General features: G+C 39.7%; 2 protein-coding genes across 5 annotated transcripts; both read right to left on the minus strand.

Moving 5' to 3' along the window:
• Positions 1-11,308: 11,308 nt before the first annotated feature.
• Positions 11,309-46,736, minus strand: LOC134511160 (macrophage mannose receptor 1-like). The gene is made up of 30 exons (XM_063324719.1): positions 46,564-46,736; positions 44,464-44,862; positions 43,073-43,246; positions 41,948-42,112; positions 41,548-41,664; positions 40,470-40,613; positions 38,926-39,108; positions 38,589-38,743; positions 37,677-37,790; positions 36,857-36,972; positions 35,900-36,048; positions 35,274-35,473; positions 34,777-34,898; positions 33,937-34,024; positions 30,394-30,538; positions 29,899-29,934; positions 29,641-29,810; positions 28,730-28,797; positions 26,972-27,072; positions 25,580-25,722; positions 23,379-23,493; positions 22,024-22,172; positions 20,464-20,566; positions 19,457-19,689; positions 17,689-17,854; positions 16,737-16,889; positions 16,365-16,481; positions 15,134-15,301; positions 13,279-13,320; positions 11,309-12,864 (listed from the first exon to the last, which is right to left on the minus strand). Exons 1-30 carry the CDS (start codon positions 46,622-46,624, stop codon positions 12,620-12,622), a joined length of 4,341 nt encoding a protein of 1,446 aa, XP_063180789.1. The 5' UTR covers positions 46,625-46,736; the 3' UTR covers positions 11,309-12,619.
• A 5,034-nt stretch (positions 46,737-51,770) lies between these two features.
• On the minus strand, positions 51,771-112,421 carry LOC134511159 (macrophage mannose receptor 1-like). Of its 4 annotated transcripts, none has more exons than XM_063324714.1 (30): positions 112,153-112,421; positions 107,994-108,395; positions 106,324-106,497; positions 101,372-101,536; positions 98,167-98,280; positions 95,610-95,756; positions 90,801-90,983; positions 86,602-86,759; positions 84,071-84,184; positions 82,634-82,749; positions 81,136-81,284; positions 79,349-79,548; positions 78,722-78,846; positions 77,462-77,549; positions 76,388-76,532; positions 74,774-74,815; positions 74,489-74,652; positions 72,957-73,024; positions 70,783-70,883; positions 70,099-70,241; positions 69,211-69,325; positions 67,370-67,539; positions 65,475-65,577; positions 64,366-64,595; positions 63,111-63,276; positions 62,010-62,162; positions 57,623-57,739; positions 55,546-55,713; positions 53,525-53,578; positions 51,771-53,142 (listed from the first exon to the last, which is right to left on the minus strand). In XM_063324714.1, exons 1-30 carry the CDS (start codon positions 112,211-112,213, stop codon positions 52,892-52,894), a joined length of 4,386 nt encoding a protein of 1,461 aa, XP_063180784.1. In that variant the 5' UTR covers positions 112,214-112,421; the 3' UTR covers positions 51,771-52,891. The 4 variants fall into 4 exon arrangements, with proteins under 4 accessions (XP_063180784.1, XP_063180787.1, XP_063180786.1 ...); XM_063324717.1 differs by having other exon boundaries at positions 108,281-108,395; positions 112,153-112,419; XM_063324716.1 differs by lacking the exon at positions 112,153-112,421 and having other exon boundaries at positions 107,994-108,177; positions 108,281-108,371.
• Positions 112,422-130,600: the final 18,179 nt, after the last annotated feature.

The following is a 130,600-nucleotide window of genomic DNA, read 5'->3' on the forward strand; positions in this document are numbered from 1 at the left end:
CTTCAGTGCAGAATACATTTTCCTTGTTATTTCACATGAAGCAGTGTCACTGCATTCATGAGCGCAATTCTTCATACCAGAACATGTGCGTGCACTGTTGAAAGTACACTCTTCATTTCAGTCACATTTTGCCAGCTGCTTCGTTAGGAGTCACATAAACAATGGGAGATGAGCAAATATTTGCAAGATCGTTTCCTATACCATCAACATCGATTAGTTCTGCACAAGTTCTGCCCGACTTTGCATAAAACTACAGTACGGATTAAAGATCAAAAACAGACGTGATGCTTGGGCTGCAGGATAACCTCTTCTATTATTTTTATCTACTATATAAAGCTTTTTTTTTGAAAGAAGATGAATTTGATTAGTCTTAACACGTACAGATTGGCTGGAGTACTCGGAGTAATTTACAATTCTCAGTGAACACTGACAAAACCTAGACAGGTTTTGAGCATATCAGAAAAGAACAAACAATATGAGAAAAAAGAGGAACCAAGGAATTATAAGGCAGGCAGACTAACTTGAATTCCTGGAAAGGTAGTGGAAAAAATGGTATTATTTGTTAATCATGAGAGGATAACTAGATAGTAAAGAATCATAGTCAAGCCCTAAGAAAAGAGCAGTAATTACCAGTTTATGTTGAACTGGAAGGTGTACTGACAAGGGTTTTATGGAAAGATTTGTTGCTATTCTGTATGTTAATAGCTCACACAATGGCAAAAGCTGTACTTAATACAAAACTTGGCAAATGAACTTAAATTAGACAGTGCTCAGGAAGAGGCATTACTGGCAGAATTGACTATCCTGTAAATGGATGTTGGCGTGTGTCCTTCACCCATGCCAGCAAGGACTCCCCCAAAGGGATTTCTAGGTACAGTTTGGCAAGTGCAGTGTTCAAGGCACCATTCTCTCGAAGCAGTTTGAGCACAGCCACCACCAGCCTGTTAAGGAGCACCCAGGAGCTGATTACTAGCATAGATGTGGGCCGCTCTAGCCCTGTTGTCCTGAGGAGTTGGTGACATTGCAAATCACACGGATATTATAAGTATAGAAGCTTTGAGTAGGTTGCCCAGGGGAGGGGTGGAACTTCATAAGAGGTTGTATCTGTCAGCAGCTGCTTAGTTTTAGCTGACACTGCCTTTGGGCAGGGCCTTTGCAGTTCCCTATTTCTACTATGCATATGATAAAAGGTTCATATTTGCAGGATATATAAAATTCTAAGATCTTTAACCTTTAACTTATGTTATGCCTTCTATTGTTTACTTTAGCATTACAAGAAAGAAACTGCATTCACACTTTTCTTTCAGTGCATCCAGAATAAAGGAGAATATGTTTATTCAAGAATGATTGAAATCCCTCCTAAATTCTAAAATTAGATATTGTTGAAGCTTATGAATCTGAATTGACACATTGTTTCACAAAACAGCTAGCGTGACATGGAAGTGACACATTCCAATATGAGAACACAGTGTGTCTGTGTACTGAAGTTTTATATACTGATTGTTTTTGTAAGACTCTGAAATAAAATGCAATGCTATCGACTAAGAACTTGACCTTTCCAGCATCACAGCAGATTTGCACAGATGCTGTATGTAAGGAATTATAATTGTTATTTTTGCAATTACCCTGCTGAACTTCACATTTGGAGTATCTCTGAGTGATACTGCTCCTGTGTTCAGACTAGAACGGCTGGATAACAGCTTCACGTCATGCGCGGCATCATCAGCTACTTTTCTGTCCTCTGTTGCCTCTGTCTCTTCACGCAGGCAGGGATGATGTGAAGGAAGAAACTAGATTCATGTGTGCTCCTCCATGGCAATTTGCTTTTGCAGCAACTAATGGGTGCTCACTGAGGGTCCCTGCACACCCGTCTCATCATGAAGAGATTGAGGAAAAAAGGGAATTGGAAAGAAATGTGCAGAGGTTAAGACAGCAACAAGAAGCAGAGGACTGAAAGGTAGATAGCAGTCTTGGGAGTGAATCTAATACTGGGAGACTGAAGATAAGTGGCCGCAGGATGACAAACAACGTGTACCCACAGCCACTCAGAAATGTGAATAGGAGGAAAACATTGCTCTCCACTCCTGCCTCCATACTTCCTTTTCTCAATTTATTTCTTTGGTTTGTTTTGTTGTTTTTGTTTTTGTTTCATGTTGGCATTATAATTAATGGCCTGAGGACATGGGAGCCCAACTGCTTGGAGCCTCACATCTGGTTTGGACCCTGATTTGGAATACCAGCTGCAACTTTTACAACCTACCAGAAGCACTCATCTAATTGACTGTAGGATTTGAATACATGGGAGCATCAACCCAGCTTTCCAAGTTGGTTAGTGTAGTAATCATGGCCGTGGGAAGAGATCCAAGGTGAGTACCTAAAGCAGGACTTTGTCCAAAGAAAATGCCAGTGAACAATAATGAGTGAAGATACATGTATTTGGAAATTAATATTCTTTTATAAGCAGGCCTTTAAGCTGCTAAATAAAAAAAAAAATGCCTGTATTAAACCACTGGTAGAAACTGTAGATTTCACAATGATGCCCAAAAAGGTAACCCTGTATTTGTGGTACCCTGCTGATGAGCCCTGCACTCACCCATGCCCTGGATCTGGATCATCTGGCTGTGATGCCAGACACAGTTCCAGTGCCAAATTTCTCTGAAGAAAATGTCATGCAGCAGACTGGGGAATCAAGCCTTGCATATCTCCAATCTTGATAAGGACTCCACTCAGTGGTAAAAAAAAGATGCTGCAGCTCTTAAGGGTGGCAGGACGTGAGGGAAGCCGCTTGTGGCCCACATGCCAGAGCCGGAGATCCAAGCCTGGCATCACCTCGTTCCTGTCGGCAAGCCAAAGCCTGTGCCCAGACTGATCTACTTTAAACAGTGAGAAAGGTGCCAGAGAGCCATGTGAGCCTTGCCTGGCACCTGCTCTGCATCTGAAGGGACATGAGGGTCCATGCCTGGTCTCGTCGGCCACCTCAGTGCTACAGCAAAGTCACTCACTCATTAATCAAGAGCAGACCATGACTTAAATGGACAGACAGCTTTCCCTGAAACACAGTAAAAGCTATAAGAATATTTTAAAGCACAAGGTAATTAATTACTTACTTTCATTACTATCTCTGGCCCTTTTTCAGCCTTCCCAGGATGTTTCCTAAGGCATTACCAGTGGTATGAGATCTTTAGCTCATGTTATCTACAGACAAACTTGCAAAATAGGCTGGCTCTTCTAGATATGATCCCAGATTTCTGCCATTCTTATTCTTTACCAGTAACTGTATTTATTACTCACATTGGCATGAATGTGGCTGTATCATTTCAGGTATTTTTACATATAAAAATGTGTGAGGACTGTTTTCACCGACGTTTAGAAGAGGTCCAGTCCTGTACTTTCTGTGGACTTACATCTCCTGATGAAGCCCAAACACGGAGGCACAGAGGGATGGCAAGAAACATCCATAAACTAAAATGCAGAATGAACTTCATAAAGAATATGCAGTAACTGGCTTGTGAAATGAAATATGAAATTGAAGATTCTTGTGTAAGGAAAGACTGACCAGAGGAAGTTTCCTTTAATGAAAGCAATGGTAAAGGATAATACACACGCAGAGCTACCACTGTTCTTCGTGGAAAGTTGTGAATCAACGTTTTAGTTCTCTGAACTAAACCAGAAATAGTCTACCATCGGGCTACTTACAAAAAGAGAAGTATATTTTTTCTTCAAAGTTGCTTTCTTTTAGAAGTCATCAATTGAAAAACTATGAGTCAAACTGTATTGGCGTGAGAACAGGAATTAAGCAGGATTATAGAATGGCTTTAACTCTGAGGAAAAAAAAACAATATGTCTCTTCAAGGACACCAGATCTCTGCCCCCTGATATACAGACCACTAGAAAATCTTTTCATATTTTGACATTCTGCAAGTTATGCTACACTGCCCTAAGCTGTTCACCCTGTGGAGCGTTTAATAGGATGAACTTGTCAAAAAATTAAAATTTTGAAGTGGTAAGAAAAACATAGTGAAGAGGACTGCTGTCAGAAATTGCTTAGATACATGTGAAGTATCAGAACATCCAAAGGGATTCAATAGGAAGAAAAAAAGAAGTAAGCATGCTGATGAAATACTAAATATTTTTTTCCAAGAAGTATTTCCAAGAAGACCAGAGAAGTTGTGGGCCCACTGTTGAATGAGACTGGAGCCATGGTGATGGAGGATGCGGAGAAGGCGGAGTTACTGAATGCCTTCTTTGTTTTGGTCTTTACAGCCAGGTGTAAAGACCAAAGACTCCCCCTCTACTCTGCCCTGGTGAGGCTGCATCTGGAGTACTGTGTCCAGTTCTGGGCTCCCCGGTTCAAGAGGGACAGGGAACTGCTGGACAGGGTGCAGCAAAGGGCTACCAAGATGATTAGGGGACTGGAACACCTCTCTTATGAAGAAAGGCTGAGAGATTTGGGTCTCTTCAGTCTGGAAAAAAGAAGACTGAGGGGGGACCTTATCAACACTTATAAATACTTAAAGGGTGGTTGTCAGGAGGATGGGGACAGGCTCTTTTCAATGGTGCCCAGTGACAGGACAAAAGGTAACGGGCACAAACTTGAGCATAGGAAGTTCCACCTAAACATGTGGAGGAACTTCTTTACTTTGAGGGTGGCAGAGCACTGGAACAGGCTGCCCAGAGAGGTGGTGGAGTCTCCGTCTCTGGAGACATTCAAAACCCGCCTGGACGTGTTCCTGTGCAACTTGCTGTAGGTGACCTTGCTCTGGCAGGGGGGTTGGACTAGATGATCTCCAGAGGTCCCTTCCAACCCTATGGTTCTATGATTCTATGATTGCAATACTATGCTTTTTCTCTGCTGGCTTTCTGGGAGGTTATTTATATAGGAAAATTTTGCAACAGTGTACACTGAGTGTACTAGCTAGCCTATCAATAAGTCTCTATGTGGATTTTTTATGAATGCAAAACCACCACTTCTGGCTTAGGAAATCACTCAGCCGCAACTGTTGAGGCCAAGAGAGGCAAATAAGGAGCTACCACTTGATGTTTGTCAACTCTTGAGCTCTTCATTAAGCACCTGCTTTTGGACACCATCAGGGACAGGAAGCAATGCTAAACAAACCTTTACTATGACCTGGTAGAGCTATTCTTAATTTGTGATAAAAGCCAAATTTACTGGCTTAATTCAAGTAGGCATCCCTGGCAATTCTGTTGCTTAGGCCTGATAGGGCTCTACAGGGATCCATGTTGCCATGGCTGGAGAAAATGTCTGGCTGAACACGGGTCACGTACACACTTTCAATCAGCTCTTTCTGCTGTTCTTTGTCACTTCAGGACACTCTACAGATGCCAGTCTGTTGACTATTTCAAGCAGACTTGGATACAGTTTAGAAATCTATTCAAGATAATGGAGTTTTTCCAAGTGTGTTTGAAAAAGAAATGGATAGACTGCTGGGTTTTGACAACAAATAGGACTCTATACTTGAGTTTCAACAGTATAAAAATACGCTGCATTAAAACTAGTTTCAGTGTATATTGTTTTCTAAACAGCAATTATCCCCAACTTCTCCAATTACTGACTTAGTACAGGCTTTAGAGGATATTGGCAGGTGCCAAGAAATACTTATTATTCATGCAGGACTTAGAAATAAGAAATTTTTGGTCATAACTGACCACTTTGCTTTGGGCATTCTAATTAGCCCCTAAGGTAAACTTTAAGGCTTTTAATTAACCAAAACCACCTCATGAGCTAAGCTAGGCTCACAAACCCAAGGCAGAAGCCATCATCCTCAAAGGGCAGGGCACAAGACTGAACTTGTTACTGGGACTTGCCATTCCCAACAATGTCTCAAGTAGCCAGGGACACAATATCAACACTTCTCTAACATTATTTGCAGTGGGCTACTGACCTCTCTCTCAGGAAGCTGGTTTGCTGGCCTCTCTAATCCAGTAGGAGCTCCTCTGGCCCACATGTTGTGCCATCATCAAATGCCAACCAAGAAGGAGGACCGAACAGCCTCGCTGGTTTTTTTGGATCCAAGAGCATATTTTGTGGTCACCGACAGCTAGAAGGGAGAGACCATTCCTTTGTTTTTTTCTAATTTGGCATGACATGGGAGGCTGCTACAGGTGCATGATGGGTGTGACTGAGTGGTCTTGGAGCATGTCTTCTTCTTGGTCCCTTTGGTACAGTCCCTGCCACGGTGCTATGCAAGGCTGACAGGGACAGAGAGTGACATCAGTCCACCTCTCAACAGGGATGAGAGCAGCAGAGACGATAAACCACAGTTCTCGAGCCGGTAGAACATGATCAGACACCACAGAAATTATGTTGATGGAGGGTCCTTGTGGCATCTGTGCTTTGATCTCAAGTTCATGGAAAGCATAAGCCTGACATGGGTGCTAGCACCGCCCATACAGCCCACGCAGCCAGGAGAGCTGTGCTGCTTCCTACTGTTGGCCATGCCTCATCCCTGCCTCTGCCACATTTTCTGATCACTTCCTTTACTTTTTCCAACTATACAGGCTTTAGCTTATCAAAAGTGCATAATCCTGTATACCAATACTGACCACAGGATTTACACTTAAAGAGCCCTCTGGAGGTCATTTGGGTGAACATCTTGCCCAAAGCAGGGATTCAAAGCTATGTAATGCTTCAAAGGTTGCTAAGGACGTTTTCCAGCCGAGTTTTGAGTATTTCCATGGCCAAGAATGATATTTCCATAGCAAAATGTATCTATGTCGACACACTAAGTGTGGGAACACAAAGAAACTGTTTACAAAATTCACTCGGAATGACACTTTAGTTGTTTGAGCTATCAAACACCATATGAATAATTGAGAAAAAAAAAACATCTTATGAATATTTGGAGTGATTTACGATAAAATATTAAAATTCTGGAACTGAAATTATTCTATTACTCAGTGCAATTTCAGTCAAATTATAGAAGTGCACAAGAGGCAATGGAGAATTGCTAAAGGAAGATAATTCATAGAATGTGCTTTTCTCTTGTGATCCTGTAGCTGAATGCAAATAGTTTTCATGCACAGTTTAAGGATTTCCTTCCTTTTTATCTTGTTTCTAGCTTCCTCATTTATTTAAAATCCCTTCCCTATTTTGTGTCACTATGCTGAGTTTTGATATCATTAAATTTCATGTCTTCAGTAATTATAATGCAGACAGTTTGTAGTGGCATAATCAATTCCCTTTCATTTTTAATCCAACTAAGAACGAACAGCTTCACTGTTATGTGCTCTAAATGTCGCTGCTTTAACAAATAACCAGTCAAGAAGTGAAATGGTGTCTTCTTTCCCAGACATTTGTTATCTTTGCAATGTGTGGAGATTGCACATTTCTACTTGCCCATTTCCTGTTAAAACAATTGTTGTAAACAGATTTTACTCTCAATAGATCCTAAATTTTTCTTGTTTTTAAATTCACTATTGAGTCAGAGTACGCAGCAAACAGTGCCTTTAACAGAAGCTTACTTTCAGACAGCAGCCTAACAACCATCCCATGTGGTAGCTCTGAAATTAAAAGTACCATCACCAGGAGAAAAGGCTGCTGTTCCCACTGCCCAGTAATAAAAAACAATTTTCTTGCAACATAGGATGCAGGAGAAATCTTTGAGTGGATGGGACATGTGTAATCAAGCCTCATTACTATTCCATCTGCCTCCTGACAGCAGGTCAAGACCTCTTGATTCATCCCATTCACTCCCCCCGCTGATCACGGGCCTTGTACACTCAGCATACTTTTTCTTTGTCTTGTTTTTCTTGTCCCACTCTCCCCCACTCTCCCTCTCGCCAGCAAATAGTCCCCACGCTGGCCAGATCCAGCAGGTGGAATTATCGGCACCTTTCACTTTTCCTCAAATTGAGCATGCCCCAGGACACCAAAGGGTTTTTCTTTCTCTAACAGGGTTAGAAAAAATTCTCTCCCGTTTCCATAGTATCTTTGCAGAGAAAGTGCTTGTCTCTAAGCTTTCTCTCAGTGGCTTCTTGGGTGGCGAAACCGCCCATACAGTTCCTCTGTAGCTGTCTAGGAGAAACCCCTTCCTTTCCATCATCCCATATTTCCCCACAAGTCCACTTTCTGTTCCTCTCAGGAACACCCTGATTTCCTTCCTGACCTCTGCAGTCCAGCATGATGCTCCAAAGCATATCCCCCCAACCCTGTGCACAATCACCACTCTCAAGGAGAAACCATCACCTCGTCTTTCTAGGTGCCTCTGCCCTGTGCAAGACCTCAGGGCCAGGGCAAGGTGGAGAAGCAGCCTGCCTTCTTCCTTGATCCCCAGCCATGGCCTTTCTAAAGAACACAGAGTACACAGGCAAATCAGGAACAAACATACAGATATCCCACACCCTCTACCCACTCCCCATCCACACACGTGCCCTCTTCCCCGGTCGGAACGGCACAGCTGGGCTCCTGGGGCAACAGTTGCCTTTGGCTGTTTTCTTCTCTTGGCCCAGTTCTATGCAAAGCATGCTCACTCAGCACTTCTGGTCCAATTCAAACTCCTTCATTTCTACTTCCACCTTTCCCTTCAGTCTCCTTTTGTTGGACACACACTCTTGCTGCTATTTTTCATTTTTGTACCATCCTCTTGCCTCACTGCATGAGCCCCTATTCCTCCCGTTACTGAATATTATTTCCTCCCACCTCTGTAATCTCTGTCCTGTTATTAGCCTCTTCTGGAGGACCACAGAACAACTGCAGGTGATACATGTATACGCCTAACTATTGACTGTAAAGGAGAACTATGTCAACCAGTTCTAAAAGCAGGTGAGATGAGTCTCATCTAGCTGTCTAAATAAAGAGTCTGGATAAAAAGGCAGTATAAAGGTTGCACGGTATGCATTCTCCTGAAATGAGGAACCAGAACCGCTAACCATATCCTAAAAATGCTTTACATATCATTATTTAATAGATAGTGAATTAGAAGTTGTGCCCTGCAGAATGTTGTAGAAGGGAGAAAGCTGCATATGTCAGATAAGGGCACAGCTGAGAAGAGACAAAATGAACCCTAACTGTTCCTGTCTCTGGATAAGGTGACATCAGGACAACTTTATGCTTATGGAGCAGTTCAAACCTTTCCTATTGACCCCGGAAAATCTGTCTCTTGCCATTGGAATCTGGCCTGAAGGCACTAGTTCATTTCACAACTATCTTTCTATTCTGTTTGTATTTGTAGAGCTTTCTTACATTTTGTTCCAAATTACTCTTCACTTCCTTTTTTGATCTCCTAGTTTCAGAAGCGTAAATGACAAAATTAAATACTTTGAGTTCATAAACTTCTTTTTAGAGTCCTGCTTTAGACAAGGAGCTGCAGCTAATATTTTGTTTTCTGTTCCAAGTTACTAGTACTTATATTGCCCAAGAGCTTCTCTCTTTGTAAACTGTGTTTCTCTGTAAAGTGTGTTCTGTTCTTCTTTGTACATCTATCTGCCACAGCTGTGTCACCATCTGACATGACAGGAAGTTACAATAGTGAATTCTTCCACAGCTTTTCCTTCCCTAAAGACAGTTGTTATTTCCTACATTGTAATAAGTTCACTTTTCAGCCATGTTATAGTTTCAATTTAGGGACCTAACACAGTGAAACAGTGAGAAAAGGCAGAACATTCTCTCTTAAATACTACCCTAATACACAGAAAGAAAGGGCAAGAAACTGAAAAAGTAGGTCTCCACATCACGTCTATGTGGAAAGGCGTGCTATAAATGCTATTTTGTTGCACCTAACCCCAATTAAAGAATCTATGTGGAAGCTGGACAAATTGACAAATTGTGATTACCCAGACCTCTGTTTACAGCAATTTAACCCCAAAGGTTCCTAGGTCCAGTAAAAAGCTTGCTTTGGCACTAAATTTCCCCCCTACCTCTTTCTGGGTGTGTGTTCAAACACCTCAATGTGGCAAATAAGGGCGGCCCAGCACCTATTTCATACCTCCATATAAGTAGTGTCTTTAAACTAAGTACTAGATCTGTCTCATCTGAGGGGCATTCTTGGAGCAGGTCTATTAGCTAGGATTTGGTATGAAATACAGTGGCAGCCACAGCTTTCCTTCAGATACCTAGCTGCAGGGGAAGAATTTGGAATCAACAACCTGAGAAGAAACAAAAACTTTGAGAAGAAAAGCATCATTTGGTACAAACCAAAGTTTCTTGTAAATTCCCTTTACACTGCTAGGGGATCAAGTTGGGGGGAAATGCAGATCATAACCAGTATTTCTTAGAACAAATTTTTTCACTAAGCTGTTATTACTAACAGAATCAAGCTATTATAATGAATAGCAAATAACTATTCATGCAACACATTCCCTTCTTCACTCACCGAGTTCACTCACAGACAGTCACAGCTACCTGCTTGGAGCAATATTTAGAAACCAATCCCAGCTGTATACCCAGTCGCAGACAGCCATACTGGCACCCCAGGGCCTCCTCAGGAGATGTCTGGGAAGTCCCTCAGAGGGTCTGGTCTTCATTGCCAGATAGCAGCCCCTGCTGTCTTGGATGTGATCCAAGTTGTACAATCCTCTGCTGACGCTTCTGTGCACTGCTGGCCTCATACAGTCCCACCAAACTCTTGGTTCAGCTCTCACAGATGCAACAGGACTACTCGTCTATAAAGCTCATCAGTCCTTGGAAACTTTCACAAACTAATTTCTCATTAGCCACCTTTCCTGTCTTTGGCCTATTGTTTTCTGGTGACCGTTTATCTATCCAAACCTATAGATCCTATAGAACCAATTCAGACAGAAAGGCCCTTTCTAGCAAATGTTACAATGGTGGATTAGTCTTTTTGACCTTCTCCGTGTTGTTAGGATCTCACCTGAAATACCTTATCCACTAGTGCATTGTTCTGTCAGAAGGACCGACATACTATAAAGTGAGGTCTAGAAAGGAACAGCAAAAAGGATTAGAGATCCAGAAGATGTAGCTAGTGAAGTCAAAAGGGAAGAACTAGAGTTACTATCAGAAAAATATGGAGAGAAGACATGACAAGAGCTATCAAAGATATAAGAATCTGTCTCACAAACTGCTAGAGCAGTACAGCACATTAGTCTTAAATTACAACACTTTCATTAGACATTTATTAGGGTAAACTTTGAAATGTTGGGCATAAAGAAGCAATGAGGCACACTGTTTCACTGGATGGTAAAGACTAATCACTACTGGTGTTTAAGAACATGCTAGATTAGGGAAAGAATCCCATCCCTCCTTCCTTTTATTTTCACTTTTATCGTAAATTGTTCTGCTTAAGAAGACACACAAACTTTTACTTAGAACCAGTCCTTTAATGACCATTTAATGAACCAAAATAGAATAAAAACTTATTTACATGTATTTCATACACACGCAAAATATTTTAATTTAAACACAATTAAAATCTGTCAAAAGATTAAAACATCAAAAAATATCAAATTAAATAAGGACCTTCTCTAGACTAGAGCTTTGAATTATTCTGTTGTTTACATTTGGCATAAAATGCATTGGAAAAGTAAAAAAAAACCCAAAACATTTCTATGTGAACCTACTGTATATTATTAGAGTTTCTGAACCCAGAGAATATACCAGGAGTCCAATATGAGATGCAATGCTATCACCTCAGTCATGATCCAAGTCTGGAATGATACTCAAAGGATTAAAACAGACTTGGACAGGGAGAATTTGGTTGGAAATTAGAAAAGACTTTCTAATGCTTGTTTCATTAGGCTTTGAAAAAATGGCCTAAAAAAGTATTCAGTCTTCACTGGTATTGGAGATTTAAAGAATAAATTTTATGTATGTTTCTTATTTTATGTATTTCAGGTATGAATTAAGTATACTTCATCCTGCCTATTCCCCCCCTTTTGCAGAATCCTTTGAGATCCCTATTCTATTATTTAAATGGTAAAATATTTCTATTCACAATACATTCAAACCTCATATTATAGTTGATTTTCCAATGCTTACGTTACAGAATTAGAGCAGAAGAAAAACAATTTACACTTTCCTTTCTATCAATTATATACAGAGGAGGAAAATGTGTTAATTCAGGTGTTACAGGCAACACAAAGGGTTTCTGTGGGTACCTCGGTCGCAAAAGGAAGATGTGGAGTCAGGACTGGAGCAGGCTGCCTGGCTGGGGCAGGGAGCTGGTCCTGCTTCGAGCAGGGACCTACGCCGGTGGAGCTTGGAGGTCCCGTCCAATCTGCGCAATTCCGCCAGCCTGCTCTGGAGATCGGGGGTGGCATCTTCAGGATTCCTACAGATCTGGATGTACTTTTTGGACTGTGCTAAGGAGCTTATTCTCACAGTTGCCTGTGGTGAGCATGGCTCTTCTTGTGCCTAAAGGTGATGCTGGACTCATGCAGAGACTGGAACAGCCTGAGTGTTCACTTACACAGTGTAGCTCCAGGTCTGTGTGTATGCTCAGCAGTGCTCCCAGGTAATATTGTTTGTGAGTAAATCTCTGGATCTGCCTTGCAAGATTGCTTGTTCCTGCTAGTACAGAGAGCAAGAAGTGTCCTGGGCAAAATGAACTAGAATTTCCACAGGAGAAAATCGTTTTGCCTTAAGAATTCTTGTATTCCAGAGCTTTAATTCCCTTTGAAATCAGGCCCAAAGTTACCCTGATTATTAAACTGTTGCCTGCTCATTTTCTTCAATATTGGTCACAAGACAATTTGATTCATGAGTACCAGGGTCACTATTGCCACGGTATATGGCATTGCCAAAACTGGCTGTAAGTGTTTGCCGACCACGTCTTTTTTTATACAAGAAATAGAATGTAAAGCCAGTTGCTGCTAGAAGAAGGAGGATCAGTATAACAATCATCCCACCTAAACCGTTTGAGGACGAAACAGCAGCTTCACTTTTTGGTGCTGTGAAAGACAAAACAGAACAATTACAACAAATGGCCAACAACCATCTCCCTAAGTAAACTAACAACTGGCTGAAGTGTAAAAGCACTGAACCATAACAGTTAAAATCGATGCATGTTCCAGATGGACAATGAAAAACTGGGCTCGTTCTCTTCTGCGTTCCTATTAAAAGGAACACTATATTGTACCACAGTATACCATTCATAAAGCAAAAAAAACCCACCCAAGCAAACAATAAGACATCCAACTTGAGAAAAGAATTCTCCTTTTAAACAGATTTAAAGTAAAATCATCTGTGACAGTTCAATGGGTATTTAAATTAAACTTCTTTGGAGGCGATTTTAATTGTAAATAATAAATGCCTATAAACTTATCAAAAATTCTCTTTAATGTGCTTATAAGAAGCAAACTTACCTTTATTGACAGGTGAATCATGGGTTGGCTCAACTTCAGGAACTTTGAAATTAAAAAATATACATATTTTACACAGTTTGCAAGCAACCATTCAAAGATTAAATAAATCCTGCATACATAATTTTTATTTTGTGTTCCTGTCAAATTTTTAATAATCACAGAATGGCTTGGGTTGGAAGGAACCTTCAGGATCATCCAGTTCCAACCCCCCTGCCATGGGCAAGGACACCTCTCACTAGACCAGGCTGCTCAAAGCCCCATCCAGCCTGGCCTTGGACACTTCCAGGGGTGGGGCATTGACAACTTCCCTGGGCAACCTGTTCCAGCGCCTCACCACCCTCACAGTAAAGAATTTCTTCCTAATATCTAATCTAAATTTCCCCTCTTTCAGTTTAAAACTGTTACGCCTTGTCCTATAGCTCCACTCCCTGATAAAGAGTCCCTCCCCACCTTTCCTGTAGGCCCCTTTTAGGTACTGGAAGGCCACAATAAGGTCCCCCTGGAGCCTTCTCTTCTCCAGGCTGAACAACCCCAGCTCTCTCAGCCTGTCCTCATAGGAGAGGTGCTCCTGTCCTCTGATCATCTTCGTGCCCCTCCTCTGGACCTGCTTGAGCAAGTCCATGTCTTTCTTGTGCTGGGAGACCCAGAGCTGGACACAGTACATGGAGATGAAAAATATATGAAAACCTTTTCCCTGACAATTCAGGCTGGATCTACCAAATATTCTTATTAAAAACATTTGGAAAGAAAAAACAAACAAACAAACGAACAAACAAACAGTTATCTCACTATTAATTGCTTTGAACACTTTTTTTGGTAGTGGAGACAGGTGTTCAAAGTTTTTACACTTCCACAGTGTAAAGATTCACATTTCACACTGAAGAACTCAATTTTTTACACTTGCAAAAATAAAAAGCACCTTTGTACTTAAAAGTATTTAAGCTGTATTTTTAGTCAACTTTCTTCCCTCAATTGCTTGGGGAGTATGATTTGGTTAATTGCTTGCAGGACTCTCTGGCTGGGCCCTACAAAGCTCATGGATGACTCCGTTGCCAACCTGCCAATGTGTGGAGATCCACAGGGAGGAGACTCAATTGGTTCCACATTGCATGTATTAGATGTGTGCAGTGGATCCTGTTTGCCAATGGCAAATCTGGCCTATTTCAAACTCTCTCCCAGCTGATGTGCGCAAACACAGCTGAATCTATATGTGACTCACACTCGCTGCCAAAAAAACACAGGGACTCAGGTAACCATTAAAAATGAAATGCACTGTTCTGTTTGGTTGCCTTGGCATATCTGCCCATGCCTGTGTCAGCAGAGAAATGAATTGGGCCCCACTGCCCGCCCTCACTTGACGCTTTCTGCTTGGCCATCCAGCAGATCCCAGCACACTTCACTGGTACCGACCCCACCAGCAGCACCTGCCTGCCTTCTGCAGGAGCTCAGCGACTTTGCCCTGCTGCCCCTAGCTTAAGCTACCAGGAGAGTGCCTGCCTTTCTTCTCAGCGCTAGTCTAGTCACCTGTTCATTATCTACTGGCCCTTGCACTCTAGTCATAATGACTATGAATTTTCTCCACACTTTCACCAGGTGATATGTTTTCCCCTACCCCAGAGTACAGCAAATGCCAAGAAATCAATGTTTTTAAACTAAGAAGAGGAAACAGGCACAGGTTCTTCTCCAACATTGCTTCTCATTGTCCTTAACAGAAGTTACCCTTGGCTTTCATGCAGATGCACATGCCTCAACATCAATACACAAAGCATACCCAGTGCATAAGCAGCTTGGCTTCATGTATATTAACATCATAAATAGTAGTTAGCAACCCAGTGCACAGAAATTCAGAACTTACTTTTGGGGGTTTTGCAAATAAAATTCTGGTCAACAGAGCAGAAATAGTTCCTCCAGGTTCCACTTGAGACATCCATATCAACACAGTGTTCATCAAAAATTACTGTAGGCTCTCCTTTCTCCCAGTTGACAAATTCTAACGCACTTCTGTCTACCCATATCCATTCCCCTAAAATTATAAGTATTAACTAGTGAGTGAATGAAGTGGGGAATTTTTTGTAGTCTACCAGGCACAACAACATCAGTTATGGAATTTATTAGTTGATTAAATTAGTATTAATTTACTTGGATTACCTTGGGCTCATTTCTCACTCTTTTAACAGTCAGAGGCATTCAGATGGGAGCGTACCAAATGTAAACGCTCACAGCCAAAGTTAACTCCATTAGCTTTCAGGGCCATGGCTGTCAGTGATGTAAGGAAGCCAAGCTGGCAGGAAGCCTGATGCCCAGGCTGCCTGAGGACTTTTATCTGAAAGCTGTGCCCAGAACTCATCTGTTCTAGCTGCAAACTAACACCTGGCCCACCATGCAACAAGTTGTCTGCCGTTGCTGGTGGCGAGAAACAGGGACTTGGGCAGCCACGGCCAAGGGCGCTCACTGCAGCCTAGTTGAGACTCTCCTTGGAGATGTACCCTCAAAGTCTGCCATGAAAAACAGGCTTCACAATTACAATGATGTAGAAAACAGGATCAAATTTGCATTTTAAAAAGAAAGAAAAAAAAAGTTGAAATATTTTTGGATGAAAATTAAACTTTCCACCAAAAAAACTTATGAAAAAGCCCTAAAATTTAGATTAAAAAATGTTGCTAGGCAGCTTATATGAGCTGCTATCCCCTGTGTTGTTTAGAAATAAATTTCAGTTTAAGGCTGCTTCAGCTTTTAATTACAAGATAGTACTTTTCTTAAAAGACTAGCACTGGTTAAATGTCAAGCACTTTGAGTAAAGGGAAGGAAACATTTTAATCAACTACTGCAGTGCTAAGCCAGAACCTTTTACAGGATGAAATATACTCTAAGGATAGTAAAGATACAAAAAGTGGAGACTTCTTGGTGGTTTAAGCTTTAAGTATTTTAACAGAAATCTATTAAACATTTAACAGTTGATTTATCTCTGATAATTTATTTAATATTTAGTATATTAGTATTAGTATTTAGTATGTTAATGTTATTTAGTATTCTCTCTGTTTATTCAGTATTTATTTTCATCTCATTATGCATTGTGAAATAATTACCATCAATATTTTTGAACAATCCTATCCAAAACTTTCTGAATTGACTTGCTATGGAAGACAAATGAAGCAAGATAAAGTTCATCTCATCTGAATCTTCTATGGAAACCAGAGAAGCACCTAAAAATAAGAATTAAATATTACATATAATTTCAGCAAGATTTTCCGTTAGAAATTAATTATCAAAGTAAATAATCATTCCATGTTTTGTGATCAACTTTTATAGTAGAAAAGCTTGAAAATAAATTTAAATTAGCCTTAGCTTATAATTGATATACAGACACACACCTACTTATTATCTCTTGGTTCTGGATTAAAAAAAACAAATACACAAACAACCTGTAAAATATCCTAACATAAAAAAAAGGCACTCACCCATTCGAATACATGTCATGGAAGCATCAGGCCAGCTTTCCTCAGAAATGGTGTGAACATAGTAGCAATGACCACGGAAGGGAACCCAAGATCTACCACGCTGCGGTTCAGGGCACTTTCCAGGAAGCTGTGGTGGTTCACTAGGGATTAACTCTATTAAGGAGACACACAGGTTTCAGTGGGGTCCTAAAAGCCAACGGGAACTTGTACTCCTGCACCACGCATCAGCCCTACCAATTTGACAGTGATTACAGTTAAACAAATATCCCAGAGACTTCACTAATGATAAAAGGTTGAACTAATCATGTAAACTAGTAATAAACTATACTAGTTGGAGCTGGTTCTCCAATTTGCTAAAGGCAGTTTTCACCAGTCTTACTGCAATTGTCTTCTGCAAGGCAATTTTTACTTAAAACTTGTGAAACAGAATGAGGAATGAGTCAGTATGCACAAAGGATCTCAACACCACCACAAGCCAGTGGTATGTGTCCAGACAGTTTGTAGTAAGGTCGTCCAGAGAAGCTGTCTGTTCCTACCCTTGTCCATACATGCAAGTATGACACAAGTTTCTTATCTCCCAATATCTCCCAATATTACAAAAGATACTTTAAATTGTAAAAATATATCATTGATATATTTATAGTTAGGTGAAAATTGATCAGTTCTGCAGGTCCTGACAAACAAAGATGCAGAAAAGATCTATTGCTTGTGGCACGAAATGTCGCAGTTGTCTTCATGATGTGCATGCGTTGACTGGCCTATGAAATGAAATATCTGGAAATCACTCAAGACAGACTAGATCTGGGAGTCCTTCCTTAACAAAAGCAATATTTTATCACAAGGAATACACCATTTATCACAATCTTTGCATATATGGAAAAGCTAAATTCAAATAGAGCCATGAATTTAAATTCCAGACTCCCAAATCACATTTCTCCCACTCACAACTTACCGTCGGATTGTTTACAGATAGATAAAAATGTTTCGTTGCAAAATGCTGTCTTCCAAAAGCCATCCAGATCTATATAGACACAGGCTGTGTTCTTATTTGGCTCTCCACTGCCCCAGTTGTGATACCTGCTCCTCCTTCTATCTGACCATACATAATGGCCATGAGTCTAAAAGGAAATGACAATAAAGATTGTGTCCCATGCAACGATTAGATTGGAAGAAGATTAAGATTGCGCTTGGAGGTATGTAAAAGTTAGGAAACATCAGAATCATGGTTTCTCATACAAAATTAATTTATCCTCTGTCATGAATATGTAACAGTCTGTCCCAGACTTCCACTCTCCGCAGCAGTTAGGGCAGTGGTCCTACAGATGTTCATTTAGTACCCAACCTACGTTATTCAATTCACACCATCCATCTCGTACCGTAGATGAGCAAAGGGCCTTGCAGTAACAAATGTGAATATACAATTGAAGATTTTATCAAAGGAGTCCACATCTACACACAGATCAAACAAAGATTGCAGAGAAACTATTGCTAGCATTCCTCTAATGCAGGCTTCTCTCTGTATTAGAATGCAAATAGGAAAAGCAGAAGTTCCACTGGAGAGAGGAATGCAATGATGTTTTTCATGAGGCACACACCACTCTTGTGTGAGGCACACACCACTGCTGCCCATGCTAACAAGGCTTGTGGTAGCTTTCCAGCTCTTGCAAAGACCAGCTACTACAGACAAGTTGAGCATGCATTTTTTTTCAGTGGATTTCACCACTATTTGCAGAGGATGACCAACATAAGTTACAGCCGTGGCTCCTGTCACCCCATCCTGCGCAGCCTAACCCCTTCTTCCTGTGAGCTTTGCAGGCAGGCTCCCATCCAGTTCTTTCTGCCACTTCCTTTCCTGACCTTTTTCCTTTGAAGTCCTTGGCCACATTTCATCCCAGATTCCTGTCTAATCTTGTTTCCCAGTGCCTGCCTCTCACTGAAGCTCAGCTCCAGTTCCTCTCACCTCAGCACCTGTGCCCTCTCTTGGTCCTGTGTCCCACCAAGCTCCAGCTCTGCCTGTCTTCTTGGGATTTCCTCACAACTCTGGTTCTGAAAATATCCAGCTGTATCATCTTTTTTTATGTTCTTTTTACATGCCTCTGATAGATGCTTCCCCTTTCAGGCCTTTGCACTCTTCGCTGACAGAGTCTGTGACAGTCTATCACAAGGCAGTGCCTTTAGCTGCAAAAACCAGCCTAAGGTGTCCCCACCGCCAGAGGCCTGCTCCCTTCTCCGTGCTGCACTTTGCCATTTCCCCTATTGCTCAGCACAAGCTCTTGTAATGCCAGACTGTAAGTTAAAACCAGGCTTAAAATAACCTCACAAAGAAAGAACTATTTTTAACACAAGTTGTTTCTGTGGTGTGGTCCACAATGTGTCTTCAGAAACCAGCGTATGGTAGACCATGGCATAGGAAGTGGAAACTTCATGACCACTTTCACCGCTGTAGCAGCTACATCCTTGGTGGCATTTGAAATGGAGGCCGTGGCTGTTCTCACTTACATTATGGCTAAACGTTTGGGTGTGTAAAACCCCTGAAGTGGAGGGAAGTCAGGTATCTCACCAAGACTTTGATGGCCGCCACACATTCACGGATCTGCACTCACACAGGAGCAAACAGCGCCCACAGCAGTGGATCCTGTCAACCTCGGAGCGAGAAATATAGCTGATCTATGCTGGTCCAGGGTAGTAGTATGATTGTGACAAGCATTTGGTGGACTCACCGTGTTGCTGTTAAGACCAATCCATACAGGCTCCCCATGCTTTAGTATTTGTAACCACAGGTAAGATTCGGCATAAGGATCCAGAATGCTGGCGAGCTCCGCAGACTGGTCTCTGCAGTTCTTCTGTGCTTCTTCCCAGCTCATTTTGTAGTTGATAACTGCATAACGGTCGTCACCATAATTGTTAAAGCCAAACATCGGAACTAGGGGTTGGGAATTTGGCAGTTTGGGGTCTGTAATGAGCAAACAAACAACAAGAAAAGTCAAACGCTTTATGTTGGCTAGACATACAACAGTGAGAGAAGCTCTAGTGTACTAGAGTAGTTAAGTAATTGAGAGAGGCTGGAATAACAAATTAAGATGCGTCCCAACTATCACTGCAGTGATGAAAGCCATATTTTCATGTTCTGTGACAAAATTTTCTAATTCTTATCAGAATAACCTTTTAACGTAAATATCTGTATCACCTCCAGGAACGTGCCCTGCAAGCTCTAGACCTTCCAAAAGCATATTGTAACTGCGTAGGGCATTGAAGGGAACAATTCTCACAATTTTTCCATGATATATTAAGACTTCTTGTGTTTGTGAAATTGCTTAGTAGGACTGTAAAGGAAATCAAGCAGGGCAGCTTTTCAAAACAAAGAAGTTGCAGTGCTTTTAAGTATAACAGTAGAATTTCAGTTTTGAAGAATTTGCCCATATAAAGACAAAATACTGTTCTCTGTCTCTCCCTCCTGATCACCAAAAATAGTGAAATACATGATGATCCATAGATATCACTTTTTTTTTAATTTACTGATCTAGTTCTTAAAATAGGAGATGTTAAGAGTTTTTTCTCCAAAAACCAAAATGTGCGTTCATTTTGTTAAAATGGTCCATAGTACCTGTGGTACTGTCAGATTAATTTCAGTTAAAATAGGGTTGAATATGGGAAAGTCACTTTTAACACCAGTTTGACATAACCACAATAAATCAGCTGTACTAGAAACTGGTGAAAGAAAACTCACCAGAATTTTTCTGGCATATGTAGCTTTTGCTTGTTTTACATTCTTCATCTTTCCATTTCCCTGCTTGTTCAATAGGGTTCTTCATCATAAAGACACAGTCTTCCTAGAGAGGAAATGAGATTAACAAGAAAAACACGTGGATATGCAGGAAACATTCCTATTCCTGATGGGTACACAGACTCACTTGCCACATGCAGTCATACAGAGGTTAATAATATGAAGATCCAATATATGAACTCATACAAGCAATGGTCAGGAGCAGTAATCTGACAATAAGCATTTACAACTCAGGCCTAGGAAAGTTTGCATTTGGATGTTGGAGGGCGTTGCAAAGCACAGCACAGAAGCAGGAAGAAGCATCTGTGACTATCCGTATGTGTGTAATCTGTGCATGCACGTGTGTGTGTGCAGGTAGACATGCGTGTGTCGGGTCTGGCCCACAGGATGGCTCAGCTCTGTTGCTGTTGTCCTGGAGGCTATGAGGAAACCCTCCTCAGCACTGAAACTTGCCTGGAGAGCTGAAATCCTCTTCCTGCCCTGATCCAGCACTAGGATCCAAAGTTGTCACCACAGTGCAGTAGTTCAGAGGTAGTGATCAGAAACAACCTCCCAAACCCTTTTCCCTGCAATCTGGGCTCTTTACCTTCCTCCTCTGCTTCCCCCAGCATGAGAAGCTGCTGCTTGGCTCTCTGCAGCAAGAGGCAGCAGCTCTCCCCACCTCCTATCAGCCGGATCTCATATGCTACCTCCAAACCCCCTCAGGGGCATTAGCCAAGATCTTTGCTGCGAGCGAAGGAAGGTGTGCAGCAACTTGTGTAGGAATATGAGTATAGCCTTCTGCAGAAAGCGTATGCATGTGTGAGATGGGGAAGTCCTGGAAATGATGTGGTGTTAGGGGATATGGTGTAGGGGAGAACTTTATAGAGAGGGGTTGATGGTTGGATGCGATGATCCCAAGGGCCTTTTCCAACCTAAATTATTCTATGATTCTATGATGCAAATCCCAAAGCCCATCTTTAGTCTGGATGGCAGCAGAGGTTGGACCTCACAGAACTTCTTCCTGTGTTAGCTGGACTCAAAGCAATTCTGTTATGAAAAAGAGAGAAACTTCGTAAAGCTAGCCCAGGAGTACAGAAGTAGTACTATCAAGCACAGTATTCTACATTAGCCACTTTACAATTATTGAACAACGCTCAGTTTTGTCTTGCAATTAAACACAAAATGATATAACGGTGCTGAAAGTTTCAAAGTATGCAGAAGAGATCTTTCAGAAGGAAGATTTGATAGAAGGTGTAGAGGGAAAAGGCAAAACTGAGAAAGGAAGATCCAGAGTCTCCTTTTGGATTTTGTTCAACACATTTATCTTGAAAAAATACGTATGAAGTTGAAAAATATATATGAAGGTAGACCTCCCACATGATTACTCTGCTTTTAAAAGCAACAAGATTACTAAAAATCTTCATAAAGGAAACTTTGCAGAAAATACAGTTGCAGCTACATACAATTTATTAATCTACTAAAGTTATAATGCTTAAGTGATAAATAGAAATTAATGTTTACCTTACTATAATAACTTCGGGAACCTTTTGCCCAATTGGTATAGTCAACTGGGCTTCCATCCGTCCATAAGTATGTGTGCTCCTGATTTATGTCATTCAGTCCAATCCAAGCATCAGTTTCAGCACTTTTTAAGAGGGATATGAGGGAAGCTGAAGGAAAAAAGAACAACTGTACAAGGAAGGAAACTAAATGTACCTTTCCCCAACAGTGCAGACTTTAGAGTGCCTGCCTGGAACCAGGATGATGAGTTTTGTTTTTCTCTTTTTTGATAAGATAATAATCTTATGATAAAAATAAAAAGACTAGGTGGTCATTTGATGTTAAAGTCAGGAAAAGTATTTACAAACTCAAAGACGGGCAAATTTTGACACATATAATAATTTTTAATTTTTTTTAGGGAATTTATTGTTTACTCTTCTATGCTGTTCATCATCTGAGAAAGCAGGGAAAAAGTTTTAATGGTATTACAGAAATTAACATGAGTACGCTAAACCTTGGCACATAGAAAATGAATCTACAGACTGTGCACTCCCTTTTCTTCTTTGGTAACTTCTTTGTTATCCAGACTTATTAACGTCATTTCTAAACAGACGTAACACAAATGAAACTACTTAATAACCAAGTATGTATGTACTGAGATCTCAGCTTTTTGGAAGGCCAGATGCTGTTTCCCTTAGCTCCTGCCTGGACTGACTTTCCATTAAAATAATGTCCTTCCTCTGCTACAGAAAAAAGTATAAACGACAAGCATTGGTGGAGTGAGCATGGAGACGGTACGTGTGCGGCCCTCAGGACCTGAGGCATCGCATTTCCTGAGCAAACATGAGGCCTCACTAAAAAACCTCTAAGTTACTGAGCAGCAGCAAGACCAGCAGGCTGAGGTCCAGCAGAGCAAGAGGAACAGGGGGAAGTTGGGACTCTGGCACTGGAGCCGCCTTCTGCCTGAGGATGTGTCCTCCACTGACACCCACAGCATTTAGCTCAGCAGGTAGAAGCATGGTGATTTGTTTTGGCTATTACTCCCTTACATGTATTTTTACATGTACACTTAGAAAAAATTAAAATATGGACATGTTATTATATGACAAGACCCTAACACAAAATCTTAATATTTAAACGTAAGAATTTCTTTGTACACCCTATATTAACCCCAAAGCTATGATTTTAAAAGTCAATCAAGACACTAAAACCTATGCAAGCATTTTTCCAAGGGTGCAATTTCTTATTCAACATAACCTTATATTAATATGGCATAAATAGTAGCATATATTGCAGAAGCTATAACATCTGTTTTAATCTGTTTATCAGGAATTACTTGATGTCTCATTCAGTATCAAAACATTGGTACTTTGTACCTTGCATCTCCTTTTTTGATATAGTAGCCAGGTTTCCTCCAAAACTAATACAATTGTTCCGCGCAGCATGCCACGTCAATGTATCATTTTCGTTAAGGCCAAATACTTTGAAACACTGCAAAAGAGAAGTGTGCCAAATCTGTAACTGGATGGCCTTTTAATTTCTGGTGAAAGCATCTTTGTAACAAGCAAGATAAGCTGAATATTTTAAGCAAAAAGGGAGATTAGGTGATTTAATAGTCCTTTCTAGCTTGTCTTTAAGTCTTTATGAAAGGGAAGATCTTTACTAGAAAACTAGCATAAACCGCAATATTTTAGCATACATTTAGAAGTCAGTCCACTCTCGTGAGACCCCACCTGGAGTACCGCATCCAATTCTGGAGCCCCTACTACAAGAGAGATATGGACATGCTGGAACATGTCCAGAGAAGGGCCACGAGGATGATCAGAGGGCTGGAGCACATCTCCTATGAGGACAGACTGAGAGAGTTGGGGTTGTTCAGTCTGGGGAAAAGAAGGCTCCGGGGAGACCTTATAGTGGCCTACCAGTATCTTAAGGGGGCCTACAAGAAAGCTGGTGAGGGACTTTTTAGGATGTCAGGTAATGGTAGGACTAGAGGGAATGGATTAAAGCTAGAGATGGGTTGATTCAGACTGGACATTAGGAAGAAGTTCTTCACCATAAGGGTGGTGAGACACTGGAACAGGTTGCCCAGAGAGGTGGTGGAAGCCCCATCCCTGGAAGTGTTCAAGGCCAGGCTGGATGGGGCTCTGAGCAGCCTGGTCTAGTGGGAGGTGTCCCTGCCCATGGCAGGGGAGTTGGAACTAGATGATCTTGAAGGTCCCTTCCAACCCTAACAATTCTTTGATTCTATGATTTCAGTAGAAATTATGTTAAGTCTTCTGAGCACACTTCTGAGGTGTGACTTTGTGGGAGGAACGCTTAAGAAGACCTCAGAAGACAAAGAAGGATAAGATATGTTATTAAAGCTAAACATCTTAGCTTCTGTTTGTCAAACCAGGTTTGGTTCTCACAGGATAATCACAGAAAGAGTGATTATGACATTACATAATTACATTGATTATGACATTAATGATTCTGACATTACAAAGAAAACAATGAATTTACCATTTCTTGTAACATGATCTGTGAGATTTAACCAAGATGTCATTAGACAGCTTTGTCAGAATCAAGAAACACAAATGTGCCAATTAAAGCATGCCACTGAAAAGTTAATCGGGAAATTCGAGCAAAAAGTTTGGCAAAAGGGAGGTAGGTCCACGACAGTCAGAAGCGGTGTGTAAACACTTGTGGAGGAGTCAAGGAAGGATCCTTTGGGAGCTCCTCTTCCAGGAGGTGAGGAAGAGAGAGACACTTTAGCTTGAGAGAGCACCATGAAAAGGAGCAAACTCTGAGTTTGTGACTCTCTTCCCCAGGGCTGACAGAGGGAAGTAATGAGGAGAAAGCAGCCAGCGGATCTCAAACAAAGGAGCTCTATCGAACTGAAAACATATTTTGGCTTAGCCAAAAGAAAGACAGACGGAGCTAGATGAGGCAATGTAATCAAGGATTATCTTCGTTTCTAGGTGTATTCTCAACAGTGCACACTGTTGTTTTATAGCTTTTATAGTTTCATTGGTGACAATCTATGGATTTTCAATACATACAGTCCTTTGCCTTTTGAGAAGGCTAAGAGTCATCTTACGTAATAAAGTGTGGTGAAGCTTATAACTGCATTATTTAAAAACTTTAACAGATGTTTGGTTATAGAAAAAAATATGATAAATTTTCTCAGGGGAAGGTGCCTTAGTGGCTTAACAGCCAGTGCGTAGTAGGCAAGGGATGAATAAATGTCCAGACAACCTGTGACAGCCAGATAAGCTCAGCACAGTAAACGAGAACATACAACAGCTCCACACAAGGAAAGTTGCTCAGCCATCCTTGGCAACATTGAACACAAGCAAAAATATAAGATTAATCTTTCTTCTTGTATGTCTCATAACCTCCCTCATAACTGCTGTGGTCCCAATAGAGGCTATAATTTCTATTTCAGAAATCATATTTTTAGAGTCTTTAAATATACACAGTCAGAACATATTTTGTGATAACTGAAAACCCTGCTACAACTGAGAAACTGAATCAAAGACACTTTTTATTCTGCTCTTTTTAAAATACAATATACAGACATTTCGTACCGCACCTTGTTATCAATTTGGAGCCAGTCTTCTGTACACCCACCCTTTGGTGGTGGTGAAGTGGGAGTAACACTTGGACGAACAGTATTGTTAAGCCTTTCACAAATAAATAACTCAACGCTGCCACAGTTGAGATCATTCCATGTACCTGAAAATAAATTAGAAAAAAAGAAAAACAAAATGCAACTGAGACTGGGATAAAAATGTCTTTTCCTAAAGAAAATCTACCATAGGAAATAGAACTGGTTACAGTTTTGTATTTCTCTCCCCCAGAAATAATGAGTATTTTTTATGTATGTTCCTTAGAAATAGTCAGGTTTCCAGCAACATTCAGAATATGGATATTTGGTCTGAGAACAGAAATATTTCAATGTAGCAAAACCATAGCATTGACAAAGGCGAGTTTTATTCCAAATGCTTAATTCCCCTAAGATCTGTAAGATCCCTAGGATCACTCTGTCTATGTAAGGTACTTGGTCCTTGTTACTTTACTACCTGAGCTTCTCAGAGTCTTATAGTTTTCTGGGGATCTTTTCTCCCTACAGGAGTGTGATGTAAGAATATAACATTAACATCGTCATCCCCATTTTACAGTTCAGAAATGAATAAGAAAGTGGCATTCATTTAATTCACTGCAGAGGCTTACAAGGTAATTATCTACAGCAGAGCTAATAATACCTTATGTTTAATGGAGATATTGTCATTATAATTCAGTGATGTTAAGGACATAATTCATCTTATCTTAAAGAAGATCTCCAAAACTGGACATAATATTTACTCCCCGAAAGTGTTGCTTCCACCGACCTCTAACAGAGCCTAGGAAGATTACCTCAGTTGTAGATTTTAAGACTAGAAATGTTTAAAAGTAGAAGAGATTAACTGCTCCAAACACAGCTAAGTTCTTGGCTAGTGTAAGCACAATTGCTTGCAACTCTCTGTATTAAAGGATATTTTTATTTATTTTAATTAAAATAGTTTATAATATTGTTTAGTAACAATCAAAGCCATGCCCAAGCCCTGGATTTTTAGGAACTGCACAAATGATAAGAGACAGTTGATGTCCTCCAGAGGCAGTCATAAAATGGACAGAGGTTAGAGGACAAACAATCCTGACTCTACCTGCAGATGGTCTGGTGCTTAACTGATTTGTTCACACTGAAATTTTCTGACAACGCTAGGAATCAAATTGCAGGTGTAATCCGATGTGTTAGTTGCATATAGTTGAATCTTTTAAAAGTGCATAAATGAAAGAAGAGACTGTGATTTATTTTCCTACGCTTTTTAAGCACTCTATCAAACATCAGCCTGCTCTGTGTTATAACTCACCCAGCCTCGCACACGCAGCCCTCCCAAGCCCATGCCACACTGTGCAGACTGAACGCTGTTACAGCACCCACCTGTTTGGGCATACATGACCACACAGTTTTCATCATTATTTGCAAAATTGGGTTCATTTGGAGCCCAGGCAACGTAGTTCACTGGAGTTCCATCCATCCACCTGAAAGAAGTAATTTGGGGTAATAAAGATTCTTAGTTGAATTAGTTAATATTTCTTTGTAAAGGACGTATTAGAGCTCTGTATTTTAAGTTGCCCACGTACTAGTTTACAAACACATGTTGTTCTCTGGTAAAATAAAAACAAGACCTTCCGCTTGGAATTAGTAAAAAATGTCTTTATATCAACTACCTACTCTGTTGACCTGGACCAGGTCTGAACTAACCATCTCAGCTGGCAGCCCCAGCCTTTCTTGGTCTCTGAGCATCGATAGCCTGCAGGAAACACAACAGTATAGCACTGGACCTGGCTTCCTCCAGAGCACGGAAACCTGAGCCTATTTCAGTAATTTCCTGGGCCCAAAAGCAGTAGCATAAGATCTTGTAGGGTAAGAGAGAGCCTTGAACCACTTGACACTTGGACCGTCTTGTTAAACAAAGGAAATCTTTAATATTATACAGCTATTGCTTTCTGCTGTGCAACAATCATTTATTCTCAAAAAGTAGCCAAGAAAAAGGTGAAAAAGCCTCAGTGTGCTGGAAGGAGGGAAGTCAAGTGGGCAATCTGCCAAGATTGAGAGCCTTCAGACAGCATCAGCTCCAGGGCAATTTAGTGTTTTTCTGGTTTTGGAGACTAAGCAACTGTATGTGTGTTTTGCAAACAAACTACAAGTAGGGAATTCAATAGGATGCCTAGCTGCTTCCACTTGCAAATCTCCTGAGACAAATAGGAAAAAACAGTACGTAATAAGCCAGGGGGAATTATATAAAGACAAATAGTGGCACCATCACACAGCAGCGAGGAGGATGAAACTAGTGAGGGAACAAGGGAGAATTGGACAAACAACAGGTTTTTTCTGAGCAGCGGATGTGATGTAGAAAGCAGGAGCTCCAGGAGATGAGACTATCCAGTCTTTGTGGCTTGTGGCTAAGCAAGGCATCCTGAGACAATAGAAGAAAGACTGAAATGAAGAGACTGAGACTCATCTGACCAAGCTTCAAATCCCAGGAGAAGGCACTAGAAAAAGGAGGGGTGGCAGCGAGGTGGAGAAGAGTGACACAGAAGTGTGTCTGTAACTCATCTAAGGCTCCATGGGAAGTTTAGTATATCCCCAGGCAATTTGTTTCCAAAGGCATTTGTAGAAGAATAATGACTCCACGTGGCCTGAAGCTGTCCTGCCCTGGGCTCTGACAGTAGAACCATCTGGAAATTACCTTCCAGACAAGGGCTTTCTAGTATTGATGTTTCACCTCTAAAAACCAACATGATACCTCACTGTAGGTTTTGTGTTTTGTTGTTGTTTTTTTTTTTCTTTGATCATTTGAATATTCAATAATGTCTGCAAGTACCATCTGGAACATCTTAGGGACCTCCGACCAATTTTATCTTTCATCTAACAAGGAAAAGGGGATGGCACTGCACTGACTGTGAGTGAACATCTCAGCCTCACAATACAAAAGCAGAGTATAGACCCAAAAAAAGGGTAAATAGTGAAAATATTATGCGAGAAATGCTCCCCCAAAGGAGCAGAATCATATTTTAAAACTTTATGTGAAGACATGGCTATAGACAGATTTTCTCAGGCATTGAACTTCCAACAGTCTTTTACAGACAGCCATGACAAATATGAGTCTGAAAAACTTAATTTGTTTTTACTTACCGGAATGTCTTATCAAGGCTCACACTTAAGCCAATATAAAAGTTATTTCCCCAGTCTTTATAGAAAGTCTAAAACACAAAAAAGTAAGAATTTTAATAAGCTGCAAGAAAACAAGTTTCAAATAAAATAAGCAAGCTCTCAAAAACCACTTTAATTTCAGTTGTACAATTGCATAGTATGTCAAGTACAGGGAGTTGGTGGGATTATGTGCCTGAACTGCAAAATGAAAAATTTTCCTCCAATTTCCAGTATTTTTTTTTTTTTTTAAAGTGGAATGGGATGAAAAAGAAATGGAGCAAAAAGCTATGTTAAGAAGTTAAGAACCAAATCTTAAGCAGGCTATAAAATACAACAGAATTTTTAAGAGTTTTAGGAAAGCATAATGACAATTTACCAAAAGGCTACAAGTAAATGGTAAGGTTTGGTACTTAGTCATGTGGAGGAGAGGATGGAACCATATTTGGTTTTAGTAGTATGAAACTATTTGCAAAAGAGTATATCATGATCAGGTTATTCTCTTCCTATTAGAAAATGTTTTGTCTTAAATTTTTTGCTGAAAATCTGAAATCTGTTTTGGCAAAAAGAGTGAAAAAGCTTTTATTGAATTCTGTGAAGAAAATGAGTTGTAAACCAAAACATACTCAGTAACTGTAGCTTTCAGATAAAAAGAGCAAGGGTTTTGAGATTTACATCCTGAGAGTGTTCTTGAAAAGAAGCTGAGGATTTGCCTACGTGTAGCAATTTATCAAAATAATGATTATGGTAAAGCTCTTAAGTAGATGAACCCATGAAAGGTGAAAGTGATTTTTTTTATGATGAGGACCTTTTTCTAATATTTCATAAGCGAGCTGAAAAAGGTGCCTCAGTGAAGGACAGAACAGTGCATTTTTGAAGTAAAATATGTTTCTTACATATCTCCAAAGAAAATTTTTTTCACTTTCACCCTCAATGACAGCAAGATCACCACCGTTCTTCTTGCAAAAGTCCCTAGCTTTTTCCATAGGCATCGATTCCTTGCTGATGTAGTATTCCTTGTGATTATGTATTATCCAGTCACCGTCACTAACAGTATATTCATAATCTGCAAGGTAAAACATTAAGCAGTCTGTAATAGAATTTAACATCATTGTATGTTAATTTAGTTCTGTTATTAGAAGTACAAGACTTACTGAACGTGGAATTAGGCTCTGGTTTCAGTGGTGCTCCTGCAATGTAAATCAATATCAGAGTATATTATGTTTCTCAGACATTTCCCAATTAAATATATTTATTCAGTTGTTACCATTTTAATTTCAAGAAATAAAGTTAATCTTAAGGGTATGCTTATTTTTGCCACAGAATTTCTCAAAATATGCGAAAAAAATGGTGTTACACTGAGCAAAATACCATATTAGAGCCATTCACAAGTTAAGCTTACAGAAACTATGCCCAACTTTAGGCTGCTGTATTTCATTTCCTCAACGTGCTGCATGTGTACCCCAACTTACACATCTATCTCAGGGATGAATTCACAGTTTTCAACTGCTTTTATTTACATTAAAATGTATTAAGTGTTTCATTACACTTGATGGCACAGTTGGCTCTAATACATGCAGATAGTGTGATCAGACCTGTGAAGGATGCTCATATCTGTCTCTAAAGGTTGCGTAAGGAAGTCCTCTTACCTTTTTTTATTTGGCAAACATAGTTCCGCATATATTCACAAAATAAATCATTCCAGTTCATATTATTATAGCCACTAAACACGCCACATTTTTCATTTCCATCATAATTGTTTGGTTCTCCATATGCCCACTTTTCAAAATTTACCTAAAGTGGAAACAACAATTGTCTTATATCATCCTGTTAATGAAAAATGTACTTCATTTGATTTCATCATCTGTCTTGTGCTTTGATGCCAGACCTTGTAAGGAGAAGGATATGACCTTTGCATATCATAGTGATTCCTCTGTGTATTTATAAGCCATGTTAATAAGCTAAGAAGTTATTGCCCTCTTTGTTATCAGGAGGGATGTAGTTGTCCTGCCAAGCTCTAGAAAGAAGTATCTAAATACCATTATCTGACTCCTCGGTTGATTATCCTGTTCTGAAATTTCAACATGAGACAATCTGTCAGTGCTGCCATATGGACTAGGGCCTTGCTGACCTTGATCTACTTAAGACGGGGAGGACAGTAAAGCCTAGTTTGAGTAGACATACAAAATTATGTCTAACATTAGTGACAAATGGGAATATAGAATCATAGAATTGCCCAGGTTGGAAGGGACCTTTCAGATCATCTAGTCCAACCATCAACCTAACTCTGACAAAAACCACCACTAAACCGTATTTCTAAGAATTACACTGACCCATCTTTTAAATACCTCCAAGGATGGTGCTTCAACCACTTCCCTGGGCAGCCTGTTCCAATGCTTAATAACCCTTTCAGTGTAAAAAATTTTGCTTAATATCCAATCTAAACCTTCCCTGGCACATCTTGAGGCTGTTTCCTCTTGTCCTATCACTTGTTACTTGGGAGAAGAGACCAACTCCCACCTTGCTACAACCTCCTTTCACGTAGTTGTAGAGAGCAATAAGATCTCCCCTCAGCCTCCTTTTTTCCAGGCTAAACAACCCCAGCTCCCTCAGCCACTCCTCAGAAGACTTGTGCTATAGACCCCTCACAGGTTTTGTTGCCCTACTCTGGACACGCTCCAGTACCTCAATGTCTTTCTTGTAGTGCGGGACATAGAACTCGAGGTGTGGCCTCACTAGTGCCAAGTACAGGGGGATGATCACTTCCCTAGTCCTGCTGGCCACACTATTCCTGATATAGGCCAGGATGCTGTTGGCCTTCTTAGCCACCTGGGCACACTGCCGGCTAATATTTAGCCAGCAGTGGACCAACACCCCCAGGTCCTTTTCTGCCAGACAGCTCTCCAGCCACTCTTCCTCAGGCTTGTATCGCTGCATGGGGTTCTTGTGACCTAAGTGCAGGACCCGGCACTTGACCTTGTTGAACCTCATACAATTGGCCTCAGCCCATTGCCCAGGCTGTCCAGATCCCTCTGCAAAGCCACCCTACCGTCAAGCAGATCAACACTCCCACCTAACCTTTGTCTGCAAACTTACTGAGGGCGCACTCAATTCCCTTGTCCAGATCATTGATAAAGATATTAAAGAGAACTGGCTCATTACTGAGCCCTGGAGAACACCACTTGTGACCGGCCACCAACTGGATTTAACTCCATTCAGCAGCACTCTCTGAGCCCAGCCAGCCAGCCAGCCACTTTTTTAGCCAGAGAAGAGTACTCCCATCCAAGCCATGGGCAGCCAGTTTCTCCAGGAGGATGCTGTGGGTAACCGTGTCAAAGGCCTTACTAAAGTCCAGGTAAACAACATCCACAGCCTTTCCCTCATCCACCATGCTTCATTCTGCTACCCACCCCTATCTGCTAGCTCAGGGGCCTGGGTACTCAGAGAACAACTGATTCTACTACTAAAGACTGAGGCAAAGAAAACATTAGGTACCTTACCCTTCTCCCCATCCTTTGTCACCGTGTTCCCACCCTCATCTAATAAAGGATGGAGATTCTCCTTAATCCTCCTTTTATTACTAATGTATTTATAGAAACTTTTTTTATTGTTCTTGACATCCAAAGCCGTGTTAAGTTCTAGTCGGGCTTTGGGCCTTCCAATTTTCTCCTTACGTAGCCTTACAACATCTTTGTAGCCTTCCTGAGTGGCCTGACCCTTCTTCCAAAGACTGTAAACTCTCCTTTCTTCCCTGAGTTGTAACCATATCTCTCTGTTCAGCCAGGCTGGTCTTTTTCCCCAACGGCTCATATTTCAGCACATGGGAACAGCTTGCTCCTGCGTCTTTAAGACTGCTTTCTTGAAAAATGTCCGGCCTTCCTGGATGCACTTGCCCTTCAGGACTGCCTCTCAAGGGAGTCTATCAAGCAAGCTCCTGAAAAGACCAAAGTCTGCCCTCTGGAAGTCCATGGTGGAAGTTCTGCTGACCCCTCTCCTTGCTTCTCCAAGAATCAAAAACTCTATCATTTCATGATCACTATGACCAAGATGGCCTCCAACCATCACATCCCCCACAAGTCCTTCTCTGTTTACAAACAACAGATCCAGCAGGGCTTCTTCCCTAGTCTGGTCCCTCACCAGCTGTGTTAGGAAGTTATCCTCAACACACTCCAGGAACCTCCTAGACTGCTCCCTCTCAGCTGTATTGTATTCCCAGCTGATAGGGAATAGGTAGGGTGAAGTCTCCCACAAGGACAAGAGCAAGTGATCTTGAGACTTCTCCCAGCTGCTTATAGAATATTTCATCTACCTCTACATCCTGGTTGGGCAGTCTATAACAGACTCACACCATAATATCTGCCTTGTTGGCCCTCCCCCTGATTCTTACCCATAACCACTCAACCCTATTGTCACCATCATTAAGTTCTTGACATTAATTACACTCCCTAACATACAGAGCCACGCCACCTCCTCTCCTTCCTTGCCTGTCCCTTCCAAAGGGTTTGTAGCCATCTAATGCAGCACTCCAGTTGTGCGAGTCATCCCACCACATTTCCATCACAGTTTTCCTGCTGCACAATGGCTTCCAGCTCCTCCTGTTTGTTGCCCATGCTGTGTGCATTAGTATAGAAGCACTTCAGTTGGGCTACCACTCCTGCCACCCTTTTGCTGGGAGAAGCCTTAACTCCTACCTCTCCATTCCCAGGCACAGCCATAGTTTCTAACCCATCAATGACCCTCACGTCTCTGCTGCTGCAAGACTCTCCATCCCCTGCCTTCACTGAGTCAGCAGAGCAAGGGATTTCACTAGCATCCCGTCCCACAGACATTGGCGCACCACCCCCAGGCTTACCTCTAAAGAGCCTGGTTTCTTCCCCTAGCCCCTTCAAATCTAGTTTAAAGCCCATTCGATGAGCCCTGCCACCTAATATAGAGGTTAGTACAACCAGATTTGCTCAGATCAAGATAGAGATTCCATCACTTTTGGTGTTATTTCATTACATTACTCTAAATGTCATACTGTTATCTATAACTATGAACTATCAAAAGATAAAAACTAATTTGTAGAGTGGAATCAGGTAGTAAAGACTTAAGGCCACTTGTGGCTTGTATAGGAGGAGTTGTGAGAGCTATCTGCCAAGATATACATGGAAAATTATTCAAAAAGCTGGAACAATAAATTATTTACTCACTGGGGAGCCATCACTCCATATAAATCCGCCATCGGAGTCCAAGGCACTTAAACCCATCCAGTAAGATAAGTGAAGATAATCTCTCTTTCTGAATCATTACAAATATAGACAATCAGACACAGTGTGAAATAGAAAAGGAGAATATATATCATTACATTATTCCCGGTGTTTTGATGCTTGAAGTGTCATTTCAGACAGTCATACAAAGTAATCATTCAATTGTCATGTGGGGAAAAACACATGTGGCAGGAAACAGTGAAATGCAGAGCTTCATGGGAAGGATCACAGCTGTCATGAGTCCACAAATACTAAGTTAAATGAAAATATATTTTAAGGTCTTGGTTTGACCAAGTAGCTTAGGCATCCAAATTCAGACATGTCTGTACTCATAGGCTTGATTTAAACATTTATATAAGCGCATCGATAGGGCAGGCTTTCCTTAGACTCCCAATTTTTTCCCATAACTAAGGAAAGAAGGCAGCACAAACTATTCCTTTAATCAGGAGTATTTTGTCTGCTGATCAAAATGAGCTAAAAAGACCAGGTTTATCCATTCAAACTAAACTCAGTTGAAGCCAATTTTGATGATCCTTCTTTCATTTTTGTGTATGTTCAGGCCACTTCAGTGCATAGCACCACCTTCCCAGAGGCCTGCCAAGAAACCCTTTTGCTCACCTCTTCCTACTCATTTCCTTCTGCCGCTTTGCAAGGATACACATCGTCTTTGCAAAGTAGAAACTGGTCACCAGAAATCCTTAATGTCTCTCAGAAAGGTCATTTTTTAATTGTGGGTTGTTTCTCTTTCCCTACATTGAAATGATGCACTGTGCAGATACTTACAAGCTCGTTATTAGATTTTGTTCTTCTTCAGTGTGGATACAAGCCAGATCTCCTCCAATGGCTCTGCAAAAATCCCTTGCACCAAACCATGTTTCCATTTTCTCCCTTCCTCCTTGAAAAATCTATAAAAAATGGACAATTAAATACTGTGTTGGGTACTACAGAAATTTAGAAATAGCATTCTGGGCTTCTAGCCTTCGTCTGGTGTCCTGGTCTCTAGTTTTATCACTTACTATTTAATTGTGCAACCATAAGCCTGTGGTTCCTCTATCAAATTTGATTTTCCTATCATCTCCAAATCCCAGTGACTCCAAACTTAGTTCGACCTACACGCAGCACTTTCCAGCACTCCCCCGGCACACCATGTGGGGATGGCTGGACATGTGTTACCACAGACAGGTATCATGTAGGCAGAGTAAAATCCACCTTCCACGAATAAATGAAACATATTCTCATTTGAAACGACAAGGATTTGCATTCAGAAGTTAAAGACCTACTTTGAAGCAGGAGCTGCTCTGAGGAACGGATTGCCATCCCTCTGGGCACGATGGGAGAGGGATTGTCGTTGGAGGAGGAGGAGGAGTGACTCCCTCCACCAGCTGCTTGCAGAGAAACATGTTTGTTTCTTCACAGTTCAAAATATCCCATAATCCAGCTGAAGTTCCTGTTGTCATGGCCACGCAGCCTGACTCCCTTCCTTCATGAAACATAACATTTTTTACCTTTATTGATAAATAACTGCATCTTCTCAAAGCATATGCTACTTAATTAAATATAATCTGTCCCCACTGCGTTTGGGTGCCAATAGCTCACAATAGCTCACATGCATTTCAATTAAATCATAAATAAGCTTTATCAAAGTCTTTTTACATTACGCTATGAATCACCACCTATCAAAGCCACCAAACAACAGTGAATGATACCAACTGACGCGTACAGTCCCACACGCTCTACCGGAAGGAGCTACCATGATCTCTGATTTAATCCCTTTAGCACAAACAGAAAGTTGCAAAGTTGTTTTTGCCACTTTATGCCAGTAGAGTTTCTAAACCACTATTTAGCTTCCAAACTCTCACTTCTCGGGTCCCCAGAGCAGAAACTCAGTGGCCCTTGTGGCACGTACCAGGCATCCCCGCGTTCCAGTGGGTGAAGGTGACCACATCCCCACTGGCCCACCTGAATGTCCCCTGCTCTTCTGCATCTGAGAGACCGATCCAGAAATACTTTGCTGGATTGAATCCAATTACAGAAGTCAAAAAAGCTTGTTCGTATCTGTGAAGAAAAAGTACCAAACAGATGTATCGCATTTTATTGTAATTTGTTCATTTCTTCAAACGACTCATTGTATTAAATCTGGTAAAGTTCGGGTGATTTGTTAATATGTGGGAAAAGATATGTACGGATTGAAGCAAGGGTAATAATCTTACTTCAAGAGTTCTGAATCTTATATAAATTAATTTTTATTTTATGTTTTGGTATTGTAAATCATGTTTAGAATTTAAAGTGATTCTATTCTCCTTTTGTGCTACACAATGAACAACATGAGCCAAACAATACTTGTGTTAATGCATATATGTTATTCATTCTGTATAAATAGGTACTACAGTGTTTTACTGAGCTTTATGATAAGGTCTACATCTTTAAATCCTGTTACTCTGGGGCAAAAATTCTACTCTTAATCTGAGAAGGGTAAGTTTCCAGATCTGCCTGTTACATAGGAAAGGATGAAAAGCTCAAATCCAGAGGAAATAAATAGTTCTATATTTATCTGTTTATTTTTAGTTCAACAAATTTTAAAATAATCTGGCAGCTTGGGGTTGTTGGGAAGTTGACGCCATTTTCTAATTCTTGGAGTCAACAACAGTGTAGGTGTGTAGTAGCAAAGGCTTGAATGTTTATATTGATGACATACAAGCCCCTGACATGTTTTGTAATACTTCTTCAGTTCTACCATAAATTTTCCAGCAAAGGAGTGGTGTCACATGAGACGCTATGAACAACTGCGAAGTAAGAAGGGGTTTCAGTTTGGCCCTTCCGTCCTGGTTGCGTGTATGAAAGGACAAGAATTACGTTTCCATACCTGTCTCTCACAGAAGCCAGGTAACCTTTGTTTTCCTCACAGATTTTTTTCGCTTCTGCAAATGTTGCTGGTAACTGCCCCACGGAGTAGCAGTAAAAGCCGTGCTTCATCCAGCCCTGTCAGCAACAACAGCAGAGATGCAGGGAGGGGCTGTCAGGCTGCGCACCACAGTACACTTCCGAAAGTCACGTTAATACCCCACCCCAAGTCAAAATGAATCCCAGAAACCATGAGAAGAAATGACGAGGATAATCAGACATAGCTTTTGTAACTGCAGCTGTGTGTCTTGGCCCTCGAGAAAGGACGCGCAAAGGGTCATTGCGAGCAGCAAGCCGTGGTTATGCCTTGGAGGTGGCAAGCACGCTCACAGCCGCTGTGCGGCTCCTTGTGTAAAGCCTGCTCTGCTTTCTCTTTCTGTAAGTGTAGCTGTTGCAAGAGGCTCCAAACAAGTTGCAAAATAGTCAGTTCAAATATTCCTGCCTCCTGTGGCCGGTTGAGGGAACCGAGGAGGCTGGGTGCAACCCAACAACGACACACGGAGGGCAGCTTTTGTGGGCGAAGTGACCAGTTCTGCGCTGGGAGAGAGCCGAGAGAAGCGTGCATGTAAGGGGGTGAAAAAAAAGAAGTTGACCTAAATTTTGTTTAAAGAAAGAAAAAATTTCCCAATAAGATATTGAGAAGTATCAACAACACAGACAAAATTAACAGCTTTTTAGGGCTCCACCAAGAACAGTCAAAATAATTGACTTCTGTGATACTCACTATCATGGGGATGAAAGTGAGATGCACCGACCTTTCACTGCTTTTGTTTTACACTTACTTTCTGGCAGCCCGGGTGAGTAACCTCAGCTTCCCCTGATTCTTCTGCCAATGGTTTCCTTTTACAGACGTAGCCGAGTTTGGTTTCACAAGCACTGTCAGCCCAGGATCCATCCTGAGGAAGAAACCAGAAGGAGAAATGAAATCTAGAGAAAATCCAGATCGAACAGGAGTATTCACCATCCTCAGAGAGAGCACCTCTTTCTTCCCTTGGCTGAGGCTGTTTCGGCTCTCTTCCTTGCCCGGATGCTTTCTCCAAATAGGGAACACAATAAAGACAGTGAGGGACACGTTCCCTCAGAGCTGTGGGAACGGGGGCTGCATGTATTAAAGGTTCAGCGACTGACAAGAGCAGGAAGGAAACATGCTGTTCCACTCTATTCTCACCAGCATAGTATTTATTATGAAAAATATGAAAAATGTATAATTTAAGTCTTTTTCCGTAGTATTAAGATATGTCATTTTATGCTGATTCTATTGTACCTAATTTTTTTCCACCTCCAGTAATATGAGCTTCCAATAAACCTGTGTTTTAGGTGTTTTAGGTGTTTTAGGGGAAACATAAGAAAGTCCCTGCTCCAAGAATCTACTACGCAGCTGTGAACAGCCACGTTGAATGTGGATGACGAGTTACTTCAACCAATTTCAGATGGGAGATTTGTTGTAACTGTTGCAGAGCAGACCAAGTCTCAGCGCGGTGCATCGCTCCTGGTGCTCCACCATACACCTTCCTAGATCTGCTCTCCAGTCTCCCTCCACACTGAGATATTCTGAATTAAACCAAGTTCCTAAAACCCTTTAAAATCCTTGTCCCTTCTTACATTTTTTTTGGTTTTGTTTTGTCACAGATGTTTTGCTTTTTGGGGAGCACAAAGGACAGAAGAAAGCATGAAAGTAGGAGAGGAATTTTTACCTCTCCCTTCATCACGATGCAGTCTGCCTTATTCCGTGTGTGGGTCGGCTCTCCGTGATGCCATTTGGTGTAAGTCACAGGTGTCCCATCACTCCATTCAAAATACATTTGAACCCTGAAGTCATTTAGACCAATCCACAGCTCATCGTCTGGCTCTGGGGACACAAAGGTAATTGTAGGTACGGGTATGGCTTAACGTGGAACAAACACTTCTCACACACACTTTCAAATGAACAAAGCCTTTTTAAAAAACTGTTAAGATCAAGGTTACAATGATTAAATGGATAATAACAGTAGTGTAATTCCAGATTAAAAAGTGACCTGCAGGAATACTCACTGTACCCAAGCTGAGATACTGTAAAACTGTATTCCTCAATAGTATGAATACTCGCCAGCTCTCCATCTTCTTTTCTACAGGAAGACTGGGCTTCCTTCCATATTTTGGGTGTTCTGTAAATTCTATAGCAATGACCTGCATAGGCTACCCATTCCCTGGGGCACTTAAAATGCTTTAAGTCACCTAAAAAAAAGTTATTTCAAAGGATTAATGAGCAGTCCTGTTCAGTGCTTTCTTTTAATCAAAAAGAATATGACCTGTACTGACATGAATTTTAAATATTGGAGCCCATAACGGGCAGGGGAGAGAAACAAAAGTCTGAGGATCACAAAGAAGACAAACCAGATTTTTCCATCCCAGTTGTGCTGGGAACTACCCAAAAACTCTTTTAAAGAATGAAATAACTACCAAGTAATTCGGCAGGAAAACTTTCAGGCCACAACTCCATGTTAAACTCCCCTCACTGAGGCTCTGGGTACAGCCAGGTTTTACAGAAAAGCACCTCTTTTCCTACCTAGGGACTTCATCTTGGTGAATTCTGGAGAGTTTGTACATTTTTTCTGGAGAACCAGTTGGAGCTCCTGCAAAGCTCAAACCATATATCAGAGAGCCCAGACACGTTTATGTTATACCAGACGTGTCAGAAATGCCAGCTGCACAGAAATGCTACACACTTTGTGCAGCGGCTGTTTCTTGGTGTGAATTTAGTGTGGCCAACCATCTTCCACTGCTTTGAAGGTTCTCATGGTCTGGTCCTATAAAGGAAACTGAAGAGGGCAGGATGTGCACGCAGCATTAGCGTGTGATCAACCACATTGTTCAGTGCTCCCTGGACGTGGTTTTGACCTGTGCCAACTTGCATTTCCCTAGGCAACATCCAGGCACGGTTTGGAGGTTAGCATGGGTCGGAAACCATTCCCAGTAAGCTGTCTGGATGCGGCCAGAATGTACAGGATGCCAGCTATGATGTACCTTTCATCCCCAAAACCAGAGAATAATCTTATATACTAGTGTATATGTAGTTGAGGAAGTTACTGTAGAGTTAGTAACATGCTGGGAATTCCCAGGTGGAGTAACTGCACGCCATTTCCTTCACATGGATAAGATCTAGTTTGCCTGAGGTGGAAAGGGAACTCAATTGGGAAAATGTGCCAGCCTCATATTCTGAATTTTTCCTTTCAGAAGAGAGCAAAAAGAGTCAGAGAGAGCAGGGGGAAAATGAACTCTGGCTCACATCTTTTTGCAGAACACATTTTTAGCGTATTTTTCAGAGCACGGGATATTCACCAGTATTTTGTGGCCTGGATAACATGACCAAATACATAATCCTGCCTTCTTTAGCACTCTGGGATCTTTTCAAAATGATGAACAACATCTAGACATCATCTTTAAAATGAGACAGAAAATTACAGTCTTCTCAGCGTTTGACCCAGGTCAACAAACATAACCCTTTTGTTTTGACAATACATTGTCATGTCATATATGGCATCTTCCCAGTATTTCTTACTCACTGCAAAATTAGCCTTATTTTTTGACCAACTCACCTGAGGCAATAGTGGAGGAATCTGAAGAGGAGTTTCTCTTTTGGCAGATATATCCCAGTTTCTGGTCACACATCTGGTTTTCCCATTTGCCGTTCCTACCTTGGAACGTCCCACATATTTTTCCAGATTCCACAGAGGGATTTCCTTTAGGGAAGAGACACAACATGCAGACAATCCCTCTGTGGGATTTTCACCTCACTGGAAATTTTCACCTCATCACAGGAGGGAACACACAAGTCTTTTGCAGCTGCAAAGCCACTGGCTTTATTCTTCCCAAGAGAGGAGAGGAGGGAGCACCACTGGGACGGCCGAGAGGGCCGACATTTCAAACATGAGACCTGCCCTTCTCCCATGCACTGCTTAAGAAGAAATCCAGTGTGTTTGAAGTCCTGCAGCATGCAGAAAAAAAACCCAAACTTGATAGAAATGAAGCTTTTATATAAATTCCTTATAGGTTGGTAGTATTGCAAACAACTCAGCATCCTTTACTGTTAAACACGGGACAGGAAATGCCTGTTTAATTCCACAGGAGTGCTCGCCCTTTGGATTTCCCTGTAGTCACAACAGCTATTATGAAAATACATAATATGGCAGCATGCAAGATGGTGACTTAGATCCTAAGAAAAGAGTGGAATCTTAGTAAGATAATGTATATCAGATAAACGTCATAAGCAGTGACTGAGAAGAACAAGTGAAAATATTTTTTATGCAATGTTTTTCTTCAGGTTTTTTTTCTGTTTTCTTTACATTCTCTTTATATATTTTTTCATGAGCCTTTTGTTTGAGTAATATGCCTGATGAGAAAATTGCAGATGGAAAAAAAAATACAGAATGAGCTGTAGATATTTGGTTTTAACTGTTTTCTCTAGATGAGTTATCCGCTTTTTCTGGGAAATTCAGAATTAATGGTGATTCATCTCTGGTGTCATCCCTATTACTGCAATATCCTACCATTCCCATAATCCCCTGTAATCTGTGAAAATACTGTGAAACCAAAGGAATAAGGTAACAGGAATTTGGGGAAGAGAAGAGAGTTTTGGCCCAGACACTGATCGTTGTTTCAGAACGGTGCACTTACCTGGAGCCCAGTTCAGGTATCTGAAAGGACTTCCCCCAACCCACTGCCAGCCACTGTTGAGTGCACTGAAAAGACCAGTCCAGAGCTTTGTGTTGACACCCAGGTCACTGGTGAGCCCTAAATGGCCAAAAGAAACCAACAGTCAAGTTATTAAATGCCTCTGATTTTGTAGGTTGTTCAATAAAACTTGAAATAAAATTTTAAAGTGTGGAAAAAGCGTCAAAGTAGATTTTTTTAATATAGGTTAGATTTTTTCCACTATTTTAATACATTTTTTTGTGAGAAAGTGTCACTAAGACCTATTTTCACAAGGTATATACAAGAATCCATATTAAAGCTCTTGGAGCTGACCTACATTTTAACCATATGCATTAATTTGTGGGTTTTTTTTTTACTTTACCTAATAGATACATTCCTTCATGAAGGTCTGTGACACTTAGTAATTCTGCATTCTGCTGGTGGCAGCTTTTTCTTGCTTGGTGCCATGTCAAAAGCGACTCTGAGTTTATCTGATAGTGGGTCTCCGTCACAGGATTTGTTTTCCAAAGATCCTTGTGGATGGTGTCTATAAAACACGGTAACAGCACCTTGACAAGATAATCACACTTGATAATGCGGAAAATAAAATCTTCATCGCAGACTAAAACTCCATAACTGTATGATTTACTAAGTTTTTATACATAGCTTTCCCCACATGTATACTTGTCCATTCAATATTAATAATACATTAGTAACATAAGGAATTATTTCTCCTTGAAAACCTAATTTTTCTACATTCAGCCTATTCTTTTTTATTTATGTAACTCATCTACTTTTCTCACAGTTCAAGCCATGTTAACGCACTTACTGTTATATTCTACCTGTACACACACATTTCCCTGTTCCCTATACGGAAAATCTTGGTCTCCACAACAGTTTCTTACCCTGGGACTTCTCTTACGCTCCCCCAGGCCTCCCAACATGACAGAACTTGTAATTTCCAATCAGATGTGAAGCAGGGGTGAAGGGTTAGGGTATTTGTGCTGGGGTTACTGGAAAGCTGTGTTGGGTGATTTGTAGGTGTAAGGAACACCAAAGGCAAGTGAAGGTCACTGCCCGTGTCCTGCACCCTTCCATTCACTCCAGCCCCCCTGTTCTCTGCTCCATCCTGTGATACACCACCGCCTCCTGCTTCCTGATATCTCACCTTCCTCGTCCATTGCACTTCTTTCTGCCTTTCATTTGCCTTGCCTTTCTTCTCACCAAGTCCTAGGGGTTTTCTCTTCCGTCAGTCCCAGTCACCACCCTCACAATTCTCCCCGTACGTACCAGTCTCGGGAACACTGTAGGACTACTCCTCATCTCAGCTGGAAAAACAGTGAGAGTGAAGAGCAGATAGCTCATTTTATCATTGCAGAGCTCAGCAGTGAACTAGGCTAGCCAGAGTCCAGCTCACTGTCCAATGCTACTTCCACATCCCAAGGAGATATTGACCGTGAGAGTGGATGAAACTGTTGGTTTCCTGAAGTCTTTATAAATAAATTACCTTTCACTGGACAATTTCCAAACAATTGGTCTTTATCAAAATCTGAAGAAGTGGCACACCAGAAAGAGCCTGCATCATCACTCCGAGGGATGCACTCAGCGTGCCATTTACCGTTGAACTTGAAAGGGAACACGCAAGGTGCGCCAAAGGCGTTTCCTCCCAGTGTATAGATATCTGTGGAGAGAAACATAGAGCAACAGTAGTCAGTTGGTATCAGATGTTCACCACAGTGTGTGCTCATAGGCAGCTCTCTATGGACACAGCTGAGTTGTGAGAGAGCTCAACACGTCAGTGTTTCATTTACTACAAAGCCTTCCAAGGCTGCCGTGCCAATTAGACATGGCTATGGCAAGATATTCAGAATTAAGACTCTCAAACAAGCCTTATTTGGCCCTCAGACTAATTTCTGACTAATTTTTTCTTTTCATTGCTATCTGGACTACTGTGTCGGTGGTGCTTGTGACTCAGCTTCTCCCTTTGCATACATACAATCTGCCCACGGATGATGCTTGGGATCTTTTTTTTTTTGTTTTCCCTGTGTGGTTGGAGGGGCCTGGAAAGGAGATATCAGAATATTTTATTAGTCTTCATAAAAGGAAGTTTTATCTCAAATTTGCAAGTGACTCTGCTGGGAAGTGACGTTCCCATCTCTATGCAGTCTAATTTGCTGCTATCTGAACAAAATTACGACAAAAGTAATTCCAGCTGGAACTGTTGTAGGGCACAGCAAAAACTTTATCCCTTGCTATTTAACTTCCCACCCTACCAGCGGGATGCCCACTCTACATATCCCAAGAAGGATAATAGTGCAGGAAAAGGAGATCTGACTTTCCGGCAGTCCTTTGTCAAGGCGTTAGGACTTACTGCCTCCTAAACCTTTAAGTATTGTTTTTCCTTTTGCTTTTTCCTACTTTTTCTTCTTGCTGGGCCTGGGAAACACTAGGTAAATGCTGTTAAAAGTGGATTACCTCTATGCTAACTAGAAATTAACTTCAACTTAGAGGTCGCACATGGTCAAACCAGGTAATAGCAGCAATAAATACTTAAATATAGCACAATTGCCACTTCTAAAAGTTGATCAGACGTATTTTGAAACAGTCATTGATTTCCTCCCGTTGTTGCTGTACAATCAGAATTCCCATTCTCCCTTATGGTGACAGCATAGACCTTTGTCATTTTATTATTACATTTGGCACAACTGCACTTTCCAAGTTATGCAGAAGTGTATACGGTCTTATTTGCCTTGCATTTCTACTCCCTCTTTGTAGTCATCTCTGCATTCTGATGTCACTATAGGAAAAGGGTTGCTGCACGACAAGCAGGTGGTGGAATGCTTTGTAAATAGGGGCAGCCAAGTTACCTAGAAATAGAGATTAATTTTCATTACTCACCCTCATAGCGCTGGGAGCACACGCTGTCTGTGGTTCCGTGGATTTTCCACCTGCTCCCTTTGCCCGATACTTTGGACAACCTGATTTTCTTCCCCTTCCCTTTGCCATAGTTGAAAAACAAATCCTTGCCGTGGGTTGCAAGGGTCTCATTTCTACATTCCCACCACTGGAGCTCATTGGTCCTGTTACAGGATTCCAACGTGATGGCAGCCTCCTCATCCTTGGTGAGCACTCCCAGGCACAGCTTGAGGGCCACGCTCAGCAGCTGCGTGGCAGAGACCCACCTGAACTTTTGAAACTCATTGTGCTCATCACAAGTAGTAGTTACGACTGAGCTAGAGTTCTGAGCTTGGGCGCAGAGCTTGCTATCTTCATTATAGATTGAAAATATTCCACTATCTGTAAAATAAAATGAGAATGCAAGCATTTGAGGAGAGATTTCATGGAAGATAAATCAGCTACTTGCTGTTAGACAGTCTGCTACAACAAAAAATTGAATATACAGAGTATATAAAGAAATCAAGGGAAGTTCATCATGAGTATGAAGGATATTCATCAAAACGCTCTTAAGATGGGAGCAACACAGAAGCAGAAAATATAGCTCTTCCAAGAGAAATTGCTCTTCTTCACATCCCTCCTTAAAGCACATTGTTATCAAATGCCATTCAGAAATGACCTCTATTAAATTTCCTGAGTTCTTCAAAGTTCCACCACCGCACAGCATATTAAACAGGCTTTAATTTTGCAAGTAAAAGGGCTTTTTGCTTTCGAGCTATTAAAAAATATTTCCCATACTCAAAATTCAATAATTTTTGAATGGCCCAGAATGACATTGTGGTTTTCAGCTCATCAAGCAAGTGGGGTATTTTTCATTTTTGGTTAATTATTTCGGAGTCTTTTGGCAACCGTGCAAAAAATCATTTCTTCACAGAGTTCAACTTGTGAGTTTCTTAGGAGGGAAGCCACAACTTGCAGCATCATCACTTCAGTTCTGAGCACAGCTAAGCTAACTAAATATCCTAAGTGCCATTAATAGCTACACTTGTAAATAGAAACCTGAGACGCTGCACAACAGGGTTGTGTTTCTTAAGACCAGCTTCAAAAAAGTGGCACAACTTCAGCCTGCTCCAAACCTTGACTATTTTTTGAGCTCTCCTTGTAGCCCTTAACTCCCCTCTAAGCGACAGCAACATCAGCCAACTGGCTCTGCTGTACCATTGAGCTTTACCACCAGGCAAGGTTTCTTGAACGGGGCTTCATAGCCCCCCACCTCCACCCCTCAGGGCTGCCAGGGAGTGGTTGAACAGCCTCGGTGATGTTTCTCTGAAAGGCTGCAGTCCTGAACAAGCCAAATGCCATTTCCCCTGGCACAGCTCTCCTGCTGCAGCAGTTCTCCAGAAAGTTAGCAGAGGATGGGATAGAACCAGCTTGGTCTCACCCAGGAACACAAGAAATTCTCCTCTAGTGGATCAGATCAGCATTGTTGGTTAGTCCCTGCTGCTATTCAAGCAATAGCACTGGAATCCTACAGTTCTCTGGCTGGGAGCTTCTTGGGGGAAGGAGCTGCAGATACAGCATCATTTTTTTTCCTCTCAGCTGTAGCAGTGTATGAAATCTAACAGGCAGAATCTCTTAAGGTCCTTCCTAAAGCTGTGAGCTTGGAAACAGGACTCCAACATGTAATGGTTAGTGTACCATATTCTACATAAGCTGTATAAGAAGCTCCAGGCACACATCTGCCCGTGGTTCTGTGCATGCTGAGAGGACACTGCCCTGTCCACCGGAGCTGCTCTAATCTCCAATGGAGTAATTTCACATCAATTTTTGTCCACATTCAGCTGGCGGATTTTTCAAGAAGCAGCGCTGCCTAGGTTATGCCCACATCTGTTAGCATATTTCTGCCACCCATACACCACCTTGAAAACTGGGTTAAGGAAACAGAACGCCTGTACAGATACCACCAAATTTAAGAGCTGAATAAAACTGTTTCGTCTTACGTGCTGTGACTAGCTCTAACCTCACTGTCCACCAAGGAGGAAATCAGGAAAGCACGTGAAAGAACTTGCAAACCTCCATAGTCAGCAGAGGACAGAGACTTACCAGGCATTTGAAGAGATGTGCTGAAGGAAAAGAGAAAAATCAGGAGCAGGTAGACAGCCATGGCTAAATGCCTCACTCCCTTCTCCCTTCACCTCAAATTGATGCTGAAGACCAAATCTGTGTCTTGCAAGAAAACTCTTCTGCACTGAACCAGACTGACAAATCCTTCTCAGTTTTTAAGGTCTGACAGATAGAGGGAAGTTCTGAGCTGCAAATAAGGAACTGCATCATGTCACATGAGTAATTTTGAAATAATACGTTAATGAATAAACTTTGCTTTCTAAGCTAGTTTCTCTACTTTATAAAAGTTTTCTCTTCCATGGAAATATGAGAGCTAAGAGGTAACATTGTAGTGAGGATTATCGGAAACACACCTTACAATTCAGGATCGTTACTTTTATGAAGAAGGTGACACAAATGTCTCTTTACCAGAAACAAAGAAAAGAAGTAAAAAAGAAAAGGAAGATTTTTCTATATCAATAACTGATGAAAAAAAGCCAGAGTGCAAAGCAGTACTATGAATAATTGGCTGGGACAGCATGCAAATCAAGTAACTATGACACTGGAATCAAAGACAACCAGAATTTCCCATGTCTGCAGTTCCACAGAAAAGAGAAAAGCTGTAGAAAACAGGACCTGTGCTCTTCAGGAGGTACCTGGCTCTCCTTTTGCTCTGTTCCTGACTATATGGAGGACCAATGTACCCAAACTGACAGCAACAGCTGAAGAAATTCTGAAAAGAAACAACACAATTCTAAGAAAATAATTTGTAACCAGAAAATGGTGGATTTTCAATTATTGCTGGAGAGGAAAATTAAACTCGGAAGGAATAATGCCACATTTTTCATCCGGCTGGTCTGTGAAAGTTTGTACCCCCTAAAGTGCACACCCTCCAGGCATTCTAACAAAATTCTGATGTTTACTTTGAAGAAGCTCTTTCCTTCATGATAGGTAAAAGAATCAGAAATATGTAGAGGGTAGGGAAGAGAAAAGGCATTCCTGTGGAAGGTTTACATCCCTTTTTGCATACGGCCTTTGAAAAATTTCAGTTCCTACAATTCTGGAGAGGCTGGTTTGGAATAACATCCACAATATTATATTTGCAGCAAATACTTTTTAGGGTCCTTCCCTGAAAATTGCTCCTGTTGTGGGCAATGAAAACTGGACACCTGCATGAAGATATGGGATCCTGCTTCTATTGTTCTAACTCAGATGCAGATTCAAAACTCACTGGGTCTAAAAAGGTACACAAGGAATTACAGCAGAATAAGAATTACAAGAATGAAACAAAATAGTGGGACCTGAAGGCCAGCAGATACAGCTAGACCTAAAAATGGAAAGAAGGGGAGCCTGAGATGGCCACTGAGACCTGAGGAAAGTGAGAGAAAAGAGAAGCAACAAAGCAGCAGGTGGTCAATTGCTCAGGGAATTACGATGCTCATGCAAAGATGGCTGCACTGAATCTGGAGCAAAGCATTCTGGAACTTCCCAATATGGGAACGCTTCGCTCTGCAAGCTCAACTTTCCAACTTTCCTTGCTTCCTTGTTCAGGAGCTCCAGACATGCAGATGGAAAAAAATATTCTTATTTATTATTTAGGCAGGAGAAATGTAATGTCTTCTTGTTCTGCTGTACACCTCAGCATCGCCAAAGCTACTGAGAGGCAACAAGTACAATTACAGTAGGGAAAAAGAAGAAAGATCTGAAGAAAGACTGGTGTTTGATGAAGGACTGTTATCGACGATCTGCTGAGAGAGCCCGAAAAAGAGTAAAGCATACTAAGGTCAGCTTCTCCTCAGGGTTTGTATGTTGGTGTGAGCAGACCCCCTCACAGCCCAGAAAGTGGGAACGAAAATCGGGAGATTGCAAAGATGTAATCCGGCATCTCCCACTTTACAAGGCACAGCCTGAAATTTTAGAAGTGGCGAGGAAGAAAGGCCGCTGGGTTTTGTGTTGAGTCAGCATTGTTCCCTTGGCAATCTCTGCTCCCAGGCAGGAAGTCACACTCACAGTGTGCAGATTCACCACCTTTCCTCTGAAGTCTGAACTCTTCTGGAGAAAAGGGGAAACGAAAATTAAGCGCAAGGGTGTCAAGAAACGTAGCGATGTGCAACGAGACAAACCTTTAAACACTATCAAATGTTGCCATCAAGTCATTCCTCAGCTGCCCACAGAAATGGATGGGCGAGTCCATCCGGGTTCAACCAGATGCTTCCCTACAGAAGCTAAATAATTCATTTTCAAAAAACACTGGTATTAAAATCTCAAAGGATTTTTGTGGTCATTTAGCCTGCTACAACTTGATATAAGATTTCAACCCAGAATCTCCACATATAGAACAATTGCAGTATCCAACTGAAAATACTGTTTGGGTTTGTTTTTTTTTTTAAAAAAAAGACACACTCTAAATCTCAGTAGAAACATTCTAGCCTAAAAAAACCCCAGAGAGTGAACAACCTTGACATTTCTCTAGACAGGCTCAAACCATACTGGAAGAGCAACATAAAGCACTTTCATGATATATTTTCGTGCTATGTGTCAAATTATTTTCTCTTTCATTTCTCTAAACCGCCAAGGTCAAACATAAGAAATCTTGGCAGAATCAGAGGATTATGGATATGAATTATTAGTGATCAGTTGAAAATTTCCTTTTCTATCCATCACTTATGGTAGTGATGCTACATTCCATTCAAAAATTCGTATTGGAATTTGTGTATAAAGTATCCATGTGACCTTCAGCTTACTGATAACGATTTCCTGTGCTGCAAGTGCCACTGCTTCCATGTTTGCTCTTTTTAATGGGAAACTTGCTTCAACTCCATTGTATTGCGAGAGGAGGGACAGAAAGCTATGCAGCTTAAATTTCCTCCTCTGAAAAATCTTTTGAGTCTTTTTCACTCACACCCTTTCTAGAATGAGCAGGCAGAGTAGATCCACCTTCAGAGTAGAGCTTCTGATTTGGAACCTCCTTTGTTTTTTCTGTACCCATTTGGACATGAGAGCGGAACAGACACGGCATTTCACAGAAGCAGCTACACCTACTGCCAGCTAGTAACTAGCACGGCATTTGTAATGCTCTTCAACTCAAAGATGATGCTGGGTTTCAGGCAGTATAAGCAGGTGAATGAGCTCAGGACTATCCAGGCTCCAGTAGCTGGGTTCTCTCCCTAGCACTCGTTTTCGGCTGGGATACAGTTCATTTTCTTCCTAGCAGCTGGTATAGTGCTGTGTTTGGGATTTAGGACAAGGACAACGTTGATAACACACTAATCTGTTAGCTGTTGCTGAGCAGCCAAGACCTTTTCAGCTTCTTTTACTGGCCTGCCAACAAGAAGGCAGGTGACACCCAAGAAGTTGGGAGGGGACACAGCCAGGACAGCTGACCCAAAGTGGCCAAAGGGATATGCCAATGTGACGTCATGCTCAGCATAGAAAGCTGGGGGAAGAAGAAGGAAGGGGGGACATTTGGTGTGATGGCATTTGTCTTCCCAAGTAACCGTTAGGCATGACAGAGCCCTGATTTCCTGGAGATGGCTGAACACCTGCCTGCCGATGGGAAGCAGCGAACTAATTCCTTGTTTTGCTTTGCTTGAGAGCGTGGCTTTTGCTTTACCTATTAAACTGCCTTTATCTCAACCCATGAGTTCTCTCACTTTTACTCTTCTGATTCTCTCCCCCATCCCACCGGGGAGGACTGAGCGAGCAGCTGCGTGGTGCCGACTTGCTGGCTGGGGTTAAACCACGACACACTCTTTAGCTGTAGAGATGTACCTGGTAATTATGGCAAAGCACCAGAAATGAGACACCCTCTCAATCATTATTTTCTTGCCAATCATGCATTTGCATATACACGTGTGATGAAATGTTATCCAGCAGAACCACTCGGTGTGCAGACATTGCCTCAAGATTGCGCAGGGCCCCAGAGCAGGACTGTGCTTCTTTTGGGCAGGGACTGCACCTACTTGTTGTTTGCACAACAGCCAGAGCGGTGAGGCCGGGGTTCCAGTCAGGGCCTCCCCACCTTTCACCGTCCCTTTCACATACTTTTCCAGTTGGCACCACCTCTCCATATCATTGAAACGACATAGAATCACAGAATGGTTCGGGTTGGAAGGGACCTTCAGGATCATCTAGTACCAACCCCCCTGCCGTGGGCAGGGACACCTCCCGCTAGACCAGGCTGCTCAAAGCCTCACCCAGCCTGGCCTTGAACACTTCCAGGGATGGGGCATCCACAATCTCCCTGGGCAACCTGTTCCAGTGCCTCACCACCCTCACAGTAAAGAATTTCTTCCTAATATCTAATCTAAATTTGCCCTCTTTCAGTTTAAAACTGTTACCCCTTGTCCTATAGCTCCACTGCCTGATAAAGAGTACCTCCCCATCTTTCCTGTAGGCCCACTTGAGTTATTAGAAGGCCACAATAAGGTCTCCCTGGAGCCTTCTCTTCTCCAGGCTGAACAACCCCAGCTCTCTCAGTCTGTCTTTGTAGGAGAGGTGCTCCAGTCCTCTGATCGTCTTTGTGAGCCTCCTCCTCTGGACCTGTTCCAACAGGTCCATGTCCTTCTTATGTTAGGGACTCCAAAGCTGGTCACAGTATTCCAGGTGGGTTCTCACCAGAGCAAAGGGGTAGAATCACATCCATTGACCTGCTGGCCACGTTTCTTTTGATGCAGCCCAGGATGCGGTTGGCTTTCTGGGCTGTGAGCTCACACTGCCGGCTCATGTTGAGCTTCTCATGCACCAGGACATCATCCTATCCATCATTAATCAGTCAGTCAGGTTTCTAGCACATAAGCCACATCAGGTGGCATGAAGAACCATTAGCAGTGCTACTCCTTGAACACACGTGATCAAACAACTGGGCATTAAAAATAGAAACAGCAGTAGGACCAGAGGTAAGAAAATAACTGGGAGAAAGGAAGCAGAGCCAGAGGAGAAGAGGAGTTCCAGGACAAATTTCCCCATCTTACCTGCATATGTATGTAATTTAAGCTTTTTACTAAATCACTCAGCTGACATTTTTGTCTTGGTTTTAAGCAGACATCCCCTGGACAGATCCAGGAAAATATGGTCAATATATTACCTGATCCCAACTTTGGATTAAATGTCTCCACAGTTGTATCATCTCCTTTTTACCTTTACCCTCTTACAGAGTCTTATATAAACAAGACTGTAAAATGAAAAAAAAAAAAATTTAAAAAATCAAAGCTAGTTACTGTTTATTTCACAGAACAAAATCTGAAACCACAAAATGAAACCTTGCAAACCTTTGTATGCAAGTGAGGAATCATGCATGGTTTACATTTTACAAGATTCATGAAAATTAGGGATATAAACTCCACGTTGGGGAATCTAAGATTTCCAAAAATGGTAACAGATCTAGCCATTTTAGAACGGAAATAAAAGCAGCAGTAACTAATACATTGGTAAAGCTATATTGTGCTTGACTTCCAGCACACCCCCACGAACCTATGCTACTTATTGAGAGGTTGCAGGAGAGCAGCACCAACGCGATCACCAGAACTATCCAGTGTTCCTATAAACCTTCAGGACACGCATAGATCATGTTCCTCCCTCTCCTCGGGAACTGTCGTCCTGGTAAGAAGGAAGTTTTGCCACGACCTTCATTACCTCTCCCAGACAAACCCACTTGTGTCCAGCCACAAAACCAGGAGTTAACACCAACCGCACTTTTCTATTCCAGAGGCCTGTCCCCAGATTCTACATGATTAAATCCTAGAACAGAAACTACAAGAACTACATATTTGGTTCTTTATGTTGTGTGAAATTGCGGGAACTGAAATTATATCATAAAAGGATTTTTTCCCCACATGGTTCAAAGAGGATGTGCCTAAATACAGAGAAACTACCCCTGTAGCTAAGCCCCTACGAATACTTGAAAGGTGGTAGAATTAGAGAGATGTTTGCTGAATAGCTTGGAGAATCTGTGCATGAGCATGGCTTGAAATAAATCTGGTGCAAACTTCAAATCTTGGGAGCCTTCTCAAGTGGATCTATCTACATTTTACTTCCTTTATTGCATCCATTTCTACTGTTCCATTTAGTAACCTCTTTTTGCAAGACCCACACTGGTGAGTGTGGGTCATCAAATCGTGAGATCTGAAACCTTACACATTATACAATGGTTACAAAACAAAGTAACAGCTGTATATAACATTACGCACACACTGAAACTGGCTACTACGGTATTTGCACATGAGAAAATAGCTTTGGCTTAATTCTAATTGCATAATTTTATTAAAACAAGGCACATTATTTTATTACATTACATTTTACATTACATATTACATTATATCTTATTACATTACAGTGTCGCATGTTCATTCTGTTCTATGTTGGTCACAAGATCCTTTGTGTCACTCGTTCCAGGAACTGCATCACTATTAAAATACAAATTGTTCTCAAAGCTGTCATTTGTTGACAAGCGATTCTTTCTTCTTTTGTAGAAGAAATAGCCTGCAAGGCCACTTCCAACTAGGATGAGGATGATAACAATAACTACAACTCCTGTTTTACCGTGGTTCAGAGTAGGAGCCTTCTCGTCCTTTGTCATTGCTGAAACCAAATACAAAGAAATCAAGAGGACGCTATACATTCTTTAAACAATTACTGGAAACAGTTTCTTTAGAAAGCATGATGTTTTAAGCTGAAGTGTTCCATTTGTTTCAAAATAATGAGAGAAAAAGGTAGCAAGATACAATTAATTTTAAAATGCTAACATTGCATGCTGTATCACTAATTATTATTTTTTCAAATCTGCACTTGGACACTGAATGAAGAATATTGTATTCTACTAGGAAATAATATGCTTCTAGGAAAAAGATGTGGTACTTGGGTATATCAGAAAATGTAAGTGACGTAATACTGAATATGATTTGGTCTGTTTATGATCTTACACAGGACTAGTTTTTGTATACTTGAAAGACAATATTCTTACCCTTCGTAGGCATTTCAGCTGGTGGCACTTCAGCTGCTGGTGGCATTTCAGTTGCTGGCATTTCAAAACATTAAAAAAGAATTATATTATTATATTATTCTGCTATTTATTTCTATATTATTTATTATTTATTTCTGTATTTGGAACATACTGAAAATCACATTCAGAGAAATATATGGTAATACATACTACTAAATACTGAAAACACTTGGGTTTAGTCCATACAAAGCTATATACACCTAACAAAAGGCACAGCACAATGGTCTATTGTACTCTGGTCTCACGTGTAAACATGTACATCAACTAGCAGAAAAGATGACACAACAAAGAGCTCCGTGGAGACAGATCCTGACATGAGTGTAAAACCACAAGAAAATCTCCACAGGATCTTCAGGACAGAGATGATCAACCATAATCCTCAATATAATTACAAATTCTTGCAGTATTTGTTATCTTATATAAACATTGCAAGTGTAATAAATTTGGTCTTCCGAGAGACTTTAATGTCTGACCTACACAGACAACTGAAATCACTCATGAACTCCAAAGTGTCTTAGCACGTATTGCATCCAAACTAAAACGTCTATAGCTCATTTAAAATTTAGTATATGGACCACAAAATCTGGCTTGCTGGGAAAACTGGGCCATCATTTAAAATGAAGATGCATACTTTGCCACGTGGACGTAAAACCACTCTGTACCTAAATCACTTTGCAAAATTGTGCCAAGCCAAGCTGCATTTCTACGACAGCGTAGGACTCAATTGTGTCCTATTTCTGAATGAGCAACTGTGTATAGTCCTTGCATTGACACTGGCGTTTGTCTGACTCCATGACATTCCAGCTCAGGAGGCTAGACAGGCTGAAGTTAACCCTAAAAAAAAGTAATTAGCTTTCACTTGCTTCAGCTCCTTGAAATGGCTCAGTATCAAAACAGGTGAATGCCAGTACCAACACAATCAGGTGAGCTGAATGGTCAAAGGAAGTGTGGCCATTGATTTTAACACTTGTTACCTACCTATGATGATTCTGGATAGAGAATGAAAATAAAGTGCCTTTTTGTTTGTCAATCATGATGTAAGAAGACAGTTAAGTAGACACCCAAAGGATGGTTACATCTGACAGTTCTGCACTATTTGCAGTAGAAGATACAGTCATCATTACAAGCATCTGAGTAAGTAAGAATAACTTTGCACAAGACCAAATTTATAGAAAGGATAGCAGAATTTCTTTCATTTCCAGTCTTATAGAGGAAGTGGGCATAATTCAGCTACTACATGCATTTCACTCTTCTCGGTAAACATTAGTAAGAGATTTTGATATTGCAATACATGCTGAAGGAAATGATTAGGATGATTTTTGGGAACCCATATGCACAGATGTCCGTACTGTCAAATTTACACATTCAATTATTTCAGGACACTTCCAGTTTAGCACATTCCAACCATGTTATTGCCTTCGCTTTTCATTCATTCATCTTCTCAAAACAGGAGAACACAGAGACAAAAGGTCCAAAACTGTTCATTATTTCACAATTCATAAGGACTCAACTCACAGAAACACTACTTCATATTCAGAAAATGCATGCATATGAGAATGCCAGAGGGAAATAAGCAAAGGGTATTTATTCCCCAGGCTGAGCAGAGGGGATACCCTAAGGAACATATTTTCAAATAGATGATAGAAATTTGTGCACGCAAAGCACAGGACTAACTTTGTGATTACTCACCAATTATTGATACAGAACAGGGAAGCTTGTTAAGTGTATACACTAGGTACAGTTAAGATAAGAACACAATCTTTTTAAAACAATTCTGAAGGGACTTGAGCACTGGTCAGCACTTCTACTTTCGGACAAGAGTTATTTTTTCTTTTTGTTGGCATGTACATGTGCATCTCTTGGCATTCATAAAACCTCTAAACTCGCAGCTAAAATGCACTCTGTGTAACAGCCATCCACTAATACTAGCACACAAGAAGTATACTCCATACATAAAACAAATTCCAAAACGTAGCACTTACTTTTTGGCTTTTTACAAACATAGCCTTTGTAGGAAGAGCAATAGATATTATTCCAGTACCCACTGTTTGCATACATTTCAACACAGTGCTCGTTTTGTTGAGGGGAAGGTTCTCCTACATTCCAGTTGACAAAATTCACTGCAGTGTTGTCTAGCCACAGCCATTCTCCTAGTCACAAAAACATTGAACATAGAAAAACAAGATAGTATTCATTTCCATCTTGACACCTGCTCCACATTTATTGTCTTCCCGAGTAATCTACTTGTGGCCACTTTTGGACACAGGCCTCTAGACTATTTAGATTTTTGGTCTGACACATCACGTCGCCCTTAAGTTTTTATGCAAATGATACAACATGAATTTTTAGAAAATGGCAGGCCAGTCCAGCTTATGACATTACAAAGGCAAGAAAGTTTAAAGAAGTATCTATCTCTCACAATTTATTGCAATGGTGCATTGTCAATAATTTATTCAGTTTATAGAAATTACTGTTGTCAAAAGATAATTTATCTTCAATAGAATGCCCTTTATTTCAGTAATTTGTATGGAGGTTTTGTATTACTCTTTTCAAAGCCCCTGCTGAAGTCTTTCTAAGTTCAACTTTCTTCCATTTGTTTTGCGGTTTCTGCTCCTTCTCACTGACTTTACAAACACAACTTTCCTTTTTAGAGATCTGCTTCAAAAATCTTGTGATCACTGTTGTTCAGCTATGCTGGGACTTTCTGTCTCTTCCTTCCTGTTCCTTTTTTTCTTTCTTTCTTTTAATAGTGTTTTTTATTTAGAATAAACGTGCCCCTTGTGACTCTTAAATTGTACTCAAACTAGCAAATTCTTAGACTCAGCGTGAAAGCTATGTTTTGTTTTCTTATAAGATTCTTCATATTTCGCTTTTTGGTTTCTTGGGGTTTTTTTCCCAAATACCTGCCACCCTTTGTGTCGGGGCAATCACTTTTCCAAAGATATGAAATTTAGTTATGTAGTTATGCTGAAATCACTGTAATCACTATACAGTACTACAATGGCATGTACTTGCTGAAGCAGCTCTTGTGTTTATGTCACTGTAAGAACTGTATTGTTCTGCACCTGCTCTAGAACCACTTTAAAAAACATCTCATGTTTACTCAAAAGCTAAGTAAACCTCAGCTTTTCTTTACGTGTTATGATTATGAATCATTACTCCCTTCAAAGTTTTTCCTCCTCTACTGAAAACTTTCCCTTTTCCTGGTTAAAATTCAAGAAATGTAATTGAATACTTGTCTTCTCCCCAACCATTTTGCCACTGAAGTGGTTGAGGAGGCAGTTGTAAAAGAACACCACCCCAAGTCACCTGAACTATTCTGCAGTCCTGCCTCTGACATTGTTATACTGGAGATTTCAGTCTGAACAGCACAAGACCAAAATAACTTTTAGATATTTCTGCCTTTATGATAGACGTATGTAATTGAAAACTAACTATATTAATGAAAAACCGATAATCAGCAAATTTATGATTTAATTAAAGAAGCCTGTTTCCTGTTCTCTCTTACCTTGCCTTCCATAGAGTGATCCAGAAAATAGAAAAACTTGTGATACACAATTCCAAAGACACAAACAATTACAGCTTCAAAGTGAAGCTGTTTTGAGGGACAGCTGTAACCATAGATGGGTGACTGGTCATTCCAGGAGGGTAATTCCAAAGACTAGACGTGACGTTAGCCACATTATTCTCTAGCTCAAAAATTGGAGTATCTCAATGACAAGCATATCAATCCAGGGGCTCTCCACTTTTAAGAGCCATTTGATTTTGGCTTAACTCCCAATGGTGTCCTGTCTGTACATGCACCTTTGTGCCTTACTTTGTTGTGAATTTCTTTTCTTGCTTTAAGATGAACCTTCTGTGCCTGGTGTCTCTGTTATATATTACTGGTTGTTGCTTGATTACAACTGACCAGCTTCCCCTATGATGATAATATATTTCCTTTTCTAATTTCACTTTTTATGTATTACAGAAATATAATGTGACATTTTCAACACTCATGTAAAACAGTTTGTGACAATTATTCACCAAACAAAAAGATGTCAAACGTAAAGAAATTACCATCCACGTTTCTGTACATTCCTGTCCAAAAAGTTGATGTTTTCCCTTCAAGTGGTTCAATTGTGTATGCCAGAAAGTTGGCTTCAGCTGAGTCTTCAACTGATACCAAAGAGGCACCTGGAAGACATGGAGAAAAAGACCATACGTTTCACAGTGGAAAGTATTCTCATTGTCCTAGCCAACGTCAGTCTTATTTTTGACACTGGTTATCTGTGCCAAATTGCAAACAGAGTTTGGTGTTCAAAACAGAAACTAATTTTGGATAATAACTTATGAAAGACTCTGGCATTGTTGCTGATATCTTTCTTATCATTTCCATGAAATCGCACTAGCATTTTGTTTGTTTTCTCATCCACTGGGAAACAGCAACATAACTGAACAACAACTATCGGCAAAATACAACAGGCCAATATGGTATCAAGCATAAATTTCTACTGATGTGTTACTATTTAAGAAAACAAAAACAAACCCAAAAAATTAGACAAAATTAAAAGTTTTTAGTAAAAAGTATATATAACTTCAGTCTGTATGCCATATAACTTCGCATATCATAAAATTTGCATGATAAAATGTTTTCTGAGCCTTTGTATAGTTCATGTCTAGCAGACTTTGCTAACTTTCTGACTACAGTCCTTAGTGTAACTTTTTTAACCAGGTCTTGTTTTTTTTCCTGCAATCTCTTCATAGACGTCAGAGAAAGAAAGATCATCCTGGTCATATGTTGCCCCGTTAGTGTAGTACCCCATAAGTCATCCACATAAAACAGCAGACATTCTGCCATAATGATTCATTCTGTATGATGCTCTAGCAAAGTCAAGAAGTCACAGCATGGAGCGAGTAGACAGAATGAGCTACACAACTTTGTATGTAATTAAACACTGTAGTTCACCATTAAACACTGGTAAAAGTGCATCTTCAGTTCTCTTTATTTTGGGGTGGGAATCCAGTCAATAGGTATGGAGTCATAGCTGTGTTTGGCACTTGACTGTTTTGATTTGGCTGTTGAATTTTTGAAGGTCTTTTTTCTCAGGTGAGGAAGGCACAGTTACACAGAATGAAAATACAGAAATCAGTTGAATCACTGCTGAGCTACTGATAAATTCTACTACAGTTCAGAATTCTACTATGGGTAAGATATAATTGGAAAATGTCCAGCTGCAAACAAAACCCAGAGTGCAGGCAGGGACAGCAGAATATACGAGAACATGGAACGTTCCCCTTTTTTCACTGTAGGCTTTACATTTTTCTAATTGTTCCTCTTTTGCTGCATGGTATCAGATGTTCGGTTACTGTTAAGTTGTGTGATAAAAAGCTTCACTGCACATCCACAAGGGAGCACAGAAAGACAATGGCAGAGAGAGAACCCCTTCCCTGGCTAGTCCCAGGCCTACCACAAGAGCCATCAGCTCATCAAAGGGCAATCTCCACAAGCCCAGAGGAGCAAAGAGGCAGAACAGCAGGTAAAGAACCCAAAGTATGGGCTCAGAGGATGGGACATCCTGCTCAGGTCCCTCCTAGGGCTGTCACAGGACAGCCTCTGCCCTAGTGTCCCAGCATGAAACCCATCAAGTCAACATCAGAGTATCCTTGCGACTGAGAGGAGTTACTGCCTAGGGGTATGGGACACATGATGGGATTACACAAGAGCATTTCAAGGTTGCACAAGACTTACTATGAGATATTCAGGGGAGGAACCAAAGGCAGGGAAAGGGATGGACTTAGATGATTTGGGAGGAACAAGTATGGGAAAATAAGAGGGATAAGGGGATAAAAAGACTGGTCATGTGTAAATATTTTGCTGGTTAGTACGGTTGTCTGGCCACACCCTGTGCCTGATCTGCGCTGACAGTCCTATCTTATTAAACTCTAACTATTTTCATGCGTGAAAGACTCTTCACTCTGTGTGCATGCATGTGCATGGGGGTCTTAGCACCAGCAACTGGAGTGGGAGCATGAGTCAGAGACCCTTGTGTTCATGGTGCCACCAAATGGAGCACATGCAGATACACAAGTGTGTGTGTGATCACTAGGGAATATCAAGTCAGCCTAGACAGCAAGTAGGTAGAGCCAGGTGTGTGTGTGCATCACCAAGGGTGAGACCACGAGCTGAGCTGGCTATCAGAGGGACCAGGGGAGTCCCAGCCAGCTGCTGGAGGAACCATAAAAGCTGCGAGTCTCTAATGAGGAGACCCCCTGGTGTGCGGACATCTCTAAGGGTAAGATCAAGGAGGGAAAGGCTACTGGCGACCAGGGGAGTTCCAGCAAGCTCTGTATGTGTGTGCACCCCTATGGGTGAGACCGTGGGGGATTGACTTACTGGAGCGACCAGTGTGTGTGTGTGGTGGGGATGGGGTCTGTACCAGCAACAGGAGACAAGCTGGTGGCCATGGGGGCTTATATTTCCAGGTCTCAGCAACTAAGGACACTGAGATCCATGGGCCAGCTACTAGGCAAATTGAGTGTCTGAGCCTAGCTCCTGGAGGGATCCACATTGTATTTCTGTATATATTCCCATTAACAGACCTATATCCCCATCAACTTGAGAGGGGAATACGATCAGGATTTTGGCACAGATTGTGTTCATTTGAGTGCCCTGTGTGTCTGCCTGTGTCAATCTGTGTGGTCACCGATGAATATATGTATAGATGTGTTGCATATGTGTGTGTGCACCTACAGGGAACACAGTCTCAGCCTTGTCACTGGTCGGACTTGCGAGCATATAGCCACGGCAACCTTGCCGCTGCTGGATTCAGCCTGCCCTAACAACTATCATGAAAGATTATGGGTTCGAAGAGAAGGGGATGACAGTGACGCAAAGTCTTAAGTATACTAGCATTCAAATTTTAAATTCCACATAATGCCAGTCTTTTAACACACATGCTGAAACAAACTGTCAGCGCCTTTTTTCATGAATCTTAGTTCAACAGAAAAAGGCAATTCTGATGTAACTGCAGATTCCAACAGCAAAGATGTGGGACAGCTGTGGACAACCTGAGTCAGTGAGCAGAGGCACCTGCTATCACATGCAACACCATCATTCAATTCCTCTCAAACTTCATCTTAAAATGCTTTCATTTATTTGCCCCACTCTTCTTACTGAAAGTCTGTTTCAGAAACTCAGTCCTCCAAAGAAAAGAAGTGTTACTTAATTTCTCACACAAGCTTATTCAAAATTATAATCATTCATTTAAGGCGGAGAACTGCAGATAACAAATAACAGCTGTTATGCGTGCAACTGTCAAGGTCCTTTTGACTATGCATAACTAAGAACACACATTGCAGCTTTCAGACTGAGCATCTGCTGTGTCAACAAAAGAACTTAAGAGACTATGGAAATGGGTCACACTGTAACAATTGTCATAGTCTTTAAGACCGAGCTACAGCAAAAGTGTCGTATTATGGAGACTCTTCTATATTTAAAAGTATATTAGCAAATATCTTCACCCAAATGTTATGCAAATGTTGATGTGGAGAACATAGTAAGATTTAAAGAACATATACTAAAACTTGAACTTTCCCTGAAAAATACTAGTATCTCAAACTAGAGCCGACAACATACTAGTTCATGACAACCCAAGAAGGAACCTGAGTACCAGCAGAAAGAGTGAGATTCTTCTTACTCAGTTCTAGGTGTCTACATTTGACATGGGTTTCACTGGTAGGTTTATTATCAGCGGGGACCTATCAAGCCAGTCAGTGGAGTTTAGGGTGCAATTCACCTGACCAAACATCACACCAAATACAAACAACTGCCAGGGAGTAGGAATCTGTATTCAGTTCCACTGACAGCATGAACAAGATCTCTGCATACTCTAATGGGAGGTTAGACACCTGAGTGACATTGCCACCAATGTTATAGACACCAAAGACAGACATATGAAGCCTGGCATAATGAACCTTACATCAGTTTCCCAGAGAAGGAAGCTGCAAGAATGAAACAACACAACAACCCCTGTTTACTAATATATTATCCAGCCTAGAGAGCTGTAACTTTCATTCCAGCGGCATAAAAATGCAATAACAAAGGGGCAAATTAGATCAGGAATACAAAGGATACAAAATGCCATTAAAATAAGATTTAGTCACTGCTGTGGATGAGGCTGACTACAGAGCAGGGTCAAAGGACAAAGTTTCCACTTGTGATCTCCCCTCCAGGCCACACAGCTCCTCTAAAGCCTGGTCCCACACACATGAAAGACAGTGTGTGCCACTGGTACGCGGTTATTTTCCATATCCTCACAAATTAAGGTAATAATTGTACGCAACTGTCTTGTCCAACATTTGGATCATTCTTGAAATCACAAAAATACATAGCACATATTCAGCTGTCCACAGAGAGGAAAAACAAGTCAGAAAGATGCGCTCTTTGATCAAGGACAATACTTACCTAGTCGAAGACATTCTAAAGAAGCCTGGGCCCAGTTTCTGGTAGATGAAGATTCAATGTAGTAGCAATGACCTCGGAAAGGGATCCAAGACTTGTGCCCTTCTGATTCAGGGCACTTTCCTGGAAGCTGAGGAGGCTCAGTGGGAGCTTGAACTGATTAAAACAAAACAAACAAAAAAAAAAAAAAGAAAGCACAAAATTTTAAAGAAACAGCTTCTTATATATACTTTTATCATGAATAGATCATTCTAACCAAATGTTGGGAAACTCACTCGGATCTTTAAAAAAATGTAATCTTGGTAGTCTACACCGCTTACTACAACACAATAACGGGAAAAAGTCCTAAATCTATGAACAAAAGGTACTGCAAGTGTAGCCTCAAGAAATCTAATCTAGCAAAGAATCCAAGCATACTTTTAACACATTCTTAAGTTCAGCTCAACACTTTACTCACAAATCTATTTTCACACCTGAGTGCTTGGCTGATTTAGGGCCCATATGAACTTGATCATATGGGTTGTGACCTAATATCATGGAATGCAGAAGGCATTATCAGATGATAGTAACAGGAGTTTCAGGTCAAAAAAGTAAGAGAAGGCAGCCTGAAGAATTATCCTTAAACATTTTTATACCACCTGTACTTTGTTATTCAGTTATAAAAGGAAAACCTGGAAAGCTGTTATAGGTAAACGTTCCTTGCGACTCCTTACGGCTTAGTCATTCAACTCTTCCCCCTTCAACTCCACAGCTGCTTGACTACTACCTAACATTCATTACCTTTTGATTTTTGAGGTTTTTGGTCTTGCATGCTTACTCAATATCAGAATAAACACCAGAGTAATATGAGCCTAAATTTTGCAAAATATATCTAACATTATTCATGTAAAGTGATGACTATTCACAGTCACACTAGCTCTTTCTTAATAGGTGTTGGCCCTCATTTTAAAGCAGCTCCATTCAACCCAAGTAACTTTTAATGATTTCATCTATTTAGCTCTTGAAATAAAAAACAGCGTCTAAGTATATATCAGCAGACCACCCAGCACAATGAACTCTAAAGAGATAATACTTGTAATACAATGGTTAGATTCAAGTCCTTACCATCATTTTTTTTGCAAACAGAGAAGTAACTTTCATTGCAGAATCCTGTCTTCCAGGCTCCAGCAACGTCTAGATAGACACAGCCTACTTTCTGCTTTGGCTCCCCTTCAGCCCATTTAGTATACTTCATTCTCCAGTTATCAATCCATTCATAACGCCCATTAGTCTAAGAACAAAACAAATCAACAGGAATGATTAAAATCTAAGCATTAACCATTTATTTGTCAGTCAAATGTCTGTCTATGCAGCACCTTGTGCTAGAATTACTTTTTTTTTTGGAAATCAATAACAAATACAAATGGCTCAAACTTTTAAATTTATGCTGTGACAAGCAGCTATTCATTGAGAAATATGGCAGTGCAAAAAATGCTTTTCAGCAAAAGGAAATGCAGAGTAAGCAACATTGAATTAATTTTCAACTTAACAAAACTGTAAATTTGGGAGTAATAAAAAAAAAATCATTTAAAATATTTTGTAGGAAAGTCTGAAGACTAAGTTTTGTACTATCTGTTTCCCCCCAAATTTCAAGAAATGGAGATAATTTCAACTTAAAGTATATTTTAAAACTTAATAATTTCCCACCAAAGCTGGTGAACTCAGTGAATCATCCTATTGATGAGGTTAGAGGAATCTTTTTGTTTTTAGGAAGTGGTGTGTTATGTTCACTCATTTGTATTTCTTTCATGTGCTCAGCAAATGGAGTGAGTGTGGGACAAGTGTCTGTGCCAAAAAGAAAGGGTGGTACATTCTAACATCCAGAAAGTATCAAAATACCAAAGAACTGTGAGAGAATAGACAAATAAAATTAAATTAGGTAAACCAATTAATTATTTGGCTAACTATCCTCAAAAATGTTGAAAGAGTCATAGCAACAGCATCTTATTCTATTTCTGTAAATTAGTTATTTTTATTTAGAACAAATGCTTTGCACTGTACATCTTAAGATATGTGGATTTTATCTCAAATACACTATATATACAAAGAGATATTTCAAGATATTAGCCTAAAATGTCTTGTTTGGAAGTACGTGGAGTGTAATATCACAGAAAAAGTGTGAAAAATGTGTAATATATACAATTTAATCAGAGTAATGGAAGAGGATGGATTCCTACCTGTAGATCTTACAGCACATAAAAGTATTTAGGACCAAGATATAAACTAATATGCTAAAGTAAAAAGAGATAATAAGACTTCTCAGTCCCCACTTTGTCCATAAGAGAAGCAGCAGCATATTCAATTAATTTGACATTCTTACCACATTACTGTTAAGACCAATCCACATAGGCACCCCATACTTTAACATCTTTAGCCACAGGAATGAATGACTGTAGGGGTCTAAGACACTGGAAAGGTCAAACTGATCACGTTTGCAGTTTTTTCGTGCATCCTCCCAGTTCATTTTGGTATGGATGAACAAATAACTACTGTTACCATAACGGATAATGCTGGATTGCGATGAACTTGTAGAAGGCAGAGACTCAGCATCTGTAAAATACAGGATGAAAAAAAAGACTCATCTACTTGTTCAAAAGGGGATGTAGGTTACTGTGGTTGCAAATAGAATTAGACAAAAAGCCTTTTTTTCCTGATTTTACGTTCCCTGACTTCTGATCAGCACGGGTTAGATACGCTATTCTTTAAGCCAGGATCCGTAGTGAAAATCAATTACAAAGCTGTAGAAAGGAAAAAAGCTGCTTAAGGCAACCTCTGTCAAGGACCAAAGGAGCATTCTGTACAATCCTCCAGAATAGTATTACTGAAATTAATTAGAATTAGATTAGGTCACAACTTCTTTAATACAATATTTTTTTCATCAAAAGAAATGCTTTGCAGATACTGTTGTTTTCCAGGGATTTTTTTGCCAGAGAAAAGGGAAACTCCACAACAGACTGGTCCTTAAAAATCAATCAGATATTTAAATCCAGGTTTTCACTGCTTTTTAATTTCCTTTTTGGAGGTCAATTAGCTCAAGTTTGGTCTGAGTGAGTTACAGTCACACTCCAGACAGTTCATGCTGTATGTACAAGTCAGTATTTTCCACAACATATTTTGAAAGCCAAAGTGTTCAGAAAATGACAGACAAAATCATAGAACAAATATCATGTGAAGGGTCACACTAAACACAAAGATGCAGACACATATTCCAGCTCAGGAAGGTAGTAACATGGCAGTTACTGGGAAGGGTCAACAGAGAGTAGTGACTCTAACTGCACCTCTGACACATATGACCCTTGTGTTCCTGCCTGAAAAACAATTTGTGGATGTATTTTTATTGCAAGTGAAATGATGTCGAAATCTATACACCCAAACAATTCCCTGAAAAACCATAAGGTTTGATTGTGTTTTAACTAAAAAGACAAGTACCTGCATTAATTTGGCATATATATCCTCTGTTGTTATCACAACTCTCATCAGCCCACTTTCCTGCATCCTTAACAGGACTGTTTCTCACGACAACACAATCAGCCTTGAGGTAAAAAGATATAAAAGCAGTTACAAATAGCTAGAAGAAGCAAATACAAAACTTTGTCCCCCTTTTACATCTTCAGACACAAGTAATGCTGCAGTTTTACTCTTGTATCCTTGTAACATTTAACAGCATAAGTTTTATGATGTGAAGGTTCTGTTCCTCTTGCACTTCACAAATTTCTTGATGTTGCTCTCTCTTGCACAACACTGGGTGGATAAGCAGACCAGAGAAATTCCAGTATTCTTGTATCTCCAGGCATGCACCATGGATAGAAAGAAAGCCACAAAAATTTAAAGAGAAGTGAAATCAACTACTGTAGAAAAGATCAGTTAACTTTGCCCCAGAAAAAAACCTGGATCCTCAATGGGCAATGCAAAATTTCTGACATATCAGTCTCTTCATATTTATTGTTGCCAGCTGTAATAGAACACACAGCAAAATCAGAACTGCTCCTGCCCAAAGGCAGCCACTGACCTGTCAGCATCACCCTTACAGTGACATTTCAACTTCCCTGACATGGACACGATAGCTAGAACCTACGTTAGCACGTATTAAACTAACAGTGGTCAATGCAAAAGGCTGCACGTGTACAAATGGGTTTGTGCAATGAAGCATCCATACTTATGTTATTCTATTTACTTATTTGGTTCTGCTCTCCAGGAGGAGATGCACACAGAAACACTTCATTTGTCAGTGAAATGCATTAAGATTTAAATCTTTTAAACCGAACAGTTCATAGTATTTTGTATTAACTATGATAACTTACTTTTTCCTAAGTTAAACTTAAAAATAAATCTGAAATTTATAAAATATGGACTTTGTAAGTTTTCACAGAAGATTTCATAGAAATACTACTACTTTGCATAAAACCAGAAAAAATATATATTATTCTACTACTATGAATAAAACCAGAAAAAATATATATTATTCCTCCCAGAAGTAACATTTTAAACATGCTTTCTCTTTTGAACTTCAAATTCTTCCAAATTTTCTCCTTCCATTAGAGATAAGAAGCTCAGAGGTGCTACTTTCAAAATCAGGAAAAAGGGCATTATGCTTAAAAGTAGGATTTCTACATTAAAAGTGGCATTCAAAAGAAATAGAGCTAGTACTATAATGTGCTGTAGTTCCATAGCACAGAACTATCTAAAAACGCAAGATCAGAGAGAGGAACTGAATGACCTATCAGATCAGTTTGTATGATGGAGAAACAGGGGAAGTTATTTCCTTCTTTTTTTTTTTTTTTTTCTTCTTAAAAACTGAATGTCTGTCTCTTTATAGAAGCACGTCCTTTCCGCCAATGTGACTAACAGAATTTGCTGCTGCGTAAGACATGGCTGTTTGAGAAGAATGTTTGTAAGTGCCCCTTGCAAGCTACAGGCCAGCTGAGAGACCTGCTAAATTCAGGCACTAACGTGGTCAGAGGACAAGGAGGATGAGCTCATTCAGTGTGTTTTTGGGGCAAATGCCATGAGGCAGGAATCCCACTGTCCTCTTTACCAGAGCCGATGAGAGAATGCAGGGTGAACACAGAAGCAGTGTAGCCTTCATGGACACAGAGAACTGAAATCTGAAACCAGTCTTTGTATGAGTACTTCACAGATCCTGTCACCAGCTAATAGAGTAACTGCCCAAGGGCTCAAAATCATTCACTCTGTTTGTATTTATATTTGACATGTATAAAAGTATGAAAATAATAAGTCAAGCAATAACATGTCTCAAACCCCAACAAATGCGTAAATGTAATCTAAAATCAAATTTCAGTGAACAATTTGTGATTGCTACTTACCTGGCCATCATATGAGTATAAATCCATATGTCCTGACGGGAAGCCTTTGGCCCAGTTTGTAAAATAAACTCCTGTTCCATCTGTCCAGAGGAACCTCATTTCATGATTTATATCATTTAATCCAATCCATGTATCAGTAAGAAAATCTTTCATATGGAAGGTGAGGAAAGCTAGAGTAAAAAAAGACAAAGAAAAAGAGAAATACTTTTAATGAAAGACAACTGAAATGTCTGGCCTCGTTGAGATTGGTGACATTAAGTATTTTTTTTGTAATATAGGACACTTCATTGTTGACTACACAAGTAATTAAAATGAAAATGAGGTGACTTTTGAGTTTAATGAACAGGGAACCAGATATATAACTGTGGCTTTGGGCAAAATACATCAGCTAAGTACTGGTACCAGGTACTGGAATGAATCCCAAAAGCATGACAGAAATGCTTTTTATAATGTCTCAAACATTTTTGAATCCTAGCCCCACAACTGCCTTAGAAATATACAGCTGTGTAGAGCACATACATTTTTGATAATCCCACCAAAATGGTTACCCCCTAATGGCATCAGACAGCACCATTGAGCACCTACCACTTGTGCATCTGCAGAAACAGGGCTGTTACAGAGCCACGAGTGTTTCCTCTCTCCCTGGAACACCTGGGCAATAGCCTGCACTGTCTTAGCAGGGAGCAGAATGCACAAGCGACCTGTTTAAAACGAGTCTCAGCAGAACTATTCATCACAAGCAAATCAATTACCACAGCTTTACACAATCCAGGAAGGTGCTCATGTGCCTTAGCTAGCGTGGCTAGCTCAAAAATACAGCAGGCTAGGTCAGCTGGCATTCAGCAACCCACTGACCCACAATATATTGAAACACTGTGATAAAACGAGCATATCATGGCCTTTGCCAACTACTACAGTCATTGTTACAAGCTTGCTTTTCTCTGCAAACAACAGAAGAATTGCTGTCCACTCTATCAACCATTTACCTTCCTTTAAAACCATTTACCATCCTTTTAAAATGAATGCAACTTACATTTCCAGGAATGAAACCTCTAGATTTCTCTGCCACATGTTAGCATTGCTGTTCTGCTATAAACTGTAACAGGAAGTCAAGCCTTTATGCCTACATTGCCAGCAATAACAACAGTTTTGTGCTAATAGCTTTATTGCTCATTTCTCTTTAACCTAGAATTCAAGTCCTGTGCATGAACCACTTGAAATCTGTATTGCAGAAACTATGTTGGATAAGAATTTAGCCATGTTTGAAAAGTGAAAGTTTGATTCTTCATCTCTTCTTATGTGGAAAACGTAAGTAGTACTAAGTTCAAGTCATCTCCCCCAGTCAGGGATGCAGCTCTTAGGTTCATTAAAATAAGCTCCTCTAGTGAAAAGAATGGTAAATCTGTATAGTGAGTTGTGGGTAGGTGTATGAGCAGCCAAACCTCTGCCCCGAGCTGCTCAGAGTCAGCAAGTTCTGCTCCTAAAGGTGTTCTGCTTGAGTTAACAGGAACGCCATGCAGCGAGTTAATGCCACCTAGTGAAACTACATCATTTGGACTTGCTGGGTCCAGCTGGCACCATGTGTAAGCGGAAAAAGCTCTACTTTGGCTGCCAGGACAATATACACGTGTGTGTGTATATATATATATATAAGCCAACACTAAAATTTGCTAGATACAGGTGAAGACTTCATTGTAAATTTCAAAAAAATTATATGCTTTGGAACCAAAATCAGATATGCAGTCACAGTTCAAATCCTGTCCATATTCACACAAATACAACGGCCATCCTGTAAAGATTAAATGTCATCTCATCTAGTGCTACAAAACTATACACAGTACCTTGCACTTGTTCATTAGGGATAGTGGCCAGGTTTCCTCCTAAATTCATGCAAGCTGTTCGTGCAGCATGCCAAGTGACACGTTCATCTTCTGCAGATCCAAATATTTTGTAACACTAAAACATGAACAAATTCTCTATATATTATTGTTACTCCAACATCCCTGACAGATTGAAAACCACTGCTTTAAGCAAAGCAGGATGGAGAAAGGCAGTAAAATAATGCATTTATCTGAAAAAAACACATTCAGCTTAAAATGAGCTTTTTGTGCTGCTTGTTGTTCTGTATAAAATTGAGTATCTCTAGAAAGTCCTTTGCTCAACAAGACACATACTAGATTTGATCTGAAATCCCTAGAAAATAAGCAAAACTGACTTTTTACAGACAGTCATCTAACAGTGGTAATTTACGTGTGACTGATATGTCTGCCTGTTTATTTATTTGACTCTACAAAGCATCCCACATTAGTAAGGTTAAGGAAGACAAAATGTATTTAGTACCAAAAAAGCATTATGGTTTGGTTAAAAAAAAAAACACAAAAAAATAAAAACACAAAAAACAAACCAAGATCAAAGCATCAATCATTCACGAACTCTGTCTAAAGTCTTTAGGAAATGGATATCAAAAGGTTTGAAGAAATGACTAGCGAATTACTTTCTTAATTGCAACTGAATATGCTCATCTGCCACTTCATTAGAAGCGTCAAAAAAGCACCTTTTCTGCAAAGCAGGGGATGGGCAAACAAAGAAAAGCATGCAGATGTCAACCAGCTCTCTGCAAAAAAGAGTAATATTTTACTTTAATAAGAAACAATCCCATTAAATAATTCCCTTGTTTTCTATTTAACGCTTTTCCAAACATCCAATGTGTGCTGTATTTGTTATGGTACCTTATTACGAAAGGAAAGCCAAGTTGGACGACATCCTCTTGGAGTTGAAAGTGTTGTTGGAGGAACAGTTGAATTAATGGAACTGTTGTGCCTTTCACATATGTAGGGATTTGGATAACCACAGTTTATATCATTCCAAAATCCTGAATGCAAGATAAATGGGGAACTGTATGACACCACATCCAGAGCTGGTTAAATGAATTTTACTCATCCTTACACAACGTGCTTTAGGTCGAAAGATGAGGTCAAATGCTCAGAGTCTCTCAGTTTATTATCATCCTATATCATCATCCAAAATAAATATGTCACTTTATGCACACTGTTAATTACAGAATGTTAAAAGCAGTGTAGAACCTGGTACTACAAATGTCAATTTTGTAGCGGCACGTTAGGCCAATTTTAATAAAAAATATAAAACAGTTGTATAGTAATAGTTGTATAGTAATCACAGCCACAGACTTCTATCAGAGCTTCCCCATGCCAGGCTTAAGGTGAACATGAGAGCACAAAGCTCTTAAGTCCTGAATACAATACTATATTCTACTTGTATAACATTTTGCAAAAGAAAAAAAAAGGGGGGGTGTGGGGGGGGAAGATGTGCCACTCAGAGGGAAAAAAAACCCAAAACTGTTGTGGCACAAACACACATATAATGAAATTCAGGAAAAAACATACAAAACTCACCTAAATTCTTATAAATAACTACACAGTTTTCATCATTATTTGCAAAGTTAGGTTCATGTGGTGCCCATGCCAAATAATTCACTGGAGTGCCATCCATCCAGCTTAAGAAAAACAATCCAAGAAAACACTTCTTTAATATACAAATTGAACTGCTTCCATGTCATAAAAAGTAATTTTGTGCTATGTTTAATACAGCCACCCATAGTTTAAGGTGTACAAGTTTTTTTGACCAATTTGCCGCTTTGCTAATTGCACTAAACTTACTCTCTATGCAAAGACGTAGGGTATGTGTCGAAGTTGTGTTTGCTCTGCATTTAAGCAATATGCTGACACTTTTGCAACTGATAGGACAATATCCAAAATAATCGTTCAAGCCAACATGAAAGCAAGACACCATTTCAGCATGAGAGAGCCCAGATGCTCACCATTTCCCACAAGTCATACATTTTCTGTGCCTACTACAGACATAAGAGATTTTATTGGTAACACTGGCAAAATGCTTGATCTTTCCCCCACGTACAGGAAAAGGGCACGACAAACCACCTACAGAGAAATTCCTGTGACAACGGGCCTTACCATAAGGTAAAATACGAACATCAAAAAAGTTTTACATCCACGTAGATTAAACAATAAAGAACAATATCATAACTGGGAACCAAACACTTATTAAGAGACATATTCGTATTGGACTGCAAGTGACAGAGGTGCCCAGGTTCGCCCTTCAGGCACATATGTATGATACTTCATGTAAAAGCATATTTATCTTAGGGTCCCTACAAAGACAATGGAATGGCACTGACCCCTCTTTTTCAGAAGGTGATCTGGCCCACCTGACATCCTAATTATCATCTGGACAGTCCTATTGTCACTGTGGGCTAGAAGGAGATCCAAGAACTACTAGGTATCTATTCAGGCACTTCAAGACCTAGACTGAACTGAATCCAGGCCTAAGTTAACATCACATGTAAAAATCAGCATGGTGCTGCATACTGACATTCAGAGAAGCTCGCAGAAAATTTGCTTATCCTCACAGTGCATGTGAAGTTATACAATGAATCACAGAATACCAGGTTGGAAGGGACCTCAAGGATCACCTGGTCCAACCAGACGGCAAGAATAATAACAGCAACAGCTATCTTGGTTCTACAAAAAAAAAAATAGGTTACATTTTTCCCTTTATTACAGTCTATTCCCAAAAGTTGAGGAGGGGGAAAAAGAACGTTTTTACCTACCCAAAATCCTATATGTTTTGATTGGGTCATCTATTTTCAATATAAGTCATGGAATAAAGGAAACTAGAATTCCTGAATAAAAATTCAAAAGACATTACCTGCAGTGTATTTTTTCTGCTAGCTTTGGGTGAATTCTATTTAGGAAACATGTGGTAAAAACAGATTATCCATGGATAATCTGGATCTAAATTAACGTGGCATTAAACCACTTGAGAATCCAACCATGCTTAAATTAAGACTCAAAACTAGGTATGTCCTTTGAAATTCCATGCCCTGTTGAGTTAACTTGTTTGGTCCCACAGACTACAAAATCTTAAAACAAGCAGATTTTGTTTTGCAGACAAGTAAAGCAGAACTTTCCAAACCTAACACACCTGATGCAAATTCATAAAAACAAAGTTCACGCTTTTATATTGTTAAAGAATACGTCAAGTTTTAGGGTTTATAGATCTACTCTAGCTTCCAGTGGTGTCAAGCAGAAATACCATTTACTTGAGAAGGAGTTGGGTCTTCTATGAAGAAAAAATTTCATCAGTATCAACAGGAAATACTTTTTAAAAATTCCTTATATTAGCTGTACTTTATTGGAGTATGGACAAGGCAGACAACAGCTGAGGGTAAAATTGAAATCAAGCTTTTTTCCTACTATAATCAAATATAGAATAGTAATAGCAGGATGAGAATGCCTAACAGCAGAAATGGGATTTTTAAAAAAAGTGGATTAAATACAATGGCACATTGTGGTATATTTACTACAGAATACATTTTTACAACCTCCATAATCAAAAAACACGAAGCATGAAAGTCCCACAGAATTCACAGGAAAAACATTTTCATTTGCTTTGACAGGCCACAATTTCATTCAAGCACTTCATTAATTTTGCTCCACTCAGTAGATTATTATAAAGCACAATGCAAGATCGATAATTTTAGTTGACCTACCTTGTCCTTTGGTCAACACTCAGTTGTAAACCAATGAAATATGAATCCTCTTTGCCATTTTTCAAGATCTAGAATGTAGAGATTAAAATTGTATAAATATCCACTTTTTATCCCACAAATCTGTTATGTTAATAATGAGTAAGATACACCTCACTGACAGAGGATATGAAATGCTATATTATCTAGCTACAACATCTAAGTTAAAGCAGCTCACAGATGACAGTCCACAGTCAAACTTCATCATTGGCCAAAAGGTTTGGTCGCTTCATCATGTTATTTGGTCACTTCTCACAGTCTTACTTGAAAGTAACTGAAATCGGCACCTCTTGCAGTCTCTGCAGTGGACATCATCTGACAAATTCCTTGCAATGGACAAGCCTTCCTACAATTTGCATATAAATTGATATAGGAGCTTATGTCATCTCGCTGCCACTCTTCAGACAGCTCAGGAAAAGTTTTGTTGTTCAAATCTGACTTTTAAGCACATTCCCAATTAAAAGAAGTTGGCCTCCAGACAGTACAACAGGCAATCAACCCCAGCCTTCTAGGAAATATCAGGTTGGAAGGGACCTCAAAGATCATCTGGTACAACCTTTTTTGGCAAAAGCATGGTCTAGACAAGATGGCCCAGCACACTGTCCAGCTGAATATTGAAAGTGTCCAGTGTTGGAGAATCCACCACTTCCCTGGGGACATTATACCAATGGCTGATCGTTCTCATTGCGAAAAATTTTCCTCTTGTGTCCAATCAGAATATCTCCAGGAGTAACTTGTACCCATTAACCCTTGGCTTTTCCATGTGACTCCTTGTAAAAAGGGAGTCTCCATCTTCTTTGTAGTCATCCTGTAAATACTGGAACACTGTGGTATGGTCTCTCCTTTAAAAGCTCTTTCTCATGGCATAATCCATACGTCAAGTTGTTCTTCCTGCATAATGATATTCTCACCACAAGAAGAAGGAGGCAAAGGGGAAAACTTGAGGACAAAAAGAGGCTGCTAGGTAGACTACATCCCAGGTACACTGACAAGATCAAAAGTCAATGTTCTGAGTGTTGCATGTAAGCCAATATCTGTTTTGATCCACTACTTAAGATATCTTGAGTTTATCTGTTGACAAACTTTACTTTCAGTTAACTCACCCACCTTACAGAATCATTGTTCTTTTAGCTTATGCTAAAACAAAGCCACAGATCAATTAAAAGCAAGCATTGAGATTCATCTTAGCACATTGCCAGTTGCAGACAGATATAATGTGGTATAACTGCCACACTGAATAGGAAAAGCAGATAATGATCTATTTAATGCTTACTGTGCCTCTTTCTATACAAAATACCAAACCAAAGTTGTCCTTGTCTCAGCTATGAAATAATCTTTAAAAAGACCTGAGTTTGTTCTTCATATTAATCTGGCTTAATGCTACTGCAATTTCACTATCGTAAAACTCATAGGGAAAACACCAGCGTGAAAAGGATTTGTGCCCATGCTCACTTGTTTCAGATGATTTATTCCATAGTATTAATGATTTTTCTTACATATCGCCAGAGGAACTTTCTTTCACTTTCGCTCTCAATGACAGCAAGGTCTCCAAAGTTCATTTTGCAGAACTCACGACCTTTTTCCATAGGAACACTATCTGTGCTGATATAATATTGTTTGTCTTCATATATAATCCATCCATCCTCAGTAGTCTTGTATTCTGTAAATTAAATGGTAAACTGACTATATTGTTCCTGAGATACAAGACATTTTCATTAGCAAAATTTTTAAAATGCTTTTAGACATACACATACACAAATAGTAATAGCAGTAAGACTTACTGGGTGCAGGAGATTCTGTTGGTTCAGGCTTCACACTTGCCCCTGTAAGGAAAAAATATTAGGATTGTACACTTCCTGCTGTAAGAGAATAATATTTACTATGATTGATAGGCATGTTTTTCTATTGACATTGGATTTTATGGTTAGCAATGGATTTAACATCAAAAACTAGGAGGAACTAAATAGCCTAAATCTCTTCTTTTCAGTACGCTATTCAATTTTAAATACATAATCTTGTTCCCTGAGGCTCTAAATATAAGCTATTCCTAATTTGCAAGGTATTATAAAATACCTTGAAATTTACCTGAATTAAGTAATTATTTTGGTATTCACTGGATGCAGAAGAACTTATGTCCCAAAGCATTAACTCTATTAAGACAGTCCTATAACTCCCTCTCCTTCCTTTCCCCAGGTCACTTAAACATGAATTCTGGCTTAAACCAGAGACAGCAGGAATGCAGGTCAGGTTATCTTCTTCCGTGGTGCCCCTGCTACTACAGAGTGGGGTTCTTTCCATCTTTCTCTGGTTGAGAAGAACTTCTACCTGGATCCTAAAAATTCCCCTAGATAAAATCTCACTGGAAAAGATCCCAAGAAATAAACTGGTCCTTTCTGAAAAGAAGATTCGGGCTAAAGAATTCCCCAATTTGTTTTTGCCATGGCATCATGGAGATGGCATCCTGGATGCCATCATTAGTGTCTCAGGAAAATAATTTCTAATACAGGAGATCTCTGTCTTTATAGGTTTACCAATTTATTTTGTGCCAAAATGTAATCTCACAGATACTGGCATTTTAATAAAAAATTCTGTGCCTAAGAAATTCTTTTACCAAAATAAAGCAGAGCTGGTACTTTATTGTGAATATTCTAATGCAGCATTTTTATTTTGCTCCCCTCCCTCCCAATGTAAGAATGTAGTAATATGTTTAAATGAGGACTTTCTAAAATACTCAAACGTAGGTAGATGCACTGCTTGTGGAACTCATGATTTCCCTACATTACAAATTTTGTCTTGATGTCTTCAGAAAATAAAAAGCATCCAAACTGAAATCCCAAGAGAATTTAGCAAGAAATCAACATATGAACTTAAAACCCAGTCAAAGCAAAACAAAATATCTCGGAACCAGGCTCCATCTTGCAACTACAGATACGATTAGCTAACAAAACAGTACCTGAGCCAAGTAAAGGAGGGAGTTTTCACACATAAAAAATCAAGTATGTAAACTGATTTGCAAACTATTTTCTAATAACTTGAAACTCAACTCAGAAAAAAAAATCCAAAATAGGATTTGTTGGAATAGGCATGAACTTCTCTAAGAGAAAAGTCAAAAGTGAATGTGAATATTCAAAGTAACATTCCCTATTTTTCAAGTATCACATTTTGCCTTGTGAAATCATAAAGAAAGATCAGTGAGAAGTTCCAGCAGGACACCAAAGGCTCTTTATCTTTAAATGCATTGAAAATATGGAAATCCTTACAACACTCTGATATTTCACATTCCACAGGGAACCACTCTGATAAACAGGTTTTCAAAATTTTTATTTCTCAAAGTTAAGGAAGAAGTCAACTGAGAATCTTTTCTTGTTATACTAATATACAGGAGTAAGTGATACCTTTTCTTATCTGGCAAATCCATCCATATAGATAATCACAGTGCCTGTCATTCCAAAGCATGCTGGAATCGCCACTGATCTCTGCACAAAGTTCAATTCCTTGATAATTATTGGGTTCTCCAAAGCCCCAGTTTTCATACCTCACCTATGAAAGAAAAGGTTTTGTGAAGATTCTGTTGTATAGAAAGAAAATAACAGAGAGAGGGAGGAGACTTCAAATCACAGGCCTACAATTTGTTCATACTGTCAGTTTAAAAACTTAAAGAAGAAACCAGAAACTCCCCATGCAAATGCTGACATTTAAAAATTTTTTTCAGATTCCAACTGAACTGCAGCTTAGATAACAGTTGTTTCCAATCACACTTGGAAGAACATTGACATTTTTTATAGGACCTAAATTCTGTAAAATTCATTTAATAACAATGATGAGGCATGTTTACATGATGGTATTAAATTAAGTTAATATCCTGTATGAGTAAAATAGTAGGACGTTATTGAGACACAACAAAAATGGTGGCACTTTTCTCAGAAAAATATTACTGCTATTCTAATTTTCCTGTATGAATTACAATTTCAGTTTTCTGTATGGTAAACTTCCATCAATACACTTTGACCAACCTTGCATGAAATACGTCCACATCTCTAAAACCACTCTTTTTTTCTACAAGTTTTATATCTTAGTCTAAAGTACAGCCAAGTCACACTGGCATAAAACAACTGCCCTCAGCTCCATGGAATGTAGGCCATTTCAGATAAAGATCTAATTAGCAAAGAATAGAAATAGTAAAGATGGACTGTTTTACTCAAAAAATCCTTGCATTTATAAGAACATCCTTTTAGTCTACATGAATATAATTTTCTTGTTGATTCAATGCATTTTCTCATCAAAAAATCAATATGTTTCAGCCAAAAAAATCAAGCCATGAAATCGCTATCCATAAGCTTTCCTAAAGAGAGCATGACACAGTAGAAGGTTATGATTAAGCATAAAATTACACACAAACACATACACCACACACATTTGAGAAGCACAGGGAATGCAAAATGACAGCTGTGGAAAATTAAATCACTCACTGGAGATCCATCACTCCAAACAAAGCCATCATCAGGATTCAAGTAATATAAACCCATCCAGAAATGCTGGTGGTAAAAGCCATTGTTCCTAAAAAAAAAAAAACCAAAATAATAAATGTGCCATTTATAAAAATTTTAAACATAAAACCAAAACTAATAAGGGCATTACAATATTTTTAATAATCTATCATTCACAACAGTTAATAAGCTTCTCTAAAAATAATCCTTACAGCTGTTAGAAACAATAACAACCAGGGTGGAAATTAATTATTACACGACCCCGTCTAGCTGTTATCACTATTCATTAACTCAGACTGAAATACTGACCAAGAAAATGCCCAGATACAATTCAACTCCTGAAAATAAGGTAGCTTAATACTTTTGTATAAAGGTTCAATAGCTACGGTTGCTCCATTTATCAACTTTCCATTTTCTCTGTAAAGGCACTTATTGTTTCCAAACTCAAAGTTACTTGCTGCAGTTGAATCACATTTGAAAAATAGCACCTTAAACTAGTCCTTGTCTGCAAGCAGACACACTTTGCTGATTTATCTGATTTTATTGAGTCAATTTGTGGTAATGCAGCATCTAAGACTTCTTCCTTACTGTAAATACGTAGCTGGGATTCTAGTACGGTTGTAGCATTTTGCAAGTCTGCCATGTTTCAATCTTGCTTCCCAGTTAGACGGGGATGTACAAGTTCATTGAGCGCGGTCTATTCAGGTCATATTTTGAGTGTTACCTTTTGAAGAGTATTTGATCTCATTCAGAAATCTCACACCTGCTTTTTAAAGTTCAGGGACTTACTAACCTTATTTACATTCCTTGTGTAGGAAACAATGAATCTGAAGTTACTTCTGCTTTCTGATTAGGTCATAAAAATAACAACCAACACATTGACCAGACTTATATCACAACTGTTATCCTATTTGTACACTTGCTTAGGTGAAAACAGCTGGCATCTGTGGTAATTTTATAATATCCCCAAATCCACAGTAAATACTTTTACTTCAGATGATAAATGTTTCCTCAACTAATCTTTCCAATCTCATTTTAGCATTAGCTTCTAGGGTGGTTGCCACTAGTCATACAACTCTTGCTATTTCACCAGCTCTGATTTTTTGCTGTGTTTGATACAGTTGCAGATAATTAATCCAGACTGGCTTATACTGAAGTAAAAACATACACCTAAAATGAAATATTTCAGAAAGATCAAAAGGCTAGTTAAAGTGAATGGATGACCACACTACAGATACTCACGCAATAGAATGCCATATCACATACTGTTCTTCTTTACCATTAATGGAGGCCAGATCTCCTCCTATAGCTCGACAAAATGCTTGAGATTCAAGCCATGTTTTCTTTTGCTCTCCTCTTGAAAAAGGCTAAAGAGAGCATTTTGCAATCAGACAAAATAGAGCATAGAGATCACAAGATCAAGAAACATCAGCTACCCAAAAGCAATTCATTTACAATTAACTTGTTCTTTGGGAATTACAGAAACTTTAAATACAGGATTTATGAGTGTTCACCTCTGTGAAACACAGGCTTAGTAGGAGTGTCTTTACCCAAAGTTAGCAAACTGCATTGCTTACAGGAGTATCTTCTGCAAGATAACCACTGGGAAAAAAAACACTTTTAATCTTAAAAGAATGTGAAATTCAGTCTAAAAAAAAATGGGAGATTAGGATCAGAAGATCAGACTTAAAGACTGGGCTTTAATGGAATAAACAAAACCATAAGCATTTCAATAGAAAGGAGCAAGTCCTCTATATATAATCCATAATTAAGCTTATAAAAGAGTAAGACATATGTATACAAATTCTTATTGCATGTAAGTGCAGCAAACAGAAACTACCCTAATGCAGAAACAAGCAACATACTTACTTTGAAACAGAAGTTAATACGATTGTTTGAGTCCCAACCTTCTGGACACCGGGGAATAGGAGTTGTTGTAGGAACAGGTGGAAGCGTCACTCCCTCTGCCCATACTTTGCATAGGAACTTTGCCTTTTCTTCACATTTTATTACTTCCCATAATCCACCTGAAATTCCAGTCCTCATGGCAACGCAGCCTGGCTTTCTTCCTGGTTGTAAACCGGAATGCACAAAAGAAACAGTTAGCAGGCCATAAGAACTTAGAAAACTTTATATTCTATCCTGATGGAAATTAAGTCTTTGTACAGAGTCAAAAATGTTTCTAATGTTAAAGCAGGTTCAGAGGAGGGCCATGAAAATGATCAGAGGGCTGGAACAACACTCCTCTGAAGAAAGGCTGAGAGCTGGGCTTGCTCAGCTTGGAGAAGAGAAGGCTCCAGGAACACCTCATCACAGCCTTTCAATATATAACAGGGGTTTATAAGAAAGACAGAGAGAGACTTTTTACCAGGGCCTGTAGTGACAGAACAAGGGGCAATGGTTTTACAATGAGAGTAGGTTTAGATTGGACATAATGAAAAAAAAATTATGACTAGGTTGGTGAGGCACTGGAACAGGCTGCCCAGAGAAGCTGTGGATCCCCATCATTAGAAGTGTTCAAGGTCAGTTTAGACGGGGCTTTGAGCCACTTGATCTAGTGCAAGATGCCTCTGCCCATGGCAGAAGGGGGATGACTAGATTATCTTTAAATGTCCCTTCCAAGTCAAACCATTCTGTCATTCTATGATTCTAATTCATGAAGAAAGGGGAAAAAAAAAGAGAGAAAAAAAAGCAAAAGCAAAAAAATCTGTGGTTCATCTATATCTAAGATACCGAATTGTGCCTCACATAAAATAGTCTCCAGTGGCTGACTCTAGCAACATCATAATGTGTGATTCAACAAACTCCCCTAAAACAGAAGATGTGGTTAGAGCTAGTTTCTCAAATTTGTCAAATTTGACTATGATTTTCAAAAATGAACCTGCTAAATATAGGCCTAGTATTGGCTTCATGGTCTACATAGCCTTACCACCCCACTTGACACATTCAAATCATCATTTAGGGACTGAAATTAAAGAGAATCAGAGGATCTCCTGAAAGGCAAATGCAACACACCAGAACCTTGAAGGCTGATGACCATCCCCTTTCTGACGTCATCATGTCAGAGATGAAATGACCTCCCACCCCCGTACTTTTATTAGAGAAAAAATTAGCAATGTTCTCATCAACAAAACTTATTAGATAAGGAAATCACAATTAATCTAGCAAAGATATTAACTGAAAAAAAGATTAAACAGAAATCTTCCCTTGGCCCTCTTGTCCTTTCCTACAATCCAATTTTCTCTAAGACCAGAGATACTTAAAGCATGCTGTGATCTCACACACCTCAGAACACGCAGTGAGCAAGTGCACTATGAGATATGGCTGAACAGGCAGGACTTGCAAGCAGGCTGCAGTATGCCTGCAGAAATTGCTCTCCCAGCGTAGTACAGACACAAACTTTCCCAGAACAGATGCAAATCAGACAGCTGATCTCAATTTAAAGTTTCTTCCCGAGCTCATGTTAAAAACTCATTTCAGCACTAAGCAGGAAGTTAGCAACAGCATGGCATGCTTGAGAAAGCAGCCAGATATGCTTGAGACCAATTAGTCATTATACCATCAAGTGAGGGCTAAGGAATGAAGTAAAAAAATTCAAGTAGTGAGCAATGTATTTTGGGCACTGGAATCATTAAACTGTATAGAGCCACACCTACCAGGCATTTGGGAATTCCAGTGTGTAAATAAGACAGATTCACCATTAGCCCACTTGAACGTTCCCTTTTCTTCTACATCTGAAAGTCCAATCCAAAAGTATTTTTCTGTTCTCAGTCCAACTAGGCTAGTCAGATAGGCTTGTTCATATCTGTTCAGAAGAACACAACTGTTAAATTAATACTGTTAAATTTCTTTTTTAAAGTTGCAAAATGCTTGTTATTTTCTCAGAATTACTGCTGTACCTTCTTGAAAGTGTAGTTTGGATGGATTTACTTGAACAAAGCACACAACAAAACATTTCATAATAGGTATTTTGTAAGCTTGCCCATCAACACTATTATGCTTTTTCTTTGGATGTCCAGTAAAGAAAATGTCTGACTTCAAATTGGTGGGAAAGAAGAAACCTGACATCTGTGTTAAACCACTGTATTTTGGGGGAGTTTCTAGTACCCTTGTATTTTAATGACTTCTTGTTTCAAACAAATCCACAACTGGAAAAGGAATCTCAGCATTATTGAAGAAATATACAAAAGTAGAGTCTAGAGTAGTATGATACTAAATTGTCAGACTAAAGAACACTGCAAATTAGATCCAATGATCATGCAGGAAAAGTTATGTTTCTGAAAGAAAACTATGTAGAGGTAAAGTCTGTCATAGTTCATTATGGTGTTTAAACAAACAGGTCTTAAGAAATCAAACCAAATAAAAGTCTCCCCTTAAGAAGGTATAGTCTGAAGACCACATTAGTGTTAAATCATTTTTATGACAGCTGCAATGCTACCTATGTTTAGGGAGCTACCATCCATGACAGCTAGGGCTTTCACACTAGAACATATCTATTTAAATTATATAGAAAGGAATGAGAAAGTGTAAATCATCGAGTCAACTGCAAGCAAAATAAGCTATGTTTCTTAACCCTAACTTTAATTTTCTCAATATTCCACTTTCAATAATGCGCACCAGCTGCTCAGAAATTTAGCACATACTGAACCCTAGCTGAACTGCTATGGATTTTTAGGTACCAAGCACTTCTATCATCATTTGGTTTCTTATTTATATTTTTTAAAAGTAGCTAAATTCTGAGAAGACCGCATAGGTGAAAATGATATCCTCTTGCTAAGCTGGACTACCTTTTGAAAGGAATTCAGAGCCATATCTCTTATTTTATTAATCAAAATTGGATTCTGCATTCCTAAGTCAAGTAAAACCCATCCTCAAGCCACTATGATTAAGGAAATAAAAACCATAATTTTATTTTTTTCCTTGACATAACCATCTATATCAATAGTGATTTCACAGCAATCATCTATTTTTACTATAAACTGAATTCCTGGATTTGAATACACACGCAAATACTGTGAAGGGTTCTGTACCTACAGATAGACATCCTCTCAAACAAGACTTTTGTCCAGATCAGAATATTTTGTTTTAATATTCAGATGGCACTAGATGTTAAATCCTCATGTGATCCTCTCATGCTAGTACACTTTTACATACCTGTCTTCAATAGTTGCTAAAAAGGCCTGATGCCTTCCACAGGTTTGATTTGCTTGAGAAAAGGATACAAATGTATTCCCAATGAAGTAACAATAAAAACCATGTCTTTTCCAACCCTGTCAAAATAAACATTATGTGATCATGTATGTTCCAGCTTTTCAAAACTTCTTTAAAAACAAAAAAAAAAAAAAGAAAACCAACAAACCAAAACTGATTTATACCAGTCAGCTAACCATTAGACAAAGGAACAGCTGAACTGAAAAAGCCAGACCAAAACAGGCAGGACCACAGCTTTCTAAAATTTTGATTCATGAAACAATTTTTCACATATAATGAATTTTTAATCAGGGCATTCCACTTACGAAGGCATGAGAGGCTTTGCTGTGCACCTTTAGTGCTCCGTATAGGATTATAACTAGCACACAGGCATTGTGCAATCATGAGAATGGTCTTGAGAAGCAAATTTCAGCTTGGCTTTTCAGAAAGGGAATGACACCTCAAAGAGGTTTGTTTATTATTAAGTAATAGTAAATCTCTTCTAATGTTTCTTCATTCAAATGTCATTAATTCAGGAACATGTTTACAGAAGAAGAATCTGCTGTGAGCAGCCACAACTGACACAAATTTTCTTCTGATGGTTTTCAATTTCTCACCTATGAGGAACTTTTTGTATGAGCATGCACTTAGTTCTCTAGGCAAGGATAACATACATAAGCATTAGGCTCCCTTTATCTTCTCCAACAGTTGAATATTTGTAAGGTTCCCACGTACTCTTTTACAAACACTGGGAAAAAAAACCTCAAAGACTTCCTCTGCAGCTGTGTTAAAGCAGATTTGGGAGAAAAGGCAATTTCATCATGGAAGACAAAATCCCAGCAAGATGCTCTATGAAATAACAAATTACAGTAGGTTTTTTGGAATTACTGAGCATTATGTTACCAGAAGGTGAGCAACCACTGGTAGTTCAGAAGGAGCACAATGGATTCATTTTGCTCAGGTACTCTTAACAAATTCTTCATAGAGAGCACCACCAGAGACCACAGCAAAGCCTTGAGAATAGTATGTAGACAAGCACACCCTTTCTTCTGTGAATAATTTTGAAGAAAATTGTAGGCAGAGCTGAAGAGCAACTGCTGGTACAGGCAAGCTCCTCAAGAGGGCTTGAATGCCAGGCAGAACAGCCTGCTGAAGAGACTACAGGTTTGAGTTTTGGTTTAAGTTCTGGAAAAAGAAAGGGAGCACCAGATGCTAGTCAGAGACTAGATTTATTAATAGGTATCACCTGTCCCATTTGCCATAGAAATGAGAAGGCCAACTGTTCTGATGGTGACAACACAGAAACCATTTTTCCTGTTTTTTCTGTCACCTAGGTGACATTTTCTTCTCTTAATCATTCCTAAAAGCCTGATCAGGTCAGACAGCTTTTGCTTCACTTACTCTTTGGCAGCCCATGTCAATAGTTTCCTCTTCTGTAGAAGCTTCTGACATGGGTTTCCTTTTACAGATGTAGCCAATTTTCTTTTCACAAGAATGGTCTGCCCAAAATCCATCCTGAATATAAAAACAGAACATCACTGTTAAGTGGGATTTAGTCTTCAAAAAAGGTGTTTTATGCTCTTAAGTATTTAATTTTTTTTTCTAGCTTTGAAAGAAGCAAAATCTACATCTAAATTCAGTACTTAATTCCAACCTCATTCCAACCTCACTTCTACTGGGGCTGATTCACCATTGATTACACCTTCTTTGATTATCTGCCCTTCTGAAAAGTGACCCCTTGGAGTGATAGCAATACACCATCTTTACAAAGACTACTGATTTAATAGGCACGTAGGAAGAAAGGGAGATGTCACCACTCCCCACAGAAATCCAGTTGCAACAGGAAAAAACCCTAGAAGACAACATTCCCTAGTTAATACTTCTATAAAACTTTGAAGATGCAAAGTGTTCCTTGTCAAAGTTAGAATTAACATTGTTACTCATCATACTACAGATTCTCAGAAGAAACAATGACATTCAGTCGGAGCTACACTGAAGCTAAAAAACTCACACCATGTTCCCCTTTTAGTTCAACAGACGAAGTTAATGGGAGAGGAAGAGAAACCCCTGTGCAAAGCACTGTCTCGTTTGTGCCTTAGAGCCGCATCTAAGACCACCAAATTCAATGAAAAAATAGGCAAAAATCATAACACAATGAAAAAGCATGTTATAAATAGAAGTCCTTTTTGATGGCATTGTTGCATCTTACAGTTCTTTTCTAACTTTCCATTAGGAGCCTGAGGGCACCAAGAGACCTAAATGGCCCTGATCACTTTCACTTGGGACCTCTACCCACCTGCCTGCCCATGGGCCCTGGACCTCCACTTAAGGTCAGACCTGGGCCTTCAATGCCTGTCCATTCTGTAACAGAAGTACTTATCTCCAGCTCCAGCAATGTCTGTACGTGGCTATGGGCCTTGTTGAGCCAGACCCTGAGCATTGGACTGTCTTCCTGGCTTGATCTTGAATTTGCCTTATCACTATGGACTGGCCCAGCAACCACTAGATTGTGTCTGACCCTGGTTGCTCTCCAGACCTGATCCTGACCCTGATCCTGATCCTGACTTGGCTGGGGAAATTAATATGCTATACCCTACACAGCCTTTCCATGGATACTACTGCAGTTTTGCTCTCCTAAGGGTGCTGTTTTAGTTCTTTTCTTCGTTCATTCCTGGTACTGATGATGTGGTTCCTTTTTTACCTTCATCTAGTGCTGCACCTGCTAACTGCTCTGTGTCCCCTACAGCTTCCTCCTGCTGCAGAGCTGACTCAGCCCTGTCCTGCTGCACTCAATCTCAATTTCTGAATTTGAGCATTTGTGCACCAGAATGATGGAGACACATGAATCAGCTGCATGCATGCCTGCCACTAATGCTGTCGATGATTACACCTAAGTGAAGCAAGTTAGAAAACTAGGCCTATTGAGGTCTGAGTGTGGGCTTACCCTATGAGGCAAGCTCTGTATAGTGTTCAAGCCAATTGGGAAAAAAGTTTTAGTTCTCCTCTTCAATTTATAAGTGCGCTTACCGAAAGTACAACCCTTAAGTTTTAATTTTGCAAAATAAGAAAATGCCTTTGATAAATAGTTTTTTTCCTCCTGATAAAATAGGTAAACCCTAAAGAAGGTGATAAGTTTAATATTTTTAATTATTACAAAGAGGAAAAATACCATTTCACAACCTCAAACACAGATTGATTTCTATATCAGGTATTATCTCAGTTTCTGTAGTACACCGAGGTCATCAATCATTGCCATATTCCAAAAGGCAGCCTTTTCAAAGCAGTCTTTTAATTGTAGATATACAGCCACCCAGTAAAAGCTTCCACTAATGCCATTGCTAACCACTTTTCTCACAGCTCTTCATGTGCAGTGCAGATATAAGCATCACATCTAATCCTCCTAGACCCGAGATTTATAACTTTGCCTATAAAAAGAAAACGAAGGCTTCTATTTTCTTCTAAAGATAGTATTTCCCTCTAACATCATTAAAAATTGCTAGTGCAATTTCCTAAGGTAGCTTATATATCCCATATTCATTTAAAGCAGAAAAAATCCAAACATATCGAAAATGTCTTTGTAGCTTCCTGAAGAAAAGCATTTACATGTTTGTGTACTTCACAGTGTAATTAAAGGTTTCTTCAAAAAAGCCCACATGCACAAACTGAAATCCAGAAATATGGGGGACAGAAATCTTCGGGGACAGTTGCCTTCATGGAAAGCCGCCACTTGCCTCCTTCTCAGGGAAGACAACAAAACCAACTTTCTGGCAACCTTGAACAGTGATCCTACCTCAAAAAATAACACCTATAAGACTCTAAAATAGGCTGCTTCAAACAGTAACACCCCCTACTTTTGTGGTCTTGCATAGAAAAAAAGCCCAAATGATAAATAAAATGATAAGATAATTAAGTCAATAGGTACATGACTTTACCTTTCCCTTCATAACAACACAGTCCTCTTGCCTGTTGTTTGCGTGAGTGGGTTCTCCACGAAGCCACTTGGTGTAGGTGACAGGTGTACCATCACTCCATTCAAAATACATCTGAACCTTGAGATCATTCAACCCAATCCATAGCTCATCAGCTGGCTCTAAAACATACAATTAACAAGGTTGATAACAGTCCTTTTATATGATATGAACTTTTATCTTCATGGAACAGAAAATAATTTATTCTCAGGAAGGTTAAAAGTCAGTCACAGGAAATTAAGACTCCTTGTTTCACAAAGAGGGCAGATCATTCCTCATATATCCACTTCAGTCATCAGGAAAGGCCACTGTAGTGGCAGTACTGTAAGAATATTTAAGTTTGTATAAAACTGTCACGGTTTGGCCTGGGAGTGCACAAAAAAGTCAGGAGGAGACACAGCTGGGACAGCTGACCCCAACTGACCAAAGGGATATTCCATACCATGTGAAGTCATGCTCAGTACATAGAGCTGTGAGAAGAAGAAGGAAGAGGGAGATGTTCAGAGTGATGGCATTTGTCTTCCCAAGTAACTGTTACATGTGACGGACCCCTGCTTTCCTGGAGATGGTTGAACACCTGCCTGCCGATGGGAATCAGTGAATGAATTCTCTGTTCTGCTTTGCTTGCACGCATGCCTTTTGCTTTACGTATTAAACTGTCTTTATCTCAACCCACAAGTTCTCTCACTTTTACTCTTCTGATTCTCTCCCCCATCCCACCGGGGAGGACTGAGCGAGTGGCTGCATGGTGCTGAGTTGCTGGCTGGGGTTAAACCACGACAAAAACAGCCAAAATACTCTCTTTGTAGAATTATGTTGCAACACAACTAGATTCATTGGTTTTTTTGCCAGCTCAAAACTCTTGTAACAAGATATGAATAAACACCTAAATAAAATGATACCTCCTCTTTTCCCCCTACCTTTAGTACAGTGAAGAAAGTGCCCTCCTTTCTAATGCTCAGATACTCAGTTTTGTCTTTCAGAGCTGACAACCAGAGTACTTGCAAGTCTTCCCATTACATGTGTTCCCACGTTTTATTTCATTTCAGAGCAAAATGAAATTAATGTAGTTGTTGGACTTTTTTCAGTTTACAGTTAATGGAGTTAACTGCTGGTTTTTGGCTGGAAGGAAAATGCAGGACTGATCAAGGATCTTACTTTACAGCAGCTGCTTCTTAGAGGTTTATTTGTCTGTGCTTAAAATCCTCCACTCTAACACATTGCTACTGCAATGTTCATACCTAGTTTTGTTCTGAATAAACTATTTGAATAACGAGGATTAAAAATTCGGGCATTTATAATCAGTCTGAACTCCATCATCATCAAAGGGTATTCCTCTCTAGAACTGATTTTATGACTTTGTTCAGTGCAATTGGCATCTTTTAAATTATTATTTAATTATTTATTTATAGTCTGTCGGCCACCCTATGCTAAAGGCAGCAGATTTTCCTTTTGTCCACAGCACTATGCCTCAGGTCACACTGACCAACGACATGCACAGTCCTTTCCTTAGATAGCTGTCTTTCCAAGCAGAGTATCAACTACTTGGTTTCTAGAACTTACTCATTGTGAGTATTTTCCACAAATGATAGGGAGGCTACTTCTAGCTTTTTTTTCCACTGGTTATGACCTTGCATTTCTATAACCCATCTACAACACTGAGAGGTTTTGTTATCACAGTTCTTGACTTCTTCCGTAAGTCTTCCTCTAACATCCTCTATCCAGACTGACCACAGTCAACCTAACAATGAAATCACACATGGAAATTAAAAACAGGATTGTGCGCACACCCAAAAAGACATCAGCTGTGGGAGTGGGGCTCTCAATGGAACTAGAACTGTTTCTTTTCTGTTGCTGCACTAGCAACAGAAGTGCCTGTAAAGCACTTAAATGTCATTGCCCCAAGGCAATTATTTCTGATTAACACATTTCAGATGGAGGTTTCCCTACATATCCCCACAACTTAGAACTCTCCTGAGACATTTCTCCCATCTGCTAGTTACAGGAACATGGAGGCTTCCCATTTTAATCAAACAAGTTGCTGCAAAAATCACCCTCCCAGCAAAAATCACCCTCCCAGCTTGTAACTTTAATGGAGTCTCTCTCCTTTCTCTTCCCCTCCCTTGTCTCTCCCATCTTTATTATACCCAAGTATCTTCAGCCCTCATGGCTTATTCATACTGTCCTTACCATCTCTCCCTCAATAAGAAGGGCTCAGATTCACAGGACACCAGGCTCCCTTTTCAAACAGGCACCTTTAGCTGTTCTTCCAGACTGTTCTTCATGTTGAGAAGTCCCCCAACATCACACCTCAGAACTCTCCTTTAAACTCTTCTCTGCTACCAAAATTGAAACCTGTTCCAATTTCAATGCCCATCATGCTCTCATTCCCTCCTTAGCTACCACCATTCATGGTCTCGAATTTCTTTTTTTCTTTAGTTATTTGTTAAAACATTTCTGTCTGTGTTTATTGGGGACCTAGCACAGCAGAGACCTCATCCATGGCCAGAGCTCCTACTATAGTGGTCTCACACCATGGTAATACAAACAATAAATAGCATTCTTTAACAACATGATTACACCAAAGACATCTAAATAAACCATGCAAATCAGAAATGATCAAGAGCTATTTCTGGTTCCATGGAGCCTGCTCCTACACAACATTTTCTCCTCTGAAGAAGAAATGCTGCCATAGAGTTTTGCAATCATCTCTAAAGCTGGGTGACTAAATACCAAGATTATTTTTTTCCCAGCCACTTGTAAATAAGCTGTTTCCCACTCTCTCAGACATGCACTGGGCCGTATCACATGCTGGAATTCTGTGTAAACATCCAGAATGCACTTCTTTATTCTTCTTCATGTTCCTCTCTAAAGTTCTCCTTTGTGGGCGATGCCAACAAAAGCTTGGCTACTATGACAATACTCATCTAGTTGTACCCCTTCTTCCTTCTTTTTACTTGGGACTGTGAATTGTTTGGCACAAAGACAGACTTCTGTTCTTTCTGTACAGCACTCATTGCAGCAGAGTTCTGATGCAGACAAGATTTTCTAGGCACTGCAATACATGGTGTTCTCATTTCAGTGGTGAGCAAGGGTAATCTGATACTGTCATAAACTGCCTTAAAAGGCTTCTTTAGTTGTTCCAATTTTACTCCTCTAAAAAGAATGCTTTCAAAATAGTCTGTTGCAGTGAGTGTACCATATGTGAGAGCCTGGTTTCCTTCAGGACTATCTGCCTTTCAGAAACATTCACTTCTACAAAAACAGTGGAGAGCAATCAGTTCAGGAAAGGTCTTTGGAGAAGGCATTAAACTATGAAATAATCTACTTCCAAGGAGGAAGGTGAAAATACAACTAATTTCCTTTAGAGCCTTATTTCTAACAAGTCCCACCTTTCCTAATAATCTCCTTTGAAAGCGTAAAAATTTCATGTTGTTCATGAAAGAACAATAAATCACTCTTTCAGGAATGTGAAGACAAGCACAAGTTGCCATGGAGTTGGCTAAGATACAAAACTAAAACATATCAGCTATTTTATGATTGCCACTCCAGGATTGCTGTTACACTGCAGCCCAAGTACACCGCAGCCCAAGGCAGCTTACTGCACTTTCCGTGAAGGATAAACTAACTTACACTCACCTGGCACTAAAAACACACATAGGATCAGATACTGCAAAGAAGCATGCGTAGGTGGGAATATGCTCCTCCCATCAAAAAGCACTAACTGATCCTACATGCAAAATCTGGTCCATGTAAAGCAACAGCAACCACAAAATTGCCTCAGTGTCAGCATGGTTACATTTCCCCTAATGAACACACAGCATCTGTAGCTTAACTTGCCTTGCAACAACTTGAGTGTGCGCTCAGAAACCAAGTGTGTAAGTATCATACTTAATTTGGGGCACATCTGAACCCACACACTGAGACAGAGAGCTTCTTTGTTCAGAAGAAACACAAGCAGTGTGACTTGAAAAATATGGACATGGAAGTACTGTAACAGGACCCAGATCTTCCCAAACTGCCTTTCACCAACAGGCTTTGCTTCCCCTCATCTATTTTAATTTTTTTTAAACAGTCTCCTCCTTTTATTAACAGATACAACACATTCAAAACTCTTCATATTCTTAGTAGAAAGATATATGTTACTGTAAAAAAATACTCACGGTACCCAAGCTGAGAAATAACAAAGCTGTACTCTTCAACATTATGGATGCTCGCCAGATCCCCATCCTCTTTCCTGCAAGATGTTAAGGCATCTTTCCACATTTTGGGGTCCCTGTGAATTATGTAACAGTGACCAGCATATGACATCCATTGATCAGGACACCTAATAGGCACAATAGTCTCTGAAAAGAAGAATGACCATAAAGAGTTTCAGAATTCTATTCTTAACTGAAGACTGAAAATCACATAAGGAAAGATTTAACAAAGAAATTAATTATATTTTTTTTTCCATGAAGAACAGCAAAGCTGAAAAATACTTGCAGGGATTATAACCTGCACGCATGACTAAAAGTTGAAACTTCCAGATTTTTTTAAAAGAACACTAGAGTTCCAAACAAGTAGTTGCAACTTGTGAAAAGACAGAATTAAAAATTACCATAAAAGACAGTTTTGACTTCTATATGCATACATACATACTAAAAGGTAAGGTCTGCAGAGCTCTGCTTTATCATTTTTCTACACTCATGTGAGCATTTCTCTCCCTCCTCCATGATGTATAGCTATATGTTAAGAACCTGGGCTTACAAAACATATATATGAAGGTAATTTTTTCCCCAAACCTTAGTCACTTTATGGATTAGCCCCATTTGCTAGACTAGCAAAGAAAAAATAACTGCTTCTACAGGATCACGAGATAACCCAAATAAGAATGCTGCTTTTAGGAATCCTTCTTAAAAGCTTCACTGAGAAAATTATGCTGTCAAACTAAAAGATTTATGCTTAAAACTTGTTTTTAAAAGTTCAACAGAACAGCACCAGAGTACTGCCAACAACCACAGCGCGGTTCAGCAAACAATTCAGCCCTGGGAGGAGTGCCATCCGAACATATAATAAACAGAATATTGCTGTTGCAGAAACAAATCATAATTCTTGCAGCACTTTATTTGTAATCAGCAGATGGGTTTAGCAAACACCAATATATAGAGTAGAACAAGGACAGCAGGTTTGCAGAAATTCTGTTGGCCAAAAAACTTGTCAATGTCAAGGAAGCAGCAGCAATGTGTTTGTGCATGAACGTGGGGTACATTCCATAGAAATATTTAAGTAGGCATTCAAAGTCATGACCAGTCGGGCCCAGGTTGCAAGAGCATATCCTGTTTCAACTGGAATATGCTGATGATTAGTGTATACTAAAGCGTCACAACACAGATTTCTAGCACAGCTATAGACATAGTCTGCTGTTTGCAGACCTGCCTCAGAAAAGCGCTAGCATGTTCTCACAAAGTTTAAGTAAAACTGAACACTGTCACCCCAGGACAAGGGGCTCAGCGCTTGGTCAGAGCCCTGACAGTCCTTCCACAGGAGAGGAAGAACTGGAGTAGGGAGTGGGGGAACCCCAAAAAAACAAACTGAATGTATGTTGGGAGAAACGAGAGAGGACAGAAGTGGCAAATGCTGTTGTAGAGGTCAGTCTGATGCTTCAGACAGCTTCCTAATTTGTCCTAGTCTCAGCTCTGAGCATATGCATTGTACAGTGATTTGCTGTAACAGTCAGAAAAAAAATCTAGGCATAAATATAGGCTTTGAAAAAAAATCTATGCATATATGCACCTCCAACACACTTAGTGCACCCTTCTGCAAACTGTAAACACTGCATAGAACAGACATCAGCAGTTCAGATACGGCTACAAGGACAGTCACAAAGGTATATATTCCCTACTGAGTCTGTGAGCGTCTCTTTTTCAGACCAAAAGAGACTGTGAGACTATTGCTGTAAAAACTAAAGGAGCTATGGCAGGGTGGGAGGCTCTTTTACTCGTAAATCCAGTAACACCAGTGAATTTGTTGCAGGCCACAAAACAAGAAAAGCAGTTGACAGTCCAGTTTCTTTGGTGCAAGTCTTATTGAATGACATAGCTGGGGATTTCTCAGTAAAAGAAAGTCTTCAGTTCCTAATTTCCAGTACTCAGCAAAAAATAATTCTGCGCTTCCCTATTCTCCTTTTAAAGAAAATACATGACAACACAAAGCCATACAATCTATTTTTTATTCTAATGGAAACAAGTACTACTCTCTAAGCTTCATTTGACTTAAGCAAAAGAAGCAATGCAAATTAAAACAAATAAAATGCAACACAGGAAATCACATTAATGTGTAAAAAATGTTATTCCAAATATAAAACTGATGAAATTACTGTGGAATAGATCAAGATACAGAAATGAAGTTTGTAATCGTAGAACGGTTATTCCTCAAACAGAGAGCAAATGCTTTTGTAAACTATAAGCTTGGCTTCCTGAAGTCTGAAGATTTCATAGTGATTAGCTTGGGTGTCTAAAAACGAGAAAGCACTATGTGAAGTGTGTCTCATGATTCAGGCATTTTTCTCTCTCTCACGCTCATTCTCTGTAGTCTGGTAAGAGAGAGGTCACACAGCAGTCACAACAGTGACACTAAGAGCATTTATTTCCTCTAATCTAATGTTTTATGAAATATTAGAAACTTAATACTTTAAGAACACTACACTTTGTTGGATTGGGATGAAATCTATTTTGTCAGTCACTTTGTGGAGGTAGACAGACAGCCTTTCCTTAGAAAATTAAGTTAAAAAATATGCAAGTTTTGAGTGTCAAATTAACAGGTTCCTATTAATCCACTTTGCTGTATTACAGCACAAATGCTTTAAAGCCCAAAGATTCTGCATCACTTAGATGCATAAAATGATGTGGCCCCCTGCTGGAAAAAACACTTCTGCTACAAAAAAAAAATCGTACAGCTGTTGGCTTTGTGAAAATCTTCATCTGCAACATAAATAAATGTTCTATAAAGATTTTTCTCTATTTTATTTTGGACACAAGCATGATTATATTCTGTTGTAAAGTGTCCCGGAGTCCTCACATACTGCCTTGTTAGACTCAGTTGTAACTTCTAGGGTTTAAATTTCAAAGGATTGCTTCTGTTTTTAATGTTAAGTGCACAACTAAGTGCATGGGTGAATTCGCGAATAATTTATTTCTTGACTCAGGAGCCCTAGTCAGGAAAACATCATCTGCCATGAGTTTTCCTTCACATCATTAGAAGCTGAGGGCACTTAACACCTTGTATGATTGCATGCTCATCCCTTTTATGACTTCCCCCCACAGGACATTTTGGAAAATATATTATGAAGTGAATCACTGACAATCTCTGGTTCACCTGTCAACAAGTTTACTCAGCAATTTCTGTACAATCGAAAACTTTTGTCTCGTTTCTGTTTTTACTCCAAATTACTAGTAAACTGCGGGGGAAGAGGGGGCAGAATCAAAAGCCTAATGCATAAGAAAGAAATGGCCATTAGACTCCCCAAAACTGAATTTAAATCTAAATAAGGTAGCAGCCAGTATTTAATTGGTAGTATATTTTTGGACATCAGTGCTTAAGAACTTATGCATGAAACCTGAAAAGCTGAGCAGCAGCCAACTGAACAATCTAAGACAACCTATATAAATTAAATTGTCTGGTTTTCAGCTGTATACAAATATTAACAAAACTTTACATCTTAATTTAGGAAATAATTAAAATATCCACTGAAGTCCTTCTCAGTTAAGGTAACGAATATGCTCAATTTCAACATGTTAGTATTAATTTAATTAATTTAAGCATGAAATGTTGATGTCAATATTTAATTAATGAGACAAATGGCTTTTGAGACAATTTTAATTAATGAGACAAATCATTTAATTCATGAGAAAAAATGTGGTTTTTTTCTCTTAGCAATAAAGAAAAACAAATTAAGCAGAAGTCTCTACCCTAAGTGTTTTTGACAGGACTGGTTATATATTGGCAAATGCAGGAAAAGCATTAAAAACTCATAGTTTTTAGGCCAAATGTCAAACACTGAGTTCCCAAAATATCTGCTTTGCTGATAAGTCATATTAATAAATGGACTGGAAATCCAGTAATGGTTTAGCTTTCTGCTTCTAAAACCTATACAAGATAATGCCAGTGGAAATACCTCTATGGCCTAGAAAAAGAAAGAAACTTGGAAAGAACAGAAGGAAGGAGTGATGAAACAAAGGAATAAGATAAAAGGTTTTTATAGTACACAGAGAGCTAATAAGGAAACAGGTCTAAATAAAGCTACGAAAACTTATCCCTGTTTTGTCTTTCCTATGTAGATTAGGCAAGTGCCATAATTACATTTCTTCTGAAAAAGTGTCTGTGGATATATGTTTTAAATAATTTCATAAATAATTTAGATATTTTATATATATACAAATAAATAATTTTATATATCCATATATAAATACATATCTATTTATAACACATATATGTATTATTTAACTACATATATGTAATTATTTAACTTTCTCAAAATAATTAAAAAATCCTCTGGTCCACTACCAACTTGCACTGGCAAACTTACTCTATCTCATAACTAGTAAAAATGACAGGAAGAAGAAATAGACTAGATTCACTGAGTACATGGGGCTTTAGATGGTTAAATCTTTTTCTTTTTTAACATCAAATTATTTCTCTTTTTATTTTATGAACAAGATGTGATAGTTCTGCTTGTTTTTGGAAAAGAGAACTCCACCATTTCTGCAATTTAGAACTCGGAGCTACTGAAGAAAGATTATTACACAGGAAGTAGGGAGGCCAGAAGAAAAAGGAAGTATAAACTGTTCACTTTTACAGGGAATCTTGGTCAAGCCATAGCCTGCAGAGACCCTTGCTTGGTTTCACCATGTGCAATAACAAACGGCTATTAGAATTACAGATAAAAACCACTGGTCATTAATAATTTGTGGAGGTTTTGTTACCAAACCTACCTTTCGGAATAATGAAAGATTCTAAAGTAGCATTTCCCCGTTTACAAATATAGCCAAGTTTCTGGTCGCATTCCCGGTTCTCCCACTTAGCACCTTTGCCAGGATTTAATGCTGCACAGATTTTTCCAGGTTCTGGAGAAGGGTGTCCTTTAAAAACAAACAAAACAAAACCTCAACAACAACAACAAAGTATAAGCACATCATTGTTACCCTCCCCATTCCTCTCACATTCTAATCTGTTCCATGCTTTAATTATAAGATACATTGACATATAGGCAGTTGTGATTCACCACAGTCCTTTAGAATAAATGGGGTGGTTCATTCCCTTAAGACATATTTTTTTCACAGCAACCACAAGTTGAGATATTTATCCAGTTCACAATTTAACAGCCTCTTCACAGGTTCAAAGTCTTGATGAAAAGCATTAGAGTGCAACTATTTATTTTGTTTTGTCCCATTCTAAATGAAGAATGTCTAAACTCCAGAGCACAATCCTTAGGTGAAAAAACTGTTCAGTAAGCTAGTCAAATTCTGTACTTAGTATAACAGTAAAGACAGAAAAATAATAAGTAATTATTTGGCTAATGTGAACTTCTTGTTCACTTGTCTAAACAATATGACAATAGCAGGATATTTGGATATTTTCAATTGAAGATTAGCATTAGCGTTAACAGAAACATCTAGAAGAAAAGTAGAACCTGCAGAACAGAACAAATTTCTGCAATAAACCAGATTAACTTTTCAAGATCTGGTCGAATGTGATTGAACTTAACATGGGGTTTTTTTTCATTTCTGAACACATGCCGTTATACTACATAACAAGGAAGTGTCACTACTACTTGGCAATAAACACAGCAAACTGATATTTTTTTAGAGTGCAAGATTGTTCACTGAAACATTTCTTATATCATTATGATTTCATTACATTAGATTACAGTTAACTTTTATATTTGCAGTCATGTTATATATTCTCCCCATAGAAGAAAAATATATACTTGCTTCAAAAGTACAAATTTAAATTGTTTTAATGCACAAAAAAAAGTTCAGCTGTTAGCAGTTAGCTCTCCCAAATGCCTAACCAGCATAATTTTAGTTTAAATGTTGATAACTTAGTTCCCATGTTTGTCTGTTATTTATTTAGGGATAGTGAGATGGAAGAATATGAAGCTTCCACAAATTCTCTTAAAATATACTAGTGGAAAAAGAGTCAGCTCTTGAACATCCAGCATAATGGGGATGGGACAGAGGTAGGCTGACCAATATTAAGTCATGAAGGAGATAGCACAAATATAAAAGAGGTTATATGGACTTAAAGAGTATTATCTTTGACTGAAATTAAGGAACATAAGGAGTTCAAGATAAATGGAGCCCATTTTGGTTACACCCAAACCCATCTAATTCTTTACAGGACAACTGAGAGTTGTCCACACTTTTAACAGCCATGAACAGCTCCCCTTGTTACTTTGGCTCCACCTCACAATCAGTTTGCTCCCACTCTTCATTACATGCAGATCCTCATCAGTGCATTTGGATGACAGACCTATAAATACCTTCACAGCAACTTGCAGTTCAGCCCATCTGTTTACCCTTGTGTGCTCACTCCACTGGAGAGCTATTTATAAAGTAGTTCAATTCACCCTTCAAAGCCTACCTACTCAAGAAGTCTGTCCACCTAAAATATGCTTTTGGCCTCATCTACACAAGGAAGCCACTGGGTAATACAATGGAGCGTACATTTATAGTTACTGCAGATTAAATACATGTGACATGCTCAATGAAAGCAAGTAGGAGTATTTACAGTGCATAACTTCAGACATGTACTTTAGTCTCCAAAGGCTTCCTGAATAGTCACTGCAAAGGAAGAAGGGTCATGCAAAAGGACACCCTAACATAGGCACTCTGAATAGCAAACCAGAAAAACACCTCTTCTTCACCATGTATACAGTTGGCATAGAGACCAACTTTTTAATAACGGCATCAGAGTTCAACATCGCAGCTACAAATGTGAAGTTGCTGGGTTTGCTTCAAAGTAGACTAGCCTAATGTGGTCAGTTTGATACATATTACTACCATGGGTAGGTTAATCGCAAATGAAAATGAAAATCTAATCTTTAAGAAAATAACAAAAACAAATTGGAAAGGAAAGGAATTTAAAAACAAACAAACAAAGATTTTAAAAAAAAACAACACACAAACTTAAAAAGCCTACACTGAGCCGTCTAATCTCACAAATGAAGATACGTATTGCATCAGATTTATTCTGTATTCGTATAGAAATTGAATAAATCAAGAATATATACAAAAGAAGTGTAAATAGATGACTTTTAAAACTTGCCTCTGGATTTTGATGCTACCATTTCCATTGTGAATAATAAATTAAGCCCAATGTGTATCCCTAGCATAAGGGCCATTACTCACAGTGTTTATAGCCACAGTCAGAATCTTTCAACATCAAACGACATCTAATAATTGTAGAACAGAGTACTAGAAAAGAAATATGTTACATGATGACCAACTTTTTGCCTTTTAAACTGAGTAGCAACATATTTAACCTTACCTGGAACCCAATTTAAGTATCGAAAAGGAGCACCACCAACCCATTGCCATCCGCTGTTGAAATTCAAACTGTTAAGACCAAACCAGAGAGCGGTACTCAGTTTGCCAGTCAAACCTAGGTAACAGAGACAAAGAGAGATACTGGAAATGCACAGCAAGAGCAAACACTCTCAAAACAAGAGCTAAATTCTAGCTATACCATCTGCTTCTCCTTTTTCCCAGTAGAAGTTTTAACAACTTTCAACATTTTAGCTAAGGTGGCTATGCTAAACCTGCACAACATGTCATCATCTCACATGGGTCGCTGCAGTTTTAGAGTTTTCACAGTTTTTGGTGTGGAGAATTTTACTACAATAGAAAACAAAATGACACTTCTGCATGCTCTTTATAAGCCGATGATCTTAAATATGAAACAAATCACTTTTTTCCAGAATTATAAAATACTGAATTGATAAAGTTGCACAAAAGGTGACAAAACCAAAAAATCAGTTTTCTAAAATGAAACGTGAATAGTTTCCTGTTGTATAGTTTATTTTCCAATAAAATTAACAAATGTAAGTTTCAAATTTACAAAATGCCGTAAAGTAAAAAAACTGTCTGCATTTTAACAAACGACATTAAAATGTGGTCATTCCAAACGTCATCTTTTTGACAGCACATCTTGAACATTTTTCAGCTCATCTGATTACACTTCTTTAGCCAATGATACGTCAGGCTTCTAAAACCAGTTCCAAATTAATCCTCCAGTTCTGAAAAGCACCTAGAAATATCAGGCTTATGTATGGTCCTGCTGAATTCTCTAGCATTATTTATAGTCATTATTAATCAATTGTCCATCTCTGCCTTTCGTATAAGACTTGGAAGCCCAGCTGGATGACTGCTAATTTTTTTGAATTAAATGTATTTCTGCATACCTCACAGAAAATCATTGCACTATACATATTTATTTATGCTTCTACCGATGGCATCATGCCAGCATGTAATTTTGCTCTATATATTTCAGTTGTCTTTGACACCATCATTATGGGTAGCATTTGAGGCATGGCAATGTTAAAAGGAGGGGTATTTAAGCACTGGAAAGGACAGAAATGTCATACAGGAGCCTGATTTGGCACCAACACATTAATGTGTTCCAGTACTTCTTCTACACAAACAAGTTGTGTTTAAGACAATCAAGAACTGGGCATGATAGGTAATCCTGGTTCTGCCAGGAGAGCTGTAGAATGAAAAACTGATATCCACATACATTTGGGAGCAATATCTAGTAGTTTGCAATTAAAACACACCTACTAATAATTCACTTCTATATGTCAGTGCCAGGTTGCTCCCTTGAGCATTAATTTCAATGATAATTTCATCATACTTAGTAAAAAAAAAAAAAAGACCCATGTTTTGAACAAATCCTTAAATTGAAAACAGAAGTTTAGACAGAACAGACTGTTCATAGTATTAAAAATGCATTTATCATTCCTCTAAATTGGAGAAATATGGATTTGATGGATGCACTATTAGATGGATAAGGAATTGGCTGGACGGCTGCATCCAAATTACACTTAATGGCTCAATGTCCAACTAGAAACAAGTGGTGTCCCTCTAGGGTTTGTGTTGGGACCAATACTATTAAATGTCATCAGTGAGATGGACAGTGGGATCAAGTGCAGCCTCAGCAAGTTTGCAGATGACATCAAGCTGAGTGGTGCAGTTGACAGGCCTGAGGGAAGGGATGCCATCCAGAGGGACCTTGACAGGCTTGAGGAGTAGGACCCATGAGAACCTCATGAAGTCCAACAAGACCAAGTGCAAGGTCCCCAATATCAACATGGACTCACGGCTGAGTGGATTGAGAGCAGCCCTGCTGAGAAAGGCTTGTGGGTACTGGTGGATGAAAAACTGAGTATGAGCCAGCAATGTGCGCTCCCAGCCCAGAAAGCCAACCATATCCTGGGCTGCATCAAAAGAAGCGTGGCCAGCAGGTCAAGCGAGGTGATTCTCCCCCTCCAGTCCTCTTATGAGGCTCCACCTGGAGTACAGCATCCAGTTCTTCAGGTCCCCCCAGTACAAGACAGACATGGACCTGTTACAGTGGGTCCAGAGGAGGGTCATGAAAATGATCAGAGGGTTGGAACACCCCTCCTGAGAAGAATAGTTGAGAGAATTGTTCAGCCTGGAGAAGAGAAGGCTCCAGGGAGACCTTATCATAGCCTTTCAACATATAACCGGGGCTTATAAGAAAGACAGAGAGAGACTTTTTACCAGGGCCTGTAGCGACAGAACAAAGGGGAACGGTTTTAAAATGAAAGAGGGTAGATTTACATTGGACATAATGAAAAGTTTTTATGATTAACTTGGTGAGACACTGGAACAGGTTGCCCAGAGAAGCTGTGGATACCCCTGATTAGAAGTGTTTAAGGCCAGGTTAGATGGGGCTTTGAACCACCTGATATAGTGCAAGATGTCCCTTCCAATCCAAATCATTCTCTGATTCTATGAACTTACACAGAACAACATACAGCTTATGGCATAGAAAAGTTTATCTTCCAACTGATGGAACATATTTAGCATATTTTCTAATCTATTTAATAGATTAATCAGTGGACTGCTTTATGTGTGTACACAGTTTAAGAAGGTAATAAAGAGGAGATTGTGTCATTGTAGAATGCAAATGTATTCATCACTAATTCGAGACTGAATTTTCTCAGAGGAGAAGTTTGGAAATTACTTCAAAAAACACTGAAGAAGATTGAAAATAAAACAAGCTATTTGTAAGTCCTTTTGTTTATTAGTTCTTTTTCTTTCTTTTCATATTTTAGCACACACTGATGATATGACAGCTTTAAAGATATAGGCAAAAAATGCTGACTAGTATATGCAACAAGTAGAACACAAAAAGGATGCAATCTTTGTATCTGCATCTTTGGTTTACAAACTATATTGCATTTTCCTGCATTCCAACGTTCATTCTTTATTGTTTGCATTATCTAATTGCTGTATTTTTTGTTGCTGTAAGTTTCTGGCAATATTAAATCAGGATAAAATAATCATTATCTGTCTGATTTTTCCAGCTGAATTGTTCAAGATAACAATTTAAATCTACCAACTACCAGAATTGAACAAATATCCATTTTCAAGATGCAACATGCTCTATAGATGTCACTGTTACAATAATGCACTTTTAAAAAAAAAACTGATGGATAATATTACCCTACCTGTCAGGTATGTTTGTTCGTGCAACTCTGTGATGCTTAGTAACTCTGCCTTCTGTTGTTGACAGCTTTTTCTTGCCTGGTGCCATTTCAGAGCTGCGTCGGAGTTTATCTGATACTGGACGTTTGTTAAAGGATTTGTATTCCACAACACATCAATACCATTAACTGCAGGGAGAAAAGGAAATGTTGTAACTGATCATGAAGAAGGAGGCAGAAAAAATACAGAATAAAGTGTGTAATAAAAATACACAAAGCCTAAACACTGCTGTATACAACTGGTTTAAAAGGAGACCTGAGGCTCCCTAGTGTGTTAGTAAACCCAGGGTAGAGCTAAACTATGACAGCCACGTTGGACAGTACATTGGTAATGAAACAACGCCCCTGTTTTCTCTAGCGTAACAAAGCTGCTGTTTAAGGCAGTAGATGAGCAGCTGAAGTCATGCTAAAACAATTGATTTGTCACTGTGGAGAAAAAGACTAAAAACTTCCAGACCCATGCTAGCTAAGGTATATATCAAGCTGACCACTTTTCTGAGATAAGAAACCCCAATTTTTTTACTAATTTTGTGTACTGTGTAAAGTGGCTATGGATTTTCTTACTGTGAGAGAGGTAATCAGACACAAGCCGTGAAGGCAATATTTACATTATCAGCATCCATCTCACACTTTCCTGCAATTTGCCATTTGTCTTAAGCATGTATCTGACATACCACCACACTTTCTTCTCTGCCATGTGACCTGACTGTCATCTCCTTGAATATCTGAACTTGGCACTTTTAGGCAATGCCAAACCAGTGAAAAACTCATCCAGCAGAGCCCAACATTAGAAGCGGCCCCAGAAGGTACCACACTCCTTACACTGCTGCAGCCTTTCCTGGCTCATGTCAGTTGGATCCCCACAACCAGCAACAGACAACAGTGCAATCTTGCTCTGCCAAAAATGGAACCTACAGGAGGCCCCAACACTGATCTAAATAACACTCCATAAAGAGATTAAAGTTGCATGACAAAAGCAGAATATAGCAGAGATCACTGTATGTCTGCTGACAGTGGGAAAACGACTGAAATTCCTGCAGCCTGTGTCAGAGTTTCTCAACTTGCAAGCTGTGAAAAAAATGAAAGAAAGAGGTCTTTTTCTTTTCCAAATTGATAGAGATCGGAAGATCTACATGTGCAAATAAAAGGAAAACAGTACAATAAACAAAACTCAAGACAAACCATGATACATGTTAAATGTCAGCAGGTCAGTAACCAGTTCCACTTTTTCCTGTATTAAATTTGATAAACTATAGATAATATGAAGTGCTTCTTGAAGTGCTTCTTTTCAGATTAGCCTTAGAAAACAAAAATCAAATATGACCTACTGTAATATTGGCATGTGACTAAAAATGGGAAGTTTCATCCCATTATTATTATCCACAAACCAACTTCTGTCCAAAATATTCCATGACTATGAGAAGGCAAAATTTCTTTGTTACACTGTGTTCTACAAGACCATAAATTCCTGTGCACAAGCACGAGCCTGGGATAAAACAGAGATTGCAGAAATATTAAAATCTATATTTCAATAAAGAAAACTGGTTCTGACTTGATAGAAGGGGTTTTATAAGTCCTGTACAATTATTACAGAGGAAGAAGTAAAAAAGTCTCAGGCATTTATCCAACCTTCCACCTCACTCCTCCAGTCTTATAAATTATAGCTGACTTGCACATGGTGCTCTTCTGTAGAACTTTGGTCTTTCATAAAAATAAAGTTAATTTCTTAATTAATTTGATATTTGAGTTTGATGAGGTCAAATGCCTTCACAGAGCAGGGAGCAGGATCTTGTAAAATCTATATGCTATCGTTTAAAACTTAGTATCCACAGAGAAACCAGAAGATTCATCACTTTTCTGGAATGCTATATTTTAGCATCTAAACTAAATTAATGTTAAACCAGCCTGTCCTTAGAATCATAGAATCTTCATGGTTGGAAAGGACCTTTGAGATCATCGAGTTCAACCATACACACACACACAAAAAAAAAAAAAAAAAAAAAAAAAAAAAAAAAACCCAAAGAAAAACAAAACCTACAATCTCTGTCACTAGAGCATAGTGACTTAGTACGTAACTAGAAATAAAGAATGAAAAAGCTGAACTTTATCCCTACACAGATAAATTCAGCATGCATTTTTGTATACACTGAGATTAGTGAAATCTATTTCCACTACGATTACTATCAAAATCGCAAAAGTACAATATAGATTTCATTCGTGTCTTTGAACATTCTCAGTCTTTAAAGAAAAGAAAAGAAAAGCAGATCAAAAATGCATTGAATTTCAAACATAGTCCTTGACAGACAAGTTCAAACTTATAGGAAAGTCATAAAGTCCTGAACAATGCAAATATTTATTACATTTACAATTTTTAAAATGCCAACTTGATTACCATATCAAAATATGGTATTTGTCCTGAGAGATTTTAATTTCAAAATTGCAAGCTGATATATGGCCTTTGACTAGCAGTAACAATAAAAGTGTTCTTGTTTGTTTAGTTATCTATCCAGAACAAGTTGTAATCTCAGTCCAATATCCTTGGAAACTACATGAATAGAACCATGGCAAACAAATACTGGATATAAATCTTGCTAGACAGTCTATAAAATAACTGCCATTGCTTCCTTTCTGAGCATAGAGTAGGGAAGGAATATCATAATAAATACACTACAGTTTAATGGGAATTTATAATATAGTATATGAAGTTATAATGCTGTCAATAGTAAAACAGTCTAAAGTATACTAAACTTCCTTCACATGCTTATCTTCACCTTAGATGTCATTTGCTAAAATGCTCCTCTCTTTTTTTTCCATAGATAAATTCGTGAGGTCCAGAGTCAGGTTACAAGTTCCAGATAAATCAGAAGAACCAACACAAATCACCTCACACAATTTAGTTCACCAATTTACCAAACATTTTCAACCACCCTGAAAATCACAATGAAAAACCTTTCAAAACATCTTGAAACAGCAGCACGGGGGAAAAGCCTGTCATAGAAAATAAATTCAGTATTTGTGAATAAATACAAGGATGTAGATTTGCCCAATGATTAACATACCAGTCCAAGACTATTTAAATATTTCCTCATTCTCTGCAGTATTTATTTCCTTCCTAATCAGCTGCAAGTTTTATGTATCATTTATAAGGCTTTCTAAATTCCTCACAGAAATTCTAGCCCTTTCATGTGTCAAGAAAGGGGCCTCAATGGACTTTCGCCTACTGGAATACAGCTACAGGCACACCTCATGACTTACTCTCCTGATGGTCTTGTTTTCTTTCCCAAAGCCTACTTTTACATTGCAGTGCAACATACAGCACAAAAAGACACAGTGTAACCTGTAAAGAACAAGTATTCCTAGGCTACTAAAAATCGTCTGATGTAGCAATACTTCCCAGCTTCTTCCTGTGGAATTTAAGTTTCCACTATCACTGTATCAGCATATCTTTTTGAAGAACCAAATTAGCTTGTAATATTAGTTGTAATAGTTTGTATCACATATTTTCGTATTGGCACCTTTGCTACCCCAGACAGTTTATGAAGCAACAAACACTTTAATCTTATTAAATAAATCGCAACATACAAAGACTTAAATGTTCTGTGTTAAAGGTGCTGTTGAAATTTATTAACTTATCAATCTCTCATGCAGTGCATTCCTCTTTCATAGGGATGACTACCACAGCCCGCCTCTCATTAAAATATATGACCCAAACTTGAATATTTTATAGGTAATACTGAAGAATCAGGAAGGAAACATGCAGGCAATCAGCATAAAGCAGCTTTTTCCAAAAACAATCACAGCCATCTGAATGGATTTCCTTGAATTATGCCAAAGAATTAAACAAAATTTTAATGATGCCTCCTATTTGCTTTACTCAAAGAACACTAGACATGTAGCATTCTTAAGTTGATCTTGCATGTGCTGTATTAATGGGATTTATATTCCCAGCATGTTTTTAATACCTTGAAAATAATACTGGCATAGGAAAAAAAAATGCAATTTTTATTTGCCTAAAATAATGACTGTAACATTCATGGCAATCAGGCAAGGACACTGATACTCCATCATCAAACCAGCTAAGATCAACCCACACTGTTTCCTTCACATCAAAGAAAAGACATATTTTTCTCCTTAGCTCTGACTGCGGTCAGATGGAGCTTTACAGCAAAACACAATAATAAAGAAGAAGGGAGGGAGAAGTGCTACCTCTCTCAGCATGACAGAAAAAGCAGCTGATTGCGGACAAAATGCTTAGTACATATTTTACAGAAGTTCAGGGAAATTTTATTCAAATTTAAAAGAATTCAAATACATACAGGCATAATACTCCAATTTGCTGAAAGTAATATCAACATTTCTAAATAAAGTTCTGTATATTCATAATACTACAATTGAAACTAACTATACTCAAACCAGGGAATTTAGAATATAAATACTTCTCATTGGTTTTAAATACTATGTAGCACACAGATTTGGGAAATGCTGGGATTTAGTAAAAAGTGCATGTAAGTACTTTCATGTTTAAAAGGCAACTCATTCTACAAAGTAGTCTTAATTTTCAATTAAGCTATATTCTAGCTTCTAGATCTGCTGCATAAACTTCTAAACGGCCTTTTGCATATACTAATTTAGCACCTTTACATCTAATTAACTTTCTATTTAAGTAAATGGTGTAATTACAGATTCCAGCATATGATTAACGCACTTTCACCCGGATGTAGGTGGTCAATTTTTTTTTATGCTGAGCCCTATATTTGCATATTTAAGTAATTTCTAAAAGGATAGCAGGATGCATGGAGACAGAAAAATGCAACATTTCAAACTGTATTTTAAACAGTAAAGCACATTATAAGGACACCAATATTTCCAGGCAGCTGGATAACAGCACAGCAGAATCTTGAACATACAAAACTTACATTTCAATGGGCAAAATCCATACATCTTGTCAACATCAAAGTTTGAAGTGGTTCCACACCAGAACCAGCCATCTGATCTGCCAGCATCAGTGCAGTCAGCATACCATTTATCACCAAACTTAAAAGGGAATACACAAGGTGCTCCATTGGCATTTCCTTTTACTGTGTAGGTATCTAAGGAGACACGACAATTTAAAAATGTATAAGCAGTAATAAGTATAGCATATATATCAGTTCGGCTTTATCATCATATTATAGCACGTTACAGCAAGCAGAGCTTGCTAGCTTAGTATACAAGCTGTACTAGAAATGGGACGTTGATAATTTTACTCTCTAGGTCTAAGCTGATATCCATGTCCACAACGAGACAAATTTTTATTGTTTAAGGAGACCACTGACCAGAACGGGCTGAACAAAGACAAGTACATTCCTGTGCTAAATTTTACATGCATAACAATCAAAAGCGTAAAATCCACACTACTGTGGATTTGGATCCACATAACATGCCATTTTCTTTTTAAGCACAAACAACTGCTGGTTCTTCTGTCAATAACCCACTCAATTGCTGACCATTTTAGACAGTGAAGAGCACGCACATGTAAAATTGAAAGATATATACCACAGAGTGACTCCAATATATTATGCCCAAATAAAATCTCCATTGGCATCTAAAGATATTTTTTTTCCATCAGAAACCTGACTTAATGAAACTTATCAAAGTAACTAAAGCAGCTTTCTTTGTGTGCACATATAACATACATGCATTGAGAGAACATAAAGAGGAACACTACTTGACAGGGACTGTTGGAGAGATGACATACCAAGGCCACTGTCTCACAGATCTGCTAGAAAACAAAGGAGGAAGGAATGGGAGGCCATCACTCCATCTTCCCCCGTCTCCTTTCACATCATTTTCTTTGCTAGGGTACTTTTATTCTGGCTCCAGACCAAGGACTAATACCGTAATCAGCCATTGCGTAAACCCTAGAAAATGCATCCTTACCTCCCTCTGTGCCCATTTCTTTTATCAAACTATACTAAATGGGAAGCCAAACGTATTCCCAGATACTTACCATACATATATGTATATATGTATGTATGTATCATACACAACCTTTTCAAATTTAACTATTTAAATTATCTTATTTCTTTGTCTAACACTTCAGCGCCAGCTCTGAAACTCGCTTTGAAAACCTAGGAAGGCATCTTCAATATGCTGGAGCTGAAGATATCAAGAGTTAGCTAAATTCTTACAGCATAATTCATATTTGCTCCCCAAGAAAAAAAAAAAAAAAAACAAACAACATAATCAACAGGCTATACACTCACACTATGTCTTTCCGTACACTTGTAAATAGTAAAAGCTATCATTGACTGTTGTGTGATAGTTATACATGTGTTCTGAATAACCATAGACTTTTTTTTCCTTCTCCAAATGAATCACCACTATGCAAGGTTAATTATCTATCAGAATGTTGACAACTTTGACAAAAAAGCAAAATGAACCCCTCAAAAAACAAAGCTCACAATCAAGTATTGCTGATTTCACCAGAAGTCACAATCACTGATCATTAACAAGATGAAGGAAATTCTCCTACACTTCTAAGTATTTTAATTAGATACGCATAGAAATGAGTTTGAAATACAGAAATTAATTCACAGAACTTTACCTTCGTAGCCTCGAGAACACAGATCGTCTGTGGTTCCGTAGACTTTCCACCTACTCCATAAACCAGATCCCTTGTACAGCATAATATTCCTTTCCTGTCTGTTTCCATAGTTGAAAAACAAATCTTCCCCTTGGATTGCAAAGAGGGTCTCATTTCTGCATTCCCATCGCTGAAGTTCACTAGCCTTGTCACAAGGATACAGAGTGATCGGAACCCAGTCTTTCTTCGAAGGCACTCCCAAGCACAATTTGAATGCTACGCTCATAAGCTGGTGATCTGAGACCCACCTGAATTTTTGTGACTCATTTTCTTGAACGCAAGGAGCAGTAGTCACTGAATTAGAACTTTGAGCCAGTACACAGCGCTTGTGTTCTTCATTATATATTAAGAAGATGCTAGTATCTGTAAGACAAAAAACACTGGAATCATTTGGTTTGAAGTAATCTTACCTACTGCCTAAATGAAATATGAATCTGGAAACTACTCTTGGGGTTAAAATCTCATCTGATCAGCAAAAGAAGGTGCGGTACTTCTGTGGCCTACACCTGTTAAAGTGACTGTAGAATGCAAGCAGTTCAGATGTGAGGACATTTCAACTATTTTGCATCAGTGAAAGCATCTACGCTCAAAAGTGCAAAGCAGCTGAGATGCGGATCTAGTGTCTCCTGTAGCTTTACAGCATGGCTTAAAGTGAAGAGGAAAAACACACTCATGGTATTATTCCAAGCTGCAGCCACGGGAGTTATTGAAACAACGGAGCATGCACACCATACACTGCAGATGTTGACACTGAGCACGCCAGCAGCACTGGCTCCTTGATCCTGGCTCCCAGGCGTGAGGAGATGACAACAGCCATTAAGTTCTTCAGGCTCTGCTTCCCCACAGTGGGGAGTTCTGTTCCCATAAGCTCCACTAAAATCCTTAAAGTCTGAACTGAGGGGAAGGATTTTTTTTTAAGCTTCATACACAAGCTACTTGTAGGGCTGGAACGGCATATTCATTTTTCACTCAAGTGCAGTAATCAGTGATTTCTTTCTCCTTTCTTACATTTCTCCATTATGAATGAAATACTGGCAACAGTGGGATTTGCCATCATCAGGTATGTCTCTTAATGACTTATGAAAATCTACAAGGCTCTTCATAGCTCCCAAAGTTATTTCTCCCTCTTAGTAAACAGCGCTTCACAGCATGCATTTTCATGTATTCAAGTTTTATTTCAAAATTGTAACCACTAGAAAAGTTTTTAGCATCTCTTACGCTTGTATGTACTATGGAGTGCAACATTTCTGAGCTGGTCTTGCCCAAAGACTGAGAATTTGTCCTCTCTGATCCCCCAAGACACATTTTAGCACAGTAACTTAATAGTTCTCTCTGATATTGGATCACATAATGTAATAGCATGCACAAGGTCTTAAAACTATTTTAACCAGGCTAGAAGTTAGGAAAGAGAAATATTAATTTATGTGACTCTGGGAATTTAAGGTAATTAAAACATTATTTATATTCATGTATGATTACCAAATTAAACAAATTCTATAATGGAGAAATATTTAAGGGGAAAACAGGTTAATCACAGAAAACTTTCCCTTCTGTACTGAGGCTCCAATGTGGAAAGGATCATATTTTTCTGCAGAAGAACAAACTGGGAACAAATAACCTCTCTCTCAGAGAAACAGCTGACCTAGACTTATCTCATCCATGGTTGTTTCCTTCTCCTGTCCTTTGGCTTCCAACTCACTGGGAAGTAGTGTAAAACTGATGAGCACTGGAGACAGAAATTGTTGCCCTTTGCCAATCTGTTTTACTCACAGACAATACAAGGAAATGTATAATTATCACTGGTGGTGATAACTTTTTTTATTCTTCTTTTCTACTAGCATTTAGCACAATGTTCTTGTAAACTGATATATGCAATGCTTGCAACTCTCCTTTCCTGAAATCTTATTTAAAGTTTCTAGGTAAAAGAGATGTCAGGCATTTTCACATGTGTGGAAAACACTGCCTGATCTTTCAAGCTACTAAAATTGCATTTGTTGCCTAAAATAACATGCCTTATTTTATGCCGCTTATGGTGTAACAGAGAGGATGCTATGCGCGTGAAAAAGCTACACCAAAGTTGAAAGCCTGGATTGCTGCACCCAAGCCTGAAAAGGTGCAGAGTTTTGGCGTCAGAAACAAGGTTAGAAAGCTGAACAAAGAGGTCTGGCCAGTGGGGGGGGGGGAATATCTTTGGTCCTCTGCTTTCCTGACTGCACCTCTACAAAGAGTTAGCAGACTGTAAACACAACGCGGCTGCTTATACAAGGGCCCCAGTGCACACAGGGCTCTGACAGGGAATTATACACAGGTAAGCAGCTAAAGAGCTAACGCAGAAAAGCAGGCATTGAAAGTAAGTTGGCACCAAAACAGTAGGACAGCACAGGAGGCAGCAGGATGCAGGAGCAACTGTGGCTGAGGCTGTAGTTGCAGGATTTCTTTCCACTCAGAGTTGCTCCTGTCTCCTTTCTGTGTTCTGCCTGCTTGGACACCGAAGAGGACTCCCATACAACACTTCCCGTGTGAGTTATTAGATAGTCCAGAAGAATATGAAAAAGCAAAGTATTTGTGCAACACTTTCTATGCCCTGCCAACTCTTCTCTGTAAACACTTGATACCGCTCCCGTCAATATGATGAGTTGTGTCTGTAAAATGGGCTAAGCAGAATGACTCATATAACTGTTACTGTGTTTCACTGTTCTGCAGCAATATTTGTTACAGAGCTCTCATAACAGGGTACCATTCTTTGCTATAGATGAGCTGTAGGTGGTACGCTTAAAGGTCCACCACAGCGTGATCATGAGTACCACAGTCTTGGTACTTTGAATTACACCAGTTTCTAACAGACTAATCCATATTTTGAAAATTACTCTGGGAAGGAGGTTCTTTAAAATGCATAGGAATGTGCCAGGCACAGGAACCAACTCACCTCACCGTTATAACCCATTCAGGGAAATCTAGCATCTTTTCCTTCAACTGTCCTAAGTAGATCCTAAAACAATTTTTCTCACAGGCTTTCATTTTTCTTTACCCACCACACAGTGACTATTTGCCTATCTCTGGCCCCAGCTTATATCCACAGAATTGTGCCATGTACTGTAAAGTCTCACCGGCCAAGTATCTCTTCCACCGTAGAGATTTCCCATATGCCAAGGTAGCTTCACACTCTGCAGCATTTCCAAACTATCACAGATTATGCAAGTGTAAATCAAGAAGCAACTCATGAAGCCAGTGAAGTGCTACCAGGGTTAAACGCTGATGGAGACCATCAGAAGAGCACACCAAAAGCCAGAAGTGAGAGAAGGGGGAGCAATGAGGCAGCAAGCAGGTAGGATGACTGTCTTCTCCAAGCAGACTCTCACTTACCAGATATAGCCTACAATCATTGCTGCTAATTACACAAAGCAAGAAAGGTTACAAGGCAGTGTTATGAAGTTGTTCTTCAGAAGACCTCAAACCGGAGAGCAGAGGATGCTGAGAGGCTTTTGGTAAGGGCAGACACAAAACTTCAACTGAAAAATAGCAGTGCACTAGAAATCACGGTAATTCTCAGAGCGAGAGAGTACGAGCTCCAGGTTTCCCCAAGAGACACAGCTTTCACCTGTTTTCACAGCTCTGATCCGTGCCAATACCTCAGCAACCTTAACATCCCGCCACGAAGGACGCCTGCCAAAAGCAGGTCCCTGGGCCCATTGAAGACCAGAGGACTGGAGCAAAAGCTCCGACACCAGGCGCGAGGCAGCAGCCGAGGGAAAGCTGGGTGGCAGCATGAAATCGATCGAGGGCTGAAACCACAGGGCAGCGGGGGGAAACTGAGGCACGGCCGGTGACAGCCCTGCTTGCGTGCCCATGGTGTTATGGGTGCCAAAAGGCCGCCTCATCGGGCATCTTCGCCTACCGGGCACCTCAGGGTGCAAGAGACAGGTAGGGCGGGCCCCTCGGCCCGCCCCGCCGCATGGAAGCTCCCCTCAGGCAGCACCGACGGGGTTAAAATGGCGGCGGGCTTCTCCACCTGCCTTGACGCTCCCTCCCCCTACAACCCCAGGTCAGGCTGGGCTCGGTGTCCGCCGCGACCCCGCTCTTTTCCGCGACCCATCCCTCGCAAGCCCCTACGGACACTTACCCAGTAGCGGAAAAACCCGGGGCAGAAGTGCGAGGAGAAGCAGGAGTGGGGAGGGAGCCATCGCCGCTGTGAGGAGAGGGCTTCCCGCCGGGCAGGTCCTCCGCACTTGTGAAGGGCTGGTGGATCAGGGGAAAGCTCTGGGCTCGAAATGATAAGGAAATATCCTGTCACATGGGGCGTTTTGAAATAACAGGAATTCGCTGTTCAAACTTTGCTTTCCTAAGCCTTTTTTTTTTTTTTTTTTTTTTTTTTCCTTCCCCCCTCAGCGGAGGGAAGAGCCTCCTTCCAGACACATGCAGGTGATAACGTGGTGATAGCTGAGAGGAGGGCTGGGCGGTTGGGTTTGGGTTGTTTGGGGTTTTTTTGTGGTGGTGGTGGTGTTTTGCTGGGTTTTTTTATCCCCTTTGCCACTCTGTCAGCTTTGCATGTGGGTCAGCCCTTTGTTTTCCAAGAAAACGAGCCAAACCCGCGCCGGGGGGAGGGGGACATTCCCCCCCTCCTTTCTGTGGGAGGTGAACCCAAGTCTGGAACCAAACCCCCGCTCGGAACGACCGGGTTTCTCCGGGACTGCAGGAACAGCAGAGACCTACTTTGGGGAAACCGGGATTTGGGTTGCTTCCCCGCGTCCCTCCTCCCCCGCTGCCGAGCAGGTTGCTCCAGCGGCCGCCGGGAAGCGGGGACGGGACGGGGCGGGGGGCGCAGCCTGTGCCCGGAGTTGGGGGGGAAGGAAGAGCCGGAGGGGATGCGCGGGCTTAGAAAAAGTCTTAACGAGGCATTTTCTGAGCTCCAATAATTGAAATCAAGCCTATTTATTTATTTATTTATTTATTTATTTATTCTTCGGGCTGTGGTGGCTACATCTGCTGTTAACAGGATTCAAACCTTGCGCACAAATCAAGCGCAAGGAAGAAGCCAACCTTGCTTCCCGGCTGGGTTTATCCAAGCTGAAGCACCCAGGTGGAATTAATTACTCTTTCTGAAAAGGTGCATTTAGAGCACAGTCTGTCTTGAGATTTTTATGGCTTCTTCCAGTGCTGGGTAGGAGACCTCTCCATGCATTTTTTGTGGGGAGCAGCATGTTGTTATTTAAAGGCCATTATCAATATATGATCTGAAGGGCCCTAAATGGATTGAAAACATAAGTCTTACTGCTGGTCTGTAACATACGGGACTTACCGAGCATTGTGAGACAGCATACGTGCATTTGCAAAACATCAAGACTGCTTCATGTGTGTGAAGCATGTTGTACAGCAGCTGTCCCTGTACTGTCATGCACTCAGAAATCTTGTAATTGTTGGAAAAAAAAACTTTGAAAACCTCCTTGCTGGAAGTTCTGGATGGAAAAGTAGAGCATGTCCAGGGAAATACCAATGTGAGATTAAGTATGGAGGGAGGCACGGAAGAGTGAGAAAGTACTTTGGTGATATTATTGGAGGAGAAGCAGCAATCGACATGAAGTCCAAGCTCATTTGAAGTCTATGATGAAACTCCCATCAGCATTGGAAGGGATTCCAGCCAGGCACATCAGCTGTGCTGTGCCCTCCTGTGGACTACGTGCGGGAAGTGAAGAGGAAGTGCTTCATAATTTCTCTTGACATCTGTGGACCCACATAAAGTTCAGGAACAGCCTGGCCCAGGGACAGGAAGTGGGAAGTATTTCAGCTATAATCGGCAATGTTCTGCATCATTATGTTGATGAACTCTCATCTGGGAAACTTCGTCTATTGTACATGACAGTATATGTGAGATATTTATTATTTGCTAACTATTTGCAATGGCCTTTGTGCTGAACGAAGATCTGAGTGCTTGAACTGAAGAGATTATTCCTAACACAAATAATCATAGTACAATTCGGAAATGAAGAATTCCTCCATATTCTAGCACTACCACCTTCAAAAGATTCAGGCATTCAAAGCTGTTTTTAGAGATGGAAGAAAAAATATTTTCTGAAGACACCTTAATATTTATTTTATTAGCAGTTAGCAACACCTGGAAGCACAGGAAAGCATCTAATTCTAGAAGAAACAAGTCAGAAGATGGAGATGCAGATGCTGCTTGCCCCAACAGAATACCGTTATTTTAAGACTGGCACTGAAAGTTTGGGAATTTGTAGTATAAGGGAGACACTGTGTGAAGTTCAGTCTCAATGTAACTAAGTACAACTTCCACAAAAGTCTTTAGATCTAACCCAGATGATTCAAATAGTAAAGAGGGCTACACATAACTTAAGTGCATAAGTGTATCACACAAATAGGCAGAAAAACGGCAGTAAGTAGTTGAGTAGTTACACCTATTTGGCGGTCATTATACCAAGAATGCGCTATACTCTGAAGTGATACAAGGACCTGTGTTAGGCCATTCTTGAAGATTCTCAAAACTGAACTGGACTAGGAGCTGAGCAACCTTATCTAAATTTCAAGTTAGCCCTGCATTGGGGAGGGGGTTATACTGTATGGCTTCCAAAGGTCCCTTCCAACACCAGAAGAGCTGATTCCAAGACAAGTATTTCGGCCTCTCTTGGAACCGAATTCGTTCCCTTCCTGATCTGAGAACTACCCTTTTCTTGTTGTCCTTTGCGTACACCGGAAATACTGCCACTTCAAAGCCATTTTGAGTGTGGGGGGTGTGTGGGTCTGTGTGTGTGTAAACCCTGTCTAGAGCAGCACAGGTCCCAATGAGCTTATTCACGTAGCCTCCATGTCTCATCTGCAGCATACTCCTCAGCAGTTATGTTTGGATCTGGCTTGCTCTTTGTCACTCATCACACAAATACATGAATTGTGTATTCCGGTCTGATATTGTCCAAGGGAAAGCTTTCTCTCTTTTGAGACAAAAGGATTCAGCAAAGTCTCAGGCTGTAGTGATTGTAGGCAAATAGTTACCAAAAGTCCAATCTGCTAAATAACTAATGACAGGATGCATGCCCTAGATAAACATATGTTTTCATCTCTCTCTGTGGGTAGCAAGCAGCTGCCATTTATGTTTGGAACAGAAAGGCCTAAATTCTTCTGAAACAGGTCGGACCCTCTCTACTTCTGGCACATCCAGTACTTGCAACTGGTGACTGTTCCTGGCAAAACACCCTGAAATCCTGAAGTCACAGTGTCCCTTGACTTTGATAGTCAACAGCAAGATGGAAAGTTCAGTCTAAATGAAATCATATCCAGACCTGAAACATAACGTGGCGGTTCCGTTTGTGCTGAAACAAAACAACTGCATTATTATCCGTTCTTTCCCTTTTACATCCAAGACATTTTTTGATGTTTCATGTGGGAACCTGCATCTCAGGTGGCATTCAGTAGTTTTCTATACATTTCTAATGTCTGCATGGTCATATATAATAAACATATACTCAAGAACAAAATGTGCATTATTTGTAATACCTGTACTATGTTAAGAAGCTATATAAACAAGACATTGAGCAGGGGAAAAAAAGGAATTGGCAAAGTTAGTATTTCCTTTTTAGGCAAATCAGATTACTCAGAAAAGTTATCCAAAAACTGATTTTGAGGTTTCTTATTTCTAAAAACAAAATATAATAAAATGTTTTATGAAGGAGAATAATCAGGGTTTTGATATCTGTCACCAGAGAACCTTTACCTAGAAAAAGTCCTTTGAGGATACTATTAATATAATGTATAATACTCACTTTAAATTCAACTAATGCAATCTTCTATATGTGCTTTAAATTTAAAAAAAAACATTAAAAATTCCAACATTCTGCCTTTACTGCAAAGCAAGAATGTAATTTTTCCTTGCATACACTTTAATTGCTTTACAAATATAAATTATTGGGAACGTATGTATATTCAAATGATTTCTAACATTTCAAGTTCAGTTTATGCTTGACCCACACTATGAAACTAAAGAGAAATGTCCATGCCTTTGCCTTTCTAGTTGCTTACAGCTACAAAGGAGTGTGTTTGCATAGTTAAAAGCCACAGTAAACACAGCCCAAGTTTTCAGATGCTCAAGCCAAGTAAAGAAATTCTAGAAGGTTTCTTCTTTCTGTCATCATAGAGGAGTCTTGAGTGGCGAAGGAGAGAAGATCCATGGCTGAGGAACACCCATTGTGCCTACATAGATCCTGTTGTGTGCCTTTTGTCAGTTCTCATTTGATTTTTCCATGGTATTCTACTATGTCGTGTTTCAGAAATAGATATTGGATTGTGGGGTAGGGACTGTTTTTTATAAAATACAAATAAAAGGACCTTAATCATAATGTGTTCACATCTTCACATTCATTCAGGGAATTCATTCGCTGCTTCCAGCCATCTCCAGGAAAGCAGGGCTCCATCACGCATTACAGTTACTTGGGAAAACAAATGCCATAATTCTGAACACCTCCCCCTTCCTTCTTCTTCCCCCAGGTTTATATACTGAGCGTGATGTCATATGGCATGGAATATCCCTTTGGCCAGTTGGGGTCAGCTGTCCCAGCTGTGTCTCCTCCCAGCTTCTTGTGTCCCCCCCGAGTCTACTCGCTGGTGGGGCGGTGTGAGGAGCAGAAAAGGCCGTGAGCGCTTAGCAACAACTGAAAACCCCAGTGCGCTCTCACACTGTTCCCATCCCACATCCAAAACACAGCACTACACCAGCTGCTAGCAAAAAAAGTCAACTCTATCCCAACTGAAACCACGACACTTGGGAAGCAGCCAAACACCTGCCTGACAATGGGAAGCAGTGAATGAATTCCTTATTTTGCTTTGCTGGTGCATGAAGCTTTTTGCTTTACCTGTTTAACTGTCTTGATCTCAGCCCACAAGTTTTTCTCACTTTTACCTTCCTGATTCTCTCCACCATCCCACTGCAGGGGAGTGAGTGACAGGCTGCGTGGGGCTTCACTGCCGGCTGGGGTTAAACTCCAACAGACACAGACTAAAACATTATTTATGAGGATTCTTTCAAGAACGTTAATGTTCTATACGTTCTAATTAGCATATAGGAGTCAGACAATTTAGCTTTATTTAAACGAGAATCTTTCAGGGTTTCCTCTTAGTTTTTAACTCTAAAAGGAGTTAAAAGCTAAGAGGAAAATCACAGAAAATGGACAGAAATCTTGAATTCTCTCTTAAGAATTTTTGATGACAGGCAATCTAAATGTAACTATCAAATTGAGGAAAAATTAGAGCACTGTTGTGTATGAACTAAAAGAGCACAAACCTGTGGTTGCCAACCAACAGTCACCAGAGCTGATTTCAAATGTGGCTAAGACTGAATCAGGCACCTTTCCTCCCTACAGGACCTAGTAGAAAGAAGGGTTATGAAAACTTTCAGCACTTTTTCATCTCATCTCTTGCTTTTTAAGGCTTAAGCTCGTCCTGTTGACTTCTGCAAGCGCGAAGAAATGAGACAGCTAATAGGAACAGTGAATAAAATTGTGCATAAGTTGAGAGGATCCAGTTCAGCACCAGTTTCACAATACCATTATCTCAACAAGAAATTTTGACCACTGGTGAGAAAAAAAAGTAAAGCACTGACAAGAAAGTAGATTTATTGCTCTGTAATGGCTTTAAATCCCACGAAAAAAACCTTCTAAATACCCAAATGTGTTCAGCCCACCCACACAACTCCTAAGACAGCAGTGCAATCATCCTAACCTGCCTTTGCTGTCAGCGGAGAGAAAGAAAGGAGCAATGTGGCTCCCGTACCCTTCCATGAACACCTCAGATGTTCACTTTTACCTAACTTGAGCCTGCATTCCTGCACAGGATACATGCATCATTGTGCTAAGTAGAGCGACAGAATAAATACTCAATCTGAATAAACATTTTGTTTTTCTCAAGGCAACACCTCAAGCCTTTATTGTGAAGCCCTATATGCTTTTCTTTTTAAAAAAAACCTTCTTTAATTACCTTTTTTACCTTTAAGTTGTCCAGCATAAAGAAAATAAGATTAACTTCATATTCTACAAGTTATAGCAGGTATCTGTTGTACAGGGAGAAAACAGCTCACCACTGATGTGGGAGGTGAAGTACCTTAGCTCACTCCCAGAACAGAATTGCTCTCCCAAACGAAATCCATGCTAGAAATCCCCTCCAGCCAGGAGGCAGGAAGGGAATGCCACTGTAGTAAGCATTGGTTGCTCTTCACAGTCTATTCAGTTTTCTCTCCCATTCTGTAATAATAAAGCACTCCGAGGTGATAACTGTGTGAATTTTGTTTTAATTGCAGTGCTCTGCATGGCAAAGAGCTGTACACAACCAGAGCAGTGGGACCTACGGCGCTGTTATCTGCGCAAGAGACAATTATAAAGTTCTGGACTGCCATTTCTCATTTATCTAGGTGCTCTAAGTCTTTTGATAAAACTACTTCTCAATTAACAAAATGAATACACATGTTTAATCCCCCTCGTAACTTTACAAGTACATCAGTGCTCTCTAAGTTTTCTTCGTGCATAATAATATCCAACTATGTGGATATTACTGCAGACAAAGGTCAGCAAAATTTGGAACTCAGTGGGAGTTGAGCAGAGGACACTTTGAAATGAATGTAAGGCCCTAACATACTGATAACAGTTATTACCTTTGAGCTGTACACTCAGTTCTAGTAATTCCATGGTTAAAGAAGAGATGCAGCAGAAATGTGGCAGTTCCCAGATGAAATGGTGTTTAATAAGGGATTAAGAGATTTTCTTACCAAGAAATAGCTTTTTAGAAATGAAAGGCAAAAGTTGACACGTGATGGAGAAAGATAAAAGGATAAACGGTACAGAGCTGGTTTGTCAATCCTTTCTATTTGCCGTATCATGGTACAAGCACAAAAAAAGAGTCCAGTTTAATTCCAAAGCAACAGTCTTCATATTCATTGTCACTATCAACTGAAAATATAACCATAGACATGAGCTGTCAGAGGTCCTTCAAGAACTACCATCCTTCAGGAAAGAAATAAATCAGTAGGAGACTATTTAAAAAGAAAATTCTGAGCAGGTTATGAGATCGATAGGTAACTGTCAGGTAGAAAGTCTGGGTTGGCTTTGTTTTCAGAGAAGAGGGTTATTTGGGGGTTTCTTTCTTTGTTTTAACTCTACTTCAAATAATCTAATTTTGGGTTAAATCATAGGCCATACTCCTTAACCACAGATTTAATCCTGTCTCGCTGGAATAGGAATACTATGGCATTCCTACAAGTATTAAAAGGATACCTGACAAATCTTTAAATCATTCTTTTGGCAACTGTTCTGTTGGTTAGTAGTTGAACAACATTGCAATGTTCTTTATTATAAATAAAAGTCTACATCCATGATCAGTATGCCGGTAAGTTTATGACATCATGAATGTTAATTCATGATGGCTACAGTAGCAAAGTACTACTTTGTGAGAGTTTTATTTGAAAAAAGGAAACGTTTTCAGTGCAATTTCCCAGAGTTATGGAATTAAGCAATAATATGAGTCAAATAGGTACTTATTTTTTAAGAAATTGATGTTATCCCTAATATTAGTCAGCTTATTGTTACAGAAGTTGAAACATATTCTAACCTTAAGTTTATGAAGTGTTATTTACAGTACAGGCTTTATCCATGGGCAGAATATTAGGTTTTTGGAAGGAAATTTTACCAAATTTCACTAAAGGCACTTAGAATTGCAGTTACGTCTGTGATTTAATGTTCATACCTCCTGTCTTATTCAATGAAGTCCTTAAGCCTGTGCTGTATGAAATTTTTTTCACCATTTTTGCAGAATTTAAAAATCTTTTTCATCAGAAAATGAACTCAGTAAACTGAAATATTATGGAGTATTATGTAAACTAAACAGTCACTAAGTACGTATTACTGTGTTTTCAATATAGTAGGGGAATAAAAGAAATTTTATTTTGCAGAACATTGTTACATTTCCTTCTGATTTCAACAATAGAATTTGTCTTTTGGTAATACTTCCTGCAGAACAGAATAAAATTTCCACACCTTGGTTCTGTCCGTGCCAGAACAGCCTGAGCATCCCTCCCAGTGACTTCCCTTTCGGCCAGCACCAGAAGTGAGAGATGGCCCTCTGCCCCGCTACAGCTCACCCTCTGTTTTGCTCGTAAACATGCCAGGTTTGTCTCTCCTGAGAATGACCGAGATTGATAATGATGTTTTTATTTGACATTGTTTAGTCACCAAGTAATGTCATTTTGATTAGTCCAAAACTGTTTATGCATTCAGACACAGTTCACCAAGTTTGTTTGAAAAGTGAATGTCATGCTGGATTCACAAGACGGGATGACTCATTAGACCACAGCAGGGTGCATTAGATCTGGGCACGTGTACGGCGACGGATGCCTCCCACAGTGGATTTCAGATCCCCACAGCATGTCCTGTCACTGCAGTGTCACCCAGGAACATTGCCAGACCTGATGAACACGCAGTTCTCTGCAAACCAGTCCTAAGTACCTAACTTAGTGATCCTGTGTTTCACTTCGTTCCTGCCCTCACTTCCTTACTCTTAAAATGAGATAATTACTACCTCCCCCGACTTACTAGAGAAGCAAATATAGTGATGTGTATATTGAGTACTGAATATAGTGAAATTTATGAGCCAAAAAGTGGCTGAGACAGTCTCAAAGCTATTCTGCCCTCCAGCCTATTTCCAATGAAATAAAAGCTGTGTAACGATTTTGTAGACTGTGGTATGCGTGAAAGAGGATGACCTGTGAGACAGGGATAGAGGGAGGGAGGCTGGTGCTACCTGGTGTGTGGGAGTAGCTCCGATGGAGAGAGCAGCAGCAGACCTGCCGGGGTATGAGGAGGGGCTGGGATGATGCTGAAAGCTGCTGGGAGAAGGCACGTACTGAAATAGGAGACTGGAACTGGTGTGAAAGATACCTTGGAGCTTAATTCTTACCTGGACCTCAGGAGGCTGCTGGATTTGCAGTAACAAGCCTTCTCCCTTTTTCCTCTCCTCCAAGAGATAAACACCTTACCACTTTCTCTCGATGCAATGTCTCCTGTGCTAGGTCTTAGTGGGAGAAAGATAAAGAGAAGACAGAAGTTTAAACTGCTCTCCTCCTCTTACGGAGTTTTGATGACATACGAGGGGTGAGTCTAAGTCTGTAAATCATCATTTCTGGGAAATTCAACAGCCATGCCTTGAATTTTGAGAAGTTTGGCAAGAGCTCCAAAGTTATTAAGAAATGCAGGAACATGTTAAATACATGAACAGCACTACGCTGCCCCAAAGAACCTGCCATCTGAAAACTGCTCAGTGAGCCGGTAGTGAAATTGTGGCCAGAAGCATCCTAACTTAAGCCATCACTTCAGCTCTTCACTGGGTGGCATTTTCAGCAGAAATGCCCCGGTATGAAAAAGCAGAGAGACTGAATCACCTTTTTCTCTCTTACTGGGAAGCATTATGAGGAGTCAGAAAATCTCACACTGCCTCAGAGCCAGGCTGTACCTGTTGTGCACGTAAGGAAAACAGCCAATTTCACTGTTACTTGTCCAACTTGTTTTCCATTAAAAGAAATATTTTTAAATGTTGAGATTTAAGTGAAATGCCTTGTACCACTGTGTAACGGACTCAACAGGCATTTCCTTGAGAATATTTATGAATATTGACTTTGTAAAATCTGAAAGGGAAGTAGTACAGATTCCTGGGAGCTACGCCAAGAGATTTTGAATCCAGGGAAACAGTGCGCTCATGATGTGCAAACAGGTCTAGAATCCAGAGCTCCTGGAATTTAACCTCAGCTACCGGTTTTCTGCATGTTCATGACTACTATCTCTTTTTTTGCACCAGCAGTGGGGATCAGCCCTCACACATGTGGACGTCAACAGCACTGTAGGGCTGAGGAGCCTCATACACTCTCCCTTTCTCTCCTACGAAATAGTCCTCCTCCCTGGCCAAACGGCAATGGCCCTGTCACCAGGAGAGCCTTCATCTCCTGTTTTCATACAGGTACAGGTTGTTTATGGGTGACCTGGACTCCAACTTTTGTAGGTATTATTTTCACAGATGGACAAGACATTTCTTATGTATGTCAAAGTGAAAAACAAAACAAAACCCCCTAACCACACATGGGAAAGACCATCCAGTAAAAGGTGCCTCCAAAGAGGAAAGGCATAATACTCCCAACCAGGCAGGGTTTGGAATTATTTGCCTTTCCTGGTGCCTTGGCTAGAAGCAAGAGATCAGCCACAGTGGTGCCTGGATTATTTTGATGCATCATTTCAGTGGGAGTTAGGCATCAAAATGACTTTGAAAAATGTGAAACCTAGATGTTTATTTAATCCTAAATGTGAAGTCTCAAAGCTGATTAAATGGCAGTTAAATCAGAAAAATTCAAATGGAAACAATTACTCTGATAGGTTATGAATAGTTTTGAGATAGGCTAGGTTTTTCCCTTTTTTGGACACTTTTTGTTAAGACCAACGTCTTTTCCATAATTTGCCATCTCCACCTTTTCGCGGAAGAAACTTCTTAATATTTCAAAGCACTTCTGGCATTTCCAGCACTGTGAGAGTCCTTAGATAAAAAATACTGATTTTTCGTTGCCTAGTAGTTGGCTGTGCTATCTGCATTTAAACCCAAATTAGGTTACCTCTGCTAGCAATCCCAGAAGTTAGGTATCATCTGCAGCACTCAGCTCAGTACAAGAGATCCTCACAGTCTGTTTCTGGAGGTACAGCAGCAACTATGCCATTTGTCACTTCAGTGTGTAACCACTCAGGCAGGCCCAGCGTGGGCAGCCCGCCAAGCCACCAAGACAGCAACGCCGCGACAACTTTGTTCTCTCTTATTTCGTTTCATACTGACATTGTCATCTTATCTAAGCTTTCTGGAGAGCAATGGGTTTGAAATCACGAACAACTTAAAATATCTGTATTTTCTGAGAACAGCTTCCTTCTGCAGTATCAAAACATGCCATTTGCTTTTTCTTCCTAAAATAAAAATACTCACTTCAGCTCTGTGCTGCGTGGAGGATTTATACAGACTATTCTTCTTAGGAGTCCTGGCAGCCCTTCCTGCCTGTTATCTGTGACCAGAAGTGAGCTGATGTATCAGTTTTTACAGGAAACTAAATCAGCAAATGTCACACAGGCAGCGAAGCAGGATATAGTAAACTATGCTCCGTATATACATCCCGTGCTTCCTTTACGTTCTTAAAACTGAGAGCCAAGTGGCAAACAGCAAACGTAGGTATGGGGTGGGGGAAGAAAGCTGAAGTGCTTCATAAATCATAAAACCCGATTTTCCCTACAATCTAGTTAGTGCAAATGTAAGCAGTTGAAGATGAACACTGAAGTGCTCAGGATATCGCGTGCCACAGGAGTTGGAATACTGTCCAAAAAGACTTGCATATATATACTTAATTTCTGTTCATTTTAATAATTTTCCTAGGTGACGTACTTAACTATGGCACCCAAAGCAGGAAAGTTCTGTAAGTCTCTTAACATTAGAGAACATGCTGTAGTTCTGATTTAGCTCAGAGCCCTGGGTTACTTCACATCTTTTATAACACAAAGAGGTTGCTTTTTACATAGACTTAAAATACTGTTTGGTTTACAGACAACTGAGGGTTTCTATGGAAAATCCCCTCTATACGAAGCATGCATTTCCCTCTAGAAACAAAGCTTTTTTATTAAAGATTAATTTATTTCCACAAAGTCATCTTCCTTCTTTGTCTCTCCTGATTGCATCACCCATCTCAAGTGCTAACTTGCTTTTTAGCTTCGTTCTCTCCACCACTCAAGTCCTTGAGACCCTGCCCCACATGTCATACCCAATTTGAGTGAAGCCGGTGCTTGACAAATTTGGCATTGAAATACTAAGAAAAGATATTAAATCCATTTAATTGTGATCTGTTGCTTGTCATAGCTATTCCAAAGTACAACATTACCCAAAAAGATTGACCATTATATTCCATGTTTTTCCACAGCTCCCTTCAACAACTGCCCCTTCTGGTCTGTTCTGCAAGACAAACAAGTATTAAAAATAAAAAGTAAAATAGCCCAAATACCTGTAGTGAGCTATGGAGAACAAGTCTGGTTTAGCTGAGAAATTCAAACAAAGTAAGTATTTCTGGGTGATTATGACAGGCTAGATCTGCAGTCAAGATCCAGTTTATGGCACAACATCCTTTACAGTTTTGCACCAGGAGTAACAATCAATAAAAGATCAAAGAATGAGCGAAGCACAGATTAGGATCCCTGCAAAACATAGGCTAGACGTGACATCGTTATCACTACCTGAATATGGCATCCTCCTATCAAAGAAGCTAAAGACCCTCCCTTACCAACCTTCTCAAATGAGGTTTGCAGTGCTGATACTGATCTTATGCAGCACCCATGTTTATTCTTAAAATAAATTAACCCAAAATTATTGTACCTCAGTGGCCAATTTATTTTTTTTTTATAAGGGACAATTTAAAACTTTGTGCCCTCAATGGAAACAGAAAAAACAGGCGATCTTGGTGTTCCAGTAAATTCAGTGCACAAGGTGGGCTTAAATATTCCATGAATATGCAGACAGTGCTACAGCTGTCCCGTAGGACCCCAGGGCTTACGAGGGAATCATGAAAGAGAGATTTTTGGCAGACTGTTGATAAGAAAGATTCTTAAGCCTACAGGATTTACTGATGTGGAACATGCAGTGGGGCTACTGATACACACCAGCCTGGCGGTAACGAACCAGGAGCTCGTATTCCTTCATACTGCAGTGGAACATTCACAAAATAAAATCACCGATGTAGGAGGCCGACACTATTTTTCCTGACTGCTGCCTATATGTGAAACTGTATTGCAACTGTAATAATAACAGTTTTGCTATTAGTGAGGATACAGAAAATTAACTCCGCAGGCACCCACCAGCCAGCCTCTAAGTCCTTCCAGTCCCTCATTTAGGAGGAGCAAGTGTGCAGTGCCACCCTCAGTCTGGAGCACTCTTTCAAAATACTGACATGGAGTCACGCCTCTGGTGTGACCCCTTTGCACAGCTCCGGATAGCCCTGGATATGGAGGTCCCCACGAGCACGGGCATTTGGATCTGGGTTTGTTGGAACACATCCAGGGAATGCTTTTTATCAAAAATATGAACTGACAGTAGTTCTGACCAGAGCTGCTACTTATGTGGTTACATCTCTGACTCAAATGTCTTCCAGAAAAAAAGGAGGGAGGAGTTCCAAGATCATAAACTGAATATAGTCAGCACCAGCATTATATAGGTAAAAGAAGAGGTTATAAGAGTCAAAATTGGCATTATTATACATAATTCCAATGGATAAAGGGCTGGAGCACCTCTCCAATGAGGACAGGCTGAGACAGTTGGGGTTGTTCAGCCTGGAGAAGAGAAGGCGCCAGGGAGACCTTATAGTGACCTTCCAGTACCTGAAGGGGGCCTACAGGAAAGCTGGGGAGGGGCTGTTTGCAAGGGCATGTAGCGATAGGACGAGGGGCAGTGGTTTTAAACTAGAGCAGGGCAGGGTTAGATTAGGCATTAGGAAGAAGTTCTTTACAATGAGGGTGGTGAGACACTGGAACAAGTTGCCCAGAGAGGTGGTGGAGGCCCCATCCCTGGAGACATTCAAGGCCAGGCTTGATGAGGCCCTGAGCAACCTGATCTAGTTGAAGATGTCCCTGCTTACTGCAGGGGGGTTGGACTAGATGAGTCCCTTCCAACCCAACACGTTCTATGATTCTATGGTAATGGGGACATTATCACTGTCAAGGCACACTCTGATTCAGCACATGCTCAAACTGTTTGGAGCAGGACAATTCTCTTTGAACTTGGAGGAGAGGGAACTGCAAAGTACCCATTACTGGTCTGAAACATCTTAAAAATCAAACTGAGTAAAGAAAACAGCCAGAAACAAATCAAGTGACCATAAACTGCAACACTGGTCTCCTCCTGGCAGACTACACGAGGATTTTGCAGCAAATCTTCAATAGTGAAATGTGATTTCCAAATACTGAGGAGAGCTGTGCATCACACAACGGGCTGCAGCCTGGAAGACTGGGGAATTGGGAATTGAGCTGGGAATTGGGACCACTAAATTTGAGGTTTGTTAGGATAAAAATGAAAGGAAAATGCAAAATAGGATGGAGTAGGAGGTAAGACAGAAAATAGGAAGAAAATGTCAAGATCACCAAGTTTTTGCGTGCAATAGAGTTATTGATTTATTTGAAAAAGAGCCAATACAAATGGGAGAGGGAAAAGACTCACTTTTTCCACCTAATACTAAAATAAATTTAAAAAGGAAGAAAAGGGGTTGGTGAAAGTGACTTGTTAAATAGAGTATTTTGAAGACCAGGATGGGCACTCCCAACATGATTACAAATGTGCTGCACTTGGACCCAGTGCTGACACCGTGTTTTATGAACCTGATTCTCTTTCAGCTGGGAGTTGCCTTTATGTAAACCCTATTAAAAAAAAAATCATTAAAATTACCCAAAAGAAAATAGAAAAATATGAGGAGGGAACAGATTAATAACACAAACACCATGATAAAAACACAGAAACATACTGGATTATGCTGAAGTGGAAACTCTTACAAGGTTTATTAAAAATTCTGCTTCTTAATAGGGTCAGCTAATTAGGCAGACAGACATTTCCGTCAGAATATTATGTTCAGCACAGTATGACACTTTTTAAAAACAACAACTTCCAAAGGAAAGCATTTACTTTTAAGCACTTACATCTATTCTATTTGCTCTACCCAAATGGTACAATTAAAATAATTAGAATAGCTTCCTCCTGAGCTAAGTATGAGAAAGAAATGAAGAGCTGATTATGAGATTTCGATTGTTATCTTTAGAACTGTTCCATAACAGAATATTTTTCTAGCAGTTTATTTTCAAAGATGAGGCCAGGACACGTGAAAGAGAATAGTCCCAGCAGAACCCACTGACTGATTCTTGGAAAAGCTCAGAGCCTTCACCTACCTGTGTGGTAAAAATCGCAGCCATTCAGTAACGCTTATAAAGTTATAATTTCTAACTACTTGGAATTTGTGTGCTTGCATTAATTCACTGTGGAATAAAGAAAATGCTTTATTTTCAAATCTATCCACGGTGTTCTGGAAGTATGTCCATATTTGTCGCAGATTTAGAATTTATTTTTTTTTCTTCCCAGGAAGTTGCAGAAACAACCTATGCTCTTGAAGGACGTGCTTTCACTTTGGAACATATCAATTAACACGTGAAAAATCGAGACACAAACTTTGATAAACGCAGGGTTGGAATGGACTGCTCTTACACTATCAACAACCAACTTTCTCCTCCATTCCCCCCCATCCATCCATCCATCCATCCATCCATCCATCCATCATATGAAGTCCTTAGCAACAAACTAGAGTTCAAAGAACGTACGAAGTCTGTAGCAGAGACAAACAAGACTGCAAAAGCTGTTAAGTGCATGGTCTAGTTGGCACGAAAGCTGCAATAATCTCTGGGATTGTATAAGCACAATCAAATTTTTAAAAGCAACAATGGGTGGTGAACCACTCGTAAAAGTTTGTGACAGCCTTGCCTCAGAAACTAAAGTAATTGCCTTTCTGAATCCTGTAATGGATAAAAATAGCAAAAAGGATGCAACGATCAGCTTCTATCATTAAACCTTTTGGAACTAAACTTCGGTCCCCAAGAAGAGAAGTGTTTTTTTTCCTGGGTTGAAATCTGGCCAATTCCTTTGTGAAACCGTACCACTAATGAACAAAAAATAACGCCAATCAGAAAATGATGACCCAAAGTTAACGGCAAGGTGCTGTGTGAAGAACACGCCATAGGTCAAAGCGACATTACAGAGACTTGAAAAATACAAAGCCCAATTATGGGAATTGTGTGACTGAACCTGGGATGAGGGGAAGGGACGGTGCTTCAGAGATTAAAGAGAAGGACCGTCTGCATTTCAGAAAACAACTTAAAAGCTCCACGAGATACCTGTATTATTGTGGAAGGACAACCTGCAGAGTGGAAATGTCCAAATATAGGAAAAAAATATATATGTATATAGAAAATTAATTATATTTATGATTGACTAACCATTAGTACTTGTGGGCTTACTTACTGTAAGGACCAAGTATGAGAAAGCATATGAAAGAAGGAGATAACCATTAGGAAACACATATAATATGTGGAACTGATTGAAGATAGAGAGAGAGAGAGAGAAAGAGAGAGAGAGGAGAGCTGGGATTTGGATTCTTTAGACTGCTGCTGCTGAACTACAGGATCCCACTGAATGCTGCTCAGCTCAGCGCTGTTTACAGATATGCAATTAATAGCTCGCTATCTACTATCTGTCCTGAAGAAAGAAACCCGAGCAACAAATCTGATGTCAGTTTGAGCCTCATGGATACACAAATTCAAGGGAGTCAAGTTCTTGGAAGAGGCAAAATTAGGGACAGGTTTGAGCGACAAAGGCAAATAACTGCCCCCTGAAGCGACCAGTGGGACTCTGAAACCTTGGAAGGAGCAGCCAACATTTACAGGAAGCCTTGATTATCCGGAAGATAAGAAGTGCTCAAGAGTAGAAAGCATGTCTGCTTTGAGAGAGAACAAGCTTACTAAGATAAATTACTAAATTAAAATTATCTACTTTACAGTTAAGTGAGCAGGAGGAGGAGTTTTAAAAATTACTAATGCTGAATCCTACTTGAGTGTCATTACCCACACAATCAGATAATACAAACCACGACTCCACAGAAGCTGCGAGGAATTTGTTACGAAGTGAGAATGTGGGCTCTGTTAAAGCAGTCTTTTAGACACCACCTATGTTTTCTCTGAAAAACACCTATTTGAATGTTTCAAGAGCACATTTCAATGAGGTGGTGGGTACCGACACCGTGTTCTTACAGAGTTCCAGAGAACCGTGACTCCTCTGTCCTCAGCTGAGCTGAGCCTTCCATTTGTTCTGAGGTAAAATACCATATTTTTGTGTAATCATCATATTACCTACATTCCTCAGGGCACGTGGTTTTTATTGCAGCGTTTGCCTAAAGGGACTCTGCCACAATTCTTCAGCATCAGCTACAAGAGTAGCTCACCAGGGGAACACAGAAAAGGACTAACTTGGGGAAATTTTCACAAACCCACAAGACATTAAAACCCAAGGATCTGAATGTTTGCACTTCTTTGTGAAGCTCAGTAAATTGGGACAGTCTGACACATAGTTTGCAAAAGTAAACGCATCTGCATAATCCACAAATACCTGAGGATGTGTGACTCAACAGGGGTGAGCCATCTCAACTGTCTAGAAATAGATTCCAGTGTGATCTCAGTAGCAGTCAGGGCAGATTTGTTTGCGTATTTGTAAATCATGCTTAGAAAACAGGTAAATACTGTATAAAATTAAGTGGTCCGGGCATGGATGCATTGAAGGGTTCCACTTCTTGATCCATGTGCCTCCTATAGCCAAAAAGTGGGAAACAGAGACACTGACCAGTCAAATAATGATGAGTTTCTACTGATGAACAGTGTCACGCTGGTGATGGGCTTTACCAACCACACAACACGTTCCTGCTGGATTCAGCACCAAGAGGGCCCAAAGTACAACTGCGAAGGTCGTACTTGTGAGATATGACCAACAGCAGGAACATGGGGCATAAACACCAAACTCCAGTGATTTTAGCAACCAAAGGTGCATGTAAAAGCACTCCAAACTCATGCTTAACGCGGTTAAGCAGAGTCAAAGCAAAACACTAGTGGTTATTTCCTTACATTTTATATCAACTCAAGAGATTGTACTCTAAAGATGTTCTCAGTCTACAACTGGAAATATGTATTTGCCTTTTTTCCCCCATATGATTTTCTGTATTATGGCGTGTTACCCATGTAGACTCCCAACACTGATGTCAAGTTTCAAAAGTGCAAATCAGCCTTAATCAGTGGAAGTTTCTCCACAAGTTCTTTCACAATGGCTTATTTCTCATTTCTCGCTTAAAACACAGATCATGACTGGTATCAACCAAAACAACCTTGACTTCAAACAACCCAGATAATTTAATTTTACAACTATCGTGAGAGATAAAAGTCTTTATCCTGCAACAGAGTAGCACAAGATTTTGAAAACCAGCTACAGTAGTAAAACAATACATTAAGGTCCCCAGCTTCGTAATACAAGATGAAGTGACTGCTAATGAAGAGATATTACATACGAACCCGTTCATTGAAAGTCTGGTGAAGATATAGTTGGTTTGACCCCCTTAAACGCAGACTGAGGAATATTTTACTTGTTGCCCAGATTTAAGTACTATGTAACAAACTCTAAAACTATATTTTCATCACAGGCATCTCAACAGCAACACGCTTTCTGGCCAAGAGAGAGGGGCAGTAAAGCAAACTCAGTATTAATTCCCCGCCTGCCGTTGTAAATCAGAGACATTGCATGTTTCATTTCTACACAATCTGTAGGACTTTTGATTCTGTCAACTGAATCTATATTCTCTTGAAACACAGAAATTACCTTACTGAGTTAACCCACAGTCCACACAATGACTTAGCCTAGGGTGTTTAGCTCACATTTTTAGGAGGAGGCCC

The sequence above is a fragment of the Chroicocephalus ridibundus genome, chromosome 2, assembly GCF_963924245.1.
Source record: "Chroicocephalus ridibundus chromosome 2, bChrRid1.1, whole genome shotgun sequence".
Lineage (NCBI taxonomy): Eukaryota > Metazoa > Chordata > Aves > Charadriiformes > Laridae > Chroicocephalus > Chroicocephalus ridibundus.

Bases quoted from the DNA above. Each gene is read 5' to 3' on its own strand.
- LOC134511160 (XM_063324719.1), bottom strand. From the start codon at position 46,624: ATGGCTGTCTACCTGCTCCTGATTTTTCTCTTTTCCTTCAGCACATCT. The intron at 39,109-40,469 runs GTGAGTTGGTCA...ACTTTTTTTTAG, and splicing joins TTCCTCCACTATTGCCTCAG to GTGACTTAAAGCATTTTAAG. The intron at 35,474-35,899 runs GTACGTGCCACA...TGTTTCATGAAG, and splicing joins CTGGAACGCGGGGATGCCTG to GAAGGGAGTCAGGCTGCGTG.
- LOC134511159 (XM_063324714.1), bottom strand. From the start codon at position 112,213: ATGGCTCCCTCCCCACTCCTGCTTCTCCTCGCACTTCTGCCCCGGGTT. The intron at 106,498-107,993 runs GTAAAGTTCTGT...GTGTCTCCTTAG, and splicing joins GTGTTCTCGAGGCTACGAAG to ATACCTACACAGTAAAAGGA. The intron at 84,185-86,601 runs GTAAAGTCATGT...TTTTATATTCAG, and splicing joins GTGTTGTTATGAAGGGAAAG to GATGGATTTTGGGCAGACCA.